Below are 130464 nucleotides of genomic sequence, written 5' to 3'. Positions count from 1 at the left end.
GTTTCTTATCTTCCTCTAGCCCCTTAATTAATTTAAATTAAACTTAAAAGACCAAAAGTATAATAGAATCAAGGTTTGGTAAATTCAAACAAAGGGCAAACTCTAGAATATCAAGAGAGTTAGTCAATTATATACAATTATTATTATTTAATTTAAATATGCCTAAACTTTGTATTTTTAATGTTTTATACTGTCTTAATTTAGACAGTTTTGTTAGCCGCCTTGAGTCTCTGCTGGGAGGAAGGCAGGGTAGAAATAAAATAATAATAATAATATCAAGCCAGAAATCTCCCTGGAAGCCAAGATGACAAAATTGAGGCTGTCATACTTCGGACACATCAAGAGAAGGCATAAATCCTTGGAAAAGGCAATAATGCTGGGAAAGGTGGAGGGAAGTAGGAAGAGAGGAAGGCCCCAATGCCAAATGGATGGACTCTGTTAAGGAGGTTGTGGGCTTTATGGGTTTGCAGGAATTAAGCAGAGAGGGTCTTGGAGGTGTCTCATCCATAGGGTCACCATGAGTTGAAATCGACTCAAGGGCAATTAACAACAACAACAACAAGGGTTGCCATAAGAAATGATTTGAAGACAACAACAATGGGTCTCTTATTATCAAATGGAAAGTATACACTACTAGCTGTGTGAAAATAATCTAATGGGCCCATATAGACAGAAGTCCTTAGGACTGGAGCGTGGCTTTGGTGCAGCTTCTGGACTCTTAGTACACATGCATCATTTAAACAGCATACCTCCAAAGTGACCTAAAGCAGCTTCTTTATTTTGGCCTGTCTGTATGGGGTCTATAATCTGTTACAGGTTATTTTAATATGTTGTAAGGTAAGTCACACTCTCTCAGCCTCAGGGGAAGGCAATGGCCAACCTCCTCTGAACAAATCTTGCCAGGCTGACCCCATGACAAGGTTTGCCTTAGGGTCACCATATGTCAGAAATGGCTTGAAGGAACACAACAGTGACAACAAAACCGCTCCTTTCTTGTACCTCTTCCTGAGGCTGAGAGAGCGTGATTTGCCCATTGTTATCCAGTGGGTTTCATAACCGAGCCGGGATCCGAATCCTGGTCTCCAGAGCCTTTTGTCGTTTGCTTTTGTTGTTGTGTGTATTCGAATTGTTTCCAACTTATGGCGACGCTAAAGTGAACATATCATGGCGTTTTCTTGGCTAGATTTGTTCAGAAGGTTTGCCATTGCCTTCCCTGAGGTTGAGAGAGTGTGACAGGCCTAAGGTGAGAAAAATGTAGGACACTGCCACATATGAAAGCTCAAAACATTCATAGAAATATAAAATTCATGTCTGCTGATTCCTACTCAAAATGGAGGGCATTCCAGAAAAAGGGAGGCCTTTACCTCACATAAAAGCTCAAAACACTCATAGAAATGTAAATGCATTATTCATAGCTTCTTAGTCCTGCTCAAAATGGAGGACATTCCAGGAAAAAGAAATGTAGGGCTTTACCACCCATAAAAGCTGAAAACAAACATAACTCCGTGGGTTCTTAGCCCTCCTCCAAAGGGAGGGCATTCTGACATTCATCCTCCTACAGTCCTCCTCCTGGTCCCTGCATCACAAAGCTCCCTTCGCGACGACGAGGCCTGGGAGGAGGAGGAGGAGGAGGGCGGGAGCAGCGGAAATCGAGGAGGCAGGAGGCCAGGCCTTGAACTAGGCCTCCCAGGTGGCCCTCCTCCCTGCTGCCCAGCTGGGAAGGAGGAGCGGGGCTCGGCGCTCTCCTTGGCCGTCTTTTGAGGTGATTTCCCCGCAGTTTGAAGGAGAGGTTCAGCGCAAAGGGGGTGAAAAGACACCTCCTCCTCCGTCCTCCATTTTGAGCATGACTAAGAAGCATGGATTTATATGATATGCAGGGTGGCCAGACTTTGTCCTCCTTTTCCAGGACGTGTCCTCCATTTCAGCCTTCTCTCCAGGAGGAATGCCCAAAACGTGCTCCATTTTGAGCATGACTAAGAAGCATGGATTTATATGGGTTATACAGGGTGGCCAGATGTCCTCCTGCTTTTCCAGGACTTGGCCTCCCTTTCTGCCTTCTCTCCAGGAGGATTCTCCAAAATGGCCTCCATTTTGAGCATGGCTCCTCATCTGCATTGCAAGAACATTCTGGGTTGACACCACTTTAAACTGCCATGGCTCCATGCTGTGGAGTTCTGGGAACTGCCGTTTGTGGTGGCACCAGAGCTCTCTGATGGAGAGAAGGCGAAAGGTCTCCCAAAAGTTCCCAGAATTCCATAGCATTGAGCCCTGGTGGTTAAATTGGTGTCAACCTGGATTATGTCTGCAGTGTGGATGCAACCTTCGTAAATATTTAGTACTGCATCATTTAGCACTCTAACAGTTTTTTCTTCTAAAAGAATGAATTACTGTATTAGCACATACTCCACAAAATGTAAACCTTCCAAACTGGAGTATTCAGGGTAACCAGATGTCCTACTTTTTCAGGACAGGTCCTTCATTTCAGGCTTCCATCCAGGAGGAATTTCACAATGTCTCCCATTTTGAACATGACAAAGAAGCAAGAATTTATATTTTTGTGGTTGCATCTTCTCTGCAGAAATAATCGGTTTGACACCACTTTAACTGCCATGGCTCCATGGTGTGGAATTCTGGGAATGGTAGCTTGTTGCAGCACCAGGTGGGTGCCTCAACAAACTACAGTTCCCAGAATTCCATAGCATGCAGCCAAGGCAGTTCAAGCAGTGTCAAACCAGATTATTGCTGCAGTGTGGATGCAGCCCATAAGTGTCTTTAGCTTTTATATGTGGTAATGCCCTACATTTTTTTTTAATGTCCTAAATTTTACAGTGTCTTGTCTCCTTTGCAGTGAGGACATCTGGTCACCCTGGGACTATTTCTGCAGTGCAGATACAGCCAAAGAAGCCAGAACTTTTATATGGGTGTTTTATGCTTTTATTTGGTCCTCTCCTCCCTTTTTCTTGAATGGCCTACATTTTACAGTGCCTTGTCCTCCTTTGCAGTTATGCCATTTGGTCACCCTGCTGGTGAATGAAGGGTGAGCCCCATCTCCTTGGAAGGATGACCACTTCCAGCCCCCCACTGGTGAAGGCCGAGGAGGAAGCCAAGGAGGAAGCCAAGGAGGAGGAAGAGGTAGCCGGAACGCCTGTGGAAGAACCCACTGAAGAAAGTGCCAACCCCAACCCACTGGTGGTGGTGCCACTCTCTCCACCACCAGCCGCCATTCAAGAAGAGCCAGAAACGGGTCCCCATGCTGCCCAGTGCCAGTCCTGGCTCCTGGAGATGCTGGACGATGTGCGCTACCTCATCTCCTGCACCAACTGGTACTAGCCCTGTGCCCATCTTCTGCCCAACCAGGCAACACCGCTGGCAGGCCACAGGCTACTGCAGAGGGGCAAAAGCACCTTGAGAAGCCATGGAGTGGCTGCCCCCAGTATGTGATTAAAGGACTGAATGAAAATGTAATTTCTTGGTGTCATCTGTCATGGATTCTTTCTTTCCACGGAAACAGGCCAACAGGGTGACCAGACGTCCTCCTTTTCCGGGGCCTGGCCTACGTTTCAGCCTTCTGTCCATGAGGAATTCCAAAATGTCCTTCATTTTGAGCATGACTAAGGTCCAAAACATACTGCAGAAATAATCCACTTTGACACCGCTTTAACTGCTCTGGCTCAGTGCAGGGACGTAGCCAGGATTTTAGGAAGGGGGGGTCCAGACTAAGTGCCACCGTTATAATGGGGCTTGGGTGCGGCATTTTTCTAATGGAAGGGGGGGTCCAGACCCCAAGAACCCCCCCCCCCTTGGCTACGTCCCTGCTCAGTGCTAGGGAATCTTGGGAACTGTAGCACTAGAGCTCTCTGACAGAGAAGGTTTAATATGTCTCCCAAAATGTCACTTCCCAGAATTCCCTAACATTGAACCAAGGTAGTTAAAGCAGTCTCAAAGTGGATTATTTCTGCTGTGTGTTTTGTCCCTAAGAAGCATGAATTTATATTTTTATGAGTTGTTTTACCTTTTATTTGGTCACATCCTCCATTTTTCTTCCATGTCTTACATTTCCTGGTGCCTTGTCCTCCTTTGGGGTTAGGACATCTGATCACCCTCAGGCTGATGCCACACTGCAGAGTTAATGCTGTTTGACACTGTCACAGCTCCAGGCTATGGAATCCTGGTATATGTAGTTTGTTGTGACACCAGAGTGCTCTGACAGAGAAGTTGAGATACCTCACAAAACTATAAAATCCCATAACATTGAGCCATGGGACGTAAAGCAGTATCAAACTGCATTAATTCTGCATTGTAGATGCAGCCTCCGTTGCTTCTAAACTTTCTGTTGTTCTTTAATGCAGCTCAAAGGGTGTTTTCCACAATTGCCATGCAAACACCAATTCTGTATAGTGTGGTTAGAGACAAACCACAACAAAAACTAATATGATGGCAGTCAGGGTAACATCTTGCCTGTGCTTCTCTGGTCAGATTAGGACAGGTGATAGATGTGTGGGCCCACTGGTATTTTGAAATATTGCACAAGCCAATAAGCCTGGTATGTATGTGTTTGTGTACTAATGTGTACCTCTGTATGCAACTGAGGAAATAAAAGTTTACAAAAGTTTGTGCTACTAACTTATTTCTTTCTCTCAGTCAGTCTCTTGAGTGCATCTGTACAGTAGAAATAATGCAATTTGACACCATTTTAACTGTCATGGCTCCATCCTACAGAATCCTAGGATTTGTAGTTTTGTGAGGCACCAGCACTCTCTGGCACAGAAGGCTAAAGACCTTGTAAAACTACAAACCTCAGGATCCCATAGGATGGAGCTACAGCACTATATTAATAATAATAATAATAATAATAATAATAATAATAATAGAGCCAGTGTGGCATATTGCTTGGAGTGCTGGACCAGGACTCTGGAAACCAGGAAAGCTCCTGCTGCCAATTTCTTTCTTTCAGTCAGTCTCAAAGGTGCTACAAGATCTCTATTATTATAATATCCAAATGCATCTGAGGAAGTAGATAGACTGAAGCCTGGGAAAGCTCATGCTGCCAATTTCTTTTGGTCAGTCAAAGGTGCTACAAGAGCTCTACATCATCATCATCATATCCAAATGCTTCTGAGGAAGTAAAATAAATTGGCAGCATCAGATTTCCTAGACTCCAGTCTACTTCCTCAGATCCTGGGAAATTGTAGTTTGTTCTGTTACCAAATGCATCTGAGGAAGTAAACTGAAAGGTGCTATAAGATCTCTGCATTATTATTATTATTATTATTATATCCAAATGCATCTGAGGAAGTAGTAGACTGACGCCTAGGAAAGCTTCTGCTGCCAGTTTATTTCAGTCAGTCTCAAAGGTGCTATTATTATTATTAGTATTGGTATTATTATTATTTCCAAATTCATCTGAGGAAGTAGTAGAAGTAGAGTGAAGCCTAGGAAAGCTCCAGGTGCCAATTTCTTTCTTTCAGTCAATCTCAGAGGTGCCACACAAGATCTCCCCACAAGCCAGAGCTCTCTGACAGAGAAGGCTCAAATGTCTCCCAAACAAACACTACATTTCCCAGGATTCCCTAGCATTGGGCCAAGGGCAGTTAAAGCGGCCTGAAACTGGATTGTCCCTGCAGTGTGTTTGGGACCGTTGTTGTTTCCCCTTTAAGGAGGCCTCCTCTTGGGCCTTTGCCTCTGCGCCTTATTGGAGCAGCCCTGAGGGGCAAGGCCTCCTTGCCATCATGGCAGCCTCTTGCAGGAAGAAGGGAGCCCCGCTGGGGCCTGCCTTCCTTCTTTCCTGAAGAGGCGCCATGCTTTGACTGATGTCTTTAAAGAGACCCGCAACGGGTCTCGCCTTCTGCTTGTTCTTCTTGGCTTCTTATATCACCAACAAGGTGAGCAAGAAGAGGAGGAGGAATTTAGCTTAGTGTTTTCCCGTCAATTTGGATCCAGGCTGCATCCGCACTGCAGAAATAACCCGCTTTGACACCGCTTTAACTGCCATGGCTCAGTGCTGTGGAATCATGGGGGCTGTAGTTTGTTGTGGCACCAGAGCTCTTTGATAGAGAAGGCTGAATGTGTCTCAGAACTGCAAATCCCAATTAAAGAGTGTGGCCCCCAAACACACTGCAGAGATAATCCACTTTGAGACCAATTTAACTGCCCTGGCTCAGTGCTAGGGAATCCTGGGAATTGTAGTTTATTGTGGCAGAGGAGGCTAAATGTCTCACAAAACTACAGTTCCCAGGATTCCCTGGCATTGAGCTAGGGCAATTAATTGAGTGGTTCCCAAATTGTGCTCTTTTAAGAGATTTTGGACTTCAGCTCCCAGAAGCCTCGTGTTGGACAATAGTGTGGGATTCTGGGAGCTGGAGTCCAAAATCCCTTAAAAGAGCACAATTTGGGGAATCACTGCTTTAATCGAAAGAGGATGGCAACCAAGTATATACTATAATGTATACAAAAAAGAAAAGAGCAAGAATATCTAAGAATAAGAACAGTAAAATGTACAAAATGGGAAACACAATTATAAGAGTAATAGTATGCATTTATTGTGTATGTTAAGACTGAGAATGTCTTTTGAATGACTGACTGCAGGGAAGAATAAGACTGTATGCAATATTAAAATGGAACAAAAGATATTTATTGTCAGAGAACTAGGGGAAGTAAGACATATTAATTTTGTTGACAACTTTATTCAACATATTACGTGTAAATTTGTAATTATGGAAAAAAATACTGCATTGAAAACATATAGACCCTATAGGAAGATAGTCAAAAATAAAAGAAAAAAACCAAAAAATGAGTATACTATATATCAGTAAGTACGAATGATAATGAATAAAGAGATGCTACAAAAATTCTTAACCCATAGAAATATAATTGAACAATTCATTTATTTAGAATTGTTCAATTATATTTATATGGATTAAGATTTTTTGTAGCATTTCTTTATTCGTTATCATTCGTACTTACTGATATATAGTATACCTATAGGAAGATACGTTAAACAAGAGAGCTATAGATAAAAAGTTTAAATAGCAAAGGTAGACAAGGGTCAGCAAAATGTAGATAAGGCAAGAAGGATAATTAAGAAAAGAGGCACTGAGATTATTAAATATAAGAGATGGATCAAAATGTCTTACATATGCTGCTTATTTTGATAGTTAGTTAAAGAAAAAGAAAGCAAACATATTACGAGATAAACCAAAATTTGTAACAAATGGCCAAGACTGGAAGAAAAGGAAGTGCAATGAAGAAAAGGAAGTACAGTACTGTATAAGTAAAGAAGAGCTTTTTTATGTACGTGTGTATATTTTATGTAATGAAATAAAAAAATTAACAGCAAAACTGAAAATCCCAGAATTCCATAGTACGGAGCCATGGCTGTTAAAAGTGGGGTCAAACTAGATTATTTCTGCACTGAGGATGCAGCTATAGGTCCAAAACACTGTAGAAATAATCTTTTGGAGGCTGAGTGTGTGTGACTCACCCAGGGTCTCCCAATGAGTTTCCTTGATGGAGAGAGGACTCAAACCCTGATCTCCTCTATTTAGAAATCTGTAAAGAGAAGACCAAATCAGTCGGTGACACTAAACATAAAGCACTTGAAGCAAAAAAGAAATTATAAACAGCTCCAAAATGTTCCCTCCAAACTGAGGGGATTAATATTAAAATAGCAAATACAATTCATTTAAATGTAAGGAAGTATAAATGTAGTAAATCCCAGCTTCACACACTAATGCATATGCATGCACGCTTACACATGCACACACACATAAAACTGATGTGTTCTGAACTGGCAGTACTGACCAAGACATTTATTTATTTGAGGTGTATACATCCTGCCTTGTAGCCAAAAGGCTTCCCAGAGCAGCATGATGAAAAAGTCAACCTGAGATGTTACTGCCTTTAAAAAGGCAAACTTGGGCAGTATTAGAAATATAAAAATTAACAATATAATACTATCCTTATACCAGTCTATGGTATCACTGTATTTCACTTTATGGGTACAGTTCATATCCCCATACCTGGAAGAAAAAGACATCACAGAGGTGAGAAAAGGACAGGCAAATTGATTGAAGAGCTGGAGCAATTCCTTTGTGAGAAAAGTTCAGAACATTTAGAGCAGATTAGTTTATGGGGGGGGGGGGGGGAGATGAGTAAAGGAGAGTAAAGCAAGCCAGCCAGGGATGGGGAAAGTGTTAACTGTTTCTTGAACCTGCGAGTTGGCTTCTGGTTTGCTTCCTTTTGGAAAAAGTCTCTTCTTAGCCTAAAATGGCCCAAAGAGAGGGAGAAATGGCAAAATTGTCCCATGCCTGAGAGAGTGGTGGGACATTATGTACGGTAAATATTTTAATGGGATGGGGGGCAACCCCGACTTCTCCGAGGCTTGCGGGTCTCGGAGTCAGGGATTTGGGGCAGGGTGACCTGGAATGATGCCTGTACTGTGGCCCTACTTCTCTTTGCAATTGGCACGGGGACCAGTGATAACACATGAGTATAGTGCCACTTCATCCTCCTAGTTGCAGACACAATAGAGGAGTATAAAAATTATGAATGGTATTGAGAAAGTGGAAGGGAAGAAGCTTCTCTCTAATATATTAGAACTGAGGGACATTCACTGAAGCTGAACAGGAGAGATAAGACAGTTAAAGGGAGCAGCATCTTCACAAAATGTATTATTATTATTATTATTATTATTATTATATATTTATTTATAAAGTGCTGTAAATTTGCACAGTACTATATAGTTTGCACAGTGCTGTACAGTTAAACTGTTGAATTCACTACTATAAGATTTAGTCATGACTGTCAACTTGAATAGCTTTCAAAGGGGAACAGATAAATTAATTGAGGATAAGGCTATCAGTAGTTACTAGTCATGATGACTATATTTTACCTCCAGTACAAGAGGCAGTGTGGTTTGTGTGCCTTCATGTCGTTGATGACTTATGGTGACCCTAAGGCAAAACAACCTATCACGGGGTTTTCTTGGCAAGATTTGTTCAGAGGAGGTTTGCCTTTGCCATCCCCTGAGGATGAGAGAGTGTGACTTGTCCAAGGCCACCCAGTGGGTTTCATGGCTGAGCTGGGAATTGAACCCTGGTCACCAGAGTCGTAGTCCAATGTTCAAACCACTGCGCCATACTAGCTCTAGGAGTTGCATGGTTCGCCCGCCCCTGTACCAAGAGGAGGTCTTTAACCTAAATAGAATGCTATCAGTACAACATAGGCCCTATACAGACCGTCAGAAAGCGTTGGTCTAGCCAGAGTCAGGGTGCAGTGTGGTGACACTGGATGCACTAACTCTGCCCCCATGGTGCCATGATGGCGTGTGCTCAAGGGGCATCATAAAGCCGTGCCGTCATTGCTGTGGCACCCCTTGGAGGGCGCAAAAAGGAGCCATTTTTTGCGTCTCCTTTCTGCAGCCTACAGAGGCCAGATCAGGGCCGTGGTGTGAGGTTGTCGCAGCCCCGATGCAGCCAAGAAAGGGGCGGCCTTCTGTTGCTCCTTAGAGGCAATCTGTACAGTCCCTTGGTGAGTTTTCCTGTAAGAGTTACTATACTTTCCCACCTGCTACCTGTATGTTTGTGTGTATTTTGGGTAAGCAATGTCCTCTAACTTGATATTTGTTTTCCAGTATGTCTTGTCTGTCCTGAAATTCACCTACCCTACCCTTTTCCAAGGGTAAGTATAATTTTAAAATTATTCTTTAAAAAAGAGAGAGAGAGAGTCTTAATCAGGATATTACTGTTAGTACAGTATTACATATAACTTCCTTTTTCTTTCACCTAGATACACTTTTATATTTTGTTCTGCTACATGCTTCCTGCTTCTGCTTTCATCACTCCCTTCTTGTGTGTCCAAAACTGCTGATCCATATGAACACATCTTCCACCAGCCTCCTCTCTTTAGCTAAGGGGAAAAGGGGTGTATAATTTTCTGATAGCCTGCCCATTAAACCAAAAATCTAAATCTAATTATTACTCAAATGTAGAGTAGATTCACTGAATCAATAGCTGGATAGTAAGTCACCACTTATATTAATCTCACTGATAAACCGTTTCTATTTTTGTTAAGACTGGCAGTTGGATTTTGGCCAAGGACACCAATGAATTCTACTAGATCCTATTGAGGGAACATTCATCAGCTCTTCAGAATCACTGTCAAGCAACTACAAAAGAAGCTCACTGAGTTCTTGTTATTGTAGATTGTGGTCTCAAGACAGTATAGCATAGGTCAAAAACACACTGCAGAAACAATCCAGTTTTAGACTGCTTTAACTGCCCTGGCTCAGTGCTAGGTGATTCTGGGAACTGTAGTTTTGTGAGACATTCAGCCTTCTCTGTCAGAGAGCCCTGGTGCCACAATAAACTACAGTTCCCAGGATTCCCTAGCACTGAACCAGGGCAGTTGAAGTGGTCTCATACTGGATTATTTCTGCAGTGTGTTTTGGACCATAGTCTGGTAAATCAAGTAAAACTAGTCTCACGTTTCTTAATATACAGTATAGCAGTATTAAATATGAATATCTGCCTAAATTTTGTAAGGATACCAGATCCCATCTGATGTTTGAAGCTAAAGCACAGTCAGCCCTGGCTAGTACTTGAATGGGACACTGGCAACAGGTACCAGATGCTGTGGCTATAGTTCAGAGGATGGAACTGGCAAAACCAGTTCTGAGTATTCTTTGGCTATGAAATTCATGAGATCATCATAAGTCAACAGGCAGCTTTCAAGGCACGTACAAACATTTTTCAAAGAATTTGGAAAAGGTTGTATAACTCCCAGAATCCTCCAGCCAGTAAGGTGTGATCTTTCATAATTAACACAAGTGGTTTTTTCTTTTTGAACAGTCAGAGTTTTAATAAATGCATATAACAGTAGTCCACCGTTATCTGTTGTTTTGCTTTCTGCGGTTTCAATTACCTGCAGTCAATTATGGTCCAAAAACATTGCCAGTATAGGGTTTGGTACTCTCTGTAGCTTCAGGCATCCGTTGCAGAAGGTCTTGGAATGTATCCCCGCAGATAAGAGTGGACTACTGTCCTTTGCATGTATAGTTGGCTTTCCGCATCTATAGATTCTGGATCCACAGATTCAATCATTCATGGCTTGAAAAAGTGTATCTGATTCCTAAAAACAAATCTTGATTTTGCCATTTTATATAAGGGACTACACTTTACTATGCCACTGGATATAATGGGACTTGAACATGTATTTTGGTATATGCAGTGGGTCCTGGAACCAAACCCCAGCAGTTAGCAAGAGCCCACTATATTGATGTGTGTGTGGCTTAAATGTTCAGTATGTAGTATTTTTTTCTTAGCATCTGATAGCAGACCAGTCCCCTAGTACACTGTGGGATCTTCCCCAAAACACCACAGGAAGTACAGTCACCCCTCCAAGTCTGCGGACTTGAGATCTGCAGACTTGAAAATCTGCGGAGGGGAGACTACCATTAACCCCAGTGCACGCACCCCATTCAAGCCTATGGGGCTTGAATATGTGTTGGATTTGGAACTCGCAGGGGTGTGTGTGTCCAGAATGGATCCCTTGCGGGTTCCAAGGAGCAAGTGTAGTTCAGTGAGAATTAAAGGTATTGCTTGGGATCTGAGTGCACATGATAGATGACTGATGTTAAACAATTCATACAGAACAGTTTTAAAAGGTTAAGTATGTGAAATTCACCATCACAAAATGTGATGACGGCTATAAAAAGAAGACTGGGAAAATTTAATGCATGTTAATGTATCAGTGATTGTTTGCACACTCCCAGCCTCAGAGGAAGGCAAGAAGAACCCCCTCTGAACAAATCTTGTCAAAAACCACAATGGATTTGCTTTAGGATCACCATAAGTTGGAAATGAATTGAAGGCACACAGCATCAACACAATAGTGCAAGGCAGGGTGACCAGACACCCTCCTTTTCCAGGACATGTCCTCAGTTTCAACCTTCTGTCCAGGAGGAAGTTCAAAATGTCCTTCATTTTGAGCATGACAAACAGCATGAATTTACTTTGATATTAGTGTTTTTAACTTTTATTTGGTCATGTCCTATATTTTTCTTGAATGCTCTACATTTTGTGGAGCCTTGTCCTTCTTTGTGGTTATGGCAACTGGTCTTGTACCTCAAATCCTTCTAGCTGGCTTCTAAGCCATCTAGTTGGTGGTGGTGTGGGGCACAGGCTGCTAGACTGGATGGGCCTTTCCTCTGATTCAGTAGGGACTTGTGTTTTCATTTTATCTGAAGCATTCATATATGCCCTTCAATCCAAAAGGTACCTAGAGCAGTTATAAATAATTAATTCAACAATCCCTGCTCTTAGCCTTACAATCTAAATAAATTATGTCCCACATGGAAAAGGGAGTGGACAAGCAAGAGATGGAAATTAATGAGCAGCTAAGTCCCAGCACAATGGGGATGTGTTCGTGGTTGCTCTTCCTCCTCTGCAGTCATAACAGTAGTACCTGGAAGCTGGAGGGAAAACCTCTCAGCAGTGTGACAGAGGTGGACCTGTCTTCCTTCCCACTCCTTTTGGATTCTTGGTTCGTTTTGATTTAATTTTTCACCCAACAGCTTTATAGGTTTTCTGCTATAAGCTGATCTTAGGGAAATTAATATTTGGGCTACAATTTCCAGAATCCTTCCATAGTCACGGGATGTACTAATTAGGAGATTTTACGAGTTGTAGTTAAAAAAAATTAAAATAATAATTGTAGAGCCGAAGTTAGGTTGCAAATTGGTGGAAATACCAAAGACCTTAATCAAATTGTTAGTCCCATTTAGAGTAGACCCATTCAGCTAATGGAAAACATTTACTTATTGAGTTCTTTTTTATTTTTTTATTACAAATAAAGTACACATACATAACATATAACATATAACATAAACCAATAACATTCATCTCTATCATCCCTTTCCCTCCCCCCTCCCCCTCCCCTATACTTAAAATACCTTCCATACTCCTTCTCTTCATACATTCCCTAGACTGGACAACACAAAACTGACTTCCTTGGTCTGAACCCTTACCGTTTATTTTATTGACTCTAGTTGTCTATCTTTTTATTAGTAGTAACTGGTTTTGTTTTGACTTCACCTATAACACTTTTGACTTTCCTGATCTTAATTCATTCTCCTTGTTTATATTGCTTTCTTAAACCTTTCATTTTCTTTTAAGCTGATTTACCTACGTAAGTACCTTGTTAGATTTTGTCTTGTATATTAGGCCATTTTCCCCTTATGTAACTATACAATTTTCCCCAGACCTTTCTATCCTGCTTCCTTTTTTCTTTGGCTTCTGCATTTATGGCTGAATTATCTCTTAATCCTTCCGAGATTATGTCTATTTCCATCATTTCTAACAATTTGAGAATCCATTCTTCCAACATAATGTCTTTCTTTTTCCCCCAGTATTTTGCGTACGTTAATCTGGCAGCTGTTAACATGTAGAAAATTATTTTGCCGAATCTTCTTTCTATCTCATCCTCCAACATATTTAATAAGAAAATTTCGGGTTTATGCTTATTTACTTATTGAGTTCTGATTGATTCAATAAGTCTATTATACTTGGAATTAAAAACCAGCTTTAGATCAAAGTGTTTTCAGTAACACTTGTGAAAATGGCTTTGAATAAAGAGAAAAAGTTCTGCTCCCTTGAGCTTGTAGTGAGTGAGATATATCTGATATTCAAGATTCTTGTAACACATAGTTTGGTGGTTTTTCTCCATTTCATCCACAGCTTTGGCTATAGTAAGATATGTCTACTACCGCCTCTGAAGCAGCTGAAGTTGCATGCTGTTAAGGAGCATAAAGAGTATAGAAATCTGCTTTCTCAGACCACAGTTCTCTATTATCTATACTATATGCAAAGTATGTGGCTTGCCACCAAATTGAGCTATAGCAATTCCCACTGCCAATTAGATTTTGTTGATGTTCATATTGCATTCCCAGTGACTTAAAGTGCCATATAATCAGGCTGACTATATCTTCTGAAAGAAGCTACAGTATGATTAACAATGATTAACCTAGGCTAGGTTAATTGCTTCAGTTCAGAGTGGGAAAGTGATTATTGCATGTTTCAATTTCAGATGGCAGACACTAGTAGGTGGATTTCTCCTACACATTTCCTGGAAGATCGGCTGGGTGGAAATTTGCATCAGCTCAAGGTATGATGAAATGGCAAAATCAGAATGATACAGTTCTGCTTAGTGTGCTGTGGAATTCTTATTAATATCAACTGTCACCTTATCACAGATTCTGTTTTGTACACATTTGTGTATGTTTCTCTTAATGTTGCAAAAACATCAAAATGAGATACTTTTTAAAATCCAGACAAATATTTTACATGCCTATTGTAACTAGAATCTTTCCTTAATGTTTTTACACCATACATATAGATATTTCATGATCATACGATAGCATGCAGTGTCACCAATTTTCTGTTGTGTATCCGTATGGCAGATAATTTCATTTACCAAATGCCAAAAGCAAATATCTTAGCATTTTGTATCAGATGCAGTTTCAAACTGTAAATTTTTCATTTTTAGCAGTGCCTAAGATCAACACTCAGCCTTCTAATAACTCTTCCCAATAATGAACAGTATTTTTTTAATGTTTGAAGGAATATTTGGTTGTTTGTGGGGGAATATACTCTGATGTTTAAACAAGAAAAGTAAATCTCAAATTACTGTCAGTACTTTGGTTTAAAGTTTCCCAACAGCAAGTAAAATTACGTGATAAAACATGGCTTTATGGTAAAAGAAGTTGTTTCATGTATTCATATGGTACAAATGGACCCCAAATAGGCAGTTTGTGGTAAATGTTTAATATGAACTTCTGTTCTTGTTACTCTAATGCAGGGGTAGGCAACCTTTTTGAGCCGGGGGCCAGGTTGCTGTCCCTCAGACAACTGGGGGGCCGAAGCCGGGGTGGAGCTTCCACCCTCCGGGGGCGGAGCCGCATGCCAGGGGTGGAGCTTCCACCCTCCAGGGCGGAGCCGCATGCCGGGGCGGACCTTCCACTCTCCGGGGGCGGAGCCACTTGCTGGGGCGGAGCTTCCAGCCTCTGGGGCGGGGCCACATGCTGGGCGGAGCTTCCTCCCTCCAGGGGCAGAGCCACATGCTGGGGGTGGAGCTTCCACCGAAGCCCCACAAGGAGAAGGAGGCATGTGCCTGGCCTCTCCTCCTCGGTCCCTTCCTTCGGCCGAAGCCCAAAAATAAATAATTAAATAATTTTTAAAAAATTAAATAAATAAAAAATAAGAAATAATTCCTACATACACTGCAAACATATTTTGAAGTAAAAAACAAAATGGGAACATATGCAAAGCAGGGGGAAATGCATGCTTAATGTCTCAACCCAGAAAGGAGCAAGCATCCCATTGTGGAGGGATTTTGCAAAGAGATACCAAGGCATATAAGCATAATAAGAAAAGCATTTGCAGCATGGAAGCTACCTGCAGGCCACAAAACAGGGGGGAAATACATGCACACCTTGCCTCAACCCAGAAAGGTGCAAGCATCCCATTGTGGAGGGATTTTGCAAAGAGATACCAAGGCATATAAGCATAATAAGAAAAGCATTTGCAGCATGGAAGCTACCTGCAGGCCACAAAACAGGGGGGAAATACATGCACACCTTGCCTCAACCCAGAAAGGTGCAAGCATCCCATTGTGGGGGGATTTTGCAAAGAGATACCAAGGCATAATTAATATAAGCATAATAAGAAAAGCATTTGCAGCATGGAAGCTACCTGAAGGCCACAAAACAAGGAAAATACATGCACACTCTCAACCCAGAAAGGCACAGGTAGTAGGTGTAGCTTCCGATAACCCCCCTCCCCCAATGAACCAACCTCTCTCGTGGCTGTGGAGCAGCGGCAATCGGCGGCAGTAGTGAGCGGGGGCCGGTCCTGCCGCGCGGCCCGCGGGCCGGAGGTTGCCGACCCCTGCTCTAATGCATACTGTATACCAGGGGTAGGCAACCTTTTTGAGCCGGGGGCCGGGTTGGTGTCCCTCAGACAACTGGGGGGCCGAAGCCGGGGGGGTGCAGCTTCCACCCCCTGGGGGCGGAGCTTCCACCCAGGGGCGGAGCTTCCACCCCCAGGGGCCAGGGCACCTCCTCTTTGCCGGCCCCTGACGGGGCCCCAGGCCCTGTCAGAGGCCAGGAAAGAGCCGGCGGGGACCACCAGTGCTGGAGGCCTCCCCGTCTTTGCTGGCCCCTGACGCCAGGGCCCCGCTGCCGCCGTCGGAGCCCTCCTGGAGGGCCCCTGCGAAGGCAACTGGCCTCTGGGAGGCCCGCTGCCGTCGCAGGAGCCCTCCTGGAGGGCCCCAGCGACGGCAACTGGCCTCCCAGGGGCCTGCTGCCGCCGTCGGAGCCCTCCTGGAGGGCCCAGCGACGGCAACTGGCCTCCCAGGGACCCGCTGCCACCGTCGGAGCCCTCCTGGAGGCCCCAGCGATGGCAACTGGCCTCCCAGGGGCCCGCTGCCGCCGCTGGAGCCCTCCTGGAGGGACCCTGCGACGGCAACGGGCCTCCCAGGGGCCCGCTGCCGCCGTTGGAGCCCTCCTGGAGGCCCCAGCGAAGGCAACAGGCCTCCCAGGGGCCCGCTGCCGCCGTCGGAGCCCTCCTGGAGGACCCCAGCGAAGGCAACGGGCCTCTGGGAGGCCTGATGCTGTCGCACGAGCCCTCCTGGAGGGCCCCAGCGATGGCAACTGGCTTCCCAGGGGCCCGCTGCCGCGATCGGAGCCCTCCTGGAGGACCCCGGCGAAGGCAACAGGCCTCTGGGAGGCCCGCTGCCATCGCAGGAGCCCTCCTGGAGGGACCCAGCGACGGCAACGGGCCTCCTAGGGGCCCGCTGCCGCCATCAGAGCCCTCCTAGAGGACCCCAGCGAAGGCAACGGGCCTCTGGGAGGCCCGCTGCCATTGCAGGAGCCCTCCTGGAGGGCCCCAGCAACGGCAACTGGCCTCCCACAGGCCCGTTGCAGCTCCTGGAGCCCCGTTTCAGGGCTCCGGAGGCCGCAGCGGGCCACTTAATGGGCACCGCCATTTTGCCCTTCAAAATGGCGGCGAAATCTCATGCTACCTTTTTGGCCGCACGAGAATTCGCCACCATTTTGAAGGACAAAATGGCAGCCGAAGCCGCCAAAATCGGCGGTGATTTCTGCGGAGGGAGGGACTGGGGGCCGGTGGAAAGGCGCCCGCGGGCCAGATCCGGCCCACGGGCCGGAGGTTGCCGACCCCTGCTGTATACACTTGACGCTTTGTATCCACAGATTCTGCATCCAGAGAACTATCCATGGCTTGAAAATATTCATATACATATATACACACATAAATAAAGAAAGCATATCATATCTTGATTTTGTGATTTCATATAAGGGATGCACCATTTTACTACCCCATTGTATATAATGGTATTTGTGCATCCATGGATTTTGGTATCCACAAAGAGTCTTGGAATCAAATTGCAGTGGATATCAAGGGCTGACTGCATGTATGCAACATTTATTCTTGTTACCCCTAATACTTGATTCAGCAACTGTTACGGGGCCACAGTTTCTGAATGACCTGGGAATGCTGCATCTCCCAGCTACAATATTTTGATTGATTTGGTTTTTTTTTTTTAACCTTGGGTGTCCTCCAATGCCCCCTAAGTGATCTGGGGGTAAATTGCACCACATTTTAGCCCTCTCTGGGTTAATTTAGACACAAAAGAGGGCTTTTAAAAAAGTGAGACAGAAGGAGGCGTCCAGATTTTCCTGTTCAGAAAAGAAGCAGTGTTTAATAGCTTCGATAATTTTTATCTGTTATTGGAGTTGTTCAAAACTCCACTAGATGTCAGGCTAACCAAGGAAACATAATTTCCAGCTCTATACCTATGTTGATTATTAAAAGATGGGAATCAAAGCACAGCATGTCCAACAAACGAGTCCCAGAGGACTGCTTAGTGTTTTTAGGCTGTAGTGTGTTTAAAAGTCAACATTAGCAGTTTTTCTGTTTGCTTCTGAACCCTGTTCAGATAATATATCTGAGACGGAATTGTCAGGAAAAGACTTTAAATTTCTCTACAGGCTGCAAATTGCAAATCACCTTCAAAAGAAGCTCCATGTAAAATATATTTCAGTAGTCCATATGAGATATTACCAAAGTATAGAAGAAATAGATTATTTTTTAAAAATTATTTATTGAAATATTTGTATCCTGCCCTATATCATATGATTTCAGGGTGAGTAAAGTCGAAAACTACTTGAAGGCACACAACAACAATAATTAAAACCACTTTAAAATATTTAAAGCAATTTAAGGTAGTAAAGATTTGGAACAGTCTAAGAATATCTTAATTAACAAGTTAAAACACTTTTAAAACTATGATGATGCAAAACAGGGATAGGTCACTTCATAGGAGGAACAGGCCAGTTATGTCCTGCAAGGGCCCGTGCTTCCTGGGCACATCAGAATGCCATTTCTGGATACCATTTTATACATTTTTCAACAGTTGTAGCCATTTTTAGGGGTCTGAGCAGGGACATAGCCAAGGGGGGGGGGTTCTTGGGGTCCGGACCCCCCCTTCCATTAGAAAAATGAATGGTGTGTGCTGCTGCGCCGCCGCACTCAAGCCCCACTATAATGGTGGCACTTAGTGTGGACCCCCCCCCCCCTTCTTAAAATCCTAGCTACGTCCCTGGTCTGAGGGCTGTAGAGAGCCTCTTGGGTGATGAGTTGAAACCACCATGTTTGTGTGCAGTTTGGGAGCATTTTCAGATGAACATCCCTCAAATATTGCCTTGGATGATGATGATGATGATGGGAAAGGAGGTTTGGCGATTTCTGGAGATGGGTCCATATAAGTGGGCTGCCTTTGGCCTGTACTTTCCCCATACCTGATGTACAGATTTGGATGAGTCCACATGTTTTAAATAATATACTGTTTTAATGTTGATACTGAAATGAAGTCAGGATCAGCAGCAATCAGTTCTCCAAAGGAAGGATATTCTACAGCCAGGGCACCACAACAGATTCTTCAGCCAGTGTGTTGCTCCTATATAAAGGCTTTATGTGAAAGGCATAGCTAGTTTATCTGGCATCTCTAGTAAAAGACATTCAGTGCCACTACTGCAATCCAAAAATCAAGCAGCAATGTTTTTGTGTGTGTCTATATTAGTTAGCAACTTAAAGAAAAAATAATACTGGAATGTCAAGAATTCTGATCAGACGTAATGACACAGAACTCAGATTATGTGCAAGTCATGAGATTTTCACCCTGTTAAGTGAGCTTTAGGATTAAGGAGTTGTTTACTCATGGTTCTCTTCCTGCCTAAACTTCCTTTTGGCTTTGTTTTTATAAGTACAGATTGCCTACCCCCCCCCCCCTCGCCCCAATTTAAAGTGAATTGTGATACATATTCTGCACATGAGACTATAATTATGATTATAATTATGTTAAAATCTGAAAGTAGGCTGTTGCATATATATATATATATATATTCTCCCAACATTTTTTGTCCTCTAAATAAACGCACTGGGTGTCAGACATTCCTGCATTCACAGGCTCCCAGGTCAGTGGGGTGGTAAATCTATTCTATGTTTTGCCTGTCTTTAAAGGAGCTATCCATGGTGTTGAGGTGATTTGGAGAGCACCTTTCAAGCCTGGATTAAAACTTGGATTCACTTCTCCACTGAAAGGCACCAGCTGCCCCTGCCTCATAACCACCTTTAAATGGTTTTATTTTTTTCTTTATAATTTTATTGAAAGTTTCTAAATATACAAAATAGGACAACAACATAAAACAAAAAAAGAGGAAGGAGAAAAGAGAAAAAAATAAAAAGCATAAAAAGAGACCATATATAAATAAACAATAAAACATTATACAATTTTATAATATATGAAATTATTTGTATACTTCATATGGATCTATTATTATTATTATTATTATTATTATGCTTTATTTATATAGCACTGTAGATTTACACAGCACTGTACATACAAACAATAAAAAGATAAAGTAAGCCTGCCCATGGCATACAATCTAAGAAATAATAGCATAATACATATAAATAATACATAACAATACATAACAATACAGGATAGGGTTCAATAAAATAAAGCAGGCAATAAATTAAAAATGTCAAATAACAAATAATAGTCAATCAATGCCTGGGAACGCTTCTCTGAACAGGATGGTCTTCAACTCAGTTTTGAAACTGGTTAAAGAAGTGATGACCCGTGCTTCTCGTGGGGGAAGGAGGTTCCAGGAGTGAGGGGCAGCAAGTGAAAAGGGACGAAGCCGAGATGGGACAATGAAAATCCTAGGCTGAAAAAGCAGACCTTGACTACCAGGGCATGGGTTGGAAGATGAGGAGAAAGAAGGTCTGATAAATAAGGAGGGGCCAGCCCACGCAGGGCTTTAAAAGTCAACAACAGGAGCTTGTACTGAATACAGTACAATACAGAAGGGGAGGGGGAGCCATTGAAGGGATGATAATAAAGGAGAGATGGTCTCTTTCAACTCTAGGATTTTATGATTCTATGAGATATGGTTGGAGCGGTGGGCGTCTGTAATAATGTGTGCAGCTGAATGCTGGACAGAAAATAAAGGATGGAGATGAGAAAGAGGAAGTCCAGCCAGAAGGATGTTACAGAAATCAAGTTGTGATACCACTAGGGCATGGACCAGAATCTTGGCAGTAGAGGCAGAGAGAAATGGTCAGATTTTGGCAATATTGTATAAAAATAAAAATAAAACCAAGACCATGAGCTTCCTGGACTGGTCAAATAAAAATATCATCAACAGAAACAGAAAAGTAGTATTGAAGAGTAGACTTAGGTGGGAAATCGAGAAGCTCTGTTTTGGACATGTTGAGCTTCAAGCGTTGATGCCAAATCCATATGCCTACTGGTACTTGAAATTTAATTCCAGAAATTTCTGGAGTTGAAACTCACATAGCATTTACTGGACAAAAAAAGAAACATGAATTATAGCTAAAGATTTTTGTGTGTCAGCATATTGTCAGAAAAATGGGTTAGCTAGATAAAGTTCAAGGACACATCAATGTAACCTGGCTTAAGAAAATGTGACTGTAGAAAAACTCAGAGGAAATATATAGGGATAGAAACAGTCAAGATATTCATTTAGACCTAGAGGGACCTTAAGATTTTAAATTTTACATTAAATCTACCTCATATCTTGTCAAAATTATCTCATCATTAGTATTCACCTTTTCTGTACTCTCAAATCTAAGGTTTATTGCAGGATGATGTTGTTACAATCTATGTAGTTTTTAAAGTGTGCTTTTAGTCTGTATAGATTATTTTATTGTTTTAAATTGTATTTTAAAATTGATTAATTGACTTTACAGTCAGCCCCATGGTATCCACGGATTCCTTATGCACAGATTCAACCATCCATGGCTTGAAAATATTATTTAAAATACATAAATTTCCAAAAGTAAACCCTGATTTTGTCATTTTACACAAGAGACACCATTTTACTATGTTATTGTATTTAATGGGACTTGAGCATCCATAGAGTATGGCATCTACAGAGAGTCCTGGAATCAAACCCCAGCAGATACCAAGGACCCACTATACTTGTACACTAGTCTGAAATCCTGGGAAATGGGATGGGATATAAATATTTCAATTATAATAATAATGATGATAATATTTCTTGGAATTTGAGGATTCAAGCTGTAGTGTCCAAGCTATGAACCTCTCTCCCTGTCCTACTGCACAAGGTGGTTAGGATAATGTGGAGAGAGGGAGAGCTACATTCACTGCCTTGACCTCATTGCAAGAAATGGAGGAGAGGGGGTGGAAGTGTAAGAAATAAAAATAAAGAGTGCTGTGCAAATAAATACAATGGGCCCTTGATATCTGCTGGGGTTTGGTTTCAGGATCCCCCGTGGATACCAGAATCCGTGGATACTCAAGTCCCATTAAATACAATGATATAGTAAAATGGCGCCTCATACAAAATGATAAAAATCAAAGTTTGCTTTCTGGAATTTATACTTTTTGGAATATTTTCACTCTGTGAATGCTTGAATCCGTGGATAAAAAAATCCATGGATACAGAGGGCCAACTGTAAGTGGAGTGTGGTGCAGTTTCTCATCCTTTTCACTTAAGTGGTATATTTCTTCCTACGTGTGAAGAAATATCTCAAACTGTGCCATAATCATAACAGGCTTTGAGTCTGATCTGTGTTTGGCTTGATAGATGAGAGTGATGATTGGTATTCAAGTATTTCCTGTCGTGTTAGACATTCTTTTCCTGCACTGAAAAAAGGAGCCCTTTCGTGCAGTTACTTCATGGGAACAGTTCTAATGGCCCTTTCCACTACATTTGGTATTGGACATGCTAGAATTTCAGGGATTCCTAATACTTCACATTGTGGTCAGTGATCTCTGTTTTCTGTACAAAGATCTAGTTCTCAGGCTCTGCAGCTTTATTTTTCCACTGTTACTGAAGCTGAAATTGCATTGCTTGTTTTGAGTAGGCATCTGATTTCAAGTTAGCTGCAGTGGAATTACAGTAGATGCCCGGTTGATTCAGATAAGTTTCCACTATGACCAGTGGCCTTAAAAAGTATTATAGGATACACACTTAATCAATCGGTTCGGGTAATTTCAGTGCAAGTAAAGCAGGAAGAGATTCCTGCTTTTTAAAAAGATTACCCTAGGTATTCATTCAACAGCATGAATGACCAATAAAACTCAGTAATTCTTTACATATACACTCCACTCAGAAGTATGCCCTACTGAATTCAATGGCACTTCTTTTCTGTTACTGTGTGTAGGATTGCAGCCTATAATTAGAGGTTGGTAGTTTCAATGTAGGGCATAAATACAAAGGTACCAGATCCTGTCGGGTCTTGGAAGCTAAACAGGGTCAACCCTGGTTAGTACCTGATGTGAGACCGCCAATAAATACCAGGTGCTCCAGGCTATATTTCAGATAAATGAATTGGCAAAACCACCTATGAGTATTTCGTGCCTAAGAAAACCCTATAAAATTCATGGGGCTGCCATAAGCTAAAAGACAACTTGAAGGCATTTTTCTGGGCGTGGGAATGTAACTGTTCTAACTGCAAGCTCAATTTGTTTTTATAGGTCTGAAGTTCTATCATGGCTTCCAGCTTCTGCACTTTTTGTGGGCATTATTTATTCAGGTTCCAGGGCCTTATCGAGATTGGTAAGATATAGATACAAGTTGGGTCCGACATGCCTTTTTATTGTCTGACATGCCTTTTTATTGTCCGTGCTAACAGGTTTGTTTTTTAAACCGCAAATTGCATGCTAAGGGTAAAATCATTGACTTAGTAGTGAAAGTAATTTGCAAACTTCCAACTACTTCTAGAGTCTTTATGCAGTATCAACTCGGAGGATGTGGTTGCCAGATCTCCAGGCCTGCCCCAGAACCTTCAGTTTGTGTGAGTCATCTCTAGATGGGAGACAAAGATGCAAATTCTCCAGTTTGGTGGGCTCAGCTCCAGGCAAGAGGAAAGGATTGTGTACAAATCTCTAGCTAGCTGGAGAGCAACAGCTTGCTACCATTTGCAAGTCTTAATTGATTTGTTACTGCAACCTGCAAGGAGTCTCTAGGAGGTCTGTGGATTTACTGTACTTAGTTGCTTTATCCTTTCTTCTGAGTTGCTGTGGCACCAGGGCTTATCCTCCAGTCTGCTGTGCATCCTTCTTCTGTTTAAAAGCAAGTAGGCTAGATCAGTGGTGTCACTAGGGGTGTGTGGGAGGTGCGGACCACACCAGATGGCACCCTAACAGAAGGTGACACCGATGTTCCTCAAACATCTGCCTTTAGGCAGAAATGAGCTGTGGCAGTCACCTGTATCTCTTTAAAATGCTGAAGAAATGGGGCTCAGTGGGAAGAGAAAGTATAGGTCCCTGGTGTTTTTTTTTTATTTGAATTTAAAAATTAGACATTTATTTTTTTAAATAGAATTTTATTTGTAAACACCATGTTTTACCAAAATTTCACTTTAACCTCATAAAACTCTGTATATGTAAACACATTTATTATGTGCCTATGATACTGTAATTTAAATGTATCATTTTAATTTTGCTAGTTGTTTATGTCACAACTATATCAGTGATATATGAAATTTGTAGTTTGGTGAGGCACCAGGATTCTCTAATAAAGCAGGCTGAACACCTCACCAAAGAACAAATCCCAGGATTCCACAGGATGGAACCATGTGGTAGTCCACACTGGCCAAATAAAGCGGCTTGTAACCTCTTTGATGGTGGGATGTTTAGACGAAGCACAAGGTGAAACCAGGTGGAAAGCAAATGGAAGCCATGCTCTAGGGCTAAAAACCAGAGCAAAAAGAAGCTGGGATACTCCAACTTAATATACACCATCACCTGGCACCAGTACGGAACTGCGGCAAAGCAAAAACACAATAGCAAATAATGCAATGGATGTAACTACAACATACACAAACAAGACAGTCCAACCGGGGGGCATGGGATGAAGGGGGTATGTATGGGGACTTCCATGATTGTGCTTTGTGAATGTATCACTTGGTACAACAATGCATCAAGGCACTGTACAAGCGATGCATCAAATGTGCAACTGTGTGCAGGCATCCAATGGAATGGCATCTGAGCAGGAAGAGGGAGATAATTGGAGGTCACAGGTGGTGTGTGCATTTATGGGGGGAGGTGACAAAAAATAGAACCACACAGCTCGCAAACTGAGTGGGTTTAAAGGGGTTCTGGATAACTTCAAGGAGGTTAAGGACATCACTGGCTTCTAGTTAGGATGTCTATAACCTCCAGTACCAGAGGCAATATACCTCTGTATTTCAATTACTAGGTGATTTTAGAAGGATGATGCTGTTTCCTTCATATACTGCTGGCAGGCTTCCCATAGGAAACTGATGGACCACTGTGTAAATAAAATGTTAGATAGGCATTTGTTCTAATCCAGTGTGATTGTTCTTAATCAGGAAGAATCATAAAACTGGCTAAACGTTCTATCCCAACCAGGCTACTGTCTGTTGGACTCATTCTTCCTTAGCTCTATGTGTCTGTGTCTGTCTGCCTATTTCTTTTCCTTCCTCCAGAATCTAGTTTTGGAGCTGAATGGAGTTTTCATAGCCTTTATCATGAAGCGTAAAATGTATTGGTGGGAGAATGGGATTGAAGAGACGGGAACTTTCCCCTCCTACCTGGCAAGCCCAATATACTGTGCTTTCCTTTATAAAAGACTAAAACTACAAAAAATATAGCCAAAGATAGTTAACATCTGGTGAAGGTTAGCAGAGCTGGGCAATCTGGAGCCATTGTTGGCAGGAGAACACATTTCTCTTGGCTCAAGGAAGAGCCAATAGCACAACAGTTGTGTGTGTGTGTTAATATGTCTGCAGAAAAGGAAGAATGTAAAGTCTGGTGTCAGCTTTCCTAGGAAAGCATTGTTTTTTAAGTTTCCGATTATTGTGCTCTAGCATAAAAGGCCTATGTTAGACACTGGTCTCCTTTTAACTTTTTCACTCAGCAGAAGAAGAAATGGAAAGCAGCCCAACAATGAAATTAGGTTTTTGGTTTTTGGTTTGATCCTGGTGAAATTAACTTGCTGTCTTTACACCTGGTTTGTCTCATTGTTTGTTTAAAACTGTTTTTTGCAAGTTCTTACATATTTAAAAAGAACCTTATATAGCTACTGTACTCTTAGATCCAAGCAGTTTGTTAATGCCTAGCCATATGTTCCTTTTGTAATATAAATGCTATCAGGGGAAAAATTGAAAGAGTAGAAGGTTTTTTATACAAAAGAAAAAAATCAAAAATTGAATTTTGAAGAAGAATTTAAAAGAAGATTCCCTGATATCTAATAAAAGTATTACCATAATCCAAGTATTCAATTTTATATAAAACTGTGTGTCTGGGACATGCCTTGAGTGTTTTTCTTACAAGATAATTTAGAAATTGAATGGGCAATCTGTGTCCTGAAGGCCAGATCCAGCGGCAAACCCCTCTTCTATATGCCACTTTTCTGTGTGCTCCATCACCCTTCAGTCAGTGACTGAAGAGGGAATATGAAGGGGATATAAATATTTAAATATCCAGCTTTTTAAATTTCAAAAGTATTTATAGAGCAAAATGTAGCAACCCAGCCCTTTGTTTCGTGACATGTTTCAAAATAGACATGTGAGCAGTTGCACTATGCATTGTGTGCCTGAAAGCTTTTGTCCTAGAGTAAGAATGGAAGGCTAGGGGACTAGATTGGTCCCCCAGGAGACCATGTTTTTGGGCCTTCGGACCAAGCACAGGTCCACAATAAAAAGTGAGTGGAAGTCACTTATTGTTCACATGCTGTTTCAAAAAAGGCTTATCTGGAACCTAAATTGGTCAAGGGATGGGATGTGGTGGAAATGTCTCCCAGGTCCCCTAGAGGGCATTTCTGGGCAAGAATGTATTTGAAAAAAACCACAGATTTTGCTTTTACTGTTGGAGGACTCAGACAAGGTGGTGGAAGTAGCTTCCATATAACCCTAGTATATGCCACATTTTGGAGGCATTTTTTTTTACCCTGGGGGGCACAAAACTCTGCCTATCTCTGTGCTAGAATCTAAATTTTGTCTAAGTCATGACGCTCTGCAAAATGAAATTGGACTGCAAGTACTAGCAGCTCTAGTAATTGATAATGGTGAATGATGCTGGGGATTTCAGTCTGCAACATTTGGAGGGCTACCTGATTTCCTCCCCAGTTTTACACTTTAATAGTCACATTTTTTATATTCTTTCCATTTTTGACACATACATTTCTGGAGTGATAAACTAATTTATTTTTCAGGACATAATCTGCAGTATATCATTCCCTCTATCTTCAGCGTTCATACTATGTGTGCTGATGCCTAGCTAACATCACTCTAAGAGGGAACCCCAAGATTTGGAGCAGAACAAAAAAACATGTTCACCAATTAATTTCAAGTGGGGCAAAGAGAACTCATGAAACAACCTAATGATTAGTATGCATGCTCAGGAAGTATAGAATACCGACTCCCTTTTGGGGTAAGAGTGGAGAAGGAGAAATGTATTACCAGGGAGGAAGGAGAATAGGATGGAGTGATTGCATTTCTGATTGAGAAGCAATGACACCTGTGGATGAAGAAATAGGATAATTAAGGAGGCAGAAAGGAAGAGATGGAAAGGTCCTTAGAGTATCACAGGCGTGGTACAGGCCATCCAAAGAGGGCAGCCTGCCGGTGCCTGTTTTTCTGCTGGAGGGAAGCTGCAGCTGCCAAACCGCATGGCTTCCCGCCAGCGGAAAAAGAACCCTCAAAAAGCGGGTTCTTTTTATGCTGCAGTGGCTGCGTAACAAATGTGCCACGTAACAGTTGTTACACCCTCGCCACATGCTAGATTTGACGAGAGCGTCACGAAAGGCCCTTCTGTTCCGGGCCACAGTCTCAAAGAATTAGGCACAAATGGATAAGAGATGAAGAAACTCTGAGTCACTAAAAACTACTTAAACCTGTCACTGTTTCTCTCTATAAGATATCTTTAACTGTTAAAGTGCCGAGTGTTGTATTTTTAACAACTGCAGCATTTTGTTGTGACTGATAGTTCTATTCTGTTTCATACAAGAAAGTTTTCCCTGTTCTCTCAGTGCTAAATACCATACTGGGCAAAGCACGGTAGTTACGCTGACAACTGAAAGGTACAGTTGTTAGGTACCAGAAAGCGAGATGAGAATAGGAAGTTGATTTCTTTGCTTTCTTGTACTTTCCTAAATTCTCATTATCTTAAAGTTTTAAGAAGTAGACATAAAAATCGATGCTGCTTCTTTCTGTCTATGGGGGATAATACTGCAGGTTCATAAGAAAATGCCTAGTCTTTAGTACTACCTCATAGAAAAATGAGTAAGTAATAAAAAAAGTTGCTAATTTTATTGGTCGCATTTTCTTTCCTGGCAGCCAATTCCTATCTTTCTTACCTTACACAATGCTGCAGAAGTTATAACATATGGAATCGAAACATTTGTGCAGAAAGAGGTATGGCAAAATTGATTTCTTGTGATGTAAGCAGCCTGTAGCAAGGCTTTGTAAATTATTAAATTAGATTCCATATTTTCTTATTTGCGCTAAATAATCATTTAAAAAAAACACAGGAAATCCATCAAATGTGTTCATCTTGGAAATGAAAATTGAACTATTTGTCCAGTGATAATAAATTATTCTTTGGGAGGAGTGTGCACTTTGGAGTACATAAGAGAGAAAGAAGGAGAATCTGTATGATACAGGTTGTCATTGTAAGGAACCATAAATAATAGGCTTTTGTCAAATCAAGTTTAGGGGAAAATAGCATTGATCTAGATCCAGAATAAAGGTTGCATTCTGTGCTGATGGCTCCTTAGTGAAAGGGCTTCCTAGGTTTATGTTATCATCCTACTTAGAGCTTGGAAAAGATTTCTTTTTAGACTATCACTCCCAGAACCTACTAGTCAGCATGGCTAATGGCTGTGCAAACTGGGCAAATCTGAAAGTCCCCAAAATTAACTTTTTCAAGCTCTGGCCCTGCTTACTACAGCTCTTTGTATCATATCCTGTTCTTCTTGAAAGGATCAATAGCAGATTTTCAGGAATGGGACTTAAGTGACCAGGCAGGATCAGTAAAAAGAAAGTGTGTGAATTTATGCAAATAGAAGCTCCTTCTGTTGAGGCAAAACCACCTTAAGACCCATTGAAATAGAATAAAGAGATAGGGGTCACGCTCCCTGTGAAGGACTCTGTTCGCAGCCTGGGGGTGCTCCTGGACTTGTCGCTCCACCTCACATCTCAGGTGGATGCGACGGTCAGGAGCACCTGTTTTCAGCTTCGGCTGATACGCCAGCTGCGTCCCTACCTGGGCCGGGCTGACCTTGAAACCGTGGTACATGCTCTGGTAACTTCTCGTTTGGACTTCAGTAACGCGCTCTACATGGGGCAACCCTTGTACCAAACTCGGAAGCTACAATTGGTGCAGAACATGGCTGCTAGACTGGTTACTGGATGCTCCAGGGCCAGTCATATAACACCTGTATTGAAAGACCTCCATTGGCTGCCCATTCGCTTCCGAGCGCAATACAAGGTGTTGGTTATTACCTATAAAGCCCTAAATGGCTTGGGCCTAGGGTACTTGGAGGACCGCCTCTCCCCGTACAATCCGCCCCGCACTCTCAGGTCGGGTGGGAAACATATTTTGTCTATTCCAAGTGCTCATTATAGTGCAACACAGAGGGCATTTTCAATCTCAGCCCCCAGATTATGGAATACCCTGCCTGACGAGCTCCGCAAAGCCTCATCCCTTGACGGATTTAAGAGGATGCTAAAAACTTTCCTTTTCCGTCAAGCTTTCCCCCCATGAGTTGATGTTTTATTATCTGTTTTTAGATTGTTATTTGATGTTTTAACGCTGTTTTTTGCTGTTTTTATACTGTCTTTTAACGTGTACACCGCTATGATCTTGAAAAAGGAATAGCGGTATATAAGAATAAAGTATTATTATTATTATTATTATTATTATTATTATTATTATTATTTTAGGCCTAGGAGAGGCAAATGATCTGAAAATCAACTTTTCAGTCACTCCCTGTTAACAGAAGGACCTTCCTTGAGCCTAAAATGGCCCAAAGGGCCAAAACATGGTGAAACTGCCCCCATGCCCTCTAGGGGACACTTGGAGGATAAACATATTTTTTATACCCCCCCCCCCCAAATATTTTGGGACCTTGATGGTCTTGGTGCAGCCCCGCATGTCACCTTCAAGCTGTACTTTCCTGTATTAGAGGAATTTTTTTAAAAATTAAAAATTCTGTTTATTTTCTGACATTTGGATGGAGTAGGAAGGAAGAAAGCAGATATAAATTAAGGTCGGGTAGTACTTTACCAGCAACATCCATCCAGATCCCTGAGCAGCTGTTCCACAGCCGCAAACCTCATAGCAGTCTTTCTTGGCAGTTCTAAAGTTTCAATCACCTTCTCATCAGATTGCTGAAACATATGAAACTTGGGAGATGCTCTTGGGAAGGGAAAGAGCATCTTCAAAAACCTGGCAGTAACATCATATGTTCACCCTCTTCTAACAAAGGAGTGAGGGAAGCTAGTGCCACAGTAAGGTGAGGGGACATAATAGCCATACAAGGATGGGTGCAGGATGAGTGCTGGCTCCACATTTGCTTTCCTGTGTTGAATACAGTGTGCTTGAGTTATCTTTCCCAAGAACACTTCTTATACAGTATTTTATAGTACTTAACTAAGAAGTTGGTGTCAGGATGTTGCCTGAGAGCAACAGAAAAGGAAGAGAATAATAAATGTTTATGTAAATAAATAAAATAATATCTTTTAATTGGATTTCATTTCACTGCCTTTCATTCTTGTCCCGGCTGTATTTAAGAAGCAATTAAAGATGAGTTACCTGTTTTACTATAGGTGCCACAATAACAGAGATCCTATTTTAAAAATAATAGAAAATCTGGATACATAAAATCTATCATTTACTTACTTTAAAAAAAAAACATTTTAATCCATCCCTTGTTCTACAGACATCAAAGTAATGCAGGAATACTGTTGGCCCTCTGTATCCTCAGATTAGTTTTCCACTGATTTAACCATCTACAGTTTGAAAACATTCCCCAAAGATATAATTTCCAAAAGCAAACCTTGATTTTGCTATTTTAAACATGAGAAACCATATTACTATGTCATTGTATTTAATGGGATTTAAGCATCCATGGATTTTGGTATCCATTAGGGGTCCTGGAATCAAACCCCAGTGGATACCAAGGATCCACTGTATGGTTTTTTGTGGGGTTTTCAGGCTATGTGGCTATGTTCTAGAAAATTTTCTTCCTGACGTTTCACCAGCATCTGTGTATATTAAAACAACAAAATAAGACAAGAAAAACTCCAAGCACATCAAATACAAATAACATTTTATTTTCTTCACAGCAAATATCTGCCATAAAGATATGTAGGTAAGTTTCAGTGTGTAAGATTCACAGACATCCATAGAAGTCTATCTTCTTGACTAACTGAACAATTGGTTCTTGAGTCAGCTATGAAACTGCTCTTCACAAAACAAGTGATCAGTAGTTAAATGCAGAGAAGCTTTGAATATGAATATCAAGCTATGCAGAAAATTGGATTGGTTCCATAGACAAAGGACTGAAGCATATAGCCCTGATTGCGCCAGGACCACGGTGACCACATGGCCAGCTTCCAAAGCGGGCTGCTGCTGCTGCTGCTGCAGTCCCAAGTGGCTTCTTTTTAACTGCAGTAAAATTTCTTTTTCTGAGAATTTTGAAAGGACTCAGAATGTTATATTCTTTATTTGGATTTACAAATAATTTGGAGTTTTTGGATAAACAAAGTTCCAAAAATAGAATTTTAGCTCTGTGTTTATATTTTTTAAAAATATGGAAGAGTTTAAAAGAAACTGGACAAAAAGATGATTGGCCTATATCTAGTCTCAGTTAATGTGTATCATTTGAATCACAGCAATCTAAGTGTTGACTTCCTGTTCAGCAATTTATTCAATAGGTCTATTCAACTGGATTTGGGCCATTGCTCCTAGGCATATACAATGGGCCCTTCCCTTACATGGGGATCCATTCTGGACCCCCCCCCCCCCGGCATAAGGGGAATTCTGTGTATGTTCGAGCCTCATTGACGATAATGGGGCTCGTGCATGTGGTTGTGCGCGGTGCACGCACCATGGGCACGTGCACCATTACCCCTTCTGAATGTGCCGAGGCTTCTTCTGGCGTGGGGTTCCAGCGTATGCTGGAGTCTGCGTAAGGTGTACCCACATAAAACGAGGGTGCACTGTAGAACTTTAAGAAGATATTATGAAACCATGACTGAGTAAAATACATTGAAAACATGAAACCGTTTTTAATTTTGTATTTAAAAGGATTTAAGAAGATACATTAAGAAAATATTTCAGAGTAGTTTTGCATCACTATAGTTATTGAAGTCCATTGCTAATGCTATTATTCTATAGATATGGGATGGGCAACTTTAGGTCTCCACATTTCTTGGACTGTGGCTCCCATAATATCTTGCCAATCGATGTGCCAGCTGTGACTAATGGGAGTTGTAAGCTAAAAACATCTGCGGGGGCATAGTTGCCCACCTCCAGATGGACCATGAGCCACAGGCCACAAAGGGCTCATGGTATCTCTTCATCTGTGGGTGAAGATAAAGAAGGAAGAAGGACTATTATGCATTTTTGAGGTACTTGGCGGAAGCATAAGAGAGAAATATTAATATTAGTAATTATATTTTTAAAATTGTACAAAAATGTATTTGTAATTCCATTGAGAGTGCATGTGAATGCATGATAGTCACATGGCATTTTTCTTCAATACAGAATGCTGATTCTTCTGGTAGCAGCAGGTTGCCTTCCCTTATATGACCCACAGGTAGGTTGGTTGGTGTCAGAACAAACTCTGAACATACTGTGAAAGCTCCAGACCATTTGTATGCTGTACCCAGGAAACACACCTAGCTGAACTTTTCCACCAGCTGGTGTTCAATAGGTGAATATTTTCACTTGATTGTTGACTATTGAGAATGAAAAATAGTATGGAAATCTGAGGAATAAACACAGTCTACAGAGGAGGGTACCATAGCAGATGATAGAAAACTGTTGATCGAAATCAGCTTTGGGCATTTATATACAAACAACAATTTAATAAACTGCTTTTGTGGGAGATAAAGTCCTTTCCCCTGATAAACCATTATTTGTATGGATGCTTTTATAGCTGAAATCCCTCCTCCAATTTTTTTTTACAACATTGGCTGTATTTCCATCTATTATTGCTTACCAGTAGATCTTCTTGAAGTTCTCTGTACTTTATACCTCCCTCCATTATTGCACATTTTATTAATTTTATGTGGTATGTAACCCAATACTGTCTATCCCTAATGAGAACTATATTCAGCAAGGCTTACTTCTAAATCACTGTAAATACTGGGACTTCCTTTCATGTCCACTTTTCTAAGCAACTGGTGTTCCAAAGCATGTGGTTGTCAGAAAATTGGATTAGAAGCAGGGACACCCAGATTCCAGTCTCTAGTTGGCCATGAACCTTGCAGGGTGACTTTCACTTTCCCTGTCTCTCCGCCTAATCTACCCCTGAAAATGGAGAGGAGCGCTTTGAAGAAAATGTGGGATATAAGTATAACAAATACAGAAATAGCACTCTAGAAAGGCCCCTCATTTCTCCTCTTAGATGTCTTTCTGTTGCCATGCATTGCATCTCCCCATAACTGGGCTCAATCTCCCATTCATCTAAGAACCTTATTGCATGATGTCATATCACTTCCATTCTCCCTCCAGAGGGAGACGGTCGTAAAAGCATGTTTTTTTCCAAAAGGATTTTTCCAGTACGACAGAAGACATGTTTTGTGACCATCTCCCTCAGGAGTAGAATGGCAGTGCTTCAAGGGCATGTGGAGAGGTAAACCAAAAACCGCTTCTATCTTGCTGCTTCTCATCTTACTTACTGCAATAAAGGTGTAATTTCCTATTTCATTTTGGTAAATTAGCTTTGAATCTTTGTTGTTTTTTGGGGATTTTTGGTTTTAATAAATTACTTTCTGGATTTTTTTTTGCTTTTATTATGAATGTTTCTCATGAAAAGACAAACTAATAATAGTTTAACCAAATGTTTAAAATACAATTGCAGTCTTAAGTCATGCTTAGCATAGAAGGAGAAGGCTCATAGTGATATTGAATCATCAGTCTGCATCCAGATTCACTCTCTTAGAGGAATAAGAGGAGGAAATGGATGGCAGTGGCGGCAGCACTTCTGTGCTCCTTGTTGTAGAAAGAAGCAAAGGGGAGAATGAAGAACATGGCAATGCAGCAGTTGTAGCTCCAGTATCCTGTGTACACTTTTCAGACAGGAGGAGGAAGTGCACAGTGATGTTTTGGAGTTGTCTTTGTATAGGTGATTTCCTCATTCCACCTCTCCACAGTACCTTGGCTCCCAGAACCCTTGGGAATACTAAAAAAAAAAAAACCTGAAACATCTGAGTGCTATGTGTTTTGCCACTTAAGGCATTTGCTTCACTTAGACCTATTATAGCATCAGCCCTGACCACAACTACCATGATCCCTCACCTCTGGCTATGCTTTTCAGGTCTGATGAGAAAGAACTACAGTTCCAACAATAGCTGGAAAGCCATACGTTGTCCAAACCTGTTACATAATTTTAAAGCAGTCTTGAATTGAGCTAACCTCTTCTTTCTTTAATTGTTATACAGAAATATATGTGTGTGCCTTATTTTATCTTGTTGGCAACACAAGAAAAAGGACATGCCACCAAGTAACAAATAAAGGAAATTGAAATTGAGACAAAGCAATAATCCATTCTACCAGATTTTGTTCTTGCATTCATTATTTCTTGAAACTCATTATGAAGGACTTGTTTATCTTTTTTATACCTTGACATTTTATTTTGCAGTTTGATACAGATGGCTATTTTTGGGCTTTCATGCATGTGCTATCTGTTGGTAAGTTTTTAATAAACTAATTATGAGAAAAATAAGCTTTCAGACATCTATGTAGCTAGCTGTTACTCATTTTAATAGGGTTTTGGACTGATGTTCCCAGTTTTTTGGCTTTTGTCCCTTGGTACAATAGCCAGCAAATTGTATAAGGAGAGTCTGTTTGCATTGCTTTCACTTGGAACAGAAGCTATATTATGCATTCTTTCTGAAGGCATGTAAATGAATCCAGTTTTGTGTTGAATTGTGTGACACCCTGAAAGTGGAATCTTAAACAAATATAGGTACATCAACACGCTAAAATTATTTGGAGAGTAAAGAGCATTAAAGAGTGGGAACATGACTAGAAAAGGAAATTTTGATCAATTTTTAGAAAAATAAATACATTAATAGAAAATGAAACACAAAGTAGCTTTTTCCTAGAGAAAGTAGATTTTAGCAACAATGACAACCAAATCTAGATTGTTCCTAAAATCTACTTTGGGGCAAATTTAAATTGTTCCCCAGTGTACCACAATATGATTCATGTACTGTATTTCATTCACAGGTGCTTACAAAGTGTATCATAAGTCATGGACGCCTAGTTCCCTAAGGTAATGTATTTTTGTGTGCATTTAAGGTAAGGATGGGGAAAGGAATGCTGTTACAGCAACATTCTGAGAGATGCTTAGGGCAGCCTCCAAAAAATTCTGGCAGCATCTGAAATCTTTTTCTGCCCTACAGAACCACTGAACTGCTGACTGCTCACTTAGGAGGGAAATAATCCTGTTGTTAGTCCCAACTAAAAGAGACCTATTGAATAAATGGGATTTACCTATGTGTTGACTCACTAATCAGCAATTGAGTAACTGGGTCTACATTGTTTAGAACTAGCAAACAGGATTCAGGCTAATCTATCTGTTCACAAAACATCAGAATTATATATGCAGAATTATTTTTAGAAGGCTTGTTTTGTAATTTTAAGGAACTGAAAGCATTCTTCCAGCAGTTTCTTTTTAATGCAGTGCAGAAATGATGGGACATTTGCCCTAAATTGGTTCCTAAGGGTCTTCTGGCTACATGGAGTTATTCTACTGTGACTGACTATCCAACATAAGTGTGGGTTTATGGCAGTCAACCAAGAGTGGATACACTGTTGTGTGAGGTGCCTTTAAACTGTGCGTGGGCTTCTATACTAGAATCATGAGCTGCCAATACAAAGATAAGTAAGAAAGAAATTGAAATACCATTGCTTTTTCTGAATCAAGATGAAAGCTTTTAATTCATAACAAAGTAACTAGATCTCATCTGATTTGGATGCCAAGCAGGGTCAGTTCTAGTTAGTACTTGGATGGGAGACTGCAAACAAATATTAGGTGATGTAGACTATATTTTAGAGGGGAGAGCTGGCAAAACCACTGCTTACTATTCCTTGCCTAAGAAAACCCCATGAAATGCATGGGAGTCTCCATAAGTCAACAAGAGACTTGAGGGCATGCGCACGCACACACAGACAATTGGCATCATATAACTCGTGGGATTTTTTTAAAACATGGAATTCTTAGCTGTAATATTGTAGAAAATGCTGCCATTAAACTTCTCTCCACCTGAAATAACTCCTGTTTTTCTCTCTGTAGTATCTCAGAACAACAGTATATAAACTATGCATTCAGGTAAAAATTATATCCTTTCTGTATATGATGAAAAAACTGGGGCATGTTTTGCTTTTCAGTGGAGACTTGGGGAGCAGGGGATAATACTTGTTTTATTTACAAATATACAATACAACAATGTTACCATAAAGCAGCCTTCCAGATTATGTTGAACTGCAACTCCCATAAATTCTCATCATGCACTATGATGGCTGGGGCTGCTGGAAGATGTCCTTTAACATCTGGAGGGTTATAGAGTTCCCATCCTTGAAGTAGATCATAAGCTGCAGGAAGCAGCATATATTCTCTTAGATCTGTCAAGAGATCTGTTGTCCCATATTAGATTTCAGAAGAGAAGTACCTTGTTCCTCCGATATGATTCTTTTTTGGAAGACAAAGTTAGATGAAGCACAGCATTCACTGCACCTGCTGAATTAGTCGACTCTGATAAGTGGAGGATCTTCAGGTTGACTGCGCTAAAGTAAAATTCAGCTGCCAAGATCTGTATGCTTTTGTATATGGAACTGAGAAGATTTCCATCTAATCCTTTACTTCAGGCAGAAAAATGACTAGGGCCAGTCCTGTTCACACAAATGTATACCCCATGCATACTTATTAGAAGGGAATGAGATTTAACATCTTGCTCAACGTCTGATTGCTTTTTCGAATGTGAACATTCTAGAGAGGACTCTGTGGGAAGAACGGATAGTTTCTTTACAATTGTTCGAACTCTACAATTGTTTTGTTAGTCTGCAGGCTTTGATCAACACTTGCTTCATAGATTTATTCCAAACAAGATAGCAATCCCATGGCAATATTAACATGCCTGAAAGCAAAGCAGCACTAACGTTTATATGCAATAACTACAACACTTGGAAGTCACGTTTTTAGTGATATGTTTGTAGTATCGTTTCTGTTTTTGTGTGTTTTGTATGAGTAATGTATGTATTTTTTATGAATGTGTAAATATGTATTTATGTTTATATGTGTTTTATTATTGGCAAATAAAATCTTTTTTAAAAAAGAAAGCAAAGCAGCACTAATGGGAAGAAATAATGCAAATACTGGAAACATTGGGGTGTGTTATGGTATGGAATAATAACTGTAATACAGATCTTTAGGTAGTCTATCATGCTATCATCTATGTATCTATTCAGAAGTAATTCCCATTGAGTTCAGTGAAATCTAGTTATAGAGTCAGGCTCAAGATAAAAGTAATATTGTTGCAGTCAAGGCTATCTATATTCTGAGAACACTTTGTTATCCTCAGGATTGAACCGCTCTTCCCCTTCCCCCCCAGTTTTTGTTATACTAAACTTCAATCTAAACCTTATGGCTGCAAGGAGAGAACATGAATATTTGTGGGCAATACATTCTGAAACTGCTATAAAGACAGTAGCTGTGTTGTGATTTTTCCAATAGTAAGCCTTTGTCCATTTCCATTATTAAAAGATGCAGAATAAAATATGCAAAATATTCTTAATATACAAGGCTTGTCTTTATTCTGGCATAACATTTGATTTTTGTTTTTTAGAAGGCATATTTTTTACAGTCTGCTTATCACCCTATGACCATCAACCTGGAGGACATTATATTCCCATTAATCATTTGTAGCCCTAAGAGCCTACAGATTTTTTTTTTATTTATAAGATCTTTTATTTGACTTTGTTATACATTAACAGTTAATTATAGAGCAGTAGTGCACTCTGAACAGTTTATGATGTAATTGGCCAAAGTAATCAGGCTGCAGTGTGAGAACTCTTAACCTGAGAAGCTAGTGCAGTTTTGCCAGGGGAGAAAGCATATGCCTTCTGCAGCAAGGAACTGGGCAATCATATTACTGCTTGTGACTCTGTAATGTGCACACATAAATCCTACAGATGTTCAGAAATTTTCTGTTTACAGTGTCCGAAAGAGTTATTGTCAGGCTTGTGATTTCTAAAAATAAAAATGCATGCAGATGTTTCTAATTATCTTTTGATTCAAAATTGCAGGAGAGCTGAAGTACTAAAATGGCAACGTCACATCTCATAGTCAATGACAGTGATGTAGGTTTTGCTTGAGGAATTAAGAGTAATGATGTACTTTTTCTTTTTGTTTTTAGTGTGGTGATGTTGGCTTTTGCATCCCACCCAACAGGTACAAAAGGAAAGATAAATCTAACTCTTTTAGTACTATGTGTTTATTTCACATCTGAGCTGATTAGAAGTACAGTACTGTTTACTTCATACATTCACATGATATGTAGATCTGTGTGTGTTCAAATGCACACATGGCTCACCTGTATGTATACTATCTCCGATTCATTTCAGTGAAGGTAGCTATCTTATGTATGCAGAGCCAGATCAATGTAGATTGTTTCCCTGTCTTGAAGTTATTGAAAGCAGTGCATCTGGCAGAGATATTCTGAGAGCCCATCAAAACACTCATGCTTGTATCATATTGCTGGATTGAGAATGCATGTAGATAAGAATAATCTAAAAGAAAAACCAAGATTCTGCAAACCAAAAATTGTGATATTTGTATTTGTGCAATGGAGGTGACTAAAACATGGATTTGGATTATTTGTTCTACCTGGATATAACCTGGTTCATCTCATCCTTAATATAGCCAGCAGATTTTTCTGGTGAGACTACATGTGATGTTCAGAATTGTGATGTGCATGTCTATAAATGTTGTCTTTCTGCTTTCTCTTCTTTGAATAGTAGAAAATTCAAAGCAATTTACATGTGATTTCCATTGGAAAGGAAAAGACTTAGAATTTGAACACTAAATTCAAATGTTTGAACACTAAATTACAAGCTATATAAACAGTGAATGTTCCTCTCTTCCCCCAAGTCAAGGTGGACTGTACCTAATGCCTTCCAAGTCCTTGTAAACAAAGGCACAATGATAACAAGTAGATGATTCTCGTTTGCTGCCCCTTCATAGTAATCCAGATCTACTCTCTGAGGCGGCTTCTTCCCTCTACCTAAGGGTAAGGTAACAGATAGGGTATCCTCTGTACCACATTTACCCCAGCATCTGGTCAGTTCTTCCAGATCCAAATTCACACTGGTACTCTCCTATTATGTGCTCTCACAGTTTTCTAGAAGCTCTGTGCATTGATTTGTGGGCTCTGAGTCACACTCAGCTGGAGGACAAGCAGGCAACGGACCACTAGATTGCTGTAAATTATTTCAAACTGAGAGCCCAGCCTTTTCTCTTCTGTTAATGTAATCTAAATGTTAAGGAGAGATTCAGATTTCCTGCTTGCATAAGTTTTTTTTCTCCCTTCTCCAAAAGCAGGACTTAGCCAACTAATTTGGCCCTAAAGACTGAAAAATGTTACTGGAACGTTTAAGGAAACTTTTTATTTATTTTTTTTAAGGACATTGCCTTACTCATTCCCATTTTACAGCTGTAAAGAATCTAGTGGCACCTCAAAGGCTAGCATGTTTTATTTGGCATAGGTTTTCAAGGTGTTCAGCCCACTTCATCAGAAGCATGGAGTGTAGCCTCAATTAACAGATATTTATGCACATGCTTGGGTGGAAGGAGAACATGAGGGAAAGAAGTATAAAAGGCGCAAACATTGGCTGATTATCTTAACAGTAGATTTAAAAAAAAAAGAAAAAGTGGTTGTGAATCCTATCATAGATAGACAGATTAACATGCATGGTGATAAAAAGCCTTTGATCTTGAGATTGTAAAAGGTAGAGTTGAACCTACCATTTTATGTAGGGTTGCCATCATTGTCCACTATTACCAGGGACAAAATGTGGAACAAATTCGAGACCAAACTGTAGGACAACTGCAGGACAAAGCTCAGCCCAAAATGTAGGACATTTAAGAAAAAAATGGAACCTTAGCATGTGGCCAAGGCCAAACTGACAGTAGCAAGAGAAGGCATACTTAACCCTTCCATCTACTGTGGATTCTCCCTAGCAAATACATAGTCCCCCTTTTAATTTATTTTATATCAATCCCTTCCAAGTCAGAGAAGTCCAGGAAAAGAAATTATGTGTGTCCAACTGCTTTGGATTCCATCCCAGGCAGGGTATAAATTCAATATATAAATAAATAAGTAAAATGAGCAAGTACTTCTGCCTGCCAGTCCTTTTTTTAAAATCCTTCTCTCCCACATTTTCTATTATCTCAGCAAACTTGGGGTTGGTACTGCATGTTTGCTGAGATTGTGTATATTCCCTTGTGGGGACATTTATGGAGCCCACTAGAACACTGTTGCAGAGACACAAAATAGAATTATCAGTTTGTTGTTGTCTGCCTTAAAGTTATTTCTGACTTACAGTGACCCTAAGATTAACCTCTCTTGGGGGTTTCTTGGCAAGATTTGTTCAGGAGGGTTTTTGCGTTTGCTATCCTTTGAGAGGAGAGAGAGTTTGAGGTCACCTAGTGGGCTTCCAGGTTGAGTGAGGATTTGAACCCTGGTCTCCAGAGTCATAGGTCAACGCTCAAATTACTACACTATGCTGGCTCTTGGAAACACAAATTTCTTTCATTGTTATGAGGTATGAAAAATCGCGGTACAAATGGAGTTGAAATAGACTGTCTTTATTCAATTTGTTCTTAAACAAGTCCCTGGTCAGGTACTTAAATATTTCAAACATTAAGATACTTAAATGTGTTTTCCCCTCCATTAAAAAATCTTAAAATTGCCTTCCCAGTTCCAGTGTAGTTTTTTTTCCCTACCACTATTCAGATTTATGGAGGGAAACAGCCAATACCTATAAGTGTTTCCTGTGCCATAGCATGGAATGAAAAGAATGAACATGTTCAGTGGAAACAAATTAGTCCCTCATGACCATGAATATAAACATGGTGAACTGATTTCATGCCTTTCCATTGGAAACTGCAGTATCCAACATGGTTATTTATCATGTAGAAATGTATTCACTAAATGCATAATTCTCTTCATTGCAATCTCTTTCTGAACTGATACTGTATTAAGAATCAGGTACTTCTAACAAAAAGGTGAAAAAGGATTGTTGTCCAAAGTAAGGGCAAGCTATAAAAAGCTTGTGTTAAGGCCAACAGCAGCTAGTTCAGTGACATTCCTTTATAAAAAGTTAACTGTGGTTATTTTTGCAAAGCCCCACCACCACCACTGAATGTGTTACTTTTTTCCTCAGGTGATCTCTTCAGTGCCTTGGAATTTCCATTCCTTTACTTCTACAGGTTTCACAGCAGTTGCTTTGCTAGGTATCATTTTCCTTTTCTGTGTCAGTGGGCTTGTATATTTTGCAGTATATACCAACCATGACTTCAAACCATGAGATTCTTTCAGAATGTGGTAGCATGTAAGACATGAGCTATATGTAACCATGACTTCAAATCATGAGATCTTTTCAGAACATGGTAGCATGTAAGATATGAGCTATATGTAACTTGCATTTCTGAACAGAGCCATGGCTGGTATAGAAATGCTAGTTAGGATCTAGAATTAAATTCTCAGCCTTCTCCATTTCTCCCATTCCTTGAGTTGGGTTTCTCAAAGCACATATCTGCAATAACCCTCCTAGCATTTATGGAATGCCCAAATGATTCTGTATGTCACAGAAGCTACATGGGGGAAGCTACTTTAATTGCCTTGCAATTCCATATCCTTTTCCTACTGTAGTTGTTACTGAAATTTGATGGCAACTATATAGTCCAAAAGGTACAAGAGTGTACTCCTGCACCACAAAACCTGTCAAAACCTTTCAATTTTTGAGGGCTCTGTTGAATGGTTTTAAGGTTGTGCTGCTTGCTTTATGAAATATAATTTCAGCCATCTGGCTTGCAGCAGAGACCAATTTGGTGGTTATGTCAGAACTCACATGCAAGCCATGTGTTGCGTGCCTCTGCCATATCATGGCAGAGGATTCACTGAAAACATCTCTCAAGGGCTCAGCAGTATATTAGTCCTTGTAAATCATGTTTGCAGTAATTAGGAGACATTAGGCTACAGTACGCAATTAGTTTCTGCATGTGTGGATTTATTTGCGGGTGCATCTTATTTGACAGATTTTAGAGATTAGTTAAAAGAGGAAAGTCTTAACAAATACCCCATTGATTTATGTGGTGACAGCTTGCTACATAATGGGAATTAAATTACAGTATTATTTTAAACATCTCCTAAACTTGTTGGATTAGAAATTGCCCCAAATATCTGTTCATTTATTTACAATATTGAGACCCACTGCTAAAATCGCCACATAATTCATTAGGGGTTCTTCTTAGGGCTTTCTAGATTGAAATATGTCCAAAACAGCTGATTTCATTCTTCCAGCATGATGATCTTAAATGTATAAGACAAAGTCATATTAGCTTGTAATTAACAACCTTTATACATGTTTCAAAGCATACCAGTAACAACAGTTGTGGGATAGTTTCTTAGCACAATAGATTACAAGGAGCTATTGCAACTGGATAAATAACTGGGACCAAGTCTATAGAGCTTTACCTTGGTTGACTGATGCTGGTTTCCAGCCTACATCACTACTAAGAATTTCTTCATGTATATGCACATACATGTTGGTGGGAAATCATGTGAGAATGTTTTTGATTGGGGTGCCCCCACTCTAGAATTTTCTACCCAGGAGATTCACTGGCCCTGAGTTTGATGATTTCTAGGCCCAGATGAAGTCTTTTAATGGTCTTCTAGCTTTAAAAAAAGCTGTATTTTTGATGTGGCATATATTGGCTCCCTGCTGCTCTTTTGTTGCTTTGTTCTTTAAAAATATATTATAGCTGTATTTTAAAGCATGGGTTTGCTGCTCTGAGAGGCTTTTATTTAAAAGAATAAACTAGAAATTTCTAAATCAGGCTGAGCCTAAAAAACTGATGCTACAAATGTCTTTTTCTCCGTTAGTTTCAAAGGCAGTACGAAATCTCTTTATATAACATGACAGAAGTTATTTCAGTCTTTGATGTCTAATAATGTCTGTGAACTCAGACTGAGGGAGTTGACTTAATAATCAAAGTAAGGAAAAGTTCTATTATTACAGTGACTATATGGGGAGTCAGTAAGTATAGAGGATGAACTTGACAGATAAGAGGTTTCCAAATTAAATTTAAAAATTAAACTCTGCCTTAGTTGGCTGTAGTTACAGGTTCCAATGCAGGGCATATTCTTTGGTTTCTATTCTAGGAATAACTAACTGGGTGGTACTTTGACTCTTATTAACAAAAAACCCAAATTAGAATTTTAAAGATTAAGCCACCAAAGTTATTGAAATTAGCCAAATTATAAGGCACATTTAGGATACCAGTCATTGATCTTTTCCCTACAAGATAAACTATGATATGATTTTGTCTATGAGAACACTTTGCAAATTAAGGGTTTTCAAGGTTAAAGGGTTAGAATTAACAGGTTATGCTTTTCTGTTCACTGCTCCTCATTGAAATAATTGTTTCTGAAGGATATGAACTAGAAAATATGAACCATATTAATTGCATTATCTGTCATCCTCTGCAGTGGAGTACTGGGATTCTTTCTGATTTTTCACACAATGAAACTGAAAAACAGCACATCCACAGGACAGTATGCAGCTTGGAGTTTCCTAGCAAAGGTAAGATAGTTACAGTTCACATTGGGATCGGGTTTTAAGAAATGATCATTTAATTATCATCGAGATGCAGCTTATTCTCAAGTTTCTCTAATACAGGGGTTGGGATACCTTTGGTTTTTCAGATGTTGATAGCAGCCCAGTCCAAATCCCATCTTCATTAATAATTGCACATGCTGGCTGGGTCTGGTGGGTTCCACTGACATCTGAAAAACCAAGGGTTTCCCAGTCCTATTCTAATGTGAGTAGTTTTATTCCCAGACATACTTTAGATCCACCTTGAGTTGTTTTGGATAGGAATCATGCACCCTCCCAGATGTTAATAGGACTGTAACTCCCCAATATCGAAGAGTGCTGGATGTTGTAACAACTGCTGGATGTTGTAACAACACCACAAGAATGTTGCAAAGATGGAATCCTCCTCACCTTAAAAGCAAATTCATGTGTAGAGGGGTGGTCCTAACTGGGATTTCATCTTTCATAAAACTAAATGTGATAAGAATGTGATCTTGTGAATTGTTAGTAGAACTGAGAAAGCCATATGTAGACTCTAATGATAAAACCAATACGCCAGTATTAATCTATTGCAAAATGATGGAAAACTTTTGAATCTGTCCTGCATTGTTTTAGTTTCTGGAAACAACTCAGTGTTTAGCAGCAATTGTTTCCATGGTGGCTACCTAATTGCTAGCAACACTTTTTCAGAGATTAGGCTCAGAGTCTGTCAAGAATGACCATGGCTTAAATAAGACTATTGATTCACATTGCAGTTACATGTCTGTTGAAATCCTTAGCATTTTCTCTCCCAAGGCATTGTTCTTTGTCCTTTTAGTGCAGCATCTTCTGTGAATATCGCATGTCTTACTTTGTGTATGGTGCCTAATTGCTTCTTCTGATTATGATTACTAAGGCCCTGTACAAATGGGCCATTTCGTACGTACTCTGTATGTACTAGGGTTGCCTGGGGGCGTCTCTTTCAGACGCCCCCAACCCTAGTACGTACAGAGTATGTACAAAATGGCAGTGCCCTTTCCACATGGGCGCCGCCCTTACAACGTCACAGCCGTGCCTGTGTGCCTGTGGCGCCCTTTCTGCGTCGCCGGAAGGAGCTCCATTTTGGAGCTCCTTCCTGGGTTTGTGTAGCTGGCGCAGCCTTTACACGGCTGCGCCAGCGACACAAAGAAGAAAGGGGCCCCTTTCTCTTGTTCCCGCTACTGTCGGGGTGTCCTTGGGGCTTGAAGCCCCAAGGACACCCCTTTCCAGGCCGCGGGGAAGCAGCCTTTTGCCGCTTCCCCGCGGCCTGGAAAAGCAGTTGATCGGGGCCTCAGGGCTGCTGCTGTGGCAGCTGAGGCCCCAATCCGTCGGGGAAAGGGGTGGGTACAGGTCTGTAAACCGCCTAAGTTGGTTTTGCACTGTAGTGGGCAGAGGAGGTTTCCTTTTGTACATCACCAAATTGGAGCCTAGCCAGTCATATTCCCTTCTCATACCTGACTAATGTGGTATGGAACAGAAAAATGTGCTTTGAAAAATTCAGCATGGGGAGAGAGCCTAAACTTGAGGTTTTGTGGCAGTCATTGATTCACAGTTGTAAATTTGCCTTGTTTCAGATGTATGCTGTCTTAAACTAGTTAAATATGATGTGGTCTTTTAGTTTAGGTTAATCTGTTGGATGTCTATCATACATGTAACTTGCACTGATCTGCTTCATCACCATGTGGAGATCTGTTAAAGACAAGATAGTGTTAACACAGACGTAAGCAAATGCCAGAGATTGGAGGACTACATTGGCCCCCTGTGGGATCTTGGGGCATTTTCAGAATATATAATCATTTAGCTTCAGCCATGAGCCTTCAGGTGGGAATTGTTATGTTGAGTAGGTGTCCTTTGGCCCTCCAAATACTGCTAGACTCCAGTTCCCATTCTAACCCAGGCTGATGGGAGCTGGAAGCCAATGGCTTCTGGAGGACCACAAATTCCCTACCCATAAGACACAGGATTTCAGCCAATGTCTTTTAATTCAAGATATATACCGTATATACTTGATTATATGTCGACCTCATATATAAGTCAAGGGCAGGTTTTGGGGACAAAATTATGCATTTTGATATGACCTGTGGATAAGTCAAGGGTAAAACTTAGGGGCATGTAATAAAGGATGTAAAAGATGAAACAAAGGAAAAAATTGCCAAAGAACCTAACAAAATTCCCGCAGGCATAACTATTTGTGCCAAAGGATGGATGGATGAGAGAGTAGAGGTGGAGCAGTGCTTCTAGGGCATATATATAGAGAATTGAAGTATAGTACTTAACATTGACCCATGGATAAGTCAACTCAGGTTTTTTGGGTCAATTTTTTAACCTAAATTTCTAGACTTATACATGAGTATATACGATGTACTTCATAAATTATAGTGTGTTCAGTGTAATTAATCAAAATTTGACAATGCAGCTGCCATTCTATTTCAATATCTGAAGAGGATGTAGAGAAAACGATTGATGCAACTTACTTGTTGCAGCTGTAAGTGTCGGCTTTTAGTTGTTTCCATAGAGACAGCTTGATAATAGCTTTGTAGCATCCAGAATTAATTATCCAGCACTGGAACTGCTGCAACGCCCTCAAAACAGTCTCCATAACAACACCTTGGTGTTTGATATGATCATTAAATTTATTGATAAAATAATAATAATAATAATAATAATAATAATAAAAGTTTATTTTTATACCGCTATTCCAGCGATCACAGCGGTGTACATCAAAGAGTAAGACAATTAAAACATCAGCATGAAAATAATACAAAGTTAACAATTAAGAACAGTAAAAACCAACAACACCCTATACAAGTGGCTGTGTAGAATGGAATACACAAAAACATTGCCAAGGGGAAGAGAATGACCACAAGGCTCACGGGGGGAAAGCCTGGCGGAACAAAAAAGTCTTCAAGTTCTTCTTGAAAGCATTGAGGGAGGTGGAAGTACGGAGCTCATTGGGGAGGGAGTTCCAGAGCTGAGGGGCTGAAATAGAGAAAGCCCTTTGAGCTGATACATATTGAGCGTCTGGAACTCTTAAAAGATGTCTTTCACCTGACCTGAGAGTGCGGGGCAGATTGTATGGGGAGAGGCGGTCCTCCAAGTACCCTAGGCCCAAGCCATTTAGGGCTTTATAGGTGATAACCAACACCTTGTATTCGGCCCGGAAGCGAATAGGCAGCCAATGGAGATCTTTTAGGACTGGTGTTATATGGCTGGCCCTGGAACATCCAGTAACCAGCCGAGCAGCCATATTCTGCACTAATTGAAGCTTCCGGGTTTGGTACAAGGGTTGCCCCATGTAAAGCGCATTACAGAAATCTAATCGAGAGGTTACCAGAGCATGTACAACGGTTTCAAGGTCCCCCCGGCCAAGGAAGGGTCGCAGTTGGCGTATCAGCCGAAGCTGAAAACAGGTGCTCCTGACCGCCGCATCCACCTGAGCAGTAAGGTGAAGCGACGAGTCCAGAAGCACCCCCAAACTGCGAACAGAGTCCTTCACAGGGAGCGTGACCCCATTTAGGACAGGTGGAAAAATTTCCTTACCTGGGCCAGGAGAGCCAATCACCAGTACTTCCGTTTTCTCTGGATTCAGGCTGAGTCTGTTTTCCCTCATCCAGCCCATTACCAATTCCAAGCAAGCATTAAGAGGAGAGATGCCATCCCTAGTTACTGCATCAGTCGGAGACACAGAGAAAACTATTTGGGTGTCATCAGCGTACTGATAACACCGCGCCCCGTGTCTCTGGATGATCTCTCCCAGCGGCTTCATGTAAATGTTAAATAGCATAGGGGACAAAATCGCTCCCTGAGGGACCCCATATGTCAGGGCCCTCCTATCGGAGCGACAGTCCCCCAGCTCCACCATCTGGAATCTGCCTGAGAGGTAGGAATGGAACCACTGCAAAGCAGAGCCCCTGATACCCAACTCCCTCAGGCGACCCAGAAGGATACCATGGTCGATGGTATCGAAGGCCGCTGAGATGTCCAAGAGCACTAACAGGGACACGCTCCCCCTGTCCATACCCAGACGGAGATCATCAACTAAGGCGACCATAGCAGTCTCAACTCCATAGCCCGCCCGGAAGCCAGTTAAATGGGTCCAGATAATTCGTCTCATCCAAGATCCCTTGAAGCTGAAAAGCAACTGCCCTCTCGATCACCTTGTTCCGAATTAGGGGGTCAAGGGAGGGCTTTTTCAACAAAGGTTTAACAATGGCCGTCTTCAAAGTTGATGGAAACTGCCCATCCTTGAAGGATGTATTAATAATACGGTGCAACATATTAGTCACAACCGTTCCCCCTTGAGCTGTCAGCCATGAAGGACAGGGATCGAGAGAGCAAGTCGTCTTCCTAACACTTCGAAGAATCTTGTCCACATCCTCAGTACAGACAGACTCAAAGTGATCCAGTTTAACCAAGTCCATGGAGGCTCTGGACACCTCTTCTCTAGATTCTGAACTAATAATGGAGTCGAGATCAACCCTTATCCGAGAGATTTTATCCGCGAAAAAGTTGTTAAACTCGTCGCAGCAGGCTTTCGATGGTTCCAAAATAGGGTTCAGGGGAGGAGGGAGTTGAGTAAGCTCCCTCACTACCCTGAACAGCTCTGCCGGACGCGACTCCGCGGACGCGATACACGCAGAAAAGAACGAGTTCTTCGCTGCGATTATCGCCACCCCGTAGTCCTTCAAAAGAGAGTCCAGGAGTGTCTTGTCGGCTAAGGCCTGATGTCTCCGCCATTTGCGCTCTAGTTGTCGCAAAACCCGCTTCCTGGCCCGAAGATCTTCCGTATACCAAGGCCGTTTTTTGGAAGCAGGTCTGAGAGGACGCTTGGGAGCAATACTGTATATAGCCCTGGAGAGATCAATATCCCAGATGTTAGTCAGGGCATCAACAGAATCCCAGTCAGTTCCAACCATAAACCCCTCTAGGGCTTCTTGGAACCTTTTGGGTTCCATCGGCCTTCGAGGGTGGACCATCCGAATAGGTCCGCCACCCCCGAGAGGGATCCAGGTAGAAGCCTTGATATTAGCCTCGACCAGGAAATGGTCTGTCCATGACAAGGGAGAGACATTAGAAACCTCTGGCCACGGCGTCTCCATATCCGTACAGAAGAAAACATCAAGTGTATTACCAGCCGAATGTGTAGGTCCTGAGACTAATTGGGACAGGCCCATGGCTGTCATGGTAGCCATGAACTCCCGAGCCGCACCAGTTGGATCACGACTGGTCTCGAAAGGGATGTTGAGGTCCCCCAAGACTAAAAGTCTAGGGGACTCCAACACCAGTTCCGAGACCAGCTGTGTCAGATCGGTCAGGGAGTCTGTTAGCACACGGGGTGGCCGGTAGACCAACAAAATCCCCAAACTGTCCTTGTCCTTCAGGGTCAGGTAAATACACTCAATGTAATCTGTCTGACGTAAATGGTTCCTGGTCAAGGAAAGGGTGTTCTTATGGATCAAGGCAACACCCCCCCCCTCGCCCACCTAACCTGCACTGATCCTTAACTGAGTACCCAGCTGGGAGGGCTTGAGTCCACACTGCTTCGCTTTCAGGCCCAAGCCAGGTCTCAGTAATGCATGCCAGGTCACAACACTTTTCCTCCAACAAATCATACAAGATATGAGTCTTGTTCTTTACAGACCTGGCATTGCACAGGAGCAGAGACAGGGTTTGTGGTACAGTTGGACTGACCCACAGATCTTTTTGGCTAGGAGAGAGGATGGAAGGAGGGATAGATATTACGCATCGATCCCGCCTTCCCTTCCGAAATGACTCCACTCTCCTACCGCTATATCTCCCCCTGCCCCACACTACTCTAATAGGAGCTCCATACAACACAGAACAATCCACCATCCCCTCCCTCAGCTGTCCATCATCCATGGCCCAATAATCCCCACAGAGCAATGTAACAAAGCTGCAGCAGAGGAAGACAACCCTACACGTCATTCCTCTGCTGCGCACACAGCAAATCAGGACCTGCCTCAAGCCCGCCTGCGATGGTGCGAACAAAGTCCGTTGGCTGCCAAGTCCCTGGAGAAATGCGCAGCTGTGCAAGTTCTTCGCTGCCCAAGGAGCAGCCCGGCAACAGCAGCAAACAACGGCGTCCCTCAGGGCCTTGGAGGGGGCAGGACGAGGAGGTTTACCCACAGGTAGGCTTTATGGCGTGCCCCTCTCACCGGCACACCCCTCCCCGCCTTCCCCTCAGGTGTTTCTGGTCCCTCGGTTAGCCGGAATGCTGCAAACAAAGTCCGTTGGATTATTAATAAATCATTAAATTTATTGATAAAATAGAAGTATGTGCCCTGATATTTAAAAATAAATGATCAGTAGAAATCTTTCTCACAAGAGGGTGATCATAGTTCAGAGAGTTTGAGTGCAGAAAAAATGTGCAAAAATGTACAAAATTATAATTATAACATTTATTCTTCTTTTAAAAGACTTTCAGTAGATTAATTCAACACAGTTATCTAAAGAGAATGCTCAGGAAGACATCTAGGTGTTGGAAGCTGGGCTGTAATATGCTATAGGCAAAGGTAGAAGCATGTTAGGTGGCTATGTTTAGTCATCCCAAGTAACAGTAGTGATCACTACTTTATACAGCACTACCAGTTTGTAAAAAAGGCTTGTAAAATATGGTAAGCTGCCTAGGGGTCAAGGAAAAGAAGGAAATTACAGTACTGAGTTATAAGAGCCTTGCAGAGGAAGAAATTGGCAAAGCCACCTCTGAGTATTCTTAGCCTAAGAAAACCCTATTAAGTTTATGAGATCACTGTAAGTCAACTTGAATGCTTGTGCATGCACACACATATATGTTATATGGACCTTATCTCTGTTTTGTTGAATTTTGTTAGCTGCCCTGAATCCTGGGGCTGTGAAAAGGATAGGACACAAACATACAAAACACTAAGAATAAGAGTAATACATGTAACCAATAGCAACAGTGAAGTTATAATAATCCTCTCCTTCTCTCCCAATATACAGTGATAACTACTTCTCACTGACTTCATGTACAAGACTATGCAGGCTTCCTCAACCTGGTGACTTTCGTATGCGTTGAGAATAAAATGTCCAGAGGTTTAATTTAACTCATCTGGAGGGCATCAGGTTGAGGAAGACTGAAAGATCCAGGTTGAGGGGCATGAATGAAAAAAATGCCTTCATGACCAATGCCCAGCCAGCCATAATTGCTGCTGTTGTTGCATGTCTCCAGGTAATTTCTGACCCAAAGGTAACCTATCATGAGATTTTCTTGGCAAGATTTGTTCAAAGTGGGTTGTCATTGCCTTCATCTGAGACTGAGTGTGACTTGTCCAAAATTATCCAGTGGGTTTCCATGACCAAGCAGGGATTTGAACCCTATTTTTCCAAAGTCTTAATCCAACACTCAAACCACTATAGCATGCTGGCTCTGCCAACCATAATGATTTCAATTTATACAAGCTAATTATAAATTCTGACTCCCCGTGCTTCTTTGTTCCTTCCATCTAGTTTCATTTTTACATCCCTGGCAAGAATGAGAAAGAATTTCAGGATCTATCAAATCTAAATGTCTCACTGAAAATTATGTTCCACAAAATAGATTCCACCCCCACTTTGGCACTCCAGTGTTTTTATTTAGTCTCTTGCTCTTGAACTTCCCAAACTTTCTTGAAGTTGAACAATGATTCATAGACATAACTGTGAATGAATAGAAAGAATAACAAATACTGGTCTGGGAATAATTTCCATTGCAAATTTGCAAGTGCAGATTCCAGATGTCTACTGAACTAAGCACGGAAGAATATGCTAGTTAAGAATATTTTAAAATTGTATATACATTTGTCTTCAAAGAAAATGCTGTTATATTTCACCAATTCAGTAGGCTAAACTTCATTTCAAGTGTTTTTCAAGTGTTATGCTTGCTTCCAAATCTTACCTCAAAATTTGTTATTCTATGTAATTGCAAATTAGATTGGGCATGGGTTAGGGGAGAAGTGCTGTGAAGACAACAGGCTAGAACTAGGGAAGGGTAGTAGGTCAGCCTTACGCTATCTCTCTTTCTGGTCTTCCTCCTGTTAGGGGCTACTTTGGTTGCCATGCCAATAACCCAATAGATATTAAGGTGCTGGTTGGAAAGGGAAAAATTACTATCAGACAATCTGATATGACTAGCATTACTCAAAGTTCTAGGTGGATGAAAGTGGTGGGATTCATTTGTCTTGGCTGTGTCCATTTTGATCCCTGATACACCAATGTGCCCTCGCTGTCATGGGGGTGGCTATCAAAGATACCATTAAAAAGAATATTAAGATTCAACCAGAACTTGGAAAAAAAAATTTCCCTGTCAACTCTGAGAACACTCCTGCCAGAATTATAGTAAAACAGTGACTTTTCCAAGCACATATATAACACACAACACAATTTTTATTTATTTTATCACCTTTTTCCTTGTCCAAATTTTGTCAATTGCCTTCTCACCCAACATGCACCTGAATACCAGCTGGGTTTCAAATGTGTATTTTCCTCTTATTTTGAAGAAAATTTACAGTGTAAGAACTCGGATACAAAAAACTGAGCACCTTTCCACAAAAGCATTCTTCTTTAGAGCAGTCCTCTCCCCCTAATCCCCTCCATATGTTTAAGATGACAGCTTCCACCATCCTCCACCAGCATGGCTGTTTGCCATAGAGAATACCAAGTGGGGAATGGCTGTCTGAGAAGGACTGACCCAACTGACTTTCATTTGAGGATTGGACTATTCTAGGGGAGTAAATATCATATTCCCATCGAGGGTATACATCAGAGGTGGGGAAACTTTTACCAAACTGATAGTTTGGTCTACAACTCTTGAACAGTTCTTTATCATTGATCCTGCTCTCCAGAGTTTCTTGAAGTTGAAATCCAAAACAGTTGGTGAGCCAAATATTCCTCACCCTGGTACACAGTATGCAAAGGGATCTTGTAGCAGCCTCCAGAGCATCTTTGATGCTCTTGAGACATATATTTAGTTAAGATTATATTAGGTATTCTATGTATTAGTTTAAGAGGGGAAATACAGATCTATAGCTTTAAGAAAGACAAGGATTGTGGGAAATCCCAGGGTCTTATGCTGTCTCCCTCTAGTTAGTTTCAGTGTGTAGTAAGATTTCAGCCAAGTCAGACCTGGAGAGAGTATTTTCCTTTGACAAAAAGATAAGTCCACAAAAGAAGAAAGATAGTCCTTAGAAGAAGAAAGATAGAATCCACCAAGAAGAGAACAAGGTATTTAGGAAGGACTATTGAGAAAGAAGAAATCAGTTTCATGTTTTTTGTGTTTATAACCAGTAAAGCTTTTGAAACGTAAGAAATTTGTGGACAAGTCTTTTGTTCTGACTGTGTTCCCGAGAGCCAGAGGCTTTACTACACCCAAAGTCCATAGCATCGCTCTTGGGACAAAACAAGCACCTTTAACTGAAAGAAAGAAGCTGATAGCATGAGCTTTTGTAGACTTGAACCTACTTCCTCAGAAACGTACATCTGGGAAAGTAGTTTCAAGTCTATGAAAGCTCATGCTATGAGCTTCTTTCTTTCTGCATACTGATTTTCCAGACTAACACTTTGAATTCTACCACCCTGGTATACAGTGACTTCTAGACTGCAAAGGTACCTCTCTCAATATGATTGAATACAATACTTCTCATAATATAGTTATGCAGCTTCTGTAACAACAGTTAATCTGTTTTAATGAGAAAATTAAAATGTTGAAGAACCACTGTTTTCCTTCTTTCTTTCTTTTATAATAAAAATAAGACTTCAGTTTCCATTACATCAGCTAAGAAGCAGCAAGAATTCTTTAAAAAGTGTTAGAGTCTGGACTTCAGTTGGATGGGGTATATGGCACAGAGTCAGCAAAACACTCTTGCATATGCCTTAGCAATTCATTATTTTTATTATTATTAAAATAATGTCATCCCAGTGGAGCCATGAGCTGGGAAATGAAATTAGAATGGAAAAATTAGCATAACTAAATATTCCCAAATGATTCAAAGTATTTCTTTCCCCCCAAAGTATTTCTAAAGACATTAGAGGCTTTAATAGAAAACATCCTATTTTTGTTGCTGCAGTAAAACAAAAATCAAAGCATTATTGATTTTCTTGTGCTATTTCCAATGTCGTTGCCATGCTGAATGACTACAGTTTAATGGCAGTTAAGAATAATTTCTTGTGTCATAATTATTGACAGTAGTGAGGAATGTGTTGGCAGGTCTATTTTCTTGTCAATATTTCAGTCAGATTGTGGCTCAGGTTTTGCTATGGTTGACTGCAGCCACCCCTTTACTGGCCAGATTGGGGCCGCGGCAACCTCACACTGCAGCTGTGATCCGGCTTCTGGAGGGCGCAAAAACGAGCCACAAAAAGCGGCTCTTTTTTGCGACCTCCAAGGGGTGCCATAGCTGTGGTGGCACAGCTTTATGATGCCCCTTTGGCGCTGCATCATGTAGATGCAGCGCTGGAGTTGCACCATGATGGTGCACACTGTGTGGACTGGCATGTGCCAAAGTGGCACCCTGGGGGTGGAGTTAGGGCATCCAGTGTGCGCCCTGACTCCACCCACAGGCCCATAGTGAGCATGTCTGAGAGACTTCTCATAGGTGATGCAGGAGAAGCAAAAATTGGGGTCTATAGCACATACAAAAATAATTGTCTTATGGTGGAATGTATGGGATAGATATGCATGTTGCATAACTTGCCCCTGCTGTGAGTCAGGGGAAATCTAGGAATGGCATGGGATGTGGTGGGAATGATGAGACTGCTGCAGGTGAGATTAATCATGTAGTCCTGTTGTACAAGTCATGGCGTTTTCCTCATATGAAGATCTCTTTGGTGCAAGGCCCCATCGGTTTTTCATCTGGTTTCTTTTGTTAAGAGGTCTCAGGGAGGAAGAGGCCTCATAACAGTTCCTTGCATTTAGAGAGAGGGATCCAAGCAGAAGATACACACACACTGTGTCAACTGCAAAGAGTGCATAATGTATATTAATTGCTTCTTAAATGGGAGCTTGATTTTTCTTTTCTTTTCCTATTGTCACTTTTTCAGTGCCAGATGGTGAATAATATACATATGCATAATTTACTCAGGAGTGCAAATATGGAGAGAGGGGAAATAAGGGCATTGCCAAATAAGAATTCTTCCCCCTCTCATGAAAGTTTTCTTCACTCTCCAAATTTCTAGCATTGCAGAAATCATTCACACCTAGAACTCTGATACTTTCTTTGTTCCCTTGGGATCTGTAGATGCTTAATTGCTAGATGCTCCTCTGAAGTTTTAAGTTTTACTTGCAATACTAGAAATTTCAGAACTGAAAGAAAATTTCATTTTTGATATTTTGAGAACACAATTCTTATTTTGGGAGGGATGCCTCTATTTTGCTCCCCTCCCTTAACTACACCCATGACTGTTGAGATGACATAGTTCTTTGTGTGCATGAACACACAATATCCTTACATAATGCTAGAGGGACGTACAGGGTAGCATCCCACCCCAAAAGTAGTCTATCTTCTCTAGCCTTCTCCTCCCAGCCCCAGTTGCTGGCTCCTGATGGTTATGCAACAGAAAGGCACTGGTCCTGTCTTCAGGGTGCTTTTGTTCAGTCTCATCAATCTATGTTTTGTCTCATCTGTCCATCCTCTCCTCTTTTCAAGATGGCATGACCACTTGTTTTTAACTTGTTTTTAAATGTACATGGCCATGGGTGTTAATTAAGAGGACAACCTGTCAGTGTTATCTAGCTGTGATGGCCAGACGGATTCCAATATAATTTCCCACTGATCTCAATTGCTGAGGGTCAAAGAAAACAGTTACATTCAGGTTCTCTTAGTGGTTTCTTGAGGCACCCTGTGGGAAACAGATGATGTAGTTGATGGAACTTGAATCTTGTCCAGCAGTGCTTTTTGGTGATGTGCCTCTAGATGGATTAATCCAGCCTTATAGAACTTGCCATTCTTCAGATGTGTTGGATTACAAGGGTTGTAATTCAGCTCTGGGGAATAACTGGACTAGAAATATGAGCTCCCAAGATTTTATGAACACCTGTGTAGATAATATTGTGAAGCGGCTGCATTGATAGAAGAAATTGTGCTGCTCCATTACAGTGGTGGTGCACTTAAGGACTTTTTTTATTTTTAAAATTCATTTATATCTCGCCTTTCTCCCAGTAATGGGACTCAAGGCAGCTAACAGCATATTCAAACCTACACAAATTAAAGACAGTACAAAAACATTAAAGCAGAAAGTATAAAGCATTCAAGCAGAATCTAGGTGTCTGTATGGTAGGGGTGCTATCATAGCATCCTGTGTAGTAGATATTGCACTGAATGCAGGGAGCAGGTTAGACTGGATCAGTGGATACTCCAATGCTCAGAGAACCATTTTGATTCCTTCAATACCTTGGAGGGCTAAACCATAGTTATTACTTTTTAATGGGAGCTGCCTTTTTGGATAGTACAAGTAATGTTCTTTCTTTCCCAGTCACTTCCAGGAGAGGGTATTTGAGGCCTTTTTCTTGTTTTGTTTTCTTTTTTTTAGCAGGAGTGATCCCTGAAAAAGCATTTTGAAGTGGAATGTAGCCCCATGGATTATTTTTCTGTCAAAAAAATGAGGAGGGAGTGTTGGGACTGGGAGTTTGGGGAACGTTGGTGGGGGCCCAAGGGCTACACTGGATTCTCAGAAGTCTCTTCCAACTATGATTCAGCTTCAAAATGTGATCATTTCACCTTCCTGCATTTGCGAGCTATATTTTCATTATGCTGGCAGGGCCACTGGCTGCTGAGCCAAAGTCTTGACCTGGTCTTACATTCCCTTCCCACTAGCATCTGCTGAAACAAAGTTAATGTTTTCCTCTACCTCCATTAAGGCTAGTGGAAAATAAGTTCTCAGTAGTTAACAAAAGCCTGCAGGGGAAAGAAATACTGCAAATAATAATAATAATAATCCTGGGCATTGGGAACACAGAGAGCTGTGCGTTGTGTGATTTTTGAAGGCTAGGTCAAAAGCTAATTGCTGGGAAAATACATAAAGTTTATTCCATTTACTCACAAGTTGCATCTTATCAGTTGTGGTATCCTGAACTTGTTTAGTTACCCCCATTGTCATATTCTGAACCTCTGTCACTTGACTCCCCCACCCCTTTCTCCCCTCTAAAAATATTTAAGGCTTCTATTGGATTTTCTTTCAATACAGCAGAAACAAATTGATTGTCAACTCTGTTCCTCCTGCATTTCACAAACTTTGCCCTCTCCCATTCCTAATGATCCCACGTATGAAAATCTAAGGTCAGTTAATGCTACGCTGCAAATCATCAACATACTTGTTTCCACACAGAGCCAAGAGACTGACATAACAGGTATCCACACACAGATCAGACAGCCACATGGTGGTTGGATGTTGTTGTTGTTGTTGTTGTTATATTGATATTTCCCCTGATTTGATACTTTCTTAAAGGATACTCCGTTTTCTAATAGGAACATGGAGAACTGGTTTTATGGTCAAGCTAACTCAGTATGTTCTTTTGAGGTTAGCAGTGGCTGTAAAGGATCTCAGGCAAAGGGCTTTCCTCTTACATGCTGCCTGATTTGTTTAACCAGTGGTTGAACCTGGAACCTTCTTCATGTACAGCACTGCTCTGCCACTGAGCGAAGCTTCTTATCATTGTAATCTGAGCCAAATAATAACTTCTGTTCCCCTTCCCTCCTGTCCCTACTTCTTTGTCATTTTACTTTGGTACCATACCAGTAGTACCAATTAACAATTTCTTAACTGGTTGCAATAGTGATGGTGGTGGGAGCACCAGTATGGCATGGTAGAACAAGGATTGTGATAGGGCAAGACAGAGCAAGGGACAGTGACTTCACAATACAGTGAGTTCCCCTAATCCAAGCTCAACACCAATTAAGCTTGCTTGTTATCCTGAAATCTCAAATTACTTGTTCCATTTCCCCCCCCCCCACTGCTCTGCATAAAAATATACCAAGACTATTAATTAAAAATAAAGCTACATATACATTTAAAATGATTAATTATCTCTGGTTAAATTTTGAAAATAGGAAAAACAGATTTCATACTGGAGGAATCTGTGTTCAGCTTGCCTAGCTGAATGTTCTTAATCCCCATGCATTTTTGAAAAATAAACACCACAGATTTGGCATGCTGGATTTGTTTGCTTTGCTTTCTCTCAGTGTACATGTGATATCAGCTATGTTTTGTTTCTCTTTGGGATCACAGGCTTTTTATGTATGTTTTGGCTTATATAACCGTGTAGAATGGCAGTGACTGAGAATAAATAAATGTGTATTTTTAAAAAAAAAATGGCAATAAAGTGAAATACATCAACACAAAAAATCAACATAAAAACAATTTAGTCCGCTAGAAATTTTCATATTGACAGTTGATGTATTCCATTTTATTGTCATATTGACAGTTTTGCTCCCCATTTGCAGAGCAGTAGGTTTGCATTATCTTGAGATGACTTTCCAAAAACCATTGGTTTGTATCATAAATCAGTTAAACCTGGAAGCATGCATTTAGAAAGTGTTCATCTTTCCTCATTGTTCCTCCCTCAGCAGCTTTGTAGAAAGATTGAGATTCTTGTGAACAGACATGGATGAAATTGATGCAACCAACTGCCATTCTTGTTGCTTTTATAGGTTATCACAGCTGGCCTATCCCCACTTTTCTTTGAGATTACAATGAATGTACCCACAGCCTGTTGGTAAGTATCTCACACACAAAAAATTACTTGTTGTGCATTTTCTTTGTTTTCTTATTTCTGAAACATTATACCACAATTGTTGAGTTGCCTAGCAATTGGGGCCAGCCCAAGACATTTTGCTGCCTGGGACAAAGCAGAATATGCCAACCCAGTCAACCCCTAGTTAAAGGGCACATAGTACTAGAGGCTAACCAAAAGATGGGTTGGCCCCAAAGGCAGAAAATCTCATCCCATCACCAACGTCAAGGTTTGTTGTAGACTTTAAAGCATCTATTTGGGGGATAGGATTCACTGGACCCCATCAACTGGCATATCTTTGATGAGCTGCCAGATGTAGGAACAAGGAGGGAGGAAGGCAGGAGTGGAATAAGGTGGCAGACATGTTAGCTGGGGGGGGGGCAAGTGGTGGCTGGGTGCCCCAGAGGAAAGAAGGCGGGTTGTCTCACATGTTTACATGGGACTGGGGAACAAGACTTGTTTATGCTTTTTCTCTGTGAGATTTTGTTGCTCTGTTTCTTGAGATGACATATCTGCTTGGGTGTGTGTTCATGTGTGTGTGTGCCTGCTTGCCTGTTCTGCTTTCTCAGAATACGATGAGCCTATGCAACTTCCAAAGCTACTTTCTCAGCAGCATAACAAATATTTTATGTCTTTGACTGCTATTGTGAATACTTTTCTCTGACCTAATAATAACTATAATTTTGTTTTGCTGTTTTCTGTTGGGTCACTTATTTTCAAAATCATAATTCCCGGGTGACTTGTGTTAGTGGTGGTCATGATGTGGAGAAAGTGGAAGGAGAGAACTTTACCACTGTTTTTTGTAGTACTGCAACTCAGAGCCTTCCAATGAAATGGATAGTGATAGTAGAGTCACAACATAAGTATCTCTTTACCCAATACAGTTTTTAGGAATTTACTCCCATAAGATGTGATCATGGCCTAGATGACTTTACAAGGGGCATAGGTAAATTCAAAGAGAAGGATTTCAGTGGATGCTAGTTTGTCACCTTACTCTTTGGCTTACCATAGCCATCTGCTTACCCACTGCAGGAAACAAGATGCTTTACTGGATGGACCTTTTGGGTTGATATCAGGGCTTAGGTTCAGGTGGAGCATTAGTAGTAGGAACTGAAGTTTGTGGAAGCTTCTTAATAGCCATCTGATGAAAGGGAGGTGAGGGGTTTTGTTGTTGTTGTTGCTGCTGTTGCTTCGATCTATGTAAGTAGACTGAAAGTTATTGTTGCAGCAGTTTGTTATTATGCCTGTTTATTCAGAAGTCTCAATGAAGTTCAACAAAACTTCTTCCCAAGAAAGTGCACCAGAGTTGCTTCTCATATTTCTGGGCTATCGTCTCCTTATTTTGGACTTATAATAAATACTGGTGTAATTATAAAATGGTTATACTCTGCCATGATAATACAACAATCTGCCTTTTCAGGAACAATGAAACTTCATGATTTATAAACAGGCCAGGGAAGCTAAGAATATGAGTGAGCATAATGCTATTAAAATCTAGGCAGCTTTGCATACCTGCCATGTTGGTATGAGATGGGGGCGGAAAGCTGTCTTAATAATAAATGGTACAAAACTTTGTTTTATTTATAATGTTTTGTAAGAAGCTTTGCTATTTCTTAAACTAAGTCTTGGGACAAAAATGCAAAGTCATAACATTTAATTGTTGTGGGGGATGTGGACCTGAGCCAGCATTTTGCTGGTTCTTCTTGAATGTGACATTAGAAAGGACTGGAAGACATGGCTTGCCCTCGCTCAAGATATACGAACTGTAGGTTGATGTATTTATTAACAAAAGGTGGTGCCACTGAACAGTGCAGGGTTGCAGGAAATGTCATTACTAGAATGATGATGTGTGAATGATGACAGGAGCTGAGGATGTGCCTTTGGAGAGTACTTGGCTACCATTGTTGGATACACCAGCCTGACATATTGTTATATAAAGGGATAATAGGAAATCTGACCAATCCATTGTGAAGGCTCTTTCCTGAGCCTTTGGTGAGCTTCCTCCATAAAAACTTCTATTCTTTGCACAATTTGTTTTGACTAAAAATTAAGATGCCAAGTAGCTCCAGTTTTGACCACAGACGAAAAATTACCAAAAGCAACATCAAGGGAACTGACAAGAATACTGAGCCAAAGCCAGAGTGACATAATAATAATAATAATAATAATAATAATAATGTTTTATTTATATACCGCTATTCCAAAGATCATAGCGGTGAACAGCAAGTAAGCTAATTAGCAAGTAAGCTAATTTGCCCCCAACAATCTGGGTACTCATTTTAGCGACCTCGGAAGGATGCAAGCCTGAGTCGAGCTTGGGCCCTTTTGCTGGTCTTGAACTCGCAACCTTGCGGTCTTGAGTGAATGGCTGCAGTACAGGCATTTAACCACTGCGCCACCAGTGTTCTTTCAGGCATTAGACTAAACATTCAAGGAGAGGGAACACACTACTCCACCCATTCCTCACGTGTTTCCATCTTTCTCACTTTGAAAGCAGTTTTCTGGAGATCTCCATGAGCAGAGGATCTCCACGTGATCTACAGCCCTGGAAAATCAGGTCTTGTCCATTCTGAATGGACAGCAGCAAGTAGATTGCTGAGGTACAGGACTCTTGCTTTAGAAGTAGAAAAAACATATCTGGCCACCTGGTATCGTTTAAGGTAAACAGTAACACTTCCCCCTGTCCTCCCAAAACAATGAGTTACAACCAATAAAGGTTACTCATTGCACTCCCTCCCTGCACAGAGGGAGGATTGTGTTACATTGTGAAAGAAAGTATGCCTTGCCCAAAATTATCTCCAAAAGTACTGCATCAGAAGTCATATTATTTCTTGTAGCACATAATGTCCATGCTCTGGTACTTTTACAGGACTGTGACAGCAAGAGGAAATTCTGGGGAAAAGAACATAAACTTGTTTTTGGTTCCCTATAGGGACCGAAACATTCAACTCTTCAACTCCTAAGCTCATTCCTAAACTGGATTCTTATTTCTAAAATTATTAGATCTATTGACCACCTTTTCTCAAAGTCTATGGGATTTCGAAGGCTTTCATGGCCAGCATCCATAATTTTTTGTGGGTTTTTCAGGCTATGAGGTTGTGCTCTAGAAGTTTTTTTCCTGATGTTTTGCCAGCAGCTGTGGCTGACCTATTCAGAAGATGCCAACCATAGCAATTGGTGAAACATCAGAAAAACTAACTCTTCTAAAACATGGCCTCATTGCCCGAAAAAACCACAAAAAACTATCTATGGGATTGGTTTGGCAGGGGGAGAAAATAAGTGACCTCGTATACTCCAGGTGCTTTGTTTACAACTACCAATGATCAGGAGAATTGAGAATTGTAGGTCAAAGTACCAGATTTCCCTTATGGTCCTCCTGTTCTGTAGAGCTCTGATAGGGTTGTCATCAGGAAGGACAGGAAGAAAACTGGAAATTAAGACTTATGGCCCCAATACTTGGAATGTGTTTCAAAACTCTCTCCAGCTGCCATGAATGAGAGATACATGCCACAAGATCATAAGCTGCTGAAGTGCTTCTTTGCTCCTTTCATTGATGGTGTTTTGTAGGTGACCTCAAGATATCTTTGACACAGGTGCCCTGAACATCATTAGCTTTCAGGAACCGAGATGCTATTATAATCTCCACAAATTACCCAGATTTGTCTTTTTGTTACTTAATGATAAGGAAATACTTCTGTATGAAAATTGCTGGCTAGATTTAAGTGAATTCTTGCCAATAGAACTTCCCCTATGTTTTCTTCACAGCCTTTTGCTTGGTGGATTTGCAGAGGTCTTGCTGCTCTACATTGAAAGGACTGGCACATGAATGTGAGGGCTGAGTAGGGATGATGAAGAAGAAGAAAATAGCTAAATAAATTCCATCCAAAGCAATGGAGAAAAAACAAAAATAAATGTAAGCAAAAATAGTAGCTACAGTGATGGTGTGCAGGCAGGCAATTTGGGTACTGTGCAGTCCTACACATATCTACTCAGAGGTAAGTCCCATTGTACTCAATGAGACTTACTCCCGGATAAAGGTGTATAGGACTGCAGTCTTAATGCCACGTGCTTCATTCTTCTGCACCTTATAGTGCTTTGAATTGCAAGATGAAGGTTCATTAGTGGTTATGTCAGCTGTACTACCACTGTAGAAGCTCAACTAGGCTGAAATCTCTCCTTCTTTAAAATCATTTATGCATTCCTTGCTATATGTAATATGCCTGTTCTGCTCTGTCACTCTCATTCAAGATACAATTGTTGCTCCTCTACCAGGAAATGGAATATATTACTATATTCTCCCTTATAGAACAGAGTGAGCAAAATCTTTGTGCCACTGAAAAATTACAGGGGTGGCAGTACAGTGCGCCCTTGCAATCTGTGGGAGATCTGTTCTGGCCCCACCCCCACCTCTGCGGATAGCAAAAAATACGGACCTTAAGTCCTGTTCTCTTCAATGGGTGCACACACACTCATTGAAAAAGCTAGGGCCTGCCGTTCACAGGGTGCACTGTATTTCTTTTTAGCCTACTGCACACATTACTGGTATGTTTATTCCTTCCCTTGTTACTTCATCAAAGTGGGTTAAAGGTAAGACGTTACCTGGGGAATTCTGGGAGTTGTAGTCAAAAAGTAAATTTTCCAAGCTTTGGCATCTGATCCAAGCTATTAAACAGTTGAAGCTACCACAAGGTTTTAAAAACGGGGTTATTTTATCCTATTATGAATGTTCTATTTTTCCATCATTCTTCACCATTAGCCAAGCTATGGGGCTGATGGGAATTGAAATCCAGAAAGATTTGGAGAGTAAAAAATGTGTGAGCTCTGGTGAAGAGAGAGGGAAACAATTGACGTGCTACTGTCACCTTTGATGTCATGACCATTTGATGATTGCATTGTTAAGTTTAAAGTTATATCTAATTGTAAGGAACTCCTGTCTATCTTTAGCACAAGCACATGGAGAAATGGCACTGAGGAGCCTCTGTATGAAAGCACAAGCAATATTATTATTTCGCACATACCTTAGAAAAAAGTCCCAATTCTGTAGGACTGAGTTGCAGATTGCTCTCCAGGGAGCTAAATATCCTTCACTGCTCCGTAACACAAGAACAATGTTCTTTATTATGGAACATATGTGTACTTTTAGGCTTGGGGTTAGGACCAAGGGCTCAGTGACCTCAAACACTGTGAACACACTGTTGCTATCTCAGGTACATCTAATAGTAACCAGCATGGAATTGGTTTTTTGCTAGTACAGTGGAACTACTGGAGTTCTTCTAATACTCCCATATTCAGTTTTTCTCTCAGCAATATGTTGCCAGAGGTCATAGTCTGAGACATTTCTTCTCACCATGAATATCTGAGAACAAGAAACCAGAATGTGATGTGTGTCCAGGGACCTATGGAAAGCTCAGCTAAATGTCCTTTTGTTACATCAAAGCTACACTGTAAAATCATTAGTAAATACATCTTATTCAAATGCATCTGTGCTTCTTTTTCTTGTGTCTTATTATTAGAAGAAATCTAAACATCCATGTATCTTGAATTGGAATATGTGCAATGTCTGCCATATTAAGTCTTGACCTCTACATTGTTACTGCAACTATGTCTGCAATGGTTTCATATGAATGCAGACTGTTTACATTGTATATATTGGTCTGTGAATGTCTTCAATCCAGCCAGCCATTTTGCTTCTGGGCAGCTGTGTGATAAAGGTGTACTCAGATATGTCATTGCCATTTCCCATGCCCTGAAAAGAAATGAATCATCTGCCCTATTCAGTTATTACTCAGTCTTATGCAAAGCAAAAAGCGAAACCCTTCACAGCTTAAGCTCCAAAAGGCACATAACTGAGCCGATGCTATGAAAGCGTTAATTGAAAAATGATTATGCAACCCTTCAATTTAGCTTGCAATCTGCCAGTCTGAAAAGAGCAGAAGTCACCTATTTGTGGTGGCCTCTATCATTTCAGAAGGAGAAAATCGTTTTCACTCCTACTTTTTCTTTCACACCTTCCAGCTATCGTGTTGGCAGCATGGATTGAGGATTTGGAGTTGTGCCACTCTATATCCAGACTCTTTTCTGTTCTAGAATTCTGCCTCCCAAATGTTCTTCATTGTGACTGGCATTTGGGATTGGGCAAAATCCAGGTCCTGAAATCTTTCAAAGCACTACAGTTAGCTGCACAGTTGGTACATGTGGGAAAGGGGTATGGGGTGCCCCTGTACAAGATTAGATCCTTATTGATTCAGCATCTCTTGCTTACGTTGAGAAACTGCACACATCCAGCCTTATGTACACTGGAATTTTTCTCATGCATGGTGGCTATATTTTGAGGCTGGCAGGCAAACACTTCCTACTCCCTCACGGAGTGTTTGGAACAGGTTATACACAAAAAGCAGTCTTACATTGAACCAAATCGTTTGGTCCATCTACTCTGCTAACCTAAGTAGGTCTACTGATGACTGGAGATCTTGGAGGTCTCATTCATAAAACTGCCATAAGTAGAAGCTGACTTGATACCAAATAACAAGCCCAGTAATATTCAGGCAGTGTAATGGCTTTCTAGTGTCTCAAGCAGGCCTTGGGAAACTTAGTTGGTGTCCACTGGCCATTCTGGGCTGAAAGATTCTGGAAGATATAATCCAAAATGTTATTTGGCCAAGTACTGTCCTTTCCCAGTGACAAGGTTTAAAGCTGGAAGATGCCTGGAACTAAGCCTGGAGGTATATATAGTGTATGGTATCAATATATATATAATTTATGGTATCAAGGGGCATAAAGTTGCAGTTGGCTTCAAAGAGAAATAAACTTTATTAAGATCGCAGTGAAATTTATAATTTATTTTGAGGGTGTTTTTTTTTCAAATTAAGAGACCCCCCCCCTCCTTTTGTGGTACAGGATTTAACTTACATTGTTTATTCTAGACTTTCAGCATTAATGGGTCTCTTGAGCCTGTCACCTTTTAAAACATGATTGGTAGGAAAGTAATTTTATTAAACCATACTATGTTTGTTATATTTCCTTCACTGTCACAGATGGGTGCCTATATGGAGACTTTGGTTTAATATACTACAAATTAAACAGTTAAAATTTCCTGGTAGAAGTTTTGTCCTTAATGAGCCTTTAAAAAAATTGATCGATAACCATACATTTTTGTGTGTGAGAGAGGAGGGGTGTCCTCCAGATGTGTAAGGTTACATTTCCACCATCTCTGGGGAATGTTAAGTATTGTTGCTCCAACACATCTGGAGGATGCTAGGTTGGAGAAGACTGCTGTAATGTAAGAACCAGATAAAGGTCAGTTCAAAACACAACAGCTTGAGTGTCTCTTAATTGCTATAAATGGCCTTTTAAGAGGTTACATGTAGTTCATTTTAACGTCCAAGTCCTATGATGGAATATTTCTGTCTTCTGCATCACTGTCAATAGACATGGAATACATAAGGGCTGTCTTAGCTGACCACAACAGCTTTTTGCTGGCATCTGGCCCCTTTCATTTAGTGGAATACTTTCCCCAAAAGGAACACTGGTCTCCTACAGTGTTTGCTCTGATAGGCAGGATGAAGCTTGCAGTAACAGCCAGCAGGGGAAGAAACCTTTGAGTAACTCCATCAATGTAACAGCCATAGACCAAAGAAAGAAAGAAAGAAAGAAAGAAAGAAAGAAAAGAAAAGAAAAGAAAAAAACAGAAGGTGCATTGGAAAGGGGCAAAAAAGAGAAAAGGGGATAGGGAAGTAGTAAGTTTAAAGAGAGAAGGATTTGGGAAAGATCCCAGGATAACTTGAACCAAAAAAAAAAAAAAATACATCTGAACAAGCAGGTTTATATCCGTGAAAGCTCATGCTAAAATAAAAATCAGTCTTAAAAGGTGCTATCTTATTTCTTTTTCCCTCTCCTCCCTTCCTCTTTTTAAAAAAACACACGATTAGGTTGTGGAATTTGTAAAATTCCATCAAGTAATAAATGCTTCTATGATGTAATGGGAACAATGTAATGAACTATGCTGATCTATTTAATGTTAATAATATGTTTGAATAATGGCACTCATTACCCCACATCTAGTCCCATGCAGTTTCTACAACACTACATTCAGAGTTTTTATAATCACCTTAGTTGCTTAGGGTGTGAGTGGGAAGTATAAAGCTCAAAACAATTATCTGTATAGTATAGTGCACAGTATATAATTGCAAAATTGATCTGAAGAGTAATATTGATCTGATTAATCAATAAAATTGAAGAGGGGAATGATTGCTCCCCAAAACCCTCTTTTGTTTGCCCTTTAATTGTTGCTTTTTAAATAGAACTGTGAACAAAGAAAGAAGTGGTGCTACAGTTTAGCTTATTAAATTGTCTGCTTTGGCTCTGTAATGCCAATTTATATGTCTTATGCTCCAAAGTGAATGCTTCAATGTTTTTCTTTTTAAAGTATGTTTTGTATGCACAAATATAAAACAACAACAATTGAGTATTTCTCCAAACCAGAGCAGAGAATTTCCAATAATCAGAAGCCATTCGTGGATTCTGACCCAAACTATAGGTTATGACTAGATTGCAAAATACAACAATTGAAGTATGAGCAAGACGGAATGGTCACATTGTGACCCAACATGCATTTGTACATATGTACTTAAAGGGTTCAAATAGTAATTTGTGCAACATGAGACACATAAATACTGCGACTGCACTCATTCACTTTCTCTTAGGCAGCTTATCAGATCAATCTGGCCAATCTGGGCAGAGAGAGGAATGGTAAATTTAAATAGACCTTTCCCATGGTAATTCAATTTTAACATTAATATTTAAACCAGGGATGGGCATCTTGTAGCCCTCCTGAGGTTGTTGAACTGTAACGTTCACTATCTTGTACCTGTGTTGGCTAGGGTTGGTGGTGGACCACACATTCCCCATACCTGGCCTATGAGCTAAAGACAATTCTTCAACAAATGCAGAGATAAATCTCCTCTGAACAAATCTTGCCAAAAAAACTTCATGATAGGGTCATCTTAGCGTCAGAAACGACCTGAAAGACACAACAACAAAAGAAGTGGTAACTGTTTTCTCTACTCCCAGCTATCAATTCATCAGAGCAAAAGCCAATTTCAAGCAAGCTACATTCTGCTCAGGACCTACTTCTCTTTTTCTCTACCTACTACTGTCCCTTCTGCCTCTCCAGGAGACATGCAGGAGGATGCAGGAGAAATCCTGCCCCCATTCCACTGAGAGAAGCTGCTGCTCTGGATACCACTTGGTCTCTCCAGCATGCCATAAAGAAGCAAGGACCCAATTCTATCTAGACAAAAGAGGATTATAGCTAAGCACAACCAACAGAAGTTTAAATGCAACTGCTACCAAGAGTAGATCCAGTGTTGATGAGACTCTTTCATCTATGGTTACTGAAATCTGTTATTGGTTAAGAAGTGCCCACACCAGAATACTCCTCTGGACTACTAGGTACTACTCTTAATTTTGAAATCAAAGAATATTGAAAATAAAACTCAAGGAACCATGTGTATTCCAGCCCTACACATTTGCTCATAAGCAACTCTCGTTGTGCAGTGGCTCTTTCCTCTCTGTAATATGAAGAAGATTACATCCTTAAAATATTCCACCATAAAGTTGGCTTTCAGACCACCATCTTGGGTAAACTGGACGCTGCAGGACACTTTCCAGTCTTGAAGCAATACAGAACATGCATTTCTTGGGCTATGGTTGAATATGTATAAATCAACTTTTAACACTTCTCTTGCTTTCACTAAAGATTCACTATGTTTTTAGTGTGTTATACAAATAAAAAAGATAATATATATTTGATTTACTGATAGATACTACAGAACATTTCACATTGGCTGTAATCTCTTGGGTAGTATATTGGAAGATACATGGCTAAGAAGCCAAGAGAGTTAGCCAAGAGGAATGAACTGTATATAGCATTAGTAACTGATGCTTAGTTTCAAGGAAGAGATGAAATTCTGGGGGAAACGTATTTGAAATGGGAAACAGGGAAAGAATAGCTACAGCTTCTGTCATTACAAATATGTCACTATTGACTGGTACAGAGGGGGAAGGAGAACCGTGAATGTTGGTGGTTGACACTACTGGTGGTCAATTAATTTGTATTACACTTTAAAACAGTAAACTACTTGACTTTATTGACATTGTTGTGCCAGTCATGGACTGTGTCAAGTGAATCAGTACTGGAAAAATTGGGACATGTACATTAACTATATATAAAAATAGTTGTTTAATTCTTTGATGCATGTCCTCTAGCATATTACCAAGCACATCCAGCTGTCATTATCTTCTCATATAGTTTGATACATAATAATTATACACACATACAGTATTTAGAAAACAGAATACACAGAGAGGGTTCTGTTTGGATTTTGAGCTTTTCCAGCCTGGATATGGTAATTTACAAACACAGTTAAGGTACTACAAGATTCCAGAATAGTAAAACATCTGAGAAGTGTGAAAAATTAGCATTTTTAGTGCCCTAATTTTTCAAATTTAATGTTGTACAGCTTATTTTATTTTAAAAACAACAATAATGCAACAACAAGAAGAATTACCCAAGCTGGGATGTGTTCCTGGTGTCAGAGCCCCAGGCTGCCAATTCTGCTCCTCGGTTTGACTGGTTATAGAAAACACTGTTTAAACATACAGCACTATCAATGTGCCTCAGAATGCACTCTAACATAGAGCACAAAATACAAACACTACAGAGTGCAAGTCTAACCATCTCCACAGAGGAAACACTGCAGAGGTTAGTGTGTGGCTGAAAGGGAGACGATTGCCAAATGACATCTCCCTCACATATCAGCATATGAATGGCATCATGTAGAAAAGTGAAATCATAAGATTAGTTGTAAATGGAGTCATTTTGTATGTGTATGTCATGTATTTAGTAGTGTAATCTTTAGAAAAATAAAAGACGTTATACAGAGAGGAAGAAATCAAAGCATCAAGGGATTATAAAATACCACGCGAAGTTACTTAAACGAAACCATACTCCTCCCTTTCAGTAGTTTTGTTTTTTCCAGATGGTCCCAAAGTGTTGCCCCCCGTCTTTAGTAAACAGTACTGTAGTAATGATGCAAGGCTGCCACCTGGTTCACTGTTTCACAAATGAACAATCCACCCATCTATCAGGAAAAGTGCACTTTCAATAACAGATACAAAAATAGATTGGCACATCATTGACACAGTGAAGAAATCCACCACAACCTGCCAGTGCTTGAAGGATTGTTCTGTAAGCTGGAAACCACCCACTTGTTGAAAAGCTGACAAAGTTTCAAATAATGAATGGAGCAGTTAAAAAGAATGTGAAACGAAGGCTGCTGTAGATCCTCATTGTTGCAGGAAAAGTAAGCACAACTCACAAAGTTCTTATTTGGTCCATGTGGTATGAATCCAGCCAATGCTCACTCACATGCAACTCATTCGCTATCTGCACCGAGTAGTTAAAACAGTTCCTGAAGCCTGAGAGTCTTAAAAAGGAATTTACTGCTTTATTCCTAGTATCTTTTCAAAAAGCTGCACTGAATAGAGGACAATAAGTCTTGAGGCATGTGTTCCCCATTTTTGCATTTCCAGTAGTAACGTCTGCTCTTTTGAGCTCAATGGAAAATATGTTTTTAAACCCCTCCCCCTTCTTGGAAGGGTAACCAGTGCTAGGAATTTTGAACCAAACGTCTATAATGTGGCATGACTTCATGTTCAGGTAGATGGAGAGCAAATTCCAAAGCCACTAACACTGGAAATTCATAGGCAATCAGTTCTCGCCTGTTCAACCGAAATTTCTCTTCCAGTTTCTGTAACATATTAAGACAAGACAAATGAAAATTAAAAAAGAAAAAGAGCATACTGCATTTGGATGCTAGTTGTGTATCAGTATATGAAATAACATTTTCCAGTCTTATTTACAGGTTAGTAGGTAAGTCTCCTCTTCAATAGCTTTTCAAGGAAAACCTATTATATGATACAATGCAGAGATAGGGAATCTTTGACCTTCAGATGTGTTAAAACTGTCACTTCTCCTATATTTCACAGCAGCCCGACATTGATAAGAACTGGAATCCAACATCTGGGCAACCACAAGTTTTTCACAATGTAATAAATATATGACAGTTTAGCAATTCTTCTCATCAGAGCCATTGCCCAAACTGTCTTCCTTCATCTTTACCTTTTACTGCCAAAGATGGAAGTTTAGGTATACTTACATCTATAAGATGTTTGACTTCATGCTTTTTGAGGTCACTGCCAATTTTGGCAGCTAGTAGGACACAGGCCCCAGCACATAGCTTTCTGTTCTGCTTATTGAGTTTTCCCTTGAGAGCAAGCTTCTCAAAATAGACAAAGGCCATGGCCACAGTGGGCTCCTCAAAACCACACTCTTCCTGGGCTAGTTTGCGCATCTCTCGCTTCAGGCTGAAAGGGGACAAATACAGTGTCAAAGAAAACCAGAGATTATAATACTAATGCCTTTAATGCAGCCAATCTTTAAAAAACAGACAATGCACATACTAATGAGCTGAAATATCCATGCTGTTATTATGTTACTCTGAGTGTAATTATTTGCTCCCTCTATTTCTCAACATTCAAATGTCCATATTTAAACTCATAGCTTTGTGTATAATTAACTTTACATTTCTGCTATCCCCACCTCCCATTGTGCTAGACCAATGAGTGCCAAAGTGACTTTTTGCCAGGAAAAGTTCTTGTCTAACAATAGGTGTTCTACTTTCCCCTCCTTATCCTACAATTTCTGTCATCTACAACAGGAATTTGGAAAGGTAATCAGATTTTTTTGTACTACAACTCCCATCATGTCTGATTACTGAATATGCTGTGTAGATCTGATGGAAGTTACAGTCCATCAATAACTGGAGACCCCCTTTGTTACTGCCTTTTCAGGTTCTGCTAGTGAAAGTGACTCAGAGGAAAGGTAAAGGAAGAGCAGCTCAACATGTTTCAGTAAACTTTTTAATCAAAACTAACATTATGCACATGTGAAATGAAACAACTCAGGTAAGCCTTGTCTAAACAGAAACATTTTTAATCTTCTAGAGATCATTTGAAAGCTTCTTTCAAAATACATCTAGAGATTACTTCTTTCACCATCCTTCACTTTCCTTATGATTTCCATTTTGGGGTCTAAACTTACAGATCTATGCTTTTTAATGTGCTGGTGAAGAAGGCTCATTTGCCCACCCCTTTTCTCTTATGCTGCTGGTCAAGCATGCTCAGCAAGGGATTCTGGAACTATCTGCTCTTTATTTTGCCTGTTGTAGGCAGGCACACTACAGTTCTACCAGCTAAAGTAGAACTCCCCTCTTTCCCAGCTCCAGCTTGACTGCACTGTTTACTACAAACATGCTGCTGCAATCCAACACCAAAAGTGTGGATTCTTCCAGCCCTCCCTGAGCATCCTCCTAATGTCAGTGCTGCTAATAAAACTTACAGCTAGACTGTGGATGAGGCAGAAAAGTGTTGGGCAGGCATAAAGAGACTTTGTAAAAAGGAGGGCCAGAATCCTGTATTGGCTTATACTTAACAATAGCGGGTTACAGACTGCCATTTAGGACGCACTCCGCGCATCCTAGGGTTAGGAAGGGGCGTGCTAGGGTTAGGAAGGGTTGCCCCTTCTAACTGACCCTGTTCCCAACACGCGCGGAGCGCGTCCTAAATGGCAGTGCCCATCCACATGGGCGCTGCCATTTTTACGTCTTGGATGCACAGCGTCCAGATGTGGTGCACCGGAAGTGACGCCGTGAGTGCGCGCCTCGCGCTTCGTGGCACCACTTCCGGGGGCCAAAAAGGAGTGCCATTTCGGCGCTCCTTTTTTGCTGCGGCTGGAAGCCTCGCGGTCTGGTCGCTGGGGCTTCCCGCTGCAGCTAATGGCGGCGGCGGCAGACCACCCGCTTTAGGGCGGTCTGTAACGCACCCAAGTAACTTTTCCTGGTCTAACCCCCAAAACTCGACAGAAACATCATTCAACCATTATGGTCAGCAGAATGGTCCTCCTTTTCCCCATAATAATTAATAATAATTTGTTTTATTTATATACCGCTATTCCAAAGATCATAGCGGTGAACAGCAAGTAAGCTAATTAGCAAGTAAGCTAATTTGCCCCCAACAATTAATTAATTAAAATTAAAAATTTTATTTATATGCCGCCCTTCCTTCGATCAGGGCGGCTTACAGCATAAAAACAGACATTCAGGGCACAATTCAATAAAAAATACAATAAAAATACACAAAATACAGAATTACAAAAACTCAAACCCAACAGTAAAAAGCCCCATGGCCCAACCTCTTGGCCACGAAAGAGGAGGGAGGCCCGCAGGATATTTATTCGGGGAATGCCTGTTGGAATAGGAAGGTTTTCAGGTCCTTCCTAAATTGGGCCAGGGTGGTAGACGAGCGGAGCTCTATGGGCAGCGCATTCCAAAGGGCTGGGGCAGCTATAGAAAACGTCCTCCGCGAAGTGGAGGCTAACCTAGCCCCAGGCACCTTCAGTAGCTGCTGCCCGGACGTTCTGAGGGTGCAAGGCGGAATGTACGGGGAGAGGCGGTCCTTTAGGTATCCTGGGCCCAAGCCATTTAGGGCTTTATAGGTAATTACCAACGCCTTATATTGAGCTCGGAAACGGATGGGCAGCCAATGGAGACCTCTTAAAACCGGTGTTATGTGGCTGGTCCTGGGAGCACCAGTGACCAGCCGGGCCGCCATGTTCTGCACCATTTGAAGCTTCCGAGTTTGGTATAAGGGTTGCCCCATGTAGAGTGCGTTGCAGAAATCCAATCTCGAAGTTACCAGAGCGTGTACAACAGTTTCTAGGTTCCTCTGGGCCAGTTATGGGCGCAGCTGGCGAATCAGCCGAAGCTGATAACAGGTGCTCTTGACCGTCGCATTCACCTGAGCCGTCAGGTGAAGCGACGAATCAAGCAGCACCCCCAGACTGCGCACGGAGTCCTTCACAGGGAGCGTGACCCCGTTCAGGACAGGTGGAACCACCGCCATTCCTGGACCAGGAGAACCTATTACTAGTACCTCCGTTTTCTCTGGATTCAGCTTGAGTCGGTTTTCCCTCATCCAGCCCATTACTGACTCCAGACAGGCCACGAGAGGAGAGACGCCATCCCCAGTCACTGCATCAGTCGGAGACATAGAGAAAATGATTTGGGTGTCATCAGCGTACTGATAACCCCGCGCCCCATGTCTCCGGATGATCTCTCCCAGCGGTTTCATGTAAATGTTAAATAGCATGGGAGACAGAATGGCTCCTTGAGGGACCCCGGTTTTGAGGGGTCTCTCATCGGAGCACACGTTTCCCAGCTGCACCATCTGGAACCTCCCAGTGAGGTAGGAGCGGAACCACTGGAGCGCAGTGCCCCCGACTCCCACCTCTGCCAGGCGTCCCAGAAGGATACCATGGTCTATGGTATCGAAAGCCGCTGAGATGTCCAAGAGCACCAACAGGGACACGCTTCCCCTGTCAATGCCCAGACGGAGATCATCGACCAAGGCGACCATGGCCGTCTCAACCCCGTAGCCCGCCCGGAAGCCAGTTTGAAATGGGTCCAGATAATCCGTTTCATCCAAGACCGCCTGAAGCTGGATAGCAACCACCCTCTCGATCACCTTTCCCAAAAATGGTAGCAGCGAAACAGGCCGATAATTATTATGAACCAGGGGGTCGAGGGAGGGCTTTTTTAGGATCGGTCTTACAATGGCCAATTTGAGATCCGATGGAAATTGCCCATCCCTCAAAGATGAATTAATTATCCGGCGTAACAATGATGTTACCGCCGGTCCCCCCTGGGCCGCTAACCACGAGGGACAGGGATCAAGAGAACAGGTTGTCTTCCGAACACTTCCGAGGATCTTGTCCACATCCTCGGTACTCACCAACTCAAACTGATCCAGTTTAACATAGTCCACGGAGGCTCTGGACACTTCTACCCTAGGTTCTGCACTAATGTCGGCGTTCAGACTTTCGCTTATACGAGAAGTTTTATCCGCAAAGAAGTCGTTAAACAAGTCACAGCAGGCCTTAGAAGGTTCGAGGATCTGGTTCAGGGTGGGAGGGAGCTGAGTTAGCTCCCTGACCACCCTGAACAACTCTGCCGGGCGCGACTCAGCGGACGCAATACGAGCACCATAGAACGAATTCTTTGTTGCTCGTATTGCCTCTCCGTAGTCCTTTAATAGTTGGTCTAGGAGAGTCTTGTCGTGTAAGCGGAGGTGTTTGCGCCAACGGTACTCTAGCCATCGCAGAACTCGCTTCCTAGCCCGGAGATCTTCCGTATACCAGGGCTTGCGCTTGGAAGCGGGTCTGAGAGGGCGCTTGGGAGCGATCCTGTGTATAGCCCTAGAAAGACCGGTATTCCAAATACCAGTGAGGGCATCAACAGAGTCGCCGTCATTTCCAACCGTGAGCCCCTCTAAGGCTTCTTGGAACCTCTCAGGTTCCATCAGCCTTCGAGGGTGGACCATCCTAACAGGTCCACCACCCCCGGGGGGGATCTGGGTAGAGGCCTTGAGTTTCACCTCTACCAGGAAATGATCCGTCCATGACAGGGGGGAAACATTAACTATTTCCGCCCACGGATTCTCCGCCTCCGAACAGAAGACCAAATCAAGAGTATTACCCGCACAATGCGTAGGACCCTGTATCAGCTGGGACAGGCCCATGGCCGCCATGGTCTCCATGAATTCCCGAGCCGCACCGGATGGAACATGGCTGGCTGTGAGGGAGATGTTGAAGTCGCCCAGGACAAGAAGCCTGGGCGTCTCCAGCATCAGCTCAGCGACCAGCTGTGTCAGCTCGTTAAGGGAGTCCGCTAATGCACGGGGTGGCCGATACACTAACAGAATCCCTAGACTGTCCCTAGCCTTTAGTGTCAGGTAAATACACTCGATATAGGAAGTCTGTCGGATATGGTTCCTGGAGAGGGGCACGGTGTTCCTATGTACCAAGGCCACTCCCCCCCCCCCCCCCGCCCACCTAACCTGCGCTGGTCCTTCACCGAGTACCCAGCAGGCAGGGCCTGAGCCCACACAGCGTCTCCTTCAGGCCCCAGCCAGGTCTCGGTAATGCAAGCCAGGTCACACCTAGAGTCCTCCAACAGGGTACAATCTGGGTACTCATTTTAGCGACCTCAGAAGGATGCAAGCCTGAGTCGAGCTTGGGCCCTTTTGCTGGTCTTGAACTCGCAACCTTGTGGTTTTGAGTGAATGGCTGCAGTACAGGCATTTAACCATTGCGCCACCAGGACTGCAGTTGATGTCTGGTAAAGTAGGTTGAGGGAGTGAGTTATGATCGTGACAATAGTGTCAAAATCAAGACTAAGTGATTGTTAATACAGAACAGTTATCGTCTGGCACTAAATATACTGCAGGGCAATTCCACAGCACTTTTACCTTCTTATTTTACTAAGTGTCAACTTGATGTGAGGGAACTTTTCCTTGAAAGTCTCATTCATATCTTTCTTCAGGTCTGATGGCTTCACATAATCAATGACAGTTGTCTGTAACAGATTAAGAAAAATATCAAGGTGAATTTTTTGGGCTATCCCTTTCATACTACAGAAATGGTAGTATTATCAAAATGACCTAAAGTACACCTTGGCAACTGCTACCAGGAATAGAGTTATTTTGACATCTCTCCCAGAGGGGATAGCAGCATAAGTTCAGTCAGTAAAACCAACAGGAATTTTATGGCATTTTAAAAGAGAATGCTGTGTACTATCATATTAATATAATGACATTGGCAGCACTACACTAACTTGTTTTAGAAAGACATATTGACAAACCATGCTTGGCTTTACTGCAATCCCAGTGTCTTTAAAGTTCATTTCTATGGAAATTAGATAAATATTTTCAATCAATTACTTGCTTACAGTCTCAGTAAAATCTGTATGGTTGAATGATTATTAAATCAAATTCCATAAAAGTATTATCAAAATATATAATACACTGCATTAAGGTTTTGTGGATCAGAGTTCGCCTCCTCAGCAGATTTGTGGTGTTATTCTCATCCGGCATGCATGCATGCGTACACACACAATCTAGTTTTTATTTTATTTTATTTCTAATTAGCAGGGCCAAAAGATCGTAAAATGAAAGGGATAGCAGTAGGTTCATGCTCCGGCCACTTTCTTCTTATCTTATTTAGAAGAGGCTTATTGCTGATAATTCTTTCTTTTCAACTATGCTGTGCTAACTTAATACTGTAGCTGAGGTGAGAGAGAAATCATGACAGACTGATGTGTTCACCTACTAGTTCATGAGTGAGGCCATTCATAACATCTAATCTCTTTATGCCCATTTATTCCCTTCTGTACAGACTGAATGTTTTTTTCTTGTGTGCAGCTAGCAAAAGACCTTGGTGGCAGGTGGTGCTAAAATGTGTCTAAGTGGGAAAGGACCAGGTGCATTAATGACATCGCTAATACTATGTAATCCCTGCCACAATGCTGTTAGAAATGAGAGGAGGATGGAGTTGCTGAAACCTTTTCAGATACATTTTGTATCGACGTTAGCTGTAGAATGCAAAACAGATTCTGGGGTTGCCATAAGAGCATGCTGGGTTATTGACATGCCAGGAAACAACCAGGATGCCTTCAGGTGCTCTCCCACTCCATTAGCTCTTAAACAGAGTGCCTAATATCGTTTTGACCTGATGAATGATCCTTTAGGGGGTGGTAGTCCTAACTTGCGCTGCTTTTCTTATACTGTATTTCTTTAGTAATCATTATTCCAGTTGTAAGAGACAGCTTCAAAGTTGATTTCCTTATTATTGTTGTTGGTAGTTGTATGCCTTCAAGTCATTTCAAGACTCTAAGGTGAACCTATCATGGGGTATTCTTGGTACAGTTCAGAGGCACTTGCCTTCCTCTGGGGCTGAGAGAGTGTGACTTGCCCAAGGCCACCCAGTGAGTTTCATGGCTGAGCTGGAATTGAACCCTGGTCTCCAGAGTCATTGTCCAACACTCAAACCATTATGCTATGCACCTGTTTCTAAACCCCCCAACTCCCCCCCCCCCCCGCTGATTCCAGATCTTGAATGGCCAGGATCACAAAAGCATCCTTTTGAAAAAGAATTTATCTTTTGCCATAAAGTGTAGCCTGTATAATAATAACATTCCCAAATCACTTGGGAAAAGAACACTGTCTACCATATCTCAAATACAGTACAAGCATAAATATTAGGTCATAGCTTAATAACATTCTAAAATGTTGAGTTACAACTTAAAAACTAATGGCTAATGTAGAGCCAAAGAAGTTGGAAATATATTCTTCTGTATTTTTCTTTCTTAAGCTACCTACATTTATTAAAGTTACCCTTTTTCACATTTCACTAAAAAACAAAAAAAGTTTGGGTTGGCGTTATACTCCATAACATGGAAGGCTTAAGAATAATGGAATAAACTGAGTTACAAGACTACAAACATCAGAGATGCCAGATAACAGCCAATCCTCGCAAGGCAAGGCAAGGCAAGGCAAGGCAAGGCCAGCCAACTTCAGATAACTTGGTCAAATCTTTCTTGAAAAAAACGCAGATTTTTTTTGTAGTGTGTAGCAACTGTGCATGTCTTGGTTAAAACAGCTAAAAATATCCTTGTGAAGAGTGATCTGTTTCAAAATTGATATTTATTTTTTTTAAAAGAGAGGGATTGGGAGAGGGAAAGGAGTGGGTGGGTAGGAAATGTAAAATACTTTTTAAATTGGAAAACCAATGTTTATTTTTGTTACTTTTATTGTTGTGCTTTGTTAACCTTTTTATTTGTGTAAATAATAAAGTTAACATAAACAACAACAACAAGCATTAAAAGAAAATATTGAGACCAACAAAGTGTGGTTGCTCGGTTTGTGTCTATCAGAGGGTCTGTTCTTGGTTATGAGAACCTACAATATCTTCTGAGAAAAGTCTTCATTTTCCAACATGGTCTGCATATCATTGGTGATAAATCAAGTGTTTTAAACTGGGTGGCTTCTTCTTTTAAAAACGAAAACAACAAATCTAAGTATTATTAATGTGCAAAATATGCTTTACCTTCAGCAAATCTGTCAGATAACTCCATGAACTAACTTTTGTGCTCTTTGTAACCTTTGGTATGCAGGTTTCTAAAACTACTAAGTCACTATGCATTCTGTGCTCTGGGCCACTTTTTTGCATCTTCAGGTGTTTTCTTTTCTATCAGTCAGAACTGTGAAACATTACGTAATCTCTTGTATGAAACTATTTAAACTGGTTTGCTTGAAGTACACATTAGACTTTTGGGTAGCAGGAACACAAGGTGACGTAATACTTTGTGGGACAATAAATGTTTGTTCTGAGTTCTGCTCACTTGTTCTATGTACTCTCAAAGTCCAAGAGTTTTGTTTTTTCTAAAGGCACAAAGCTACTAACAACTAGTATGTGTTTTTAGAAAACATAACAGTGTCCTCTTCAGCCCCTTGCTTGTTTAAAGGCAACAAATCTATTGTTATTATATATCCAGCATTCCTTTAAATAAGTTCAAAGATTGAGAGAGAAGGAGGAAGAGAGGAATGAAGAGGGAGGGGGAGAGGGACAGAGAGAGGGAGAGGGAGAGGGAGAGGGAGAGAGAGAGAGAGAGAGAGAGAGAGAGAGAAACTACATCAAATTGTAATGGAAATGCTATTGGGAAATCCATAAACACTTCAAAACAACTTATTAACTGTCCTGGGAACAATTCAGGAAGGGCATTATACTCTCTTCAATATCTACAAACAAGTGGAGTGGGATCTTGAAAGTTGACCCATGATATTCTCTCTCTCTCTCTCTCTGTAGGATACAACGATGTTTTTCCACTGAAAGAATTGTCAGGGGAATTAGAAGGAGGAATCTGCTATGAAATTTTGTTGCTGAAATCTGCCCTGGAGATCTGGCAAACACTCCAGAGCAGATTTTCAGAAAGCATAGAGAGTTGTTGTAAAGGGAAAGAAAAGAGCAAGTTTTGTTTTTTATCAGATGTATACAATGCAATGTTGGATTCTGGATTCTGACAACTAAGTATTCCACCTTTTCTCCCAGAACATCCTATTTCATCTAATATAGTCAGCCCTCGGTATTTGCAGACTTGCCATCCATGGATCTGAGAATCCATGGACAGGAAGCCCGTGCTGTTCCCAATGGTGGTGTGTGCCCATGGTCGTACTGCTATTAGGATAGCCCTCGTTGTCACGTCGTGGTGTGTGCACATGGCAGCGCCACCATTAGGTTCTGTTTTCTTCAATGGCAGCGCGGCTGCGTACCATTGGGGACAATGCAGGCTTGAGCATCTGTGGATTTTGGTATTTGCAAGGGGGGGGCGGACGGAACAGATCCCCTGCAAATATCGAGGGCTGACTAAATATCACTTGTTAATTCTGAATAATTGTTTAGCTAGAATTGGTCACTTGATAGAAAACCCCATTCTATGCCTAGGTTTTAGGCAAAGAAAAGAGTTCCGAAGTATACTTTTATCCTTTTATCCCAGCTGTGAGTATGGAAGACATTAGCCCACTGTCCGGCCCACCATTAAGTCTCTAAAATCAGCTGAATAGATTAACATGGCAGACTGTTTACTTTAGAGGACATGAAATATGTAGTTAGCGCTTAAACTTGGAGGAGAGCTGGCATCAGTCCACTGCAACTGGGAGCTATTTATCCTGGCTGACAGTCAACTGTTCAGCCAGACACAACAAACAAAGTCATGACCTGTCATCCTCTTTGGTGCAATGGACAACAAAGCATGAGGAGGTCTCCTGTAGCACCAGATAGGCCAGTCTGAGTATTTACCATGGCCCACTAGAAAGAACAGTTACCCTGGAGACATGTTTGATTATCTATGCCATTCTAAATCACTCTTGAAGTTTTCCAGCAACAACAACACTGGAAACAAACTGGAACAAAACCAAGCAGCAGAATTTCATTCCTACAATTATTTCCAAGCTGGAAAAAGATGAAATATGCAGTTCAAACCACTAAACGTCTCAAAGAATGGTAACTGCTGTACAAACACATTTTCCACTGCATATTGTAAGCTTCACCAATGTAGATTTTCCTGGGTCTGAACTGCTGTTCACCCCACCCCACTAGCCAAATGTGGGGGCAAATATGGCTTATAATGCATCAAACCCAGTACTGTGTGTGGAATCTGGCGGCAAATACCTCTCTTGGTATCCTTACCAGGGCAGACATTGACTCTTCCATTTCAGTTTGTGCTTCACCAATCCAAAATGAAGATCACAAATGAAATGCCATGAATGGCATCTGGCGAATGATACCCAGAGCCCATCCCAGAGTTTGGCATAATATCTGCCCCAGTCACTATCCTAGGGCCTGTGCAAATTCAGGAGCTGTGACAACATCTAATTAGTGTTAACACAGGAAGTTGCTTTGTGCTCGGTCAGTTGCCCTAGGACTGCAGAAGTAAGAGGAAATAAACAAACTGCATATGCCAAAACCCAGATGAGGTTAATGGAACATAGCTGACTTAACGTTGGATCACACCATTAGTCAATGTAGCTTAGTGTTGTCTACACAAAGGGTGGACAGCTGTAGTCTTCCAGATTTTTAAAATTGCATGTCCTATAATCCTTCATTATTGGTTATGCTGTCTAGGGCTGATGGGAGCTGTAGGTCAAAAACATTTGGAGAGCTAGAGTTGCCAACTCCTAGTGTTCACATGCTGGCAGCAGCTCTCTACATTTCAGCCAGGGGACTTTTCCAAGCTAACTTGAAGATGATGGAGACTGAATCTAGGGTCTTCTGCATGCACAGTATATGCGTTACCATTGAACTATGTCCCTTCCGAACAAGCTGACTGGCTTTGCTAGTTGTGCTCAAGTCTCACTGAAATCCCTGTTTAAGGTTAGTTACAGTTGGCCCTTCCCTTATGCGGGGGATCCGTTCCGGCCTCCGTGGCATAAGGGAAATACTGCGTAAACTCAACCCCATTAGCAACAATGGGGCTCATTTCCGTGGTGTGTACGTGGCGTGCCATGGGTGCGCGCCCCATTGTTTCTTCCGGGGCATGGGAGAAGCCTTTCTGATGCGGCTTCCAGAGTATGCTGGAAGCCGCGTATAGCACGCCCGCGTATGATGTGGGTGCACTGTACTAGTAATTAACTCAAGTCCAGCTGATTTCCATGAGAACTGAGAAAACTGCTTCCCTCTAAAACCAGCTCATTAAGTACTTCATAAACTTTGCACTAGTAGCATTAGTAGTCACCAGAGATACTTTATTGGATTACAACTGTCAGAATTCCCCTCTCAGCATACCCACAGCTATGCGCCTAGAAGATTCTGGGATTTGTTATCCCAAAAAGTAATTTTTTAAAGGTCTAATTATAGCCCTTTAAAACTGAGTAAGGGAATGGTGTATATGTAGCTAGTGTAACACAGTTCAGTTCTGTGAAGCATGCATACTACTTAGCAATATACAGTGGGAACTCTGCAGGGGATCTGTTCTGTTGGCAGTGCATGGGCACAGTTGCACCGCCATTGTTCTTAATGGTAGCATGGCTGTGTGCAAGCACCACCACTGGGACAACGAGGCTGTCCCTAATTGTGGCACGGCCACGTGCACGCACCACCATAGGGGACAATGCGTGCTTACTCTCTAAGGATGCTCAAATCCACAGCTGGCAAGTCCGCGATACCAAGGCTCCACTGTGATTGCATCTTTAGTTTGAAACTCTGTGTTCATCAAGGGCAAATAGTAATCACTGCAGGTGAACAGCAAACAGTTAAGTATAGAAGTGTAGTTTTCAGGTAATATAATTCACCAGTGTTGGAATATATCTGCTCTCGTGTTCCTCTGACCAGCTGTCCACCCATTGTATCTGATGGAAATAATGAATAGTTTTTGTGCCTAAGGTATATGACAGAATTTTGAACACAGTCTTGGGGATTCCTTTTACCACCACCACCAGAAGACGAAGATCACTATAAAAGTCAACCTGAATAATTTATACTGTGCTGTACCACAGGAATAAAGAAACATTTAGTGTCTCCACAGGAAAAGCAGAAGAGTGCCATTTGTTAATGAAATGATGACCAACCTGTTTTAAAACTGCTCCCAATAAATAAGTATTACTCATTTATATTCCCTTATGTTATTCTAGATAGAAGAATCACAGTGTCATCAAGAAGGGGAATAGCACTGAAACAGTCTACAGATCATCATTCTGTCTCTACCAATTACTTGTGCATTTCAGAAAATGGGGAAATGGAAACTGAATATATTTTTCAAAACAATTCTATTGATCCTACATTTTCTGGAGCAGAGGTCTTGCAGTGACTCATTACAGAACATACTCTTTAGTTTGAGAGGAATGTTTACAGTCGGCCTTCAGTATCCATGGACTCTCTTTATCTGTGGATTCAACCATCCACAACTTGAAAATATTTTAAAAATATATAAATTCCAAAAGGTAAACCATGATTTTGCAATTTTCTATAAGGGATATCCTTTTACTATACCATTATATTTAATGAGACTTAAGCATCTGTGGATTTTGGTATCCATGGGGGATCCTGGAACCAAATCTCAGCAGATACCAAGGGCCCACTGTATTAGAAACAGGCCCTGTTCTGTTTCATTCTGTCTTCTGTGGAGGTGTGTTAAAAACACAGAGAACAACCAATCTTCCCAAATGTGTTGCTGCCTGAACATAAAAACAGATGTTAACTCAACTGTATCCATTGTTTGCTAACAGGGTTGATGCCATGCTATATTAAGTGAAATCCTTATTTTTCTTCACTTAAGGTTAAATATAAAGAAGTGCAACAATTTGAGTAAGTTCTCCATTGATTTTGTGTCTAGCAATGTATTTTCTAAACAGGCTGCTGGTTGAACACAAAATATACGTTATGCACAAAATCAACTGAAAACTTCCAAAGTACCCAATAGTGCCAGTAAATGTTAGGACTACTTCAAGATTTCATGGCTAGTAATGGTATTTTCTGCTTCCACCTCTAGTTATGTCCAAAATTTACAGGAGCTTTGTACATAGTTTGTTGCTAATCATAGCTACCGGTATGTTTAGTGTCACAACTGATCTGCATATTTCTTTTCAACTACTCTTCTTTCCCAACTTGAAATGTTATTAAGCTGTGATGTAGCTGCAGTTTCCCTCTATCCCCTTCCATAAACTCAAAACCTACCCCCATCCTTGTCACCCAATATCCACATTCCCTGCTGTGCATATTTTTTTAATGTTCCTGTCATAGTATTAAAATGTTATATCCCTTTAGCACAATAATGCTATAGAAAAAAGAAGAAGAAAAAAGAAAGGAAAATAAATGTTCAGTCTAGCAACCAGAAACATAATAAGGGAATGAAAGTCAGTGATACCTCCAAGATGATAGAAGAAGGCACTGAAACAGTGAATACAGATGTGTAACTTTAAAATGGCCTGTACTGGAAACTCCCATGACAAAAAACAAAACAAAACAAAAACACGCCCCACAATGAGTTTAAAAAGTTCCTGCTAATGCTGGAATTTCACAAGAAAAATATGGAGACAGGAAAAACATTGTACAGACAATTGGTGGGGAAAATAATGCTAACTACAGCTGTAGCTATTACCAAATCCCAAGGCTTTTGGTCAGCCTGGAGGAATCCTTAAAAGAACTTTTTATATATGAGGTGGAAAACCTAAGAACTTGGGGATGAATCTAGGCTCCTGGGGTCTCCATCTAGCCTATACCCCTTCCCTACAGAATCAGTTTGGTGGTCTTCCAATTTTTGTATGCAGTTCTTCCCCATTCTAAAACTCTGAAAAGCCTCAGCTTTGTTGTTGGCAATAAAAGCTTTATGTTAAAATGCGCCAGTATTTTTGATTCCCATTTGTCTGTGGTCTTACCCATGAATGGAATGTTGTTTCCAAGAATTTTTCTGGAAGTGAATTTGGCTTAAATATAATTTTTGTGAATATCCTTGAGAGAAGAAAATTAAAAGATGCTACTTGAATAGTGGTTGAAGTCACTGAAGTCACTGGAAGTTTTACTATTGGCTTGGCTGTGGTTTTACTACTGACTAATGGCTTGGCTCAATATAAGGTACCAGGCAAAGGAGATAATTAACTGGTTGAATTATGCAGTCGAATTGTTAGAGCTTCAGATATTATGAGGCAAGTCTGGTTTGCATTTATGGTTTTTTCTTACAGGAGGCAAACAGTTCCACCGTAAAACACATTTTTTTGCACTGTGGTGAAAGCGTTATGCTAATTCCATGCCAAACCATGTTCTGGCAAAAAGTTGTAAGTGCCCAGTGCCGTTAAGGATTAACAAACCAAAATCACAGATTTTATTGAGGAAAAACAAGCCCAACCCCAGTTTAAAAGTCTGTGACCTCTTTTGTCTTCTGCCAAATTCTGAAGTCACTGTTTGTTAAATTATATCCCCAGTTTGCCAACATGAGTCTATTTGAAAGGTTGTAACAAAAAAACCAATCTCTGCCAGTTTTTGAATATGTTGGTCGAAAGGTGATTTACACCATAACTTCTTTAGGTCATCCCACGTGTTCCCTCCTCTCACTCACTGAAGTTCTGTCCACACTTATAAGAGAAAGTAATTTCTACAAGGCTGGGCTTGCCAAACTCGAATGACAAAAGCCTGCCAACTAGTGAAAGTTTAATTACAAATTGGAGCTCAACATGCAGAGAACAAAATGTTCCATGCTGTCACAAGGGCTAGTCTCAGCTCTGCCCACTTGTGAAATGCAGTAATTAAAGCTGTATACCATTCAGTACTAGAAACTTCTCTCTGCTACTGTGTACAGTAGTTTTAAAAGTCAAATGAAGTGTGGGAGCGGCATTTTTATTCGTATATTTGCCATGCGCAAGAACAAAATAGGGATGGGATCTGACAATAAAAGGAAAATTTGTGTGAACCTTTTCCCACTTTATCTTCCTGCACTTTGTTGTTCCGAACACCTTTCTCCAAGTATGGCTCTTAAGTGGGCTCCACTTCACCAGAGACTATAGTAGAACAGCTCCATGATTCCAATTCATTACTCACAGCAGCCAGAAAAGCACTAGGATAAAAGCACTAACCCTAACTCTAAAGTCAGCCCACAGAAATGAATTGGATTTAGATTGGTTCTGATGAAGTATAATTCATTTCAACAGGTCTACTCTAAGTAAGACTAGATTAGACTAAGTATGCAAAGGTATCTTGGAACACCTTTGATACTAACTGAAAGAAAGAAGATGGTAGCATGAGCTTTTGCAGACTTGAGCCCACTTCACCTCACACATCTGAGGAAGTTGGCTCGCGTCTATGAAAGCTCATGCTACCAAGTCCTTTCTTTCAGTTAGTCTCAAAGATCCTGCAAGATCCCTTTGCATACTGATTTTCCAGACTAACACGGCTATGTTTTTGAATTCTAGATTAAGTAAGACTAGAATTAATTTTAGCCCACTGTTTAAGTAGGATCAAATATAAACTTCAAAGTTATAATCAAGACCAGCCCTTTTGTTGTTATTATCAAACCTGACTCACCATATATGAAGGGAATATCAAAACCCGCTTGTGCTTTCCACATGGCCACTGAGGATCATCTAAAAGATTAGGGTTGTATTCAATATAATCTCCCAAATCACTGCCTGTGAAGATCAATGAAAGCAAGCAATTGCATAAAGTCATGCAAGAGACATAAAAATAACAGAACACAATCTTATAATCAAATTAAGCATAACACTATTCTTCCCTATATTATTTGCATCTGAAACCTGTGGTTAAATTGTGAGGATGGGCTGGGATCTGACTGTTGAAGTGGGCTCCAATAACCAATAAGGCCTAGGCAAGATGATTTAACACAGTGAAAACAAAATAACAAGAAATCTATTAAATTAAGAAAATTAGCTAGAAGATGAGATGAAGAAAGACTTCTAATCCAAATGAAGTAATCAAGCTTCTACAGTGAAAAAACATTTTTTTTCACATTCTGTGTATTATAAGTGGACTTGAAGGAGATTGTGGACTTATGAACTTGAAGGATATAGAACCATGTTAATACAGGTTGAGTTTCCTTTATCTGAAATGCCTGGGATCAGAGGTGTTTGGGATTTCAGATTTTGGAATATCTATTTGCATATGGGTACATATCTTGAAGATGGGACCCAAGTCTAAACACAAAATTAATTTATGTTTCATATACACATAGCCTGATGGTAATTTTATACAATATTTTTAATAATTTTGTGCATGAAACAAAGTGATTTTGACACACTACAAAGTGTGTTTGACACATTACATTGACACATCAGAATATTTTGGGTTTTGGAATATTTTGGATTTTGAAATTCCAGATAAGGAAGACTCAAGCTGTAAAAGGTCTGATGTAGAAACAGCTGCACTTGACTATGTAAAAACAGGGGTAGGGAAGCTTTCTCAACCTCAAAAGCCCCATTCACTCCAGGAAGGAACACAAAGTGCATTCAAGTAGCGGGTAGGGCCACAGCGCAATGCAGGCAAAATGGGAAGCCTTACCAGACCTGATTAATCATATAGGCTTGAGCCTCCCTTCCATACTCTAGGCTACAGCCCCTGTGGTCTAAGACACACCACATGTCATACAATGATCACAGTACAGTAATTGCTTGTTATTGGTAGACAGACTTGTAACAGTTCCAGGATGCACCTGCTCATGCAAAACCTCAGTATTATGAATATCAGCAATTACTTCATTATCTCTTACCTAATTTTGGGAGAATGGAGCACAGTGCAGTGTTTGTTGTCTTTAGAAAGCACTGCCATGCTACTCTGCAAATGGCCAATCAAGACTTCAGATATTCCAAAATGCTACCTGTATCAATGCTCCCTTGGGTGCTGTTAGCCCTTCCCAACGATAGGCTACGATGGCTTGCATTGCGAAACTGTGAGAAGGATGAAGTAGAGTCTATGGTGTTTCTCCGTGCTCCCAAGGCATTGGTTGGAAAAAGAAACTGGGTATAAGAAACAGTCTAGGTAGAAAGAAAGGGTAAAAGAGACACACAAGCTTAATACCAACATGCAAAAATCAACAAACAGTCCATTTATAGAAAATGTTCACTTTATCTATTACGTCTATTATCCCGTTGTAAACCGCTCGGATTCCCAATGATTGGGCGGTATATAAATAAATCCTATTATTATTATCTATGTGTCCACTCAGAAGCAAATTCCATTGAGTTTCATCAGGCTTATGCATAGTTAAATGAATAAAAGATGGTAGTCTTAAATATGTGCTTTATGAATTGAATGCGCTGAAGTTGTATTAGATGTTTGGATGGCATTGTTTTCTAAATGAAGCAGAGAATATACTCACAGAGGTTTCAATTTCCTTTGGATGAAGATCTAATGTGAACTTTATCTTAGGAGTATAATATTTTATGAACTTTTGATAAGTAATCTTACCTTCCCATTAGCTCCTAACTCCACACCTTCAAGGCCAACTATGTCTTTCAAGCAAACTCCTGCAGCAGAATGACACTGCCTCCCACCTTCTGTTTTCACATCTCTGAGGAGCAGAAATCAGCAATTAGTAGGATATGCATAGAACTATGTGCTCTTTCAAGTGTAAATAAATAATACAAAGTTAGTTATACAGGAAATTATTTTCTTTTCCAAATAGTTAAGACTATTATTTAATTAAGAGAGCCAGTACGGTGGTGTGGTTTGAACATTGGACTGTGACTCTGGGAACTGATACTCTCTGGGCTCCAGAGAAAGACCTTAGGGCTGCCCTAAGTCAGAAACAACTTGGAAGGCACACAACAATAATGATTTAATTAACAAGACTTCTTTCTAATATTTCATTCCAAGTAAGTTCATGAGAAATAATTCTTTTTGAACATGTTTTACTTCTGCAATAATACAAAATGTAGGAAAAGAAAGTTGAGAACTTCTAATTATAGTTAATCTATTTCTATCTAGGACCAGAATCTAATATTATACTTCCACTCAATTTTACTGTTTCTGATAGAATTAGCAATTCTTCTTCACTCCTGCACTGTAAAAATCTATTCTGGAACACTGTCAACCCTCTGGATCAGGCTCTGAGTATAACAAAGGGCTATAGCAGGAAGAAAAGGGAAAGGAAGTCCTTGTTCCAATGGCATTAGATACCAAAGTCCACCACTGGATCTTGTAGATCTTATCATATATGTAGATAAAAATAGACTGGCATCCTGCTAGTGACATAATGCAAGTGTAAGCCCAGTTTATCCTTTCATACATATTTGTTTTTTTGGTTGTTGTGGAGACTGGACCTCCCCCCCGCTTTGCATCCACTGATAGCCTCCATGGACCCTAATTCCTGGTGGAGAGCTGAGGGGATCAAAGAAACATCTGGCACAGTCTGATGACATCATAAACTGAGACTTCAGAAGGACCTTGATGAAATGTGTCCTCAATCTGTGTCTGGCTAGCCTCAGGCGCTTATCCAATCCTCCTCCTCCCACAGCAACAAAATGGTTATGCTGTCATGGTGTAATGACGATTCCTGGGGGGTAGTGCCAGGGGAGCCACAGTGGATTTTTGCATGTGGAATTCCTACCTTACGCTTGGTCACATGGACTCTTGTGATAAAGAAAGTGTTTACATTTGTACCTCAGGAAGTGAAAACTATGAAGCAGTATTTACACATTATTTAGGTAAAATTTATTTATTAACAGAGTTAATAAGTCTACACAACTGAAATAATCTCTTTACAAATTTTGCACCATTACTTAAATAATTTAAGTTGGACGGAAAGTATGAGTGTTTTTTTAATGCTCTCTAAATGAAACATTATTCTTTAAGATAGAAGAAAAACCTTTGTAAACAAAAACTGTGTACCTATAAGCATAATATGATTCAAATATTTTGAGTATAGAAACACTAATGCATATATAGGTTTTCTAGTTTTTTTCATTTGCACAACATCAATCAACACTAATTAAATATTCATTTGTGCATGTGGATATTCCCCTTTTACTGGAATAAATGAGGATCATGGTCTTCATGGTAGCACAAATTTACAGAGACTGTGTAATTAAGAGAGAATAATTTTAAATCAGTTAAATTCAATATGTTGATTTTGAACCCCCTTAATCTTGAAATAGGATTAATAAAGGTCAATTTATGTTAAACTTCACCCACACATGTAATAAGGGCCAATCTTACAAAGTGCCTTAGCAGGCCATTTGAACTGGTATGAGAGGTAGGGGATGCTTACCTCTTCCCCCATTGTTTCTCAGTGACACTTATGCCTGAATACTTTTATGATCAACAAGTTTCAATCTTTACAAGTCTAAAGCAATTGCACTAATGAGAGTGGTTGGGTCTTTTCTCCTCACTATAGCCAAGGGTAGCTTCCTTCCTCTCTCTGATGCAAAGTGGAGATTTGTTACATGTGGCTAAAGCATAATGTGCAGTTTGCCCCAGTGAAGCTCGTTTTCATCTGCCATGGTAATTCACTGTTATTTTATTTACCTACTTTAAAAACAAACAAGTGGAGAAATGCTAATCTATCATGTTTTCTTTACAAGAACCTTGAAAGCAAGGAGTTTAGGTTTAAACGTAAACGTTACCCACTGTACATTCATTGTATGACTTCCATGTAACAGTCCATTGATGCTTCTAAAAAGGTGTATGTTTTAAACACGTAAAGCTTGCAAAAAGAAGTGGCATTATTAAGTTCAGTCAACTTCTACAAACGTAAGAGACAGAAACTAGGAGACTGGACAACATCCCATCTAAAAACACTAGTTTATTCCCAAATCTGTTTTCCAAAAACTGGCCTCTAGAAAACAAATTGATTCAGTAGTAAAGTTACAAATTGGCTTATTCCAAACACAGCAATTGCTGCTTACACAGTTTGACATTTATATTCTACTTAAAATAAGCCTGTAAAGGGTGAGCATCAGTTTGCTTAGCATTGTGTTGAGTGTTGGACTAGGGCTCTTGGAGACCTTGGGCAAATCACATGCTCTCAGCCTCAGAGGAAGGCAAGGGCAAACCCTCTGTGAACAAATCATGCCAAGAAAACCCCATTATAGGGCTGCCTTATGGTTGCCACAAGTCAGAAATGATTTGAAAACATATAGCAATTAGTTTGTGCACAGAGATCAAAAAGAATTCATATATTGTGCTTAATTTTTGTTTCAGTGGATTGCAGGGGACAGCTATTGCAATGTTCTTATTAAGGTTTTCATTTTCATTTCTTTCTTTCTTTCTTTCTTTCTTTCTTTCTTTCTTTCTTTCTTTTAACAAAGAAATAAATACTTGCTTTCCTTTCTAGGAATGACCACTGTGAAACAACAGCTCATCCTCAATATTTATCATAAAAAGGCTTTAACATCATTTCACTTACTGAGGTTCTGACAGCTGCTTCACTGTTATGTTTTATCCCTCCTCCTTTACAATCAGATTTCTTCTTCCTTGCCATAATTTATTTAGCATTTATTTATTTATGGTATTTATTTATAATTAACTCTGTACAGAGCTGTAACTGTGATTAACCCTCATCCAGGTAGATGGGGCATTTTATGACATAGTTCACATAGTACTAAGCCTGCAAGTTAGCCCTTTTATGACATTGTCACCTGAGTAGTTGTAAATACTGTAATGGCCCCAAGTTTCAGTCTCCTCCCATGTCCAATTTTCTTAACAGACAAAAACAAATATTTTAAACAAATTAAAATGGTATTATGTACAATACTTGCCCCCCCCCCAAAAAAAAAAAAACACCTTCCCTTTTCTGGAAGAATTGGGAAAAACCGATTACCCAATATTTTCTTTAGGATAAGTGAAAAAAGTATTTCTTTGGAAATACTTGAAAAAGACCATTTATATACTGCTCACAGAGCACTTCTGAAAGCAGTGTGAAAGTATGCAGTTTCCAGAAGCAATCAACCCTAGTCTTTTATTTTTGATAGCAAAGGGCAAGATTTGCTAACTTCGTATTAGTTCACTAGAAGTACAATTTCAAAAGGGGGTAGGGAGGAATAGAGGTCAACTTCCAGATCACGCAGGAGATACATAACAAGACAGTGATTCAGACATACCTCCAGAGCAAGAGAAGGGGACTATGGCACTTCACATATTGTTAAACTACAACTCCCATCAGCCCTAACTAGCATACCAACATCTGCCAAGCCACAATTCCTTATACTTACACTTAAGAGCCCCCATTCTCTCTTTCTGCATCATGTGTGTGTACAACCACATACACCCTCACACATGCATACCACAACATGAAAACTACTTTCTACATAGATGACAATTAAGGGATAAAGATCCTTTCAACTATCCCTGAGATCAGGCCAGGAGTCTCAGGTCTGAAAGAGACCCAAGACACTTTGTGGCATATGTCTAAATTTTACTTTGGATAAAATTATTTTCTCCAAACCTGTGATTTCATCATTATCATTACATCCACTAATAAAAACTTTTGATTTCACAGTGCAAGTTATAGTATTATAGAGTGAGTCTGCATCATCTGAATTTCTGAAATCTGAAATATTCCAAAAACCAAAACTTTTTTTTTCATAAGTGGCTATTAGCTATTGTTAGCTATAAATCCCTCCACAGATCATAGCAGATGGTGGTGGTGTATAAAATCAATCTGCTATTGAAACATATTAGCAATTTCTCCATAGCACTGCGGTTCTGATGTAAGCTGGTGTGGCCTGTAGATGTTTTAAAGCAAACAAACATGTTTTCTCATAGTATGACACTAACATGCTCTTCAAAAAGAGTATTAAATGTTGAATTTTACTTGAAGAAGTTATTACATTTTGTGTTTCTTCGAACAGGGACTTCCCTAGTTGTCGTTCTGTTAAATGTTTTACAAATAAAATTAATGTAGAGTTACAGCTCAATAGAGGCCCTTTACTGCAATATAGAAAATAAAATACACAATCAGGAGAATTTTCCTTAAGGAGAAGGATATACAGCCCTGTTGTTTCAATAAGCAGAACATTTATTGGATTATCTGAATACAGATACACAGCTATAAAAATCAATGAAGGAATTTTACTGGGCACTGGCTCTTTAAGTGATAACAACAGTTGAACATTTCAGTATGTGAATAATTTACAAGATAATTAAATATTAACCAGATTTTTTAAAACCTAAAAACAAAAAAGAAAAGCCACAGCTTGCTATAAGAACAGAAGCCTGAAAATTCAACATTATCTGGCAATACAATCCAGTGTGCGATGAAAATGCTTCTGCTTATAGTAGAAGATAAAGACGATTACAGTAGTTCATCTTTATCTATGGTTTCAATTTCTGTGGTATCAATCAACTGCACTCAGCCACAGTCTGAGAATATAATGTAGCCCCTCCCTTACCTATAGTTTTGCTCTCCACAGTTTCAGTAACCTGTGGTCTATCATGGTCTGAAAACATTACATATATAGGGTTCAGTGCTATTAGCAGTTTCAGACATCCGTGGGAGGTCTTGGAATTTATTCCCCACAGATAAGGTGGGGCTACTCTAATCTGAAAATGCTCTCTAGCTCACGAAGGTGGATACACAAACTAAGGAACACAATGAGGATCTAGTAATTATTGTGATCATGTCCGGTATAGAAGTATAATTTTAGTCTATCTAAAACTTTAGTCTTGAGGAAAACCTCCTCTGAAGCCACTATTTGCTTTATGGAAAATCCTGCTGCTGATGTAGGATTCCCCATCCCCCACCCCAAAAAGCAAATGCTAGCTTCAGAAAAGAGATTTCAAATTTGTCCTCTACACTTACTTCATTCTTGAAAATTATGAGCCCTACCTCAAATTACACTATAGCCATTTTTCAAAACCTGCATGTTTTGTTAAACACAAAGATGCATTTAATGTACGGATATGGCCAATAGATGTTTTTGACCCAAATAACTCTCCTTTTATTATAATGGCTTCAGCAAGGCATCTACCAAAATTTAGCTTTGTATGGTATCTGCCAGTCAATTCCAGTTTGAAAGTTGTAACTACCAACAACCAACCCTGGCACTATGTCACCTCACAGGCTGTTATGTTACTCTCTTCTGTAAGGATCTATTGGCCAGATGTAACCCATCTGCTCTGAGGTCAAATTTGTCTCATCCTACCAAAACAAAAACAAACACAGCTGTTGTCAAACAGTATTAATAAACATCCAATGTTGGATCCAGTGCTAGTACAACATTTACACATCTCCCAGAGAAACAGGACACTGTACATTTTCCACACTTGCACAAGGAAATGTGCCAGATCTCCTTGCCCGGTTATGGGTCTGAAATTGGGTGCAGAGGCCTGGTGGCACAGCAAACAAGTGAGATACTGGTCAAACAGTTACACTCTCATCTACAAATTGCCACCTGTGGAATTGCCCACTATGCCAGCTGGAGGCGTCCTCCCTCTCTACCTGGATCCTGCCTAGATATGTGAGTGGGAGAGAGTGTTCCAATGGTGTCAAATTGGATCTCAGCCATAGTGTATACTCAGAAAAACTCAATGTGGTGAAGAAATAAACATACATACCCAACATGGCTACAGTCCCGATATGGCAGCACTGAAAATATGCTGCAGAAAGATCTTCTTCCACTAATAAGGACTATTCTACAAAACAAAATAAAGGACATGATATAGGGAAGAAATCTATCAGTTGAATTAAATTCAAAGTCATAATTTTGATTGGCCAAAATTCCACCCACCTTCCTTCCACTGTCGTGTTTTCTACTGTTCTGCTCTAGACTATGGATTTTTTAAAATGTCAAAATTTGTCTGTACCTCTGTATAAACCACACTATGTGGAGTAATTGTTCCTATCTGACAGTAAGCTAAGGCACTAAAGTACCCTAAATACCTTGAAGACACAAGATCTTATCTTGGAAGCACTGGCATGGGAAACTGCCAGGGGATATCAGAGGTTGTAGGCTAAATTTCAGAGGAAGGCACATGTGTGTGCATGCACACACCCACACCAGATACTACGAACTTGCAGACTATAGAGGCTGCTGAACACCTGCTCTCCAACCATGTGGTCAGTGCTTTGAAAGAGCATAGTGCTTATCACATCTCTAGTGGATGGAAAGGAGAAAAGTGAGAACTCTGGAGTTGGGCCAATGCAGAGTCCCAACTGTCTTGCACACTGTACCATCTTTATAACCAAAGTGACAACAAGGAAAAACTTGGTAGCCTATATAAAATGGAAATTAATCTTGTACATTCAGTATCTTTGACACTGAACTAAGCAAGTTGGTAACCCTACTCTTTACATTTAGACACAACCAGTTAGTGTCAGACACAACCAATGCAGAACAGAGGTTATTAACATGATTATTTAGCCTGTCAGTGTCCCAATGTATTTAATAAAGTTGGCACAGGAGGGAAGAAGGGAAAAGACAACAGAAAAACTGTATGACTACGATCATTTTATTCCACATTTTATTTTGTCTACTGACATAAAGACCCAGAAAGTAAATAGTTATTTTCTGTCTCTTTCATTATTTTTAAAGATCTTTGACAAGGCAGCCCAAGGGAAATTACTGATGGGCCAGACAGATGATTTTCTTCTTTTTTTGGCTGAGCACTGTGCCAGCGGTGGTTGAGAAATAAATGGGTCCTCTAAGCCAGAGTTCATAAATGCAACAATAATTGGCGCCTGCTGAGCAGATGACAATGCAACCACTTACACACTAACAGAATCTAACATCAAACAGATGACTTCATTCTATTGTGTTTTCACACAAAAATTACACTAACCACAATACGGAGCAGTAATTAAGTTTACAAGAGCATCTGACATGCCATTCTTTTTGCTGCATGCAGTCTAACTTTGGTGCATGCTAAGATGAGATGTGCAAGGCTTCGAACTGGAACTGCAAGTGGAGCTGGGAGCAACATGCAAAGCAAGATGCCTTCTTTAGATATTAACCTACTAGGAATGCTCTTTTAGTGCAGCCAGTAATGCTTAGGAACCCAACATCAAGAAGCATTTAGACTAAAATCTCCACACTTTTGTTTAGAATTATAAATCATAATTAACACATACTTCTAACATTGGAGAACTGCCTCTTCCTACTCCAAGAGAAGGAGTTGGGGGGGGGGAAGCATAGCATCAGATTGCAGAAACTGAGCAGCCATTTCACTTTAATTTTTTTAAAAAATCTATTTATTCATGAGGAAATTAGAAGCTTCATTTAAACTGGGGAAAAACCAAGTCTTTAATTAGCTTGTAGTTATTACCTGCAGGCTAATACCCAAAGGTATTTCAAGACATTTTCAGTCACATTAATGAGGAAGAGGCATAGAAGAAAGCTCCCAGCCATTGCTAGAGAAAAGGACCATTGCTCAGTAGTAGAAAACTTGTTTTGAATTTAGGTGGTCCCACCTCCAGTCTCCAGTTAACAAGGGCGGGGTACAGACGGGCAGGGGAAGACGTCTTGGAGGTGTATTCTGCTGAATACGGAGCCTCCAGACCGCCCGCCCTGGGGGCGTGGCTCAGGTGTATGGGGCTTCCACATGGGGGGCAGTGAAGACGCCTCACCTGGGGCCGTTTCTGACCCGCAGTTTCCAAACCGCCGCCCCGGAGGACGCTGCAAAGAGAGAGGCAGCTTCCTCATGGGCGGCCAAAAACGGGGCTTTTTTTTTCTTTTGCCGGCTGGCGGATGCGCAGCTGCGGCGCTCAGCACCGGCAGCAGAAAGCATATGTGCACATTTAAAGCACCTAAGCCCCTTTAAAACTTTTTCCCTCGCCCTGCCCAAGAACAATGGTGGTCTCCTGCCAGCTGGTGATCAGCTGGTGTTGGCATCCTTGTCCGCTTGCACGTTGGTAGTGTCACCAGCATCATGAATGCCTCCTCTCCTTTGGTCCCCGCGCTCTTGCTGAATCTGCAATGCACAGCCACAGCTGTCGCCGCTGCCACCGCTGTCCCCCTGCCATCCCCCATCACCTCCCTTGTACATATGTAAATATTTAAAGTTTTAGGGGTTTTTATTGTTAGGTGAAAATGGCGCAGGAATGTGTGTAGGAGTTCACTTTAAATTCTAAACTTTCCCCAATTCTAGCAACGCATGCGTACATGTTGCTCTAGGGTTAGGGTTAGGGTTAGGGTTAGGAGTCTTAAAATGTGCTGCAGCTGTGCTACAGCTTCCACACCTGCATGGCAGCTGACGCTGCAATTAAAGCCTGACTGCAAACTGCGCATGTTCCAGGACCCCGACTCATTATGCGATGCAGCAGACACGGAGCTTTTAAATTGGCAACTTAAATTAGCAGCGTAACAGTTCTGGCGTACCGGTGCAGCAGCTTACAGACGGAGCTGCGCAGCTGCGCATCATACAGAAAAGAAGCGGGGAAAAGCAGCACCTTTTTAATGCTGCTTCTTCCCGCTTGGGGCGTGCGGGCGGCGTGTTCATGGCGGCATTCAGGTAAGGGCCGTCTGAAGGCTCTACCTTCATGACGTCATGAACACACCCCTTTTTGCCCGTCTGTATCCCGCCAAGGTAAGGTAGGGAGTGATGCAGAAGGTCTCATTGTTTGATGTTCTAGAAAGCTCCTTCCAGTCAGAACAGGCACTGCTGGGCTAGACAGGAAAATGGTCTGCCCTAGTTTAAGACTTTCTATGGTGCAATATTGTACAGTGTGCTTTAGTCTTCGTCTAAAGCAATGTCTCCTCACCAACAAATTGACTCAGTCTCTATCACTGGCTCTCTCTCCTGATTCTCCTGAGCAGAATTAGTCTAGCAAAGCAACCTTAAGGTGGCCATTCACAACTATTGCAGGCTTCTGGGGGTGCAATTGGCCATTTTTACACACACACAGAGGTGTAAGGGGATGTCAAGAGGGGCCCTGAGGCCTCAACAGACCACATGCAACCTGTGGAACAGACATTACTCATTCTTGCTACAGCCTGTATAGATCTCTACCTTCATGTGACCTGATTCTTTCGCTTGTCAGGCATATGCTCAACATTTGTCCAGGGTCATGTCCTGCAGTTCCAGTTTTCTTTCTGTACTTTTCATACCCAAAGTACATAAAGTAGCTTCTAGCAGGTACTGCTGTTTTTCATCTATCTAAACTCTACACTGGATACGCAAACCAAGGCTGGCTATTATTTATTTATTTTATTGATTTATATCCCACCTTTTCCCAATAATGGCACTCAAAGCAGCTAACAACATATTCAAAGCAACACAAATTAAAAACAATACAAAATCATTAATAGAAGTATAAATCAGACACTTTTAAAAACAATTAAGCTATTTATAATGGTAAAATGGTAAACATTAAAATGTATTAAAAGACTACAGTTGGCCCTCCTTATCCCCAGATTTTTTATCCATCAATTCAAGCATCCACAGTTTGAAAATATTAAAAAATATATAAATTCCAAATAGCAAACATTAATTTTGTATTTTAGATAAGGGGCATCATTTTACTATGCCACTGTATTTAATGGGACTTGAACATCCACGAATTTTGTTATCCATGGGGAGTGCTGGAAACAAACCCCAGCGGATAACAAGGACTCACTGTATATACAAACATTAAAAACTGCACCACACAGCAGTAAAAGCCCAACCCTAATCAGTTTGTAAAAGCCTGACAACACAAAAGTATTTTCACCTGTCTATAGAAGGACAGCAAAGACAGGGACATCCTGGCCTCTCTTGGGAGGGAGTTCCAAAGTCTGAGAGCAGCCCCAAGAAGGACCTCTCCCTTGTTCCCACCAAACAAGCTCGAGAAGGTGGTAGAAGAGAGAGAGAACGGTCTCTTCAGACAATCTTTGAATTCTAATGGGCCCATAAAGGAGCTATGGTACTTCACATTATCTACTGTAGCTGAGTTCCCTTGGGCATTATCTGGTATTTCTTTGTCTACTTATAACACGTTTCTCATCCTCATTTCTGCCCCGTTTAACATAGTAAGAGAGAAGTAAAGTAGCACATGTATCAGACAGGGACGTAGCCAGGATTTTGGGAAGGGGGGGTCCAGACTAAGTGCCACCATTATACTGAGGCTTGGGTGCAGCGGCACAGCATCACACACCATTCACTGCATCTAACCGGGGGGGAGGGGGTGGCTACGTCCCTGTATCAGAGTGTTGCTAGAAAGGAAAATGCCCATTACTTGCTACTTCTGTAAGCATCTTTTGCCAAGCCACATGTGACAGGCTACCAAAAATAGGTAAGATCAACTATGCACACAAGGACTGATTTCCACCCTGTGTATTTGAATGAAGAAAGTTCATTCATGCTGATAAGATTCTATGGATAAAATCTGAAGGGTTGAAGAGTGCAGATAACTATTTTTGATGCAGGACCAAATGCAGATGCACATACACTCATTCCTCCACATTTGTGGCTTAGACTTTTGCAGATTTGATTATTCATGGATTTTATTACTATGTTCTCTCTAGGAATATCCAGTTCCTCCAGCGCAACTCTATGGTCAACTTTAATCAAAAGTCAAACTGAAGGACCTAGAAATTCATAGAGAGAACACTGCACTAGGCATTTGTAGCTCCTCCAACAGATTTCTATGGTCAATGTCTGACAAAATTTGATCCCAAAGTTGCACTGAAGGACCTAGAGATTCCCAGAGAGGTGTTATCTCAGGTAAAAACACAGTGGTTTTGTTATTTGTGGTTTTTTAACATTCATGGGGATCCTGTGTCCCTAATCCCAGCGAATGTGGAGGGACAAGTGTACTTTCAACAGAACCTCCCCTCATCTTTCTTATGCATAAGTCCCATTGTGTTGGATCAGACCAAATGCCTGTCAAGAACTGCATCCTGTTCTTGAAGTGGCAAAACAATGCCCATGGGAAGCCCACAAGCAGGATACATCCACAAGAATATTGTCTGAGAAGCACATGGCCTTCAGTACTACAAACAAACAAACAAAAACCCCATAGCTTTCATATACAGCTACCACTAGCAAAGTTTGGAAAGTTAATTTATTTTTGGGTGGATTGCCTGTTCATTTAATTAAAAAAGGGATGGTGCTCCCTTTGATCTTTGTTGCCAGGGTATCTTGAAGTCTAATATGTTGTCAGTTACAATTTGATCCATAGGAGCATACTAAACAAACTGTATTGGGGAATCCAATTACAAGACAACACTTTTTATGGGAGAAATTGATTTGACTGTGGGATTTATATTTTGGATCAACTGACTGGTCCTGACCACGAATTTTTGCCATTTTCCATATTGCAGCCTACTTATCAGTTTCCCACACATATAAAGTGGCAATATTTACAGTTCCAAACTTTTTGGTTGTCTATATATGGACCATCAGCTCTCAGCACCTGAGCCAACCTATTGGAAATGTTAATCATATTCTCAGAGATATTGAAACCAAGAAGTCTAGTTTATAACATTTGTTGGAAAGCATTAAATCTGATGTTAACAAAGTTAGAGTTGACTGGAACAAAAATCAGATTGTCTGTATCTCTTTAGAGTTAACATAACATTATATTCCTCTGAGATGGGATTTAACTGAAGGTCAATGCTATTGGCTACTGCTTGCTTTTGCTCTTGCAAAAAGATTTATACTCCAAGGTCAGAAAGATAAACATTCAGCATCTATCATTCAAGAGTCAGAAGAACTTAACAGCTTTAGCTACTGCATAAAAATGTATTTTTGGAAATGCGGCCAGCTCAAATAAATGTACATTTTATGTGCTTCCACTTCCCTTTTGCTTTCTTTTGTTCTCCTATTCTTCTCCTTTTCTTTGTACTCATACTTTAAAAATGCAATACATACATACAAATTTATAAAAACGCTCAAGATGCACAACAGAGCATGGGGCAGCAGCACAAGAACCAAGACTCAGAACTTCAACCATGTAATTTTCCTACAGAGGCCACATCCCAAGTATAAAAGTAACTAAAAGTTAGTAATACCAGCAAAATAGTAATTTTATCCCTCATCAAGATACAACCATAATGTAATATAGCTCTATCTTTGCTACTGTTGAAAGGAATGAATTGCACATAGTGAGTTATCTGCAACCAGTTATTTTTGAGCTTTGATAACCAGCAGGCATTGACAGACTTACATGAAGCTCATTTTCTTATGACAAATACACTGGTATTACATGTTTTTCTCAACATAGGGAACAGCATCCCTGTTAGGAACCTCCACCACCTGTAAATTTTACATGCTCATATAGGCATGTTTAATGCCACATGGCAAGTAGCTTCATCCCATTCTCCTTCAGTGAAGTTGCTTGTTGTTTCAGAGGAAAATGGTTTGTACATTGGGTGTACAAACAGCTGTGTCATGGAGAATTTGCTACAACACCATGGATCTAATGGCAGGAATTTTTTTCATGTCTCTAACATCTAGCCCAGCTTTCAGACTTCAGAATACAAAAGAGATTCATCAGATATGCCAGTTTTTCCTTGATCTCTCTCATATATATATGCACAAGGGGAATATGCTGCTTCACATAAAAATCCAATTTCTAATGCAAAAGGGAGTCACTGACTCCCACAAAGACTCATTTCCCCACTGATATTTTTCTTATACTGCCTCTCTACCCTTAGTCAAGAGATTATTTGCCAGTAAAATACCTTCCACTCCGTGTATCATTCTGTCGCATGTTCTTGATGAAATGAACCTTCTTAAAGTTCTTTGGTCTGGGTGAGCCTGACAGAGTTCGGCATCTGAAAAAGAACAAATGTTCAAACAATTATGTTCTGTACGGGGTTCGCTGAAATACCTCAACACAAAAGCAGGAAGGAAAGACCAGACAAATTATTTAAGTTAACACTCTCCATTTAGGAGTCATCTGAAACAAGAACAATAATAATGTCTAAAAACAAAAAGACTTAAAAAAACACACCCTGTAACAGAACTTCCTGCATTTTGTTATAGTTCATGTTAGAAAAAATGATTATGGAAGAATTTGTCATTGTTCCATTTCCTTGTCACAAGTATTTTTCTGTATTAGTGCACTATGAAACAACTGCAATGTTTTCTTCATTTTAAAATACTTCAGAGAAGGCTCAAGTTCCTTGTTCATAGCAGACTGTTGGAATATGGAATGAGAATTTTTCTTAAAATGTTTGGCCTTTCCTCCCCCACTTTAAAGTTGTGACAAAGAGATGGCAAGTGTGCTAAAGAAATGTTATAGTATCTGCATCCCTTAGCTTCCACAGAGGCAAGAGGAAGGAAGACCAAAGGCACCTAACAGAGGGAGACTGAGGATAAGGCAGCAATGAATTGACAGGCAACACTTTGTGAAGAAAGTGAAGAAACTGATGTAAAGATTTTAGGACCCGAAGTACTGTAATGGATTCAAACTACAGGAAAAGAAATTCCACCTCAACACTAGGAAGAACTTCCTGGCAATAAAACCTATTCAACAGTGGAACACACTCCCTTGAAGAGTGGTGGAGTCTCCTTCTTTTAAAACAGAGGTGGATGGACATCTGTCATGGGTGTTTTGATTGTGTATTTCTGCATTTCAGGGAGTTGGACTTGATGGCCCTTGTGGTTTCTTACAAATTTATGATTCTATGATTCTGTGAGCAGATGAGTTGGGAGGAGTAGGCTTGACAGAGAAAGAAACTTGATTTTTTTAAAAAAGAAAAAGAAAAAAAAGAAAAATGTTTTTACGTTAGTCATGTATCCACCCCTATTCCTCTATTGAGGGTTTTGTGTCAGGGAAAAGGTAAACATCGTAATATGAAAGGTATTATTTGGTCCTCTTCCATATGTGTTATATCAGATAAGTGACCATAAATTATACAACTATATAACAATTGTACCACTTTCATGGAGCTCTTAATCTCCAGCTACATCTTCCTTCCTTCTTTCTTTCCATCACTCTCCCTTTTAACACCTTCCTATTCCTACCAGCAGCTATGTTGGGTTCCAATTAAAGGAAACCCCACTGTGAACAGAACACCACTGGAAAGATGGCCCCAAGTAAACAATCTGAACTATTAAACATTATTTATTTCTTTTGGCAATTATAGCTGCATTTAAATAATTTAGAAGGCATTTCATAATGTTCTCATTAATGCTCTTTTAGGGAGACTGCTGCTAATCCTTTAGGAGGCAGGGAAAGACAGACCACTTTTGTTTAATTTAACAAGCTGATAATCAGAGTAATCCTGAGCCAGTGATGATTATGTAGCAGGAGGCTCACTATTTCTCAAGCTATACCATCTCATCATGGGCAGGGCATAAGTTCATTTACAGCGCTTCATAAAAAATAAAGGTTAATAAGGAAGGGTGGTCATGCTGCCTGTTTTCTCATTTTTTTTCTCGCCAGCCAGCAGTTCATTTAAAACAAACAAACAAACAAACAATAATGTGCCTCCCACTGAAACTAGTAGGAGAGAAATTAGTTATGCCAGTTTCATGCTAGTATTCAGCTAATACACCAACTGCACCCCTTCCTAGAACTGGAAGACCTAAAGATAGTAGCGCACACACTGGTAATCTCAAGGCTGGACTTTTGCAATGTGCTCTACACTGGGCTACCTTTGTACCAAGTTTGGAAACTTTAATTAATTCAAAACACAGCGGCCAGATTGATCGCTGGTATATCTAGGAGTGATCACAGCACACCAATATTAAAATCACTCCATTTGTTGCCAGTTAGTTTTTGGGCAAAGCACAAAGTGTTGGTTATACTTTTAAAGACCTACATGGTTTGGATGTAGGTCACCTATGGAATCATCTTGCACAATGTGTCCCGTACACTCAGGTCCCCTGGGAGACATTCATTTCAACTGGCCAGGACTAGACTGGCAACTGTCACCCAGAGGACATGTTCATCGGCCACCCACAGACTGTGGAATGACCGGCCTGGAGAGATTTGACAGCTAAATATGCTGTCTGAATTTAAACCAGTATTAAAGATTTCTCTCTTCCGGCAGGCCTACCTGGCAGATTTTAAACAATGACTTTAAAATTATGATATTTCAATTTTATGTTGGATGGTTTTAATGTGCCCTGTGTTTATGTATTTTAACATAATGTGTTTGAATGGTCTTATGTGTTTTAATCTATGTTGTACCCCACTGTGAGCCTTGGAGAGAGACAGGTAAGAAATAAATCATTATAGCAACAGTATTTACATTTCTGTATTGCTTCACACTGAATTCAGGAATCCCTAAGTGGTTTACAATCTGTAAACCAATCTGCCCCCAACAAGCTGGGTACTCATTTTACTGACCTATGAAAGGATGAAAGGTTGAGTCAACATTTTTATCTTTTTAATTGGATTTTATTCTTTTAATATGTAACTTGTCTTAATATTATAATAATTTAATTATATTTTAATGTACTATTTTTGAACGCTTTTAGTTATACTGTTTTTTTTTTAATGTTGTGAGCCACCCTGAGTCCCAGTTTTAGGAAAAGGACAAGATATAAATATAATAATAATAATAATAATAATAATAATAATAATAGGAGCCCTGGGACCAAACTCATTGTTGTAGTAGTAGTTGATGTTAGAATTAATGGCTGCCACCCAAGGGCATGTGGAGCATGCAAGGGACTTTACATCCAAAAGATCCCATACTGCAACCAGAACAAATCATTCTAGCCCTGATCACCTACTGCTATGCCTGAAGAGCTTGCTGTAGCCTTATAGCAATGCGGGAATGGGGAGGGGGTATTGATTCTGTATTTTCCCCCCAGACTCAATGTGGAACCTTTGAGGTAGAGTAGCACTTCAACCCCATTGTTCCTTTCATCAGCCAGTCTTTTTCTATAGGATCGCTCCAATCTATAGAGTTCTGTATCTAATCGTAAGTAAAATACACACAATGAGCTGTTTTATAATGCTAGGGTTTTTAAATCCTCAACTCTATAGATATAAATCCACTTACTGTATTATGAGATTGAAGAGAGTTTCTGCCATTATCTGCTGGCTGTGTATTTCAGAAAAAAGCCTTTTAGCTTAATGGTCATCATACCAATGAAGGGAATTACTTGCTTTGGTAGGGGTGGGAAATGTGTGCTTTCCCAGATGTTAATGAACTGTCACTCCCATCATCCATCACCATTGGCTGTGCCAGCAAAGACTGATGTGAAGTAAAGTCAACAACATATGTAAGGTCATAGCTTCCCTAGTCCTGTGTTACAGTGTGCATTCTGGCTATATTAAGAATCTTTCAGTATGTTTCAGAAAAGTAAGAAAAAAGGTAACATTTAAGTTAGCTTAAAATGTACTGAGGGATGCAAAACTGCAACAGGAAAAAAACTGTCTGGTTCCTCTTTAACTGAACATATAGCTAAACAACAGCACATAATAGCACAGCCAAGTTAATAAGTAGTAAACACAACAGGGAAGGGAAACATGAGAACAGACAGTTTAATGAATTCTATTAATTGCATTTTGGCACACAAAACCTAGGAGAAACGTGAATGATAACAATGCTCCCACTTCGTGTGTTCAAAATCTGAACAGCTTTTAAAGATTTGTAATTTTCACCTTGTGAAAGAATCTGATTAGTATATTGTTCATTAATTCATATTAATGTTCAAATTAGTTCAAATTAATGACATTAATAAAACAAAGAAAGGAAAGGGTTATAAATAAAAGACTGTAAACTAAATTGCTTCATGTTATAATGCTTGCATTGGGTTCTTATAAAAACCCTCGCCCCAGTTAATTGTTTGTCCCTAGTAACACATATGCCTTGATGAAAGAGCACTGCTATCCCGCCCGAACTGGAAAAATTATTATAGTCATTCATTCACATTTTGGATTCTAACAGGGAATGCAATGAAGGGCTCCAAACTGGTTAGATTTGTTTTCAAAGTTAGAAACCTTTATTTCTAACACAATGAATATTTTAAGCACTAAGCTTCCAATTCAGCAGAACAGTGCTTTAAAAAGTAATTAAAATTATACTTTGGCCATAAATATTATATTCATAAAAGGAGCCCAACAACAACAACAACATAATAGATAAAGTATCATCTGTCTTTTTAGGCAACTCAATTGTAGTACAAGATAGTTCAGTGTGGATCTAAATATTTCTTGACAATTATTCAGCCAGTACTTGGAAAGAGATCTGCTCTTTCTATTACTTTTGCACAAGATCCAGTAATCTGTCATCATAATTCTAAGTTCATGAACTGTACACATGTTGTGAGCACAACTATTTAAACATTATGCTGAGAACATGTTGCCTATCTACATTTTGCTATGCAATGATTCTAACCAATTAGGAAGCCTATCCATAGGATCCCCAATTATCTGTAGAGCTTGAATGCACACTTTCCATAGATTCTTTGAAAGCTTATGAGAACAGCAAATATGGGGCATGGATGTGACAAGCAGAAATAATCTTCATCCTACCTTTATATGTCACATGGAACACTTGCAGGAGTCCTTGGCTTTGGAAAGAGCGCCTATCTCCTGTTTACTTTTTTGCTTTGCCTGAGGCTACTGCATGAAAATTCTAATTGAATTCTAATTGGCTCTTTGTGCTTGCTGCAGAAGGAGACAGCATGGTGTAGTGGCTTGAGCACTAGCACATGACTCTGGAGACCAAGGTTCGAATCCTGACTTGGTCATGTAAACCCATTGGGTGACCTTGGGCAAGCCATACTCTCTCAGCCTCAGAGGATGGCAATGGCAAATCCCCTCTGAAGAAACTTGCCAAGAAGCCCCCATGATAGGTTCACCTTAGGATCGCTGTAAGTCAGAAATGACACAACAACAACATTTGTTGCAGAAGTTGTAACTGCTTTAAAACAGCCTAGTAAATATTTTGTAGGGAACTTGCACAAACACTGTTTATCTACTTGCATTTACATGCTTTCGAACTGCTAGGATGGCTATGCAGGACTATTTATCATAAAAAGAATTTACTACTAATGATGATCGATTACTTCACATTTTCTAGGTCTAAGCCATGGTACTATCAAGGTACTACCAATAACTACCAAGACCTGAATTCTAATTTCCTGGTCCCTGCTTCAAATGAAAAGATAGCAGGGGAGTAGGAAGGTGAAGGAAGGTGTGGAACAAGATACAAGTGTTCATTTGTAAAATCATGTACAATTTTTTTAAAGGAAGAAAATAATATTTGTTATTATTTGTAAAAGACAAACTAGCAGCAATACAATCATGGCCATTATTTTTTGGCTCACCATCCAAGTTACATATAGCTAAAGGTTTGTTATCTTCAAGTATCACAGGTTAGTACTTTCTGTACGTTTGAATTACAAAGAATGTACTGTATTTGGCAAAGCACTGGAAATTCATCACAACACTGATCTTTACTTTCATAAACCACTGTTCTATATGATATAAAGAACACTTGAATCTGCAATAACCTTCCTATTTCTTTTCTTATATTCTAAAGTGTAGTTGGTGGTAATAGTCCTTCCTGGTGCTGGCACATCATCTCTGGAATAGCCTCCATCATTGTGACACTTGCCTGGCACTGACTTTGCTACTTTTTTGTGGCTAGGTGAACCCCATGCCTTCTAAATATGGGCCTTTAACAGGCCTTGGCTTTATGAGGTTTTAACATCTCTCGTCTTCATATTCTACTGTTTTAGTGGTTTTAATATTGATTATTGCTTGTCTCAATAGACTGTATGTATGTATGTATTTATAGCACTCTGGGAGTCCTTCAAGACTGAAGAGTGTGGTATTGTGTCTATGTGTCTTTAAGTTGCCTGAAGATCCTATGAATTCCACAGGATTTTCTTAGACAAGGAATATTCAGATGGTTTTGCCAATTCCTTTTGTTACAATATAGCCAACAGCACAATATTTGTTGGTGGTCTCCCATCCAAAATACTAAGCCTGGATGACCCTGCTTAGCTTCTAAGATCAGTCATGATCTGGCACCTTTAGATTATTTAGGCATTAGTTATAAAAAAAGGTAAAGGTATTCCCCATTGATATGATTGTCAAGTCGTGTCTGGCCATAGGGGGCGGTGCTCATCTCCGTTACTAAGCCAAAGAGCCAGTGTTGTCAGAGACTACTCTGTGATCATGTGGCTAGCATGACTGCACAAACACTGTTTACCTTCTCACCGAAGTGGTACCTGTTTATCTACTTGGATTTGCATGCTTTCGAACTGCTAGGTTGGCAGAAGCTGGGACTAGTGATGGGAGCTCACCCCATCATGCAGCACTCATGCCTTGAACTGTCAACCTGCTGATCTTGCAATCAACAGAGTTAGCGTCTTAACCACTTCAGCCACAAAACAAACAAACAAACATATAGTATGTGTCCAGTTGGTCATGCCAGATTGTCTAACATGCAATGCCATACCAACAGACACTACCTACCTACAGCTTTTCATTCCATTCAGACTGTTTAAGTATAATCTCTTAATGATGATACCACTGTCTTGGATCTAAATACAGATCTTCACACATTTTTATTTATTTATTATTTATTTATGGTATTTATACCCCACCCTTCAGCCCTAAAGGCTATCAGAGCGGCTTACAATTATTATTTTTAATTAGATGGTTCCCTGCCCTCAGGCTTACAATCTAAAAAGACACGACACAAAAGGAGAAGGAAATGGTGGGGGGGAAGGGGATGAAGTCCAGTGGTTCTTCTCTCCCTCTGAGGCCTGGACCAAGGCAGATGGACTGGAGGGAGGGCTCTTCTTCTTGGGTTAATTTTGTGCCGTTCCCTCCGTGTGTTAACTATACTGATAGAAAGATGGTGTATTCAGCACTATGTTCCTCCTGTTTATGTTCTCAGAGGTCTGAGTACCTTCCTCTGTACAAGGAAATTGGGCATGATCCTGCACCAACTGCTGTCTACAGCGAGTACCCTCTAATCCATCTCACAAGTTGTACAAGCCTCCCATTAACATCAGTATTTTTAACATTTTCATCTTTTTAACTATATTTTATTCTTTTAACATGTAACTTGTTTTAATATTGTCATAATTTAATTCTATTTTAAAGTACAACTTTTGTATGCTTTTAATTGTACTGTGTTTTTTTATAATGTTGTGAGCTGCTCTAAGTCCCAGTTGTGGGGAAAAAGTGAGATATAAATAACAACAACAGCAACAACAACAACCATCATGGAATATGTGTTAGAAAAGATTGGGTTCTATGCAGTAACATCATCCAAAGAACCTGATTCTGTAATTACTCAAGACAAATGCTGACTTCAGTTAATACAAATTATTATTGGATCCCTCTTGTCCAGATGTATTAGTGGCAGAACCAGACACTGTGTGTAATTCAGAAAAATGATGCAGGCATTATTTATAGCTACCTCCGTAAGGGAGCATTTTCCTCAATGTCTTCCAAAGTCTCCAGTGAAGACCTCTGGGAAATCAGCCGCCGTCTGTGAAGAAAAAAAGTTAAATTAAATTAAATTCTGCTTAATTTAAACAGAAGAAAACAGAGAGTTCCAATAAACAAAACATTGGGTTCTGGAGGGTTTACACTTTCTCTCAAGGATCAGCTGTAGGGATGCTCCTGGATCTGTCATGATCACTTGAAACACAGATGACCTCACTTTGTAGGAAAGCTTTTAATCAAGCTAAATAAATAAATAATAATAATAATAATAAAATTTTTATTTGTATACTGCCCTTCCATTGATCAGGGCGGTGAACAGCATAATAATACAGTACAATAATAACAAAGAGCAAAAATCATAAAAATGAACATACATTAAAAACAGATTAAAAACACAATCAGCCAACCATCTTGCCGATAGGAGAGGAAGGAAGGCCTTCTGGAATTTCATTTGGGAAATGCAGCTCGAAATAGGAAAGTTTTTAAATCCCTTTTAAACTGAGTCAGGGAGGTAGCCGAGCGGAGCTCAGTGGGCAGCATGTTCCAAAGGGCCGGGGCAGCGATGGAATATGTCCTCCTCGTAGTGGAGGTAAGTCTGGCCCCTGGAACCCTGAGTAATTGCTGCCCAGAAGTTCTGAGGGTGCGGGGCGGAATGTATGGGGAGAGGCGGTCCTTCAGGTACCCTGGGCCCAAGCCATGTAGGGCTTTATAGGTAATCACCAACACCTTGTACTGTGTCCGGAAGCGAATAGGCAGCCAATGTAGATCTTTAAGTACAGGTGTAATGTGGCTGGCCCTGGAAGTACCACAAGCTAAAATGTGATACCAGCCACAACCCTCTCTATACAGAGATAGCTTGGTGAAAGTTATTAGTGACCTGATAATCTCCTGTCTGAATTTCTGCAATGTGTTATTTGTGAAGGTATTACTAAAAATAGACCAGACATGTCAGGTTTGGAAATTTCAGGGACAGCTACCTTGCTAGTTGCGATTGGTGGATATGATCTTGTGATACTAACATGTAGCTGGTTGCACTGTTATCTGGCTCATTTTCAGGGCCAGATCAAAGTATTGGTGTTGATCTTTAAAGCCCTTAATAACTTGAGGCCAGAGAATCCAAATCAGGGGTGAGAATCATTGGCCTTCCAGACATTGCTACTCTCCAAAGCACAACCCAGTATAGCCAATGGGATGATGGGGGCCCATCCAATTCCCACCACTGAGCTAAAGGATCACCTTTGCAGGCCTTCCTCTGTACCTGCTAAATGAATTTAGGTAGATGGCTACAAGAGAGAGGGCCTTCTAAGTTGTGGTATCCAGCTTAGGGAATGCCTTCCCCAAGACAGCTCACCAGGCACCACCCTGGTTATATGTTAGGCTCTAGATTAAATTATTTCACTTCTCTTAGGCATTTTGGATATTTAGTATTTTTTAACTGATGATTTAAATACTTACTGCATTTTTAATTGTATGAATAATCCTGATAACCTTTTGTTATATGGCAACATCTGAGCTTGTAAACCAATCAATAAATGGCATGCATCTTCATATCTGCAGGGGTTTAGAGTAGTGAATTTTCCCTTCCTTTTTTTGGGCAAACCATCACAGCCCACCCACTCCGAATACTACACAGAAACTTGGGAAACCCTTACCTAACGGGGAATATGGGGACTAGCCTGGCTAGGCAAGGGGTCCAGAGGAAGAAGACTGCAGCACACAGCTCAGTGATTATTCTGGGTCACACCAGGAGCTGACAGGACCTTGGCCAGGCAACTGAAGAAGGTGCAGGGTGGAGTATTATCCTATTAAGAGCTGCTATTCTAGAAAAAGTGTGCAGTCCACAGAGGCTTTAAGGAGGCTGACAAAGCCTGATCTTTCAGTGGCTCTACTCCTGCTGGATGCTGACTGCAATTCTTCAAGGACCAATGCTGCCTTCTTCAGTCCTATGCTCATGAGGGACAGGAGAAGCTGCAGGGATATGACCCTCAAGAGTCAGATATTGATGGAAGGGTTTTACCCTCAAGTCTGCAAAATATACAAGAGAATACTGAAGATTTCCCTTTAAGTGGGGTGACCTGTGTCAGGTCTGAATCAGAGACATTATTGGGAGAATGTAGAGCCTGTGTGCAAGGGGACATCGTAGAAAGCTGTAGGAAAAGCAGGGACTTCCCTCCTGCCAGCAGACTGGCACAAATTTCACCCAGAATAACGTTTGCTATCTTGAGTGGCCTTACATTGCTTTAAACCATTAAGAACCAAGTTATATAAAACAAATCTTATCTATAGTTCTGCAAACAAGTACTTCAGTCAGAAGTGCAAGAGGTTGACTTCAGCCCTGCCAATCCTCACCCCACTATGCTCTTTGAAAGAGTAAACACTTGCTGTTTGTAGCAGCTTAGCAGTCCTTCCAATCTGTTTACCCACAGGGTTTTTTTAAATAAAAGAAGAGTACCATGAATAGTAAGAGTACCTGAATATTAATAGTTTCTGAAGACAATTGGTCCTTTCACTCCACACATTATAGCACTATGATGCCAATTCAACTGCAATGACAACATCCTACAGGATCATGGGGATTGTAGTGTAGTTTGACCCCTTCCTAAACTTCATATCCCAGGATTCCATAGAAAGAACCATGGCTTTTAAAGTGGAATTATTGAGCTGTAATTGCTTAGTGTGAAAGGGCCCAGACACCCACTGGTTATAACCATACATAATCCAAGTTTCTTCATAAAGCACCACCAAACCTGAAACTAATCAAGGTTGTTCTTCTTGAAGTCCTCTATTCCTTATGGTTCTCCCCTCTTCAGATATTTCATGCTGTTTCTACTACGGAGGTTCGCAAATACCAAAGAAATATTCTCCTTGACAGCAATCTATAATAGCAAGAACTCTCAGCCCTTGGACCAATTACCAGGCCCCTTGCAGGCTGCCATATTGCTCAACAGTCATTAGGACTCATCTCCAGCACACTTTTTCTTTCTTCTGCTCTCCATGTTTCCCTGCCTTTCTGAGCTATGAAGAAAAATTACAGAGAAAGAAACAGGAAAGAAAATGGAAATCGCCATGAATAGGATCACAATAGCACAAATAGAAAAAGTGACACTGCCTGGAATGTACTGTATGATGCCTCACTAGTCCTAGATTCTTGCATAGATTTTGAATTATTAATAGTCCAAAAACAATAGTCAGTAAAAGTGGTTATGATGACACCCACACCCACACCCACACCCACACACACACACACATACCATGAAATCAATTGGTGAAGTGGTGGTGACAAAGCGGTAACAATAACAACAATAATGCAAACAATATATCTAGTATTATTTTAGAAGCTGCTTGCATTCAGATGTGAAATACTCAGATCAACCAGGAATAAGCTCTGTATTTGCATGCTTCCTCCTCTTCCTTGTCCTTGAATGCTCAGTCCAACAGATCACAGCCCCCATTAAATGATCCCGGCCTTGCATTTCTGGAGAGTTTGGAGAGTACATTCCAACCAGTTCTCCAGTCTGATTAATTCCTATTTTATGTCTCAGGATAACATAATCCTGGCTTAATAAACTAGCATACTGTATGTACAAGTGGGCTGTAGCATTCAGCCCTTTCCTACAGTGTTGCTTCTCCTTTCATGTGAGTGGGAAAACAAAGCAGAATTCAACACTTAACAAAGTGTTGCTTTATGATAAAACTGCAAACTGTTTTAAGTGCTGAAACCTGCCTTTTTCTCCTGTTTCAAGCAAGGGAGAGGGGAAGCATAAGCCAATGTTCTGCATAATCCATAGGCTTCTTGTGCATATTCTGATTTATTAAAACAGAACTTCTTGTTTCCTGTCACATGTAAGTAGTTCTGGCATCCTTATATACGCAAACCAAACAGAGAGTATTTGTTTGAGAAGAGGGACCACACAAGCACAGAGCTCATTCCTGACACAACAAACCATGACTTGGCCTTCCCAAATCAGGGACTGGATTTCTACAACACAACCATGATGAAATTGGAATTATACTCCGTTGTTTCTCTCCTGTTTACAGATAACAGTTTTTGTTGCAATTGGAACTTATATGGCTGTACTTGTTCAACAAATGCTCAAAAAGTCATGAAAAGGATTTTTGAAGAGTTAACAAGAAAACTACACAGTGATTATCCCCAATATCCCATTCTTAAAACAGATCCTATGTGAGTGTGAGCTTTGCACATACCATTTTGTGTCCTTCCTCTCCCTGGCATGTGTCAAGCCCCAGGAGAGGCTCAAATGTTGTTGCTTACTGGTGGGGATAGGAGGGAGGGGGATGCTGGTTCAGACCACAGAGAAAGAGCTGGTCTCAACTTGATCAGGGGGACAAGAAATGAGGGTGCCTTGTCAAATGAAGTGCAGCCACCTTTCCTTTCCCTAAGAGAGTATAGCAGCTGGATCTTCATGATCTGAATTGCCTTTCCCCCTCCCTCTCCTTTCCTCTATAAGGCGCAGCCACCACCCTTTCCAGGGCTTGACATGGCAGGTTTTTGGACTGAGCACAAAAGAATAACCCACTGCACGTTGCTCAAAAAGGAATTTGGATGTTTATCACACTAGACAGTTGTTTTGGGTCATTCCACTTGAAAACCACATCTCCTTCACACCATCACTGCATTTGTCCTTCAAATGTTTGTTCCCATGTTTGCTTTCTGGCACTTGAAATATGACAACAAATGCCAGTTACACCACCCTTTTTGCTCCTCCCTCTGTTTCATGATTGTTTAAAGGAAGCCAAATTGAACAATTATATAATGGTGTTAAAAGAAGTTACCCCACTCCCCGCCCAGATCAGTAAAACACACCATGTCCTTTACAGCTATTCTATTTACCCTCTATCTACTCTTGTAAATTTTATTATATATCATGTTATGTTATGTGTGTTTATATTTTTCCAATATAGTTTTGAATGTATTCCAATACAGTTTTGAATGTATTCTTTTTTAAAATACTGGAGAAACTATTTTCTGAAAACCAGAAAGATAAACGTTCTCTACTTTTGAAGGGAGCAAATTTCAGTAATCCAATTAACAGTTCGACACAAATATTTGTAATCTAAGCAATAAATTTCATGTCATACTTGTGGAGTCACAGCTTTAAAGGCATCATGAAACACAAAGCAAAGAAAGGTTGCATGTTACAACTGCTGGAAGTTTACCCCATGGGGAGTCTCCAATGTGACTGAAATACATAAAGGGCAAAATAAATTGCTCCTTGGTAATATTGAAGAATCAGGATGTTGCCAAAGCTAATTTAATTATTTGCAAGAGAGACCTTGTTAACTATGCAACAGGTGTTTAACTATGGTCCTAGGAGGAAACATGAGCACAAGCATACTTTGTTCTTTTTTTAAATTGCTATGCCAAATTTTACTGATGAATGTTTATTTTAAAGAGGACTGACTTATTTTAAATAAAATCTATATAATCCCTTTCCAACTTCCTTGCAGTTTCCAACAATTCTTACATCTTCCTGTCAAAGCATCTGCTATGCCAAATAACAGTTATAAATTGTAAAAGCTGCTGTATGAAGAACCATGTTTCAGCTGAAATTTTAGCTGAAATATTAGCTGCAACATAAACAGCAAAATGTTGTGCCAATTGGCCAATATTTCAGCAAAAATTCTTTCATTCAATGAACTGATGAGTGGTAAACCTACATCTATGTAAATCCAATTAATACAATGGGTCTATTCTATCTGGGATTGGCAATTGAATTTAAGACTACAATCCTGCTCCCCATTTTCCCCTCACAATAGTATTTTTGAGAGACAGTAGTAGAAACCAAATGTCATTAGTTTAGCAGAAATGGAAGTAAGATGATTACTGGAGTAAAAGGTGAACTGGAACAGGTTTTCAATGCGTTTGGCCCAAGTTCTGGATAAGACAACAGTAAGTATCCAAGATTGCCTTAGCAGATTGCAGAACTGGGCCAAAACTAAGAAAATGAATTTCAACTATGACAATTTTATCACAGATTCTACCTTCAGACATACAAATATAGGAAGGGTCATATAAAAGGGGAAGTACAGAAGGTAAACATCAATCAAGAATTAGAATCAGTGGGGGTGGAAATAATGCAAATCGAGGGCATCAGTCACATGTTGTATTTAGAGTGACTATGCAAATAATCTCACTCATGTTCCAAGTTTGTTATTCACACTATGGTACCGCATCTATGCACGTCTCTGCAAGTTCAGTTGCTCACATGTTTCAGCACTCAATTAAAGATGGGAGTCTATCATACGAATGTATGTGGACCACATTCAAGACATGCAGAGTTTTATTCCAGTTTATCCCAGATCTATTCACATTGGTTATTCACACAGTTGATAATTCAATTTTTTTTAGAAAAACCTGGGGAGGGGGTTTGGAATGCCACATTGATTATCCCAGAGAAATCAGTTCTATGAGTCCAATTTTTCTTAAATATTCCACAAATGGCCAAATACCACAGCACATGAGAACAGTTTGTATCAAGGCAAAGTCCACTAGGGTGTTAGGCAACTTATACAATTTAGCAATACAGAAAGCAGAATAACTGTTTATCAGTTAAGAGTTAAAGGTGTAATAATGTAAAATAGGTATGTGAACAGAAAAGTGCCAGTGCCGTGATGGCCAATTTAACAAAGACACTGAAATCCACACAGGTAGATAACTTTTCTGCCTTTTCTCCTCAATAAGGAACACTGAAAGGAGTGGTTTAGATAAGCAGTAATTCAAACATATTAGTCTCCTCACCCTCTGGGTACATGTCCTGTCCAGCAAAGTTATTTAGGATGAGAAGCATCTCATCTTGGGAGAAAACTAGGATATAAACTGAATAAATATATATTGCACTCCACATTAATCTACACAGACCTTCCAGTTTAAAGGGTTGTACATAAAATACTAAATAAATTATTATATATAAATTATGTCCTTGTAATACCATTAATCTATAAAGGATTTGAATTCTTCATAGCAAATCTGAATTATCTGGAGAATTACACTATTAGTTCACATGTTGTTGTTGTTGTTATTATTATTATTATTATTAACCTTTATTTATAAAGCGCTGTAAATTTACACAGCGCTGTACATAGTCAGACGGTTCCCTGCCCTCAGGCTTACAATCTAAAAGATAGTAAACATAGTGTATTGTTTAATAACACAGTTACTATTCGCACTTCAATTTACAATGCTTGTTGGATAAGATGCTAAGTGTGGTCTTTACAGTGCGACAATACATGATGAGAGGCATTCAGTACATTCCTGTTAGCTTTTTCCCAACAGAAAACAAGCTACCACTGAGGATTAAATACACTGCAGAAATATTTTCTCCAGTACAAGATCTACTCTGCCATATAATAAAAATTCTAATCATTTATAAGTACTTTTCTAATTAAAAAACAAGCAATGTTCTTTGCACATAGTGTCCAGCCTCTGAAGCAGAAAGAGACAGTTCAGATCAGAAGCTTGCTTTCCACTGTTCAACAGAATAACAAGGTAATTGAGCTGCCAGGAAAGATATGTGTGCTGAAAACATCGTGACATTATTGTCATTACACTTATCTGACAATATCACAGGTTTTCATGGTAGCAAAATGAATAAAACTACAGGGACAGCTAAAATATGCATCCCAGTCCTTTGCAAATGCCAATTCATCTGTAAACATAAACCATCTTTTTAACACCTGAAATACTTAGATCCTATGCAAGTGTTGTGAATCAGTAATGCAGCAGTTTAAGAATATTCGTACAACCGATTCTTCTGAGCCAGATTTTTCTGCATTTTGTTGCAGCACTAACCTTATGTTCAGGGTTTAAATATATATTAAGAACTTCATCTACTGCCAACTTCACTGCGATGCAAGATTTATGGCTAAAATCCCTAGTAATCTTTTGTATTACTAACATTAGAACAAATAGGTCAAGAAAAAAAAACACACACCAAGGTATGCAAAGCTTCCATACAGCTGATGTGATCCAAAGTGTCCTGAAACAAATACAAACAACTGTGCTATCTTTAGGAATCAGTTTGAAAACTTTATCCCCCCAGAATTCACGCTGCATTTCCCCTCAAAAAGGTATGGATTCATATAGCATTGTTTCTGCAAAGATATCAAAGAACACTATGGGCTACATCCAACTGTTAATGCCACCTAGAGTTGACCCACTGAATGACTAGGACTTGTCTCATTGATTCAATAGGTTCTACCCAGACTGGCACTAAAACTAGATTTAGCCTTTGTTGTTGTTGTGCACCTTCAAGTCATTTCTAACTTATGCTGACCCAAGATGAACCTATCATGGGGTTTTCTTGGCAAGATTCTTCAGAGGGGGCTTGCCATTGTCATCCTCTATGAGTCAAAGTGTGTGATTTGCCCAAGGTTTCATGGCTGAGACAAGATTCAAACCCTGGTCTCCAGGGTCAGAATCTAATGCTCTATCCGCTACACCAAGCTTGCTCTCTCTATGTCCATGTAACAAAACAACTGATGGTTATTTATCAGTGATATTGACCTCTTCTGTCAGGCAGATGGGTTTTAGAGTCACTAACATCATAACCAAATACTAAGAGCTATCAAGTGGCATCAAAAGGGTTAACTTGTGTTTAGTAGCTTTGATAAATTACAGTTTATCTTTGGCTTGACAGTTCCAGGTTGAGAAGACACAGAAGGTAGAGAAGGGAGCAGAGGAATAAATTTTCCTTCAGTATTCAGTCCCCATAGGTACAGGGGTGTGCCACATCTGCACACTGGGAGAAGATTTTTCTTTAAAAAGAAGTGAATGGGAAATAACTACTGTGTCACTTCCTATTGTTAAAAAAGGCATCTCCTGGACCTAAAAGGTCCCAGGGGCCCAAAAAGTGTTGCAAAATGTCCCTCATGCCTCCTATAGGCTGTTTGGAGGTATTTGGGGACAAAACATACTATTTTTTTTTTTTTAAAAAAATCAAAACTGAACTGAATTTTCATGTGTGCCCTTTCAAAGTCTGGGGTTGTGCATACAATGGGCAGATTCCTCCATCAAGAGGTTTTGGGGCCACATGATGGCATCAGGGGTGCCAACATAAACAGCTTCACCCAGACAGGATGGGCATAATGTGTCCAACATGGACAGCTACATATCTTTGCTTGAAGGCTTTGGTTTATCAAATTAAATGCTATTCTAACCTGTATGAAATTGGGCACTTTTGTTAGCATGATAATAATAATAAGCAGTTGTTAAAGCATACTGTATTCTATTATAGTGGATCTATAATGAATGAAATGTTTTAGTCCAATTGGGTCCAAAAGCTCTCCAAAAGCCGCAACCCTCCCCTACACATCTGGCAATTTCTCCTCCCTATGATCTGACAGTTAGTCTCATTGGGAACCCAGCAGCTATGGTCTCTTTCAGCACTCTATGGATCCTTAGTGGTGCTTAGAGCTGCTTGCATGCTTATGAAAATCTGCTAGAGCAGCTGAGAACTACTTGGCTGTTCCAAGTGTTGTTAAGGGGACCCTCACTCTTGGCTCCACTGTTAGGAATGAATCCTGCAATCACAAACTAACTGATAAAGACTGTCAACATGGGTGACCCAGGGAAGAGATAGGACTGACTGTTCACGTCCCACTCATCCCACTTTCCTGAAAATTGGAGCAGGAAAGAGCCAAGACCTGCCCCTACTGTTGTTTTTCTCAAGGGAAGAGCGATGGGGCTGCAAGGTTTTGGTTTCTGTTCATGACAAGGCTTTCCATGTGAGCATGAACCCTGGTTTTCCAGGAACAACTTCAGACATAGCACTAATCACATGAGTAAAGCAACAATAGGATCATTCCCCTATTCTCATGTTTATGAAACATGGTGCTGGCTTATGACCAACAAGAAAAGTGAATACGGCAGGTTGCTCAGTGCAGGAAATAACAGATGTGTTGGAACTGGGGTATACTGGGGGAAAGTCAAGAAAGCTCTACAAAAATGTACTTACATAGCTTGAATAATCATGGAAAGATCCATGAGGGTGGGAAAACAGAAAATGGGGTGAATGAGAAAATATGGATAAATGTGAATAGGAATAGCGATGATGTATCACTTAGTGTATCATGTAGTGTATCATTTTATATGAATGGGGCAGTGATATGAGTGCATGGAATTGGGATACAGTATGTCCTTGGTCCTGCCCACTGATGGCTTGTAACCCCCAAAAGGTTACCTATAAAGGACTGCAACCACTACTATTTACCAGTTTTTTAAAAAATACACTGCTGTGTGAGCCTCACAGACTAGTATGGCTGAAGAGGTACAGCTGTTGAAGAACTGAGAAGTTCAGCCTGACGTTGTTTTTACAACTTGCTCTATTCCATTTATTGTCTTATTATGCCCCATGTCCTTTTTCCTCACACACCAGAAATTCTTGTTTTCCTACATCATGAGTTGTCACACTCTTTATAAATCAGGACTTTTCTTTATTTGAAAGAATGTTGATGTGTTAGCCTGTATTATGTAACTGACTAGCACACTGACAAGCCACAGTATGGATCACATTTTATACAAGCAGCTAATTATTTGCTTCAAATCTATTACGATTCACTGAATGAATCATCATTAGAATGGACAGCCCATAAGTCAAATTCCAGTTCAAAAGTAGATATATAAAGTGTTTTTGGATGTCATTACCTTATTCTTTGTTTCATAAAAACAGGGACAATATTGACTTACCACACAGAAATTGTGAAACTACTGTCTGTTTACATCTTCACTGGGCAGATAGTAGATGAAAAATCAAAATACATCAAAAGAAAAAGCCTTGAAAATCCTGTGTACCCAAGGCAGTGCCTTGTCCTGATTCACCACACAGATTCAACCGTAACAGTGTAAACATAATTCCACAGACACCAACGAAACCACTTCAATAAGCTCATATTTTTTTTTGAAAAAGCATCAGGTTATGTCAATGTATCTTGACCTATACGATATTGGAGTTAGAATCGTCAAGTTTCTATGTCCTTTAACAATACAGATGAAAGTAACACATGCCATGCTTCCAGTTCAAATTCCTATTTTGAACTAGGCTGTCTAAAAGCAAAAATCTCAAATGAACCTGAAATTATTCATAACCTTCAGGAAAAACAGTCAAAAATTTGATCAATATAGATTGCGGAAAGTTTAACACATCATATTAAAATAAGTAAAACAATCAAATCCTGCAAAGTCCCCATTAATAGTGAATTTCCATGGCCATGCCTTTAATATCTGTTTGGAACAACAGAGAGATTCTATTCTCATTGCTACACCTTCTGTTGTGAGAAGTGTGTTATTCTTATGGCAACCAACACTGATAAGTAGAATATTGTCCCCCTGTACAATGTTGCACATTTAGCTTGAATATATCCTGAATGTGTGAGGAATCCCCTCCAGTTCATCACAAAGGGAGAACTGAATGTTTATCTCTTGAGCAAGGTGAATTGTAATCAAATGAATTGTATTAAATTTATCCAAAACTAAATCTTCCAAAGGATAGGGTGAGGAGAAGGAAGAGGAAATTCTGACTGCCTAGCTGTAGCTGTCTTGTGCTGTAGACTGATAACACATGAATGCATTTCTTAAGACTGATGGGGAAAGGGCAATATACCAATTCAAAGTATGCCTGTGCTCCCAGTCATATGTGCAAAGCCATATCAATCTCAATCAAGCGAAATATTCCATAAAATAGTCTGACATGCAGATGGAGATGTTGAGTCATTGCAATAAGGGTCTGTTTTAATAAAGTTGGCCCTCCTTATAATGGATTTTTTATACACGGATTCAAGCCTACATGGCTTGAAAATATTTTTTAAAAAGTATAAATTTCAAGTATCAAACCTTGATTTTTCCATTGTATATAAGGGATACTATTTTGCTATGCCATTGTATTTAATGGGACTTGAGTATACATGTTTTGTTATTTACGGGGATTCCTGAAACCAAACCCCAGTGGATAACAAGGATCCACTGTGTAATGGGATAAGGTTTGCAGCATGCAAACATTACACTTTGGGACTTTGTTGTCAACTGCCACAAAGTCGACTTTGACTTATGGCAAACCACTGAATGAGAGATCTCCAAGTCACCCTATTATCAAAGTACAAATGTATGTTTGCAAGATGATCCCTAAAGTTTCTTCCTTTCCTGAACCCAGAATAGACACCTGGCATTTTTTAGTCCATATATGGTAAAAGTCTTTTGTTGAGGAACTTTTGAGCAACACTTTGCTTGCACAGGAAAGTAATGCAATGGTTCTGTGATTACTGTAACTCCTAGTCTCCCCTTTCTTGGGGACTGGAATACAGTATATATTGAGTGTTTCCAATCTGTAGGCCACTGTTTTTTTTCCATATTTGGTGACATACTGTAATTAGAACCAGAGTAAATTCTGCCTCTGTAGCTTGAAGAAGGTTGGTTGTATGCCATGTGTTCCTGGTAATTTATTTATCCCAAGAACTCTGAGTCCAGCTTCCACTTCCATTTCAAAAATTGTGGGTTCATCTTCAAATGGTTCATCCTTGAATGAATCTGTCAACCTTTCATCTCTTTTACATAGTTCTTCAGTGCATTGCTTCCATCGTCTTTTTATTTGTACTTGGCCATGTAATGTGTTCTCTTGCTGGTCATATAGCATCCCACTCTTGGTTTAAATTTCCCTTTGATGTCTTGGATCCTGTGGAACTCTCTTATTCTTCGTTTTTATTGTCATGTTCTATTTTTCAGCACTGATTATTACATATAGCTTCCAGAATTACTCATCCAGCACTCTCAGTGGCCATGCTGATTAGATAATTCTGGGAGTTTAGTCTAAAAAGTCAAGTTTACAGCTTTTGATTAGATTTGTATAGCTTGCTAGGAGAGTTTGTTTTTTAGTCACCACAGCACCAAACTGCGGATCTCAGGATTTCTGTTGCATATGAAAACAAATGTCTTGTACCTTTGATGTAATTAATTTTTAATGAGAAGTAATCTTTTTAGCCACATACAAGTATGTAGATCATCTGACCCATGTCTTTTTAACAGTATAGCCTTGATCTGGCCTCAAGCTGAAAAAATGGATGGTATGGAGGTTGTTCTATTGCCAAATTAAATAAATTACACGAACTACATAAAAGGGCAAGGGGTCCAATAAGTGTGTCACAAAGCAAACCTTCAAGGGCTGTTTTACCACATGCACAAGGGAGTTTCATAGCAAAAGGAAAAAAAGAAACAATAGCAGCACTGTATTAGGTCTGTGGCTATAGAAGCATTGTTTCATCTCCGTGTCTGCCGTATCATATGGCTGATTCACTAGCAACACAATCCTGTTGAAGTCACAAATCACAATCTGACACGAAAGACACAATGTTTCATTACCAATAATTTTTTCTTAAAGTTTTCAATTCGATCTGTTTGTTAAATTCTATCTTGTCGTTTCCCCTTAATGAAACAATGAGACTGATGTTTGTGGGAACATGGATAACTGAACAGTTTCATCACTATATTTGGTTACCAACAGATAGATGGCCAATTCCACTGAAGGTGGAACTAGTATCTCTTGTCATGCTTGGTCAAGCAAATAAGTCTCAACAGACTTTGGTAACTGCAATGCTGACCATAGCAACACAGGTCTAATACAACCAGACACTTCAAATCCTAAATTAAATGCTGTGTTTTTCCTCTTGAAGAACCAACTGTATAGGATTTATGATGAAAAGTATCAAGAGATCAACCTAGAGCCTCAACTTTGCTTTGTTAGCTATTTCAAATACTAAAATATCCCCTTTTGCTGTACAAGTCCAAGTGTATGAATATACTGTATTGTTCAGACCCTTCAGACCACAGTAATACTGTTAAGTCCTGCCAACAATAGCTAAGAACTGCTTCAAAACTGTTCAGACAGTTTACTTAAGTAAGCATCAGGAAATGTCAACAAGGAAAATGATTTCAAGTCAGTCATGTGCCTCTAATTAGGCTACATTACTAAGAACAAGCTGCAGCATGAAGAAAGAAGAGAAAGGAAAGACTTCAGTGAGAAAGGGGCAAAGAATATGAACAATGATCCCCATTTTGTTTTTAATCACCTGTTGTAAACTTGCCAACTGAATCCCCCCCCCCCCCCAAACAAATCTTGCCAAGAAAATCCTGTGATAGGGTTGCCTTATGATTGCCATAAGCTGGAAACAATTTGAAGGCACGCAGCAACAACATCTAATATACAGAAACCCAGCATTGTTTAGTGGTTTGAGTGTCAGCCTAGGACCACAGAAGACCATGGTTCAGATCCCTGCTTGGCCAAAGAAATCCACTGGTTGGCATGGGGCATGTCACACTCATTCACAGTGGCAATGGCAAACCATCTCTGAACAAATCTTGCTGAAGAAACCCCATGACAGGTTTGTCTTAGAGCTGCCAGAAGTTGGAAACAACTTGAAAGCAACAACCTAATAAGCCCGCTCTTCTCTGCACCTATCTTATCTTTATAATAAAAAGTGAGTGGGTACAAAGAGGGAAAGGGGAAATAAAAAGCAGAATGGGAGAAGAAGGAGACACAGAGCGACAGAAGCAAGGAGGAAATGTGGGACGTTTTTGTGGAAAACTTTTCATTTAACTATCTAAGAGCCTAACACTGTGTGAGTTAATATGTTAAAGAACTGCAAAAGGGTTGGTTCACTGCAACTCAACCCTAATAATATTATACAATAATGTACAACAGAAACCAGTCCAGAACATAATCAATAGATAGAATTTATTGGGGAACGTTACAACGCTCCCCCCTTCCAAACACTTCAAACACTAATCTTTCATACAGACTCGTGTCTTACGAGGCAAAGTAAGGGCAAAAGGAAGTTAACTGCAAAAGGAATGTAACAAATGGGGGAAAGTTACTTTACTGCAGGGGTCGGCAACCTCCAGCCCGCGGAGGCCTTTGAGCCGGCCCCTGGCTCCTCCTGCCACCGCCGGCGCCGGTTGCAGCTTTTCTCCACTCTGGGCGCCACCATTTTTTTGCCAAAAATGGCGGCGCCCAGGGCTCCGACGGCGGCTGCAGGCCTCTGGGAGGCCCGTTGCCGTCGCTGGGGCCCTCCAGGAGGGCTCCGACGGCGGCAGCGGGCCCCTGGGAGGCCAGTTGCTGTTGCTGGGGCCCTCCAGGAGGGCTCCGGCGGCGGCAGCGGGCCTCTGGCATCAGGGGCCGGCAAAGACGGGGAGGCCTCCAGAGCTTGTGGTCCCTGACGGCTCTTTCCCGGCCTCTGACAGGGCCTGGGGCCCTGTTAGGGGCCGGCAAAGAGGAGGTGGCCTGGCCCCTGGGGGTGGAAACTCCGCGCCCCGGAGGGTGGGAGCTCCGCCCCCGAATGGTGGAGGCTCCGCCCCCAGCACCCGGCCCCACCCCCGGGGGTGGAAGCTCCACCCCCCCAGCTTCGGCCTCCCAGTTGTCTGAGGGACAGCAACCCGGCCCCCGGCTCAAAAAGGTTGCCTACCCCTGCTTTACTGGCATAATAAATCATGCTTTCTCGTTACTTTTACAATGTAATCTTTAAAGAGGAATTGATCACCATTTTATTTTCTTATCAATCCTAACACTTTTGGGGGGGGAAGGCAACACAAATTAAAAATAAAAAGCAATGGCACGAGTAACACAATGAGTTACTTTTCAAAAACTTTAATGAGCATTTTCAGTGACTACCTTGTCAAATGTACAAAAACTATGATAATAAATTACTTTTAAGAAGTAACTTTCTAGAATCTGGAAAATATAGCTTGTACTAGTACAAGGAAGGTAATGGCCCATAATACAATTGCTGTAGTACAGTTTAATCCTGAAAAACATAAAGAAAGCCTCTCCTACCATATATTTTAAAAACTGTTTTGAAGTGGTTGTTGAACTGCTTATAAGGATGCTGTCAATGGCTTTCTTTGTCAATCTTCAATAAAGATAATCCAGAAAGCTGTACTTTTCAGAGAGATGAGGAAAAGGTCACAGTTTCAGTTTGTTTCTGTCCTCTGAAGTAAAGGTGCAGTTGACTAATTCTAGTTTTTTCCTCAGCTGAAGCTAACAATTTTGTGTGATTTATTATATATCCACTATGATTCTTGCATTAACAGGAACAAGTCAATTTACTGTTTTTAGAATATAACATACAAACACAAAGACACAAAATATTAAATGGCTGTGATCTTCAAAACACCAGTGCTAGCTGCATTCACTGTACAACAGTGGTTCTCAGATGTTGGCCTCCATATGTTTTGGACTTCAACTCCCAGAAGGCCCATGACCAATGGCAAAGGATTCTGAGAATATATTTATTCATTCTTTCACTTGCTTTATTTATATCACACACAGGTACTTTCTCAGAATCAGAACTCAAGGTGTTCAGTTTCCCAGAACCTTATTTTATTGAATGTTAACATGTACTAATATGTATTATATTTATTTATTTTTGTAGAATGTACACTATAGGCAGGTTCATTTTATCTATTTTAATTGATTGTATGTACAGCACTGTGTAAATTTACAGCGCTATATAAATACAGCTTAATAATAATAATAACAACAACAGGGACTCACAGTTTAAAAAAATATACAGTATAGACAAAAACATACAATATCAATCAGATTTTTAAAACGAATATAGCATCTTATGAAAAGCTGTTCCACCCCCAGCACCAGGTAACACATGGTGCTGGAACACCTTTAAGTTTGGGCACTCAGTCCCTAAAAGTTTTGCCATCACTGTTGTATACTGTATTGTTATTGTGCATATTATGTAATGTAATGTTCTGATATGTCTGTTAGAATACAGTATTGTCTAGACTCAATGTCTTAATAATAATTAAAAAATTAAACATAAAAATAAAAACTAAGCCGTGTTGCTTTTTTCAAAATGTATACTTTTTCATATCCTACTGATATACTTATTTATAAATAATTAAAACATTAAGGTAAAAGTACTATGAAACAGAAGCATATTATTGTACAACTTTAAAAAATGGAAAAGAACGTGTGGCTACAAAATGGAAGAATTTCCCAGTGTTTAATACTCAAGAGTCCAAAACCTCTACAATGTATGTAGGAGATAAGAATAACTGAAAACTTTACAGATGAATGGTTATCTGCACCTCTCTTCTGTCTAAATCAACATTCTTTCCCTTTGTGTTCCCTCAGTTGAATCAGGTACAATCCTGGCAGTGTGTTCCATTGAAGCAAAAGGGCCTTACTTTTGCATAAATATTTGTAGGACTGAACTGTAAGAGATGGTGCAGAACACAGAGGTGAAAAGAGTACTGCTATTCCTTAACTTCCCATTTATTACTGATAGTAATTGATAAATCGTTACCGTGTTTACATCATCATATATAGTATTTATTGTGCTATTTAATTACATAAACGTTTGGTTCTACATACAGGGCCAATACTTCCATTTAGTAACTTGTTGTGTGCTGTCAAATCATTTCCCACTTATGGTGACCCTATCATGGGGTTTCTTGGCAAGACTTATTCACATTTATTTACCATTGCTTTCATTGGAGGCTGAGAGGGTGTGACTTGCTCAAGGTCTCCAGTGGGTTTCCATGGCCAAGTGGGGATTTGAACTGGTTTCCAGGGTCTTGGTCCAACACCCAAACCACTACGTCATGCTGGCTCTTTGATAATTCAGCCAGAAATAAATTAATATGAAAACAGATAGAGGAATACAATTTCATGAGCAGGAGTGATGTAATCCTTGTAGTCATGTCTCAGACTAATTCCACTCATTATAATTTAATTTATATGCATTACTACAGTAGGGATTTGGAACATGTGTTCAAAAGCTGGAGAGTGGAAACATCACTTTATTAAACCCTGGGGAAGAAGAACCAAAGATTACACCCTAAAAATGTATAGTGACATTACAATGACAGAGTTTACTATACAACATTGTCTGGATGTGCTTGTGTTTCTAAATTGGGAACAGAGAGTCTTAAAAACAATCCAGTTATGAGCATGCTAGAACAAAACTGGCTGCATCATTGAACTGAAAGATTTGGATATTAGATTCAATCAACATAAATACATTAGAAGGCAGAAGCTTAGTTTCCAATCTATAAGAGAACTATATATATATATATATATATATATATATATATATATATATAAAACTTCACAGAAGCATGCTTCTATTTTGAGATTAACCATCCCTGGTTTTACTTCAGGGTTGGGCTTGTATACACTACCTGCAGGTAACCTGAGGCTTCAGCAACTTCAAAGAGAGCTCTACTAGGAGTAGAGGACAGAGTGGAGAAAGAAAGGTCTAAGACTGGTATCAAACCTAAACCTCCAATATATGACCATTTACATTTCTATGAAAATAAAAAGACAAATTGTTGTTGTTGTTGTTGTTGTGTGTCTTCAGGTTGTTTCTGACCTATGGCACCCTAATTTGAACAACAAATTAAAACAGCCAGTCATTACAATAGCAGTTAAACCCCCTGTAAAAAAGAAGCCAACCCTCATTTGCTAATAAACATGTAATAATATACAAGAGGTATAACCATTAACCTAAAGAGTTCCCCTGCAAATCTCCAAGGGAAACAGGTCCCTGTCTTCAATCATTGCCCTTGACATTAGCAAAATAAATAAAAAGATAGCAGATAGAACTAATGTTGTCCATATCGATTTGTCCTTTCAAGCATTTAAGCTACTGAGTACATCTTTCAGACAATGCTAGGTCACAGATTCATTTATACCAATTCTCTAGACAAAAATAGAACCTTCCTTCAAACTTTTAGCAACTTCCATCTTGGCTGCAAGAAGGAAGAAAGCTACTAGATTCTGGTGTAGGATGTTAGGGTTTGGATTCTGAGGAGATATTTAGCAAAGCTCAATCAAGTTTCGGTGTTATAGAATAATTTATCACTCACTACATATACAAATATGCCTAAGATTCTCACAACCCTCTCAAGCATTACTTAGTACAATTTCTGATCATGTGTACCTAATCTGATTGTGGTGAAATAGCATCTATAAACCAACTTTATTGCTTTCTTTCTATAGGGGCTCCTCCACTTTGCAGCCATGGTTCCATCTAGATCTAGAGGAATCCTGGGGTTTTCAATTTGGAGAAGAGTATATAAAATTCTCAGCCAGAACACTCCAGTGCCTGACTGAATTACAAACCTCAGAATATCCTGGCTGTTAAAAGTGGAATTATAGTGATGTAGTTGTGCAGTGTGAAAAGACCCCAGATCAATACCAAATCAACCTCTGGTATAAGAAGAAACAGATTTTGCTTCCAAATCACCTTTAGACCATATTTTGCAATTGTTAAAAGTGATTTACAGAATTTTTATTATAATTCCTTTTGAATTTGCACTATAATTAAGTACTGCCTGCTTACATTGACAGGTAAGGTCCATGGCTTGTCCAGTAACTTCTCCCATTTGAAAGAAAGCGTATATTTTATTATATTTGTGAAAAATAGACCCAGGGTACCGGTCTGTGTAACCAAGTGGCTTGAGAGGTGGGGTGACCCTTATACCTACAAAATGAGTAAGCATATCATTTATACAATTATGGCTGCCACACCACAAGTATAAGCATGGAAACGAAGAAGTTTGAAATACTTCTTCTGTACCAAAAGTACTGCCTTGCAAAATAAATACATAAAAAGGATGTGGCCTTTATTCCTGGATTATTGACAAGATTGGGAAGAAAAACATTGATTTCATTGAAGCTTCTGCATCTATTTCTATTACTACCCATTTTTTACATCGTTTCAGATGAGCACAAGTGTTTTCCTTAACTGAAATGTAATATGGTATCTGACTATTTAAGTTTACTTCAAATAATCCTACCTGTGAAAGAGGTAGTTTTCATCCTGCAAACTTTTACCTTTAAACACCAAATTGCTAAATATGAAATGAGCAAATAATTTTTGAGGAGGAAAACTGGGAAAATCTGAAATAAAAACATCTACTTGGGTATAAACCATTTTTACTTCAGCCAAGCCATGGTATATTCAACTCTGACCAGTTTGAAAAGCTTTTTGAGTTTGTTCACATTCTTAGGTATGAGTACTAAAAGTATTTGATCATTTTTAATTCATAAGCAAGTGTTACAGACCTGATTTCATATTTATTATAATTAATCTGTAGAGGATACAGGTCAGCAGTAAGATTCTAATTTTTAATCTAAGATTTTAGGGTTTTTACCACTTCCAATTCTTTCATATGGAGTTTTAACAGAACTATAGCAATATCATCCACAATCAAGTAGGAAAGGATACTGTGATTGCTTCTGATATTCTCTACAAGATGCTTTAGTGCAACAGCAAAAAATAATACTGAACAGGACATCTTCTTTTGTACTTCCATTTATAACAAATCCCTTAGTATCATATGAATTAAATCTGATAGAGAATCGGAGTCTAGTTGCCAAATTAAATTTATAAAACATTATCCCTTATTCATTTTCTGTAATACTTAGGTGACTCCATAAGGTCAGTACTTTATTGTTTTCTGAACTACTAAGATATATGTGTATGTATTTATGCAGTGGTGATGATGCTTAACATCTTAGTGGCTCCACCAACTGCCCATGAAGCATAAATTCTAAGTAATCAACTGCTGGGATAAATGGTAAGATATTAGTATCCTGATTTATCAATATTGGTCTATAAGTATCCATTCTGAGGGATCCTTTCCAGGTTTTGGATTACTATTATTCTAGACACCTTCCCGGCCTTTGATATTAGATAGATAATAACTTCTTTTGAGTACAGCTCTGAATGATATTACCAATCTCTGATTGATATTACCAATCTCACAACCAGCATCCATCGTTTTTTGTGGCTTTTTAAGGCTATGTGGCCATGTTCTGGAAGAAGATGCCAGCCACAGATGCAGGTGAAACGTCAGGAATAAATTCTTCCAGAATACAGCTACATAGCCTGAAAAACCCACAAAAACATTCTAATTTGCCTAACATCTGATCTGTAAAATCATACTGGCTTTTATTTTGACTGCAAATCAGTTTTGTTGTAAGTAAAACTGCAAAAAAAATTGCTTAATGTACTCAAGCAGCAAAATGCTGATTAAACAAGTTAAAATGAATTAGGACTGCCTTTTGGCTTCTTACTCTGAAGGGTCTCTTATGGAAAGAGACCAGATGTGTCTCATCTAATGTTTTTTGTCTGACTGCTTCTATTACTCTGTGTCCTTAATTATTGAGCCCCGTCCTCTCATGATAAGCAGGTGTCCACAATAGAACTGGAAGTGATACTACATAGATATGGGGTTAGTCAGCACAGTTCAACCATTTCAAATATCACCAGTGTTGCCAGAAAGACTCACAGGACTGACTCTATCTACTCCACATTTATACAAGCCCTGAACCAATGTACCAGGGGAGCAGAGAGACAAGGTGGTCCAAGATAAATGATGCTAAGAGACTACATAATTCTGTGTTTTATGCAGTACAGCTGAATAGCTATGAAACAACATTTTGCTATGTATGTAAACAGTAGGACTATTCACTCTGGCAAGTGGAAACCATGTGTCTACTGAGAAAAAACAACCCAATGACAATAAGATGGCAGTTTATAGAGCTCCAGCTCTATCCTATGCCACACAAATAGTCTTCAGCATCTAATGGGCCTTCTGTATGAACATATGATGATCACACAAAGGGAGAACTGCATTATTTTTGAAAGAGAGAAAGTAGACTATCCTCCATTCACACAAAAACTTGCTTTTTAGTGAAAAATGCTGTTTGGGTGGTGGCAAGGAGATGGCCA

The 130464-nt window shown here is 40.3% G+C and overlaps 2 protein-coding genes across 5 annotated transcripts; one reads left to right on the top strand and one right to left on the bottom strand.

Annotated features, from left to right (window-relative positions):
* Positions 1-5395: 5395 nt before the first annotated feature.
* Positions 5396-63945, top strand: SLC35D4 (solute carrier family 35 member D4). Of its 4 annotated transcripts, XM_089517170.1 has the most exons (16): positions 5403-5882; positions 9632-9678; positions 14083-14160; positions 23104-23185; positions 27930-28007; positions 30942-30967; positions 32365-32416; positions 34466-34514; positions 35056-35101; positions 36125-36160; positions 38244-38278; positions 41272-41341; positions 43599-43692; positions 50837-50932; positions 58383-58447; positions 62231-63945. In XM_089517170.1, exons 1-16 carry the CDS (start codon positions 5811-5813, stop codon positions 62289-62291), a joined length of 987 nt encoding a protein of 328 aa, XP_089373296.1. In that variant the 5' UTR covers positions 5403-5810; the 3' UTR covers positions 62292-63945. The 4 variants fall into 4 exon arrangements, with proteins under 4 accessions (XP_089373299.1, XP_089373298.1, XP_089373296.1 ...); XM_089517171.1 differs by lacking the exon at positions 50837-50932 and having other exon boundaries at positions 5414-5882; XM_089517172.1 differs by lacking the exons at positions 9632-9678; positions 23104-23185 and having other exon boundaries at positions 5398-5882.
* A 4741-nt stretch (positions 63946-68686) lies between these two features.
* On the bottom strand, positions 68687-108940 carry LOC149317249 (CDK5 and ABL1 enzyme substrate 1-like). Its single transcript, XM_089517167.1, has 9 exons — positions 108677-108940; positions 101012-101104; positions 93969-94046; positions 87882-87984; positions 87292-87448; positions 85986-86089; positions 75890-75996; positions 70684-70891; positions 68687-70275 (listed from the first exon to the last, which is right to left on the bottom strand). The coding sequence occupies exons 2-9, from the start codon at positions 101038-101040 to the stop codon at positions 70135-70137; spliced, it is 927 nt and encodes a 308-aa protein (XP_089373293.1). The 5' UTR covers positions 101041-101104; positions 108677-108940; the 3' UTR covers positions 68687-70134.
* Positions 108941-130464: the final 21524 nt, after the last annotated feature.

This window comes from Sceloporus occidentalis, unplaced genomic scaffold, assembly GCF_023333645.1.
Source record: "Sceloporus occidentalis isolate IW3139 unplaced genomic scaffold, rSceOcc1.0.p SCAF_3, whole genome shotgun sequence".
Taxonomy (NCBI): Eukaryota; Metazoa; Chordata; class Lepidosauria; order Squamata; family Phrynosomatidae; genus Sceloporus; species Sceloporus occidentalis.
Note: the sequence above shows the minus strand (reverse complement) of the source record. Positions and strands in the feature narration are given on the sequence as shown.

Coding starts and splice junctions, on each gene's coding strand:
- SLC35D4 (XM_089517170.1), top strand. CDS start 5,811: ATGTCTTTAAAGAGACCCGCAACGGGTCTCGCCTTCTGCTTGTTCTTC. Junction 5,883..9,631: donor CTTCTTATATCACCAACAAG/GTGAGCAAGAAG, acceptor TTTGTTTTCCAG/TATGTCTTGTCTGTCCTGAA. Junction 23,186..27,929: donor CCAGGGCCTTATCGAGATTG/GTAAGATATAGA, acceptor CTTTCCTGGCAG/CCAATTCCTATCTTTCTTAC.
- LOC149317249 (XM_089517167.1), bottom strand. CDS start 101,040: ATGCGACAGAATGATACACGGAGTGGAAG. Junction 87,449..87,881: donor AGTTAGGAGCTAATGGGAAG/GTAAGATTACTT, acceptor CTTTCTACCTAG/ACTGTTTCTTATACCCAGTT. Junction 86,090..87,291: donor CCAAGGGAGCATTGATACAG/GTAGCATTTTGG, acceptor TGATCTTCACAG/GCAGTGATTTGGGAGATTAT.